At 43.3% G+C, this 144,179-nt stretch overlaps 1 protein-coding gene across 1 annotated transcript; it reads right to left on the reverse strand.

Annotated features, from left to right (window-relative positions):
* Positions 1-1,516: 1,516 nt before the first annotated feature.
* Positions 1,517-95,926, reverse strand: bbox1 (butyrobetaine (gamma), 2-oxoglutarate dioxygenase (gamma-butyrobetaine hydroxylase) 1). Its single transcript, XM_034183679.1, has 8 exons — positions 95,838-95,926; positions 88,935-89,381; positions 53,090-53,204; positions 16,501-16,699; positions 15,298-15,403; positions 15,008-15,204; positions 12,217-12,383; positions 1,517-1,749 (listed from the first exon to the last, which is right to left on the reverse strand). The coding sequence occupies exons 2-8, from the start codon at positions 89,322-89,324 to the stop codon at positions 1,601-1,603; spliced, it is 1,323 nt and encodes a 440-aa protein (XP_034039570.1). The 5' UTR covers positions 89,325-89,381; positions 95,838-95,926; the 3' UTR covers positions 1,517-1,600.
* Positions 95,927-144,179: the final 48,253 nt, after the last annotated feature.

Consider the following 144,179-nt stretch of genomic DNA (forward strand, 5'->3'; position numbering starts at 1 on the left):
GGAAAGTTTTAAGCCTAATCTTAAAAGTAGAGAGGGTATCTGTCTCCCTGATCTGAATTGGGAGCTGGTTCCACAGGAGAGGAGCCTGAAAGCTGAAGGCTCTGCCTCCCATTCTACTCTTACAAACCCTAGGAACTACAAGTAAGCCCGCAGTCTGAGAGCGAAGCGCTCTAATGGGGTAATATGGTACTACGAGGTCCCTAAGATAAGATGGGACCTGATTATTCAAAACCTTATAAGTAAGAAGAAGAATTTTAAATTCTATTCTAGAATTAACAGGAAGCCAATGAAGAGAGGCCAACACAGGTGAGATATGCTCTCTCCTGCTAGTCCCCGTCAGTACTCTAGCTGCAGCATTCTGAACCAACTGAAGGCTTTTTAGGGAACTTTTAGGACAACCTGATAATAATGAATTACAATAGTCCAGCCTAGAGGAAATAAATGCATGAATTAGTTTTTCAGCATCACTCTGAGACAAGACCTTTCTGATTTTAGAGATATTGCGTAAATGCAAAAAGGCAGTCCTACATATTTGTTTAATATGCGCTTTGAATGACATATCCTGATCAAAAATAACTCCAAGATTTCTCACAGTATTACTAGAGATCAGGGAAATGCCATCCATAGTAACGATCTGGTACAATAACTTCAGTTTTATCTGAGTTTAAAAGCAGGAAATTAGAGGTCATCCATGTCTTTATGTCTGTAAGACAATCCTGCAGTTTAGCTAATTGGTGTGTATCCTCTGGCTTCATGGATAGATAAAGCTGGGTATCATCTGCGTAACAATGAAAATTTAAGCAATACCGTCTAATAATACTGCCCAAGGGAAGCATGTATAAAGTGAATAAAATTGGTCCTAGCACAGAACCTTGTGGAACTCCATAATTAACTTTAGTCTGTGAAGAAGATTCCCCATTTACATGAACAAACTGTAATCTATTAGACAAATATGATTCAAACCACCGCAGCGCAGTGCCTTTAATACCTATGACAGCAGGCTTAACCTGCTCAATGCACAGGAGAAATGTTTGTGGAGGAGTGGCTGAGGAGGGAAGCTTTGTTTACATGGCTGGTGCAAGTGAGACATCGAGTGGCAGGAAAAAGTAATTCTTAGTGCCTTTTAGACATAACTGACTGTTCAATTCAGAGTAATGTGTAAAACATGATGGAAAACAAAGTTAGATGCTGCCATATAGTAATATTTTTCACAGGTCAGTATGACTGAGACCAACCCACATTTTCAATGTAAGTGGCTAGTGTTTTAAATTCACTATTTAGTTTTGTTAGTTTTAAATTTTTTTCCTGTGTTTTGGGCCTTGCAGAAATGCCTCGTGTAATAATATATATAATCAAACACTTCAGTGGATTTAGATTCTGAAATATTTTGATTCAATATTAAAGTTTCCTGTCCAAAAGAAGATTTTTCGTTGCTTCATTCATCGTGCCTTTCTTAGACAATTTCACACATTTTAGTATCTGTGCAGATCTCTGTTACGTCAGCTTTTTAAGTGCAGCTTCTATCTTTGCGCGTGCAGCCTCCTGCTAGCCGTCACATTTACATGTTGATTCTCTGCACAGCACCAGATCTAAACATAACTCATGCGCCTCCTTGGACAGATTTGCGGAGCAGCCGGAAGCGAGACATGACTTCATCCCAATCCAAGTAGGCGCCCTCTAGGTGTCGCATGCCAACGTAGCTCCTCCTCCCGTGCAGCAAGCGCCAGTTGTCAAATGTCACCATGTCACCTGAAATACGACAGCGAATCAAGACGTTGGACAAGGGGTTATATTGAGAGGTTTGTGCACTCGGCAGTGTGATGAAAACATTCACTGTTTTATGTGTCTTTGTCAAAACGTACAGCACTGTGCAAAAATCAAAAAGCTTTTAAAATATGATTATGATAAAGGTGAAAATCTGAACTGCCATATGTGTTGATGCTGAGAATGTGCACTGCAGATGTTTGCTCTGAACATGCCGAAGCAGACGTATAAAGATTAAAAGGAGCCACGTTATATTTCTGTGGGTTTAGAGAAAACCTATGAGGAGGTGGCAACAGATGATTTATATTTGATGAGTAAGTATGGAGAAGTATGTGAGGGCAGTGCACTTAGGCATGACGGATGGGTTCAAGATCAGCTCTGAGCAATTTTCTTGGGATTTTTAATGAACAAGGTCAGAATGGTCTCGAACTATGATGTGGTCTGTAGGGAGCAGGTTGACATGAGCCTGGAGAGGGAGGTGTGCACTGGAGAGAAAGTGAATGAAACTCGGTGGGGGAAGACAAAATGTATGACGGCTAAAGAGGTGGAAGAACTAAAGATGGCTATTTTCCTTGGGAGTGACAAGGACAGACGGAATAAAGGAATAAAAATATAAGAAGGACAACACTGGTGGTACGTTTCGGAGACTAAAAGTGGTGAGACTGAGGCAGTCTGGGTATGAGCCGCCAAGCAGAAGGAGGCCGAAGATGAGGATTATGGGAAGAGGTGCAGGTGGATAGTTTGACAGAGGACGTGACCTGGATCTGGAGCATCTAAAACTGCATTGACAGTCCCCTCTCAAAATATTGGATCAGAAAGGACAATTCCTTTGTTTTTGTTGTTCACTGAAGACATTTGGGTTTAAGATCAAAAGATGAATATGAGACAGGAGTTCAGAATTTCAGCTTTCCTAGTATTTACATATACGAGGTCTATTAGAAAAGTATCCCACCTGTGGCCGGGGAAAAAAAACTGGCTTACCTGGAGGGTTGGAAACCTAATCACCCTTGAAGTACACTCCTTGGGACTCCACACACTTCTCCCAGCGGTGTCGCCACTGTTGGAAGCATTCCAAAAATGCCTCTTTCGGGATGGCGCGCAGCTCCGCCGTTGTTGCAGCCATGATGTCCTCCCTCGTCTCAAAACGTGTTCCTTTTAATGGTCTTTTAATTTTGGGGAACAGCCAGAAGTCGCAAGGGGCCATGTCAGGAGAGTAAGGAGCCTGTGGAACCACAGGAGTTTGGTTTTTAGACAAATAAGTCCGAATCAAGTTGGATGAATGAGCTGGCGCGTTGTCGTGGTGGAGGCGCCAATTTCCTGTGGCCCACAACTCCGGTCTCTTGCGCTGTACAGCTTCATGGAGGCGACGGAGGACATCCCTGTAATACTCCTTCGTTATTGTTTGACCCTGTGGTGCGTACTCGTGGTGTACCACACCACAGGAGTAAAAAAAAAAAAACAGTCAGCATCACCTTAACGTTGCTGCGCACTTGGCGCGCCTTCTTCGGTCATGGAGACGTGGAATGCTTCCATTGTGACGACTGGAATTTTGTTTCTGGGTCATACCCGTACACCCAGGACTCATCCCCGGTGACAATGGTGTCCATAAAGCTGGGATCAGTGTGAATGGAGTCCAGCATGTCCTGTGAGACTTCCACACGGACGTGCTTTTGCTCCGCCGTTAGCAGCCTCGGCACGAACTTCGCAGCCACACGCTTCATGCCCAGATCCTGTGTCACGATGGAATGTGCTGAAAAAGTACTAATGTCCACTTCGTCGGCAATTTCTTGGATGGTCACTCGACGGTCCCGCATCACCACATCGTTCACTTTGGAAATGATCTCGTCGTTTTGGCACGTCGATGGTCGGCCGGAGCGTGGCTCGCTCTCCACCGTTACGCGTCCGTCTTTAAACCGGTTGTACCACTCCCCGAAAGCTGTCTTTATTTTTCGGATGGTTTCCTTTTGGCTGTCGCCAAGTTTCTGGCAAAATTTGATGCAATAGTGCTGCTCCAATCTTTCCGCCATTTTCCTTGCAAGAAAAATCCGCCGAGCGCACAGACCCACTCCTCACACAATGGCTGCTCACAGGCGAATGAGGCAGCCGACAGGCGGGACAAAACTCACGCATGCGCAATAAGGTTCAAGGTTGGATGACGCAATCTCACGTGACTCAGATCCAGAAAGTTTTTTTTTAAAATAAAACGGCCGGTTACTTTTACAAAAGACCTCGTACAGTAGTGTTCAGAATAATAATAGTGGTATGTGACTAAAAAGATTAATCCAGGTTTTGAGTATATTTCTTATTGTTACATGGGAAACAAGGTACCAGTAGATTCTCATAAATCCAACAAGACCAAGCATTCATAATATGCACACTCTTAAGGCTATGAAATTGGGCTATTAGTAAAAAAAAAAAAAAGTAGAAAAGGGGGTGTTCACAATAATAGTAGCATCTGCTGTTGATGCTACAAACTCAAAACTATTATGTTTAAACTGCTTTTTTAGCAATCCTGTGAATCACTAAACTAGTATTTATTTGTATAACCACAGTTTTTCATGATTTCTTCACATCTGCGAGGCATTAATTTTGTTGGTTTGGAACCAAGATTTTGCTCATTTACTAGTGTGCTTGGGGTCATTGTCTTGTTGAAACACCCATTTCAAGGGCATGTCCTCTTCAGCATAAGGCAACATGACCTCTTCAAGTATTCTGACATATCCAAACTGATCCATGATACCTGGTATGTGATATATAGGCCCAACACCATAGTAGGAGAAACATGTCCATATCATGATGCTTGCACCACCATGCTTCACTGTCTTCACTGTGAACTGTGGCTTGAATTCAGATTTGGGGGTCATCTCACAAACTGTCTGCAGCCCTTGAACCCAAAAAGAACAATTTTACTCTCATCAGTCCACAAAATATTCCTCCATTTCTCTTTAGGCCAGTTGATGTGTTCTTTGGCAAATTGTAACCTCTTCTGCACGTCTTTTATTTAACAGAGGAACTTTGCGGGGGATTCTTGCAAATAAATTAGCTTCACACAGGTGTCTTCTGTCACAGCACTTACAGGTAACTCCAGACTGTCTTTGATCATCCGGGAGCTGATCAATGGGTGAGCCTTTGCCATTCTGGTTATTCTTCTATCCATTTTGATGGTTTTCCGTTTTCTTCCATGCGTCTCTGGTTTTTTTTTTTGTCCATTTTAAAGCATTGGAGATCATTGTAGATGAACAGCCTATAATTTTTTGCACCTGCGTATGTTTTCCCCTCTCCAATCAACTTTTTAATCAAACTACACTGTTCTTCTGAACAATGTCTTGAATGTCCCATTTTCCTCAGACTTTCAAAGAGAAAAGCATGTTCAACAGGTGCTGGCTTCATCCTTAAATAGGGGACACCTGATTCACACCTGTTTGTTCCACAAAATTGACGAACTCACTGACTGAATGCCACACTACTGTTATTGTGAACACCCCCTTTTCTACATTTTTACTAATAGCCCAATTTCATAGCCTTAAGAGTGTGCATATCATGAATGCTTGGTCTTGTTGGATTTGTGAGAATCTACTGAATCTACTGGTACCTTGTTTCCCATGTAACAATAAGAAATATACTCAAAACCTGGATTAATCTTTTTAGTCACATAGCACTACTATTATTCTGAACACTACTGTACGAACTGAAAATGTTCATTAATTTAATCCAGGTTTTCAATCAGTAACCACGTTAGTCAACCAACAGATGTGGGAGACACCATAACCTCCTTGCTGAAGGTAATATTTCCACCTGCATTCTAAGTTGGATAGCCCATCGATAAAATCCTGGAACCGCCCCTGTCTGCACCGCCTCCTCCAGCACCATCCTTTCTTGTTCTATTATTCTATTATTCTGAACACTACTGTACCACCCTTTCTTTGAACCCACCCATTTTTCAACTGAGCAAATCTATTGGAACATGTCACTAGTGGGTGTTTCTTGTTGCTCAGGTCAAACATTGAATAACTGCATGACTGGAGTAGGTTTTAGCCTTGGGTTTAGAAAGACTGCATTTCTTGTTAAAGAGGATATGCCAACATGAAGACCAGAGAGCTGTCTCTGGGACAAAAGCAGGAACATTGATCAGAGCCATTGGACAAACACTCAGCATAGCTGGCACAACAATTTGGAATGTCCTGAAAAAACAAGGAAACTACTGGCATACTGAGCAACAGACAACCAACAGGTCGGCCAAGGAAACCAACAGCAGTTGATGATACAAATATTGTGAAAGAAAGCTGTGAAGAGAACCCCCAAAACATCAGGAAGTGACATTACCAACAACCTCCACAGTGCAGGAGTGAAGGTATCCCAATCCACTGTACGAAGACTCTTGAGAGCAGAAATATAGAGGCCAAACCACAAGATGCAAACCACTCATTAGCAGTGACCATCAGAAGGCCGGATAAGAATTTGCAAAGTAGTACGGATATGAACCACAAACCTTTTGGAACACAACGTCACACTGAAATCATAACAATTTAGATTTAGGTTGTAGTTACTAGAAGCGTCCCAGCGTGCGCTTCAATGAGCTGAGGCACACATTAATTCCAAAGTTTACACAAGTGTGATGTCGTGTTATGACTCGTTTTTAAGTGCTAACTGTTCTTTTTGATGCAGTCACGATAAAAGAAGCAGCTGTGAGAAGGTTTTGTGCACCTGCGGCAGTTAGTCATAAACACAGCCTGTTAAAAACGCTGATAAGTGTTGTATATAACTGAAAAATCTAATAAAAATATATATGTGTCATCACATAGACATTAAATATCCATTAAGCGGCAATGAACAGCTGGCATACGGGTTAAAACAGCGTAACAGCCGTTTTAACCTGCATGTCGGTTATTTTATTTTATTTTTTTATTAAGGGATTATTCAACATTAATTCTCTTTCAAAAATTTCTTATAGAGATTGAGAGTTTTATGACATTTGAGAAAGTCTACAAGCTTAATACTGATTATATATTGTTCAAATTCAGCCAGAAGTCCATCTAAATTGGAGGTTAACAGCTGATGTGCACACACAGGATTATTTCACACTTTCTGTAAATATTAGAAACTTAATTTCACTTCTCAAATATCAGTGTGTTTGTCTGCTATATCATATATTTAACTGAAATTTCTGATCCAGACAACCAATATTTATAAAGGAAAATCATGAAAATTATCAGTGGTGACCAAACTTTTGCATACTGTACAACTGTATCTGCGTGTCCAGGCATGTCCGCAGCAGTAAACCAGCAGCTGACAAACAGCAGCATCGTGACACTTTAAGTTCCAAAAAAAGAGTTTTGGGGTCAAGTGTGTCGTCTCCTCTTTAAATCCGAGCCACTGCTTTCAAAGAAGAGCTCCGAAGCTTCGTTATCGGACAGAACCGCATTCATTTTGCTCTATCTGTCTCTGTCTGGGATGTTTCTTTTTTGCACTTAACTACATTACACGCAGAGAAATGCCGAGAATTGCCGAGTGAGATGTTTTCTGGAAATGCACCCATTTCCTCGCTTCAGGAGAGGAATAAAAAACATCAGAAACCACTAATTATGAGCGCATGTGCTCAGGGAGATTTATAATCATGAGTACTCTGATGTTGTGTTGCTAACTGGGACGTAAAAACACATGCAACATGTCCTTGAAGAACGGATGAGACCAAGATTAAGAAGGAAAGGATCTGAAGCAATCAAGCTCATCTGTGAAGCACGGTGGAGGTAATGTCATGGCTGGGGCTTACATGGCTGCTTCTCAAACAGGCTCATTAACATTTATTGATGATGGTAGAAGCAGCAGAATGAATTCAGAAGTGTGCAGAAACATTCTGTCTGCCAATTTACAGAGAAATGCATCCAAACTAATCGAGAGGAAGCATGACAATGACCCCAAAAACAAAATGAAGGATTTCGTCAGTGTCAGGCGATGCACAGACAGAGGCTGGACACAAATGCAGCCTCACAAGCAGGACGTACAAGTAAAAGGATGGTCTTTAATACAGGCAAGGGTTTGGTATACAGGAAGGCAGTCTGCGGAGCAAAGGTACCAGGCAGGGGCGAGACAGAGGACGTGGTCGTAAACAAGCAGGGTCAGTACACAAGTAAACTGGGTTATCAGAGCTGAGACTAAAGGCAGAATCCGGTAAACAGAGCAGAGTCAAAACACGGTGTGGCAAAAACAGGACGGAGACAGAGTGCAAGTGATAACAACCAAAACGCGAGCAATGAGGGAGTGAACAGACGCAGTTTAAATAAGGAAGACGGTGACAGGAAAACAAGACACACGTGAGGATGAAGGATCTGGAAAGGGGGCGTGGCTGACAGATGAATAGGTGCAAGAGAGTGAGGGAAGAAAAAAATGCAATGCAGACAGAACCAAGAGAACTAAGTGACTGGAAAATGAACAGTGGAAAAAGTAAAGACAATAATTTATGTATGTGAATTAATTAATGTAATTAATTAATTAATGTGAGCAAAACAAAAGGGGGGAAAACTAGGAAACAATGTGACTAATCTAAAAAGCAGGAAACTAGGAGATCAATAATAATACTCAGAACTGACACTGAATAAAGAATAAAAATAAACGCAATAACTGATAATCAGAAGACAACACAAGATAACTAACAGAGAATGAAATAAATCACAAGCAGAACATAATCAGATACGAAACACTGAAGATAAATAATAACTAAAACCAAAGAATACATAAATACAACTGAAGATAGCCAAGACATATATGACTAATAAAAGGTAACCAAGAAGGGAACTAGTGACTACAACAAATGGAAAGAAAAGCAATAAAAGACTGAACTGAAAATGCAATACAGAGAACAAAGAATACAATCAAGAACCAAAACCAGGGACCACAGAATAATGCATAAACTAAACTAGAATGAACATAATCAAGTGGCCAAAATAAAACAACTATAAAGTCAAGACCAGAGCAAATGGAAGGAAAAGAAAAGGGGAGGAATTAGACTGGAACCCAAACAGGAAGAAAGCATGACAGTCGGGAGAAAAGTGGAAGGTTTTAGATTGGCCAAGTCAATCACCTGACCTTAACCCAAGAGAGCAGCATGCATTTCACCTCCTGCAGAGCAGACTGAAAGGAGAAACCTCAGAAAACAAGCAACTGAAAGAAGTTGCCCTTTTGTATAGCAAGCATACTGGTATAGTTTTGTTTTACGCTTTTTACTCTTTGAATTAATTTTATTCGTAAACAGAGCGTGCCGCGGCCTCAACTTTACCTAAATTCTGTTTTTTTTTTTTTAGTGAAGCTTAGGGCTAGTGGCCGACGATCACCTTAGTACTCCCTGTTTTTCTTGTTGGCAAATTATACTGTATTTCTTGTCTTTCTGATGCCTGATTCTGTTTTTTGTTTGTTTTTGTTTTGTTTTTTCTCTGTTTAAGGTGCAGCTCCATCCAGAGATGGGTGTGGTATTTGTGCTGGAGACCCTCCTGTCCTGTGCACCAACAGTATTTCCTGTATGTTTGTTTTGTGAATTGCTTTGTAATTTATGTTTGTAGCATGGCCCAAGCAGAGGGTCACCCCTTAGAGTCTGGTCTGCTTGAGGTTTCTTCCTCAGAGGGAGTTTTTCCTTACCACTGTTGCTCTGGAGGTTAGTAAGGTTAGACCTTATTTGTGTGAAGCGCTTTGAGGCAACTCTGTTGTGATTTGGTGATATATAAATGAAAATAAATTGAAAAACCTGGAATAGCACCACAAATGAAGAATGGAACATTTTGCTGATGTCCATGGGTTGCAGGTTTGATGCAGTTGTTGCAAACACGGGTCATACCACTAAATATTATCGAAATAATGAATGTTTGTGAGTGCAATGGAAAGAATATTTCATTCAGTGAAAGATGGAATGTTCCATCCAACAAGGATTATTTGTTTTATTTAAACATGTAAAATAGATCCTTGCAGTTACATTTTGGTGTGCGTCACTGTCCTCTGAGGTGAAGAAACTCCAAACTGTCCAACATGAACTTTAAATAGCAATCTAATCCAAAATTGTTTGTGTATAGACAGCTGTCTGCTTTCTTCAGTCCAGCAAAAAATCGCGACAAAAATTTGTTGAGCTCTTCATCCGACCATAGTTTTACTTCCTAAAGATGTCCCAGCGAATACTGCAAATGCCTTCAGACAGCTTATGCTGCACAAATAAAACTGCCATGGCATAATTACATAACTCATGCATATTACCTCGTACTGGATTCTTTGTGTGTGTGTGTGCGCGCGTGTTTGAAGAATGCGCACGTCAATAAGCTCGTTAAAATCGTTGTCACCAAAGCAAACCCACCGTGATTGTTTTTAAACTGAGCGCCATTGCCGTGTCAAGGTGGTTGTGGTGTGCAGTGGTGCAAAATTTATGGAACCAAAACTGCACTGTAATTGAAGTAAAATGGCAAATAGGATGAATGATCCATATCACGTGACATACAAACCACCAATCAAATAACGAGGATTTACTTAGGCATTATATAATAAATGTTATTTACTTTATTATTTGTTCCTTTACTTTTGCTCACCTAAAAATGTTGTGGTGTAATATGAAAGGTGGTATGTCCTAAGTTGTTAAACCCTCTGGGTCCAGGATAAACTGGCCATTTTTTGACTACTCTGGTTTTACCTTCATAATTTACTTTTAAAAAACTTTAACACAATGAAGCCAAATTTGCACAAAAACATAAAAGTGGAAGTTTTTTTTTTTTTTTTTTTTTTTTACTGTGAAGACCATAATCATGTTTTCCAAACCGTTTTTATAATTTAGAATGCAAATATAAATTGTACATGTCAAAAAAAATATGTACAAATGGAGTAGGTTATATACAACTATTTACATTAAAATGCAGGAAATGCTTTAGGCATTTTTTTGTACAACTATTTACAAAAATAGAACATGCCACACAAATTATTTGTGTCACTCAACAAATAATTCCTGTCCAACACAAGACAGAGTGGACACAGTCCTGACTCACAGGAGGAGTGTCACTCCTTCTGTTGTCCACCTGGAGTCAGTGTTGGCATTTTAGTCTGGTGGCTTTTTGGTTAGTTCAGTGGTGTCCAAAGACATTCCAGAAAGGGCAAAGAGGGTGCAGATTTTCTTTGCAAAGGCTGACACAACCAGGTGGTTTCACTGATGAACTCATCCCATCTGCTTAAAGTGATGTTAATCAGTGAAATCACCTGGTGGAGTCAGCGGTTGTAAAGAAAACCTGTATCCCCTTGGCCCTTTCTGGAATGTCTTTGGACACCACTGGGTTATATCTCCTCAGCAACAAACCTACATAGGGTCTGCGATTTTGATTGGTTTAGGTTCTGCCTTTTTCCACCAATGATAAAGGGGAAGTTGTGAGTTTTTCTTTTTTAAATGCTCCAGCCAGAGAGGAGAAAAAAGGAAGACAAACTCCAGTTCGTGTGCATGCTGCATGAAACTCTGCTTCACAACCAAAAACGTGGGCTGTGATTATTTTTGATTGGTTTAGGTTGTGCATTTTCCACTAATGATGAAGGGAAAGTCATGTTTATTTCCCCTTGTAATTGCCCTGGCCAGAGGGGAGAAAAAAGGAAGACAAACACCTGTTTTGTGTGCAAGCTGCACAAAACACGCTCCACACATTGCCATAATATTCAGGAAAAAAGCATAGCAAAATTATTAGTCACGATTTAAGTTTTACTGGGCTTATCAACAAAATTTAGAAACTGGTATATCGTTTGAAGTCCACACTTTCACCACACATTCAAACAGAGACTTGGAGTGTGGTGGATTTGATGGGATGACCGCTTAATTTGGTCATGTGACTTTGACGCATCTCTGCGTCAGACGACTCCAGAGGGTTAACTAGATAGATGTAAATACCAGGAAATAAAAGCTGAAATTCTGAACTCTTGTCTCATATTCATCTTTTAATCTTAAACCCAAATGTCTTCAGTGAACAACAAAAACCAAAGGAACTGGTCTTCAGAATGAGTGAACATGTCAGCCGTCACTAGACTCGGTCCTAATTATTAACCAGGTTTTAATGTGATGGTTGTTAAAACTAAATAAATAAAATAAAAGAAGGATGTTGTACGTCCTTTAAAGACCCTGAGTTTAATTTGATTTTTCATCTGCAGGGAAAATGTAAACCTGCAAAAGTGTTTTTTTGTGTTTCTTAGCATGATGGAACCACATCACATTTGTCAATTCAGGACAGTTGATTTGTTTATCATTAGGTTCAAATGTGTTGCCAGCTGACAGATGGCTGTGAAAATCAATCAGACTTCTTCATCTGATGGGACATTTGGGCTGAAAGTAGAATTTTATGTCTTTTGATCCATAAAACGAGACTCTGAACCTCTGCATCTCACCCTGACCTCTGATGACCTTCTGCGGGTACACTGACGGGTCTCGTTGGACTTACGATCGTGCATACTGACCTGGTTCCATCTTGTAGGTGACCAGGTTCTCGGGCCGGTTCATCAGGTTCTCGTAGGCCTTCAGCGCTCGGTAGAAGGGCTGAACCTGATGCAGGGGCAGGTCCAGCACCGAGTCTCTGGTGGCGTTATTGCAGCTTATCCTCCAAATCTTACCGTCAGGACCGACGCTGCTCAGGGGAACACAACAGATGATGTGTCCATCAGGATTTTTAAACAAAATTTTTCCACACTGCAAACTGACGGAATGTCGTAATCAACAAAATACTTATATATGAAGCAGTTAGAAGTAAAATTGGAGAGAGAAAAGAAGAGGAAAAAGGAAAGCAAGGTCACTTAAAAAGAAAAAAAAATTATACTTGTACAGTATACGAGGGCTGTCAATAAAGTAACGGTCCTTTTTATTTTTTTCAAAAACTATATGGATTTCATTCATATGTTTTTACGTCAGACATGCTTGAACCCTCGTGCGCATGCGTGAGTTTTTCCACGCCTGTCGGTGACGTCATTCGCCTGTGAGCACTCCTTGTGGGAGGAGTCGTCCAGCCCCTCGTCGGAATTCCTTTGTCTGAGAAGTTGCTGAGAGACTGGCGCGTTGTTTGATCAAAATTTTTTCTAAACCTGTGAGACACATCGAAGTGGACACGGTTCGAAAAATTAAGCTGGTTTTCAGTGAAAATTTTAACAGCTGATGAGAGATTTTGAGGTGATTCTGTCGCTTTAAGGACTTTTCACGGTGCGAGACGTCGCGCTGCGCTCTCAGGCAGCGTCATCAGCCTGTTCAAGCTGAAAACCTCCACATTTCAGGCTCTATTGATCCAGGACGTCGTGAGAGAACAGAGAAGTTTCAGAAGAAGTCGGTTTCAGCATTTTATCCGGATATTCCACTGTTAAAGGAGATTTTTTTAATGAAAGACGTGCGGACGGATCCGCGCGTCGGGACGCAGCCGACGCGGTGCGGCGGCACAGGAAAAACACCTCCGTGTTGATAACCATTTGTAAAATCCAGGCGGCTTTTGATGGCTTTCAGTGGAGTGAGTATATGAGAAATTGTTTAACAGGCAGGACATGTTCCAACTTGTCCTTAAGGCTTTCAACAGAGGTGTTTTTCCTGTGGCGGAGCGTCGCGGCGGCTGCGTCCCGACGCGCGGACCCGTCCGCACGTCTTTCATTAAAAAAATCTCCTTTAACAGTGGAATATCCGGATAAAATGCTGAAACCGACTTCTTCTGAAACTTCTCTGTTCTCTCACGACGTCCTGGATCAATAGAGCCTGAAATGTGGAGGTTTTCAGCTTGAAACAGGCTGATGACGCCGCCTGAGAGCGCTGAGCGACGTCTCGCACGGTGAAAAGTCCTTAAAGCGACAGAATCACCTCAAAATCTCTCATCAGCCGTTAAAATTTTCACTGAAAACCAGCTTAATTTTTCGAACCGTGTCCACTTCGATGTGTCTCACAGGTTTAGAAAAAATTTTGATCAAACAAAGCGCCAGTCTCTCAGCAACTTCTCAGACAAAGGAATTCCGACGAGGGGCTGGACGACTCCTCCCACAAGGAGTGCTCACAGGCGAATGACGTCACCGACAGGCGTGGAAAAACTCACGCATGCGCACGAGGGTTCAAGCATGTCTGACGTAAAAACATATGAATGAAATCCATATAGTTTTTGAAAAAAATAAAAAGGACCGTAACTTTATTGACAGCCCTCGTATATGCATAGTAGGACCAGCAGATGGCAGTGCAACTTTTACCTTTAAAACGTAATTTTAGTCCTTTAAAACAGCAGTGTCCATGTAAACGTTAGAAAATAAAGAAATAAAATTAAAAATAACATTTACAATAATTACTGCTGAATAAACAGTTAAGAGACATTATGGTCACATGTGATGTAGGTGATCGTTTATAATCCACATTTTTATGTTAAAAAAAGGAAAAGCTGAGCTCAACTTCAGACCCAAGTGACTTTGAAAAGTCAGAAAAGTAATTCCAGCTCTGAGGACTTTTACTACAAATGAAACACACACACTCACAAATACACACAAAAACAGGCTTTCAACTGTAAAAATTTGGGAAAAGGCCAGTGAAAGTCATTTCACCACAGTGTTTTAAAAACTGATTTATTGTTTTATGGAATTTGAATAAGTTGATCAGTTAAACTTTGCAACAATAAAGGGAGTAATAAGCATTAACTAAGAGTGAACGAAGAGTTAACTGTGATTAAAAATCATTTATTCTTGATGTTCGCTATCTTTATAAATGATGAAACATGTAAATTAATACCTCAGTTATAACAAACGCATTACAAAGCACCATTAACTCACTATTAGTTAATGCTAATTAATGCACAAACTGTTAATATTCCCTTATTGTGACATGTTACCAAATCATACATTCAGCATTTTTTTTTTTTACAAAAATAATATGAATATAAATATAATAATAGCATTAAAGCTGCGAAAACATGTGCACAGTGTCCTGGAAAACCCGTGAGGGAAGCCACCAAGACTCCAATTGGACAGACTGTGCACGCTGAGCTTTTTAATTTTTATTTGCCATCATAAAACAAAGATACACAAAAGCCTATCAGGGTGTAAGTATGTTTGGCTTCTTCTTAAAAAAAAAACAAAATTATGGTAGGTACACTTCCTGGCACAAGTCTACTTGGAGAACAGTGCACAGATGGTCTAGAACCAACAACTTTCTGCAGTGGAAGCAAATGCACCAACTGCTTGTATAAGCTGTAATGTCCGGTTAGGACTGGTTGACAGACTCGTCTTTGCCGGTCGTGCTCACCTGATGACGGTTTTCTTGGACTGCACCATGAAGTCGCAGTAGTCCATCCCCTTGTCGGTGAAGTCCACCTGGAGCGTGCTGAGGGTGTGGAAGGCCTCGGGGTCTTCTCTCTTCAGCAGCTCGGCCATGTGGAAGCCATCCACCATCTCGCTCTCGCCTCCCTCCTGCGCTTGGTTAATGCAGTGCAGAACCTGCAGCTACGACACGTCGCACAAAAGGCGCTTTTACAATGACGAAGACGCCAGTGCCGAGATGAATGCAAACCGATTGTTGGGGCAGGATTTGCTCACTCCGGGTGTGTAGTGCAGCGCCGGGTAGTCGGTGTGCAGGCTGAGCCGACCTGTGGTGTAGGCCACGTTGTTAGCCAGGTATTTGTCCTTGACTTGGAACGTGTGTCTGCAGAAAAGACGCAAACTATGTTCATTTTCATTCAAATGAATGACCTCAGTGTAAGAAACCGAGCTGGACAACAATGTGAACTGTTCGCGCACTGCCTTTGAACGGCACCAAATTCTTCCAACAAACCAGGAAAAATAACCATTGCCAAGTAATTGAACAGGTGTTGGACTTAATTTCCATCATTCATTAAGAAATACAAATAGTACAGTAAAACCGAGTGACAGCAAAGTGACAAGTGAGGGAAGCCACCAAGACACTCAGACAATCTTGAAGGCGTTACAAGCTTCTGTGACTGTGATTGGAGATACTGAATTATGCAGCTTTTTGTCTGTTGTATCACCAGTTGTACAACTTCATGGTGGAAGAGATAAATTTCAGCTACTTTGCCAGAAGGCACATGGGAGACTTGAGTGTAGATCAGATCTGTTGCCTTGTGTGAATCTCCTCTGTGAAATAGAGGAGATTCACAATGTACAGTTTCTCTCATCACAGCCACGGAGGCCCCAAACTCCTTCAGAGCTGCTGTGGGTGTCGTGGTGGCTTCCCTTACTCACCTCCTTCTTGCACAGTCACTCAGTTTTTGAGCACTGCCTACTCCTACGCACAGTGTCATACTTTGACCTCCACCACTATGAGCTAATCTGCTGGCAGTGAGCCGCTTTTCCGGCCTGGACCCGAGTTCTGACTGGAGTGCAGCAGGCAATTCCTGCAGCTTTAAATAAGATGGAATGCTTTTTAGTTGTTACTCCTCGTCTCTGTCCTCACGTAATCAGTGCGGCAGTAAGTCAAAGTGATGAACCGTGGCGTGCTGAAGGAGCCAGCAGACGCTGCCTCAGCTTCTCCACGGAATCAACATGAATCAAAGCTGCAGAATGTCATTTCTGCATCTGCTCTTGCTGAATCCCTGCAGATGCACAAAAAAGAAGCTCTTTTTACATTTAATTAAATTTTTTTTTTTTACTCTCCTCTGGGCTGCGCTCCAGCCGAAATACGATCGGCGGAAAATTCACCATTGTTAAGATTTAGCGAGGATTTATTGTGTTATTTCAGAGCGGTGTGGCGGAGGGTGACGTGTGGATGTGGTGGCGTCTTACCCGTAGTACGTCAGCCGGAGGTAGCCAATCCTCTCCGCGAGTCGGGCCACTTGGCCTGGTTCTGCAGGAGCATTTTTCAGGTAGACGATGCCCATGCGACGCAGGTCCAAGATCCAGTCCAGTGCCGCTTTATCGCTGTGGAGGACTTCGTGGAAGTCAGCCTTGGGAATATCCAGCTTGGAATCCCAATAATAACGATCTGAGAAAGACGTGGAAACATTTGAGTCTCAGCAACGCACCAGTGTTCTGCTTTTCCACCCGACAGCGGATCCTGTTTGACGCTCAGCAGCAACAGAACCTTTACTGGCGTTCAGTGTTGGAGAACATCCAGTTTTCTACACTCCATCAATCATTCTTTCATGGAGTTGGTTTTTGCCATCATTGGGAGTGTTTAGGGATCTCCCACCTGGATCTACGTGGTGATTTAATACAGGTTTTACCAGGGCTACCTTCCCGATGCAACTCCAGCAACATGACGCGCTTCGTATGATATGATATGAAAAGTTAAATGTGATAGTTCGTGCACACTTCTACCAAATTCCACTCGCATGCACAACACGCGTCCGATCTGCTGCAGCCAGGTGAGACGTGGGCGTGTCCTTGGGCTTCCAGATCCCAGAACTTTCTTGCTTTGAGGCAACAGTGTTAATCACTAAGGCACTGTGCCGCCAGCCGAGGTCTTTGGAGATACTGACATCTTTGTAAGACTTGGATGCTTCACCTAAAGTGAACCCTGGGTGTCTTTGATACCAGGTCTCTTGGGAGGATTCTTGGATACTGATGGAATAACTTTGTATCAAACGAGTGGTTACGTGGAGAGACTCAGATGTGGAGTACCATATCCATTTTAATTTTTTTAACCCAAAGTGCATTCGGTCTAAACCAGAACTGACCTTTTTTTTAATTAAAAAAAACAAAAACAAACAGTTTGATGGTTGTGTTTTGCGTGTTGGCGGAGGGATACTCTTTAACAAGGCCTCCTCTCGTCTGACACTCATCGCTCACATTCATTTGGAGCTGAAGATCTCAGTGAGGAAACACAGCATGTCTCCACCAGACAGACAGACAGACAGTTGTGGAAAAATCCTCCCACTGTTCTCCACCCAGCTGGCTCAGCTCCTTTTTCCATGCCGACGCTCTCCACCAACTTCCACAGGAACAGCTGCTAAGTGCATTTGTGGGAGCTGCAGAAAGAGGAGGAGCAGGAGGAGGAGGAGGGTTTGCAGAGGAGATTGTGTACCTGCCTGTTGTTTCTCTTTTTTTTTTTTAGTTTTTGCCCGTTTTTAAATACACTCAACAAAAATATAAACACAACACTTTTGGTTTTGCTCCCATTTTGTATGAGATGAACTCAAAGATCTAAAACTTTTTCCACATACACAATATCACCATTTCCCTCAAATATTGTTCACAAACCAGTCTAAATCTGTGATAGTGAGCACTTCTCCTTTGCTGAGATAATCCATCCCACCTCACAGGTGTGCCATATCAAGATACTGATTAGACACCATGATTAGTGCACAGGTGTGCCTTAGACTGCCCACAATAAAAGGCCACTCTGAAAGGTGCAGTTTTATCACACAGCACAATGCCACAGATGTCGCAAGATTTGAGGGAGCGTACAGTTGGCATGCTGACAGCAGGAATGTCAACCAGAGCTGTTGCTCGTGTATTGAATGTTCATTTCTCTACCATAAGCCGTCTCCAAAGGCGTTTCAGAGAATTTGGCAGTACATCCAACCAGCCTCACAACCGCAGATCACGTGTAACCACAACAGCCCAGGACCTCCACATCCAGCATGTTCACCTCCAAGATCGTCTGAGACCAGCCACTCGGACAGCTGCTGAAACAATCGGTTTGCATAACCAAAGAATTTCTGCACAAACTGTCAGAAACCGTCTCAGGGAAGCTCATCTGCATGCTCGTCGTCCTCATTGGGGTCTCAACCTGACTCCAGTTCGTCGTCGTAACCGACTTGAGTGGGCAAATGCTCACATTCGCTGGCATTTGGCAAGTTGGAGAGGTGTTCTCTTCACGGATGAATCCCGGTTCACACTGTCCAGGGCAGATGGCAGACAGCGTGTGTGGCGTCGTGTGGATGAGCGGATTTCTGATGTCAATGTTGTGGATCGAGTGGCCCATGGTGGCGGTGGGGTTATGCTTTGGGCAGGCGTCTGTTATGGATGAAGAACACAGGTGCATTTTATTGATGGCATTTTGAATGCACAGAGATACCGTGACGAGATCCTGAGGCCCATTGTTGTGCCATACATCCAAGAACATCACCTCATGTTGCAGCAGGATAATGCACGGCCCCATGTTGCAAGGATCTGTACACAATTCTTGGAAGCTGAAAATGTCCCAGTTCTTGCATGGCCGGCATACTCACCGGACATGTCACCCATTGAGCATGTTTGGGATGCTCTGGACCGGCGTATACGACAGCGTGTACCAGTTCCTGCCAATATCCAGCAACTTCGCACAGCCATTGAAGAGGAGTGGACCAACATTCCACAGGCCACAATTGACAACCTGATCAACTCTATGCGAAGGAGATGTGTTGCACTGCATGAGGCAAATGGTGGTCACACCAGATACTGACTAGTATCCCCCCCCAATAAAACAAAACTGCACCTTTCAGTGTGGCCTTTTATTGTGGACAGTCTAAGGCACACCTGTGCACTAATCATGGTGTCTAATCAGCATCTTGGTATGGCACACCTGTGAGGTGGGATGGATTATCTCAGCAAAGGAGAAGTGCTCACTCACAGATTTAGACTGGTTTGTGAACAATATTTGAGGGAAATGGTGATATTGTGTATGTGGAAAAAGTTTTAGATCTTTGAGTTCATCTCATACAAAATGGGAGCAAAACCAAAAGTGTTGCGTTTATATTTTTGTTGAGTGTAAATCTCTGAACTGCTGTTTGATGCAGATCATGAGAGTGGAAGGAGCCAAACAAGCGGCGCGGTCAGGCTGAACTTTACATGTCATTTATCAACGCTGAGGGAAAGAAATGCATTTTGCAGCGTTGCTCACAAACACAGCGATCAGCATGCTTTGCGCTGCTTCTCCCTGCAGGCCGTTGCCACAAACAATCAGCTTCTGGCGGCAGAGTTCACGAGGTCAGTGACCCCCCCCCGCTGGTTCAAACCTGCTGAGAACGAGGGGAAGAAAAACAAAGGCTGAGGCTGAGAAAGTGGGGTAAAGGTCACGCGCCTGGTCAAACTGGACCTGGGCGCCTCTCCGTACCGGCGCCGAACTGTTTCGTGACGTAACTCCGTGCCAGAGATAAGAAGTCCGTGTGAATAACCATGCTGCCACTTCTTCATATGTGTGTTTTTAAACAACTGAAATGTAGACAATGAGTTTGTCAGCTCAAAGAAAATGAGGAGGACATTTGGCTGAACAGTTTAGGTTTAGTTTGTGTTTAATTTCAAACTGTATTATCAGATTACATTGCAAACGCGTGCTCGATCGCGTGCTCTGCTCACTGCTGCACGCCTTCACGCGAGAGTCAGCTAACACGCTTAAGGAAGAAACCACAAAGGAGAAGTGTGGCACACACTATGTGAAACTAACTAATGAATGGATGGAACGTGTGGCTTGGGATAATAGCAATATTTTTCATCGGCAAACTCAAAACACTGCAATTATGGAACTTTTCAAAAATGCTGCAACGCTCATATTTGGGAACACTGTTCTGGAGTTCGTATGAGGAAAACGTTGCGTGCGATATAAACAGGGTTTCATTCTGTCGCCAAATGTTTCAAAGCAAAAGCTGAATGAAAAAAGTTATGAATCATTTCAGTTAAACTATTAAACTTGGACTAAATATAAAGTTTAATGAACTGCTGTTTGTGAAGTTTGTTGTTTATGGTCTATTCTATGTTTTGTGTCCATCATATTCAGAAGTGAAGCACTGTGTCAGAGGCGGGGCTTATTGCCGTAAGACTCCAAGGAACGACAGACCGAGAACAGCTAAAGGTGCCTTGACACTTGCATGCATTTAACTCCGCACTGCTGTGCAATTCGTCATGCCAATGCAATCCGCTGTGTCCCGCTGGATGCTGCATTATGTAAAATAATTATTTCATAGCAGATTAATCATTTGCTCTCAGAACTTGACTGAAGAAACCACCTTTAACTGCTTCCAGAATCACAGAGGAAATTTCTACAGCTGCAGCTTTCTCTTTCTCTCTCTCATGCGCTTCATTACATGAAGAACGCATTTGGAATCCTCTCAAAGGTACTTATTTGTAATATTTATATTGTAATGGCTTGGTAAAACAGCTGCATTTTCATTCCTTCTTCCCTATATTTATATTTTTATTCATTCTTATGAGCTGTGCTGCACTGGCACTCAGTGGTTTTGAATTATTTGCACAATGTTCACGTGAAGTTCATATCATGTCAGATTTTGAACATTTCAAAATTTTCTTTGTGCACTTGCACAAAGCCATGCACAGTTTACAATGGTTTACAAGGAGTTTACTCTCGGACACAGCAGATTGCATACCAGTGCACAGATCAGACTCGTGCAAGTGTCAAGGCACCTTAAGATTCGATTACAATGAAATGAATGGGACAAAAATAATGCAGTGAAGCAGTGTAGTAGCACTGCTTCACCTGGGGTGAGGGTGGTGCTGTTTCACACACTGTACTGTATAATCACCTTCATAAAAGAAGTCTCGGATGGGATTCCAGATCCGTAACACCTCACTCCTGAAACACAATGCACTTCACGTGTTGTTGGACATGTGGAGCACATGTACAGGAGTTTTACTCAGTCTGTCCACATCATTTGTCTTTATTCCACATGTGCATATGTGTGTGTGCATTTTTTCCTCATGGCTCATTTGGCTGATCAAACACAGCACACTTTGTGTCATTGATTAAATGATATAAACACGAAAAACACACCAGGTTTGGTTATAATCTACATCCCGTGAGTCAGAGCTCTGTAGCTGCAGAGTTCAGACAACGGACAGGAGTCATGTGACTGTTTACATGTGTATGACTTTGCTTACTATAGCAACCGGTGTGGATTAGATGGCAGATGTGGACTGCAGCACGGACAGAGAAATCGGATCTGGTCACTTGCTTTTTATAATGTGGACAGCCAATCAGAGAGCTCAGATTTGAATCAGATATGCAGAAAATCCAATTTGAACTTGTGGTTTGAACAAAGCCGCACATCAGAGGCAGGAAAACTGCCACATTTCTCTGTTTCAGGAAGGAAAGAAAGCAGGTCGACACAGGCTCACAGCGTCACACGCTCTAATTGGTGTGGAACATTCAACACACTCATTCTCAGGAGATACTTGCATCATGTTGGGTATTTTTTGTATCCTCACAGCCAATCAGAAACTCTCCGTCCTGCATAGTTTCCAGCTGTGGTTAACAGAGAGACCATGTCACAAAGAGAAAAAGGCTTTGAGGTTTTAAACGTGGGGGATTGTGCTTGAATCCGCTCCCCCCCATCGCGGTCTTCTGCAGTGGCTTTTCCACATGAGGAAACCCGAAGCAGTGACTCCTGTGGTTCCTGGGCAAATCCTCGCCCCACCACTGGCTTTGTTTGGAGTCAGTGACGTTTTATTGCACCACTCAGCGGACCGTCTGGAACTCACAGCGGGCGCTGTGCAGCTGGTTCAACAAAAAATAAAACTTAAAAAATTTTTTTTACGTCAATTTAAAGCAGTACTTCACAAAACCAGATTTAATTTTTCTCCCCTCATAGTAATTAGTGGATCAGTTTTGGTTAATGATCTGGTGCACAGGTGCGACCATAAACTGGCAGAATGATTAAGGTTAGCGCTCTCAAAGAGTCGTTAGTGTTCATTTGTTCCTCCGTACTTAAATCAGATTAGCCCAACTGCTTCCCACTACTAATGAACATTTAAACAACAAAAATCACAGTTTTTGGTACTTCTTTATCATCAGATGACAGAGCGCTTTGTCTGCTGGTTAAAAAGCTGTGTGTGTTCAAGTATCCTTGAGCAAAACACCGAAGTCCAAGTTGTTTTTGGCCCAAAGCCCAGACAGGGTTCACGCCAGCAGTAAAACCTTGAACCGAAACCACAAAAGAAGTGGGAACAGACCAAAGATCCACCAAGCAGGTTACAGTTAGCAGAATGAAACCATTTTCACAAAACCTGTTAAAAAAAAAAAAAAGTCTTGGCGAGGCCTGGAACAAAAACTCAAGCATTTCTAGCAGATCATGATAAATTTTAACGATGCCCAACACTCTGAGTGCTCTTCCAACTGATATTTGTTGAGAAATCGAAAGAGCCTTAGTAGTGCAGCAGATACCAGAATATTTCAGAGGAATCATTCAAACTATGATACAACCCCAATTCCACTGAAATTGGGACATTGTGTGAAATGTAAATAAAAACAAAATACGATTTTCAAATCAATCAATCAATTCAATCAATTTTTTTTTTTATATAGCGCCAAATCACAACAAACAGTTGCCCCAAGGCGCTTTATATTGTAAGGCAAGGCCATACAATAATGATGTAAAACCCCAACGGTCAAAACGACCCCCTGTGAGCAAGCACTTGGCTACAGTGGGAAGGAAAAACTCCCTTTTAACAGGAAGAAACCTCCAGCAGAACCAGGCTCAGGGAGGGGCAGTCTTCTGCTGGGACTGGTTGGGGCTGAGGGAGAGAACCAGGAAAAAGACATGCTGTGGAGGGGAGCAGAGATCGATCACTAATGATTAAATGCAGAGTGGTGCATACAGAGCAAAAAGAGAAAGAAACAGTGCATCATGGGAACCCCCCAGCAGTCTACGTCTATAGCAGCATAACTAAGGGATGGTTCAGGGTCACCTGATCCAGCCCTAACTATAAGCTTTAGCAAAAAGGAAAGTTTTAAGCCTAATCTTAAAAGTAGAGAGGGTGTCTGTCTCTCTGATCTGAATTGGGAGCTGGTTCCACAGGAGAGGAGCCTGAAAGCTGAAGGCTCTGCCTCCCATTCTACTCTTACAAACCCTAGGAACTACAAGTAAGCCTGCAGTCTGAGAGCGAAGCGCTCTATTGGGGTGATATGGTACTACGAGGTCCCTAAGATAAGATGGGACCTGATTATTCAAAACCTTATAAGTAAGAAGAAGAATTTTAAATTCTATTCTAGAATTAACAGGAAGCCAATGAAGAGAGGCCAATATGGGTGAGATATGCTCTCTCCTTCTAGTCCCCGTCAGCACTCTAGCTGCAGCATTTTGAATTATTTAATGTTCAAACTGATACACTTTATTGTTTTTGTGCAAATATCTGCTCATTTTGAAATGGATGCCTGCAACACATTTCAAAAAAGCTGGGACAGTGGCAACAAAAGAAAGGGAAAGTTGATGAATGCTCAAAGAACACCTGTTTGGAACATTCCACAGGTGAACAGGTTAACTGGAAACATGTGAGTGTCATGATTGGGTATAAAAGGAGCATCCCCAAAAACCTCAGCTATTCACAAGCAAAGATGTGGCGAGGATCACCACTTTGTGAAGTGCGTGAAAAAAGCATTCCAACAGTTTAAGAACAATGTTTCTCAATGCTCAGTTGCAAGGAATTCCATCATCTACAGTCCATGATATAATCAGAAGATTCAGAGAATCTGGAGAACTTTCTACACGTAAGCGTCAAGGCCGAAAACCAACATTGAATGCCCGTGACCTTCGATCCCTCAAGCAGCACTGCATTAAAAAAAAGACATCATTGTGTAAAGGATCTTAACGCGTGGGCTCAGGAACACTTCAGAAAACCATTGTCAGTTAACACAGTTCGTTGCTACATCTACAAGTGCAAGTTAAAACTCTACCATGCAAAGCGAAAGCCATACATCAACAACATCCAGAAACACCGCCGCCTTCTCTGGGCCCAAGCTCCATTTGAAATGGACAGACGCAAAGTGGAAAAGTATGAAAGTCAGTGGTCTGAGTCCACATTTCAAATTGTTTTTGGAAATCATGGACGTCGTGTCCTCCGGACAAAAGAGGAAAAAGACCATTCAGCTTGTTACCAATGCTAAGTTCAAAAGCCAGCGTCTGTGATGCTATGGGGGTGTGTTAGTGCCCATGGCATGGGCATCTTACACATCTGTGGTGGCACCATCAATGCTGAAAGGTACATCCAGGTTTTGGAGCAACACATGCTGCCATCCAAGCAACGTCTTTTTCAGGGACATCCCTGCTTATGTCAAGACAATGCCAAGCCACATTCTACACGTGTTACAACAGCGTGGCTTCGCAGTAAAAGAGTGCAGGTACTAGACTGGCCTGCCTGCAGTCCAGACCTGTCGCCCATTGAAAATGTGTGGCACACTATGAAGAGCAAAATACAACAACGGAGACCCCAGACTGCTGAACGACTGACGTCATACATCAAGCAAGAATGGGAAAGAATTCCACCTACAAAGCTTCAACAATTAGTGTCCTCAGTTCCCAAACGCTTATTGAGTGTTGTTAGAAGGAAAGGTGATGTAACACAGTGGTAAACATACCACTGTCCCAGCTTTTCTGAAACGTGTTGCAGGCATCCATTTCAAAATGAGCAAATATTTGCACAAAAAGTTTATCAGTTTGAACATTAAATATCTTGTCTTTGTGGTGTATTCAGTTGAATATAGGTTGAAGAGGATTTGCAAATCATTTTATTCTGTTTTTATTAACATTTTACACAACGTCCCAACTTCATTGGAACTGGAGTTGTACAAGCACCAAATTCAGCACAAATTCTATTGTTTTGAAAAAGCGTGCGGGCCACTTGGAATTCAAGATGGCTTCCCATTTTCAATATGGCCGCCATATCCAGGACAGAAATATTATGTTCATGCAATAAATATCAATAAATATACACAGACCTCACCAATATGGATGATTCTGGCACCAAAATATAATTTTTGACCATGTAGCACTGGTCAGAAATGTCGAACTGGGACTGTAAAATCATATGGATTGATGAAATTACATTGGGGCCAGTGATGACTCGTGTGAACGTTTAGGCACTGATGTGCATGTGATCACTGTGTTTGCATGTGACGTGACCACTGTGTTTGACTCTTTGCACCCTACAGCAATGAACATGTCCGTGACTGTTTTCATCTTTTTTTCTCAAAAAAACAAAAAATGCAAATAAATGAACATTCAAGTTTTACACTAAATAACACTCAAATAAAACGTTTCATAGCACATCTCAGGGTCTATGAATATTCTTCACCATCTTTTGCTCAAAATGTTAGAGGGAAGCTTTTTAGAAGGTTAACAGTTGAATATTTGGCTTTCATGTAGTCAAAAACCTACTTTTAGACACAAAGATCAACTAAATTGGTTAAAGGCATGAGATTCTGTGATAAAATATCCCATTTATATGTCTGAATGTCGGCAACTTGGAAAATGGCCACCATTTAGAAAATTCAAGTGGCCCGAGTGATTTTTCAAAAGAGAAATTTGTGGAAATGTGTGGAGTCTGGGCCGTCTTTCACTGTGATGGCACATGTAGACTTCACCTCAATGCCGGGACACTTGGTGGCGTTGTAGTGCACATCTGTCCAAAACCTCACAGAGACAAACTCTAACAAATCGACCAATCGGTAATCAAAATGATTTGTGTAAAAGCCTGTTTTTGTTTATGGTAAACCCCCAGAAACAGTAAAATATCCACAGATGGGTTTTCCTGCGTTCACATTTAGATTAAAATGCATTTTGTCTCATTTTTTTTAATATATATATATTGTACTTTTATAAATTACAGAGTGCCAGTCCTTGTGGGGACATTTGCCACATCCACTGCCCATTGGAAAGTGCAGCAGACCCTTTACACTCTCCTTGCAGGAGGTCAGTCCACATGGAGGTGACACCATGTTGTTTTCTTGGACTGAGCCCAACCGAATTCCACGGTTGTAGACCCGGCTACCAGGGGCTCACCTGCAAGCTCCGCCCCAGTACGCGGAGCTCCAGGAAGAGGCCCCAATTTGCCTAATCTGGGTGAAGTGACTCCATCCCTACGTTTGTCCATCATAAAGGGTCTATTGAATCGCCCTTTCTGTGTCTCCTCACCTGGGACCAATTTGCCAAGGAGCTAATGCGCCAGACAACATGGCTCCCAGGATCACACTAACCCCTCCTCCATGATAAGGTGGAGATCCGGGGAGGGGCCAGGACCCAGGACTTGCTGGAGGGTTTAGATTTCTCAGCTCATTTGGTAAGACCTTGGGATCCCCCAGGAAGAGTTGGAGGACTTGGCTGAGGAAAGAGAAGTGTGGGATGAGCTGCCACCACAACCCAAATGCAGATGAGGGGCAGAAAATGAATGAATACTTTTTAAATGCATCCTGAAAATAAAGTGAAACTTGAATGCAAGAAATATCACAACAAAATGAGTTGAGTTAGCTAATAACTGACGAGTTTGGTATTCCACTACGGGAATCTGACAACGAGGAAGATGAATCCAATGCATGCCTGAGACGATTTTGTTACAGCAAATTTCCACTTTATAATCCTGATGTGAACACTGCTGATGTTTGTCTACTGCCGGCACGAGAAGAATGGATGTTCCAGCGTCGCACTGTTCCATCGAGGCAGATCCCCCCCCCCAGCGAGCGGCCATACGAGGCTCACTGACGGCCACTGATATGCCAACTAGTGAGTGACGGCATGATGTGGTGACTGTGGCCGGCGGCATCATCGGCTGCATTTGTTCCCACGCTCACTGTGGCGACCTGACGCCATGTTGAAGTAACCTCCACTTGGCTAAGAAGAGAACTGCTGATGTCGTCACGCTTGGCTGCTCCATTAGATTTCTACAGGCGTCATCATTTACCTCGTCTGTGTGTGCAGCTGCAAGAACGTCTCGCTGGCTTCCAGCAAACATAACAAACACAGCTTTATTTATGAAGCGGCGGCAGAGCAGACCGCCGCTGCGTTCGGCATTTGGAAGCAACAGAGCGAGCAGTGTTTTCTCATCGCACAGATCCACTACCGGCCAAACTCTGATCCAAACTCAGCCACTTTGTCCATCAGCAAGTCTGGCTTCCCAAAATTCCTCACAGTCGCTAGTCGGATTATGACATCACCTGAAACCAGAAATCTAATCGATGTAATCCCAAATATAACGAGCCGTGACAAAGCCTGAGGGTTTAAACAAACGCAAACTCAGATAATCTGTGAAGGAATTAAGGCCGGGGGGGGGGGTTGAAAGTCCAAACCGTCAGCATCATCAGTGTTAAATGTGACAACAACAAAAAGAAAAAGCAAACTTCAGAAGTTTAAACAAAGTTTGACAAATGAAATCAGCAGTTCTGTTGGAATTCCTCAAATTCCTTTGCGGTTGTTGAACACGTTGATGCGTGCCAGCGGCACACGTCATGTCTCCAGCAGCCGTAAATCACAAGTTGAGTGACGTTATTGGTTTTCGGAGGAAGCAACAGTTGTTTTTCCACTGATGGATGTCTGCAGAAATGTTTCCAGCAGCCTGTTTTTGACCAAATCGAAGCTTCAACTCGGACCAGATGGCAAACATGGAAACAACAAGCAGACGCGGAATTAAAGCATCAGCTGCTGCTTGGCAAATTCATTCATACATTCACCGTGGCATCGGACTAGTCAGTCTGTGTGCAATAACCACTTTTAACAGATTACTAACCGAGCTGATATGGATTAAAAGGAAGAAAAAGTCACATGACCACAATCCACGCAGTAAACTATGAAGACATCAGTGCAAGAAATCAACAGTCAATCAGTTACAAATTATTGAGGTGTTAAAACTCAGCGCTGATAAAACCCAGATGACTTCTAGAGCAGGTCCAATTAAGAGACGGATACTTTCTTTAATGTTGCATGATAGTACAATTTAGTGAATTTCTGTCAATTTCTCAATATATCATGAAAAAATAAGTTTACATTGTAAGATGTTTCAGAAATATTTTTACCCTGTGCACTGGCAAAGTGGTGACAGCACCATATTATTTTATAGATGTTTTATATATTATATATATATTTATATATTATATTTTATAGATTTGGGCCAAAGCTTAAAGAAAACATGGTCTGAAAAATACCATTTTTGTATATCAGCATAATCAAGAAGCCTGGATGGTCTCAGGTTTTTGACTCTGAACCTTTTCGGCAGGTTCGAGGAGGACAGACCAGTGACGCCTCAGGTTAGCCTGGAAATCTTTCATCACTCAAACTCCCAGAAAAATGTCACAAAATGTAATTTTTGTTTACTAAATCCTTCTGGAATTTTTTTCCCTTCACCTCATGAGAGTTTGGGTCCACAAAAGAGGACATCAGGACTTAGGAGGTTCAGATTTGTTGACTTCTTTAAATAATCTGGTGAATGAAGAGGATCGTGTAGGTTTTGATTCTTCTTGTCTGAGGGACGTTCTCCATACAGTGCAGTCCCGATGTCTTCCTTTATTCAATCCATTTTCAGAACCAAAGGAATCTAATGGTACTCGTTACAAAAACGTACACGTGGGCAAAGCCGCATTTTTTATTTAAGGAACCTGGGTGACGACACAGGTAAGTTGTCCATAAGGTGAGGGACACAACTGTAACTGATTTTTGGCTGTCATTCCATCTGATTTTCACCAAAGGTTAACTCGTCAAATGAATAAACAGTCGAGACCTTGCAGCACATTTGAGCAGCCTTTGTCGCCATCTAGTGGGCGTTGTGAGCATTTCAGGGCTTCTGGTACATTTCCTACTTGAAGCACAAGTTTCAGTAAAAAAAAAATAAAAAAAATAAAAATGTAAGAAATGCTTGAATTCTTTTTTTTTTTTTTTTCTTTTTTTGGCAGGGAGGCAGAGCTTTGACCTCCTAGTATTAAAGTATAAAAAGTTTGACTTTGAGAGATTTAAGATGCAAAAGTTTGCAGGAAGGACAGAATTTCTCCTGACAAGCACAATTTACAGTTGTGAATATACATTCCACGCCAGTGTGTATTTAACCACTGGAATCAAGATCCTACGTAATGTAGAAACATAAATCCTGAAAAAAAAAAAAAATTTAAACCACCATTTTCTCAAATCCAAGATGGCCACCATGATGCGCTTCCGGCAAAATGGAATAATCTGTTTTCTGGTTGTCTGCTGTTTGCACTTTACATTCTTTTGTGAACGTGCACAAAGCAACAAAAAATAATTAGCACCTTGAGAAAAGTGTTAAACTTCCCAGGTCAGCGCAGCCCCAACTGCCACACACTCACACACTTTTCCGGCGACCTCGTGAGCGCTCTGTCAGATTCAGTCTGCAGCTGCCTTCACAGTTAAAAAGAATTTACTATGTTTCCTCTAAATTTAGGCACGACAACGTTGCGTTCCTCTGAAGCATCTGCTGGAGTCTTTTTCAGATGTACTTAGTCTAGAAATGCAGACTTCACAGCTTCCAGCTCCTGAACTGGGACGCGGCTCCTGTGTCGAATCCTCATTGGATAAATGGGGGAAGGGGGGGCTTTGACATAATTATGTGGAATTAGCCCTTTTTATAAAAGTCCTGATGAAGAACCTATGTGGAATTGAATATCAGGCATTAGAACAGAAAAGCACTGTGGTCTGGCGGCACCGATGGACCACGGAGGCGACAGTGATCGGTTATTTTGTGAGCAGGTTTCTATAATTGAAGAAGTGAATGTTTTCTACCTTGTTTGTGTTTGTCCCTTTTTAGCTGTTTTTAAGAATTTGTTGGTTGCTATGCTTAAATGGTTATATTTTTAATAGGTTTTAGTCGTCTGTTTAAGTATGTATGTCAACTGGTCCGAACTAGTTTTATCTGATCAGATACAAAGGAGTTAGGTTCCACCAGGTACCAAACAACTGTGGGTTGAAGACAAGGGGTGGAGCTTCCCCTCTGTCTGTGGGGAGCCAGTCAGATTAGGTTTGTGAGACTAAAACCCACCCACTGTACTGCCTAGATGCTCTTGTATAAACGCCATTTTGTCGGCCATGACGGGGTCTCTCAGAAGCTGCATCTCTGAGGACCCAGGCCTGGTTTTCAGCGTGACTTTCAATAAATTCACACTGAAGAATTTATCAGTTTTGTTCTTTGTAAGGGACAGTATTACAATGTGTGTAACCACATTGTGCAGCTGCTCGCACTGTGTTCCTGCGTGCACAAAACCATCGCAGCAGCGGCATCGTTCACGCCTGCCCGTCGGCTCGATGTTTTCGTGGTTTGCTCATACAAGCTGTTCCACAGTGATTCACCCTGATTTGTACTTATTCGTACTATGTATGAAGGGGCCCTAAAGATCATCATCTACGTCAGCGTATGAATTCAGTGTGTGTATTAAATTAAACACACGGGAGTATAAGTTGAACCTTTTTTTCTGTATGTGGAACTCACTTTGCATCAAACACAGCATTTCACTCATGAGTTTAACATCAGACAGGAACTCTGTGTAGCACATGTGCACACCACAGTCTGTGCTGTTACTTAACAAAAGGACTTTAAAATCCCCCCCCCCCCCCCCAAAAAAAAAAGAAAAAAAAAAAAAGAAAAGAAAAGCAAGACAGAAAGAAATGTGTTGGACAACATATTGGATGTTATTTGATGCAGTCTGGATAAAATAATTCATCAGATGAACAGCGTTGGAAACACTGCAATTCAGAAAGGGGCCATTTGATTTTTTTAAAAACATCTCTTTAATTTAGGATTTTTGTGCACTGGTGTAGTGTACTTTTAGTGTTGCCATTTAGATTTCATTATTGGAGTTTATATTACTTAGTGCTTTGATTCCTAGTGAAGCCCATATGAATAGTTATGATGATGATGATGATGATGATTATTATTCAATGTATGATCTTTATGATATATAAGCCGTACTGCAGGATAAGTCACAGGACCTCTGGAACTAGTAAATAAAAACCAAACAAACAAACCCCCCTGCGATTGATAAAATGGAAAATGCAGTTGTTTGTCGAATGTGGATTTCTTTGGACTCTGGAAAGAAAGAATCTACGCAAGCTGCAAAAAAGAAAAGAAAAAATAACAAGCACGAAGAACAGTTTGTCCCCGAAACATCTGATGTCATACTGACCAGTAATCCGGCCTAAAGAGAACCATCAAAATCACATTATCACAGACTCTGGATTTAGAGAAAAACAAAGCAGAGTGATGTGCCAACGAATTTATGAAGAGCGGGTGGAAATCATTAAACACTTTTGTTTCCAAACTCCAGCTGAACAAATTACCCTCAAATAATGTGTGAAGCCACATCAAGCCTCAGCTCTCTGGACCAGAAAGAAGGAACTAAGTTCTACTGACGGCAGATGGAACCACACAGAAAAAAATTATGCCAGTGTACCTTGGTGTGTGTGTGTGTGTGTGTGTGTGTGTGTGTGTGTGTGTTGTGAAAATGTCACTTTTTCCGCAGATATTTTTATTTTTACTTTTTGAGATACTGTTTGTTCTGTTCCAGAGCCGTTTTTGAAATATCAGAGTCAGGAAATTAGCTACAATTTTAACTCTGACTAAATAAATATAATGACCTCATCAGCAGCGTTCGGTAAGTTGCAGTGAAAAACAGAATAATTTCCCTCCACCATGTGACGAACAAACGCTTTTGGTGTGTAAGTGATGTTACATCAGGAAAACGGTCAGAAATGTGGAAGTTCACACAAACCAATTACTGATGACTGTACAGTGCATCTGGAAAGTATCCACAGAGCTTCACCGTTCCCACATTTTGTCATGTTACAGCCTTATAACAAAATGGAGTCAATTCATTTTTTTCCCTCAAAATTAAAACTCACAACACCCCAATAATAACATGAAAACTTTTTATTTTTTACAAATAAAAAACTAATAAATCACATTCACGTAAGTATTCACAGCTTTTGTTCAATACAGTGGCGGCGCCAGGAAATTTCTGTTGGGTGGGGGCTGGGGTAAAATGAACAATATAGTAAATTGCTTTATGAATACCAAGGTATATGTTTTAGTCACCCGTGCTCCTCTAAAATGTGGTATCAATGCACACACACAACATTTAGAATGACTGCAAGTTCAGTAAACTTGCACATAGGTATAAATAAAGATAAGTGAAGTTTTAAGAGTGGTCATAATAAATATTTAGGAAACCTAAATTTTTCGAGTATGGAGTTAAATTTATCTCATTAATACTTGCAAATGGACAGAGGATGATTTACAAATATCCTTTGATTTGTACATGTGCTTTGTGATCCACAAACACAAATTTCTGATTTGTAACGTGTGTTGGTTTTTACAAATAAATGTTTATTTGTAAAACTGAAAATTCTGTTTGTGAAGGATGATTCAGCATTGGCTGATCACCAAGCACACACATTCATCACTTTGCTCAGTTACACAATATTGAGACATTCTCAGCGCAAAACTGCAGCTGAGATCCACAAATATGTCAGTCACTATTTACGTTATTGGCAGAAGTATTGGGGAGGCTGAGGGGGGGCTTGGCTTATTATTGGGTGGGCTTAAACCCCCCCAAGCCCCCCCTTGGCACTGCCACTGGTTCAATACTTTGCTGATGCACCTTTGGCAGCAAATACAGCCTCAAGTCTTCTTGAATATGATGCCACAAGCTTGGTGCACCTATCTTTGGGCAGTTTTGTCCATTACTCTTTCCAGCACCTTGCAAGCTCCATCAGGTTGGATGGGGAGTGTAGGTGCACAGCCATTTTCAGATCTCTCCAGAGATGTTCAGTCGGATTCAGGTCTGGGCTCTGGCAGGACCACTCAAGGACATTCACAGAGTTGTCCTGAAGCCACTCCTTTGATATATTGGCTGTGTGCTTAGGGTCATTGTTTTGCTGAAAGATGAACCATGTCCCATTCTGAGGTCAAGAGCACTCTGGAGCAGGTTTTCATCCAGGATGTCTCTGTACATTGCTGCATTCATCTTTTCCCTCAATCCTGACTAGTCTCCCAGTTCCTGCTGCTGAAAAACATTCCCACAGCATGGTGCTGCCATCACCATGCTTCACTGTAGGGATGGTGCCTGGTTTCCTCCAAACATGACGCCTGGCATTCACACCAAAGAGTTCAATGTTTGTCTCATCAGACCAGAGAATTTTGTTTCTCATGGTCTGAGAGTCCTTCAGGTGCCTTTTGGCAAACTCCAGGTGGGCTGCCATGTGCCTTTTAATAAGGAGTGGCTTCTATCTGACCACTCTACCAAACAGGCCTGATTGGTGGATTGCTGCAGAGATGGTTGTCCTTCTGAAAAGGTCTCCTCTCTCCACAGAAGAATGCGGGAGCTCTGACAGAGTGACCATCAGGTTCTTGGTTACCTCCCTGACTCCCTTACCTCCGATCGCTCAGTTTAGACGGGCGGGCGGCTCTAGGAAGAGTTCTGATGGATCAGAACTTCTTCCATTTACAGATGATGGAGGCCACTGTGCTCACTGGGACCTTCAAAACAGCAGAAATGTTCCTGTACCCTTCCCAAGATTTGTGCCTTGAGACAATACTTTGCACACATGATTTCTTAGTTTTTTTTTTTAAATAAATTTGAAAAAAATAAAAAATAAAACTTTTTTCACATTGTCATTATGGAGTATTGTTTGTAGAATATTGAGGAAAAAAAGGATTTCATCCATTTTCAAATAAGGGTTGTAACAACCCTTAACTGTAACAACAAAATGTGGAAAAAGCACTGTGAACACTGTCTGGATGCACTGTAAACTAACAACCAGTGTTAACATGAGGGTGTTTCATCATGCAGAAATTTAATGTAGTTTGGCCAAGAAAACACATGCCAGGCTCATGCAGTCAGTTTTATTATCTTGGTTGATTTTCTAACTAGCAGCAGTGGCTATGGTGGTCACTGGACACTGGCTTTTTTGGTGGCCACCAGACCTGTCCTGGAAATAAAAGAACATTTTAAGTAATGAAATGATATATTTACTTAAATCTATGTAATTATGTCAACTGGTCGACCAAAACATGATTGTTTGAACGGGAAAAACAAATTGGAACATCCATCCATTAATCCATTGTCTATACCCGGTTACTCCAACTAAGGGTCATAGGGGGGCTGGAGCCTATCCCAGCAGTCATAGGGCATGAGGTGGGGTACACCCTGGACAGGATGCCTCTCTGCAAATTGTAACAATTTATATTTATTGTACCAATTCATTTTATGCCATATTTCCCATTTAAACATTCAGATTTTATTTGATGGGTTGGCATTACTAAATTTAGCAACTATGGCATTTCATGAAACTGACAAACAAGCTCATTTCAAAGAACATGTAACTTCAAACCACATAAATATTTTTAGATCAGAGGTGCCCAAATTCTTTCCTTTGAAGGACCATGAATTAATCTGGATGGAGGGCCACGGGCTAAAAGTAAACGGTGGTCCAAATTACATACATGCAATTGGGCACTGCGGTCTCATTTGAACCCTGTGTGATACTGCAGGATATGACCACTTATGGGGACCTCGGCTCCTGTTGTGCAATATAGGCACAGCTTAAGTTCACATAGAAAAATGGTGTACTGTTTTGTTTTTGGCTGAAGTGACCGAAGCAGTCGTGAAAAGTGGATTTTTTCGGTTCCCAGTGGAGAAGGAAAGACAAAGCGAGTGGGAGACGTTGTGTCGGTAAGTGTTGGCCTACACAGCTAACCAGAGTAGCTACGGTCTTTTGCCTGAAAAACCGCCTCAACACATTTGTGCTCCGGGTCATAAACAAAACGCAACACATGTCCACTTTCTACCGCATTGTCACTTTTTCTTTGCATTTTCACTTTGTTTGCATGTAATTTGCCCCAAAACCCATTCAAAAAAATGCCGTGGTTTTTCCCTCAGAAGTAGAGAAATTACATCATATGGTAGATGGACTGCATTTATACAGCCTTGTCATCGGCATCAGACGCTCAAAGCGCTTTACAACAATAATGCCTCACATTCACCCTGATGTCAGGCTGCTACCATACAAGGCGCCCACTACACACTGGGAGCAACTAGGGGATTAAGGACCTTGCCCAAGGGCTCTTTTCCGGTCAGGCTGGGATTTGAACCGAGGATCCTCTGGTCTCAAGCCCAACACTTAACCACTAGACCATCACCTCCCTATGTGCATCATATTTGTGCATTCATACAGAAACAGCATTAGTGAAGGTTACAAATGATCTTCTTATGGCCTCGGACAGTGGACTCATCTCTGTGCTTGTTCTGCTAGACCTCAGTGCTGCTTTTGATACTGTTGACCATAAAATTTTATTACAGAGATTAGAGCATGCCATAGGTATTAAAGGCACTGCGCTGCGGTGGTTTGAATCATATTTATCTAATAGATTACAATTTGTTCATGTAAATGGGGAATCTTCTTCACAGACTAAGGTTAATTATGGAGTTCCACAAGGTTCTGTGCTAAGACCAATTTTATTCACTTTATACATGCTTCCCTTAGGCAGTATTATTAGACGGCATTGCTTAAATTTTCATTGTTACGCAGATGATACCCAGCTTTATCTATCCATGAAGCCAGAGGACACACACCAATTAGCTAAACTGCAGGATTGTCTTACAGACATAAAGACATGGATGACCTCTAATTTCCTGCTTTTAAACTCAGATAAAACTGAAGTCATTGTACTTGGCCCCACAAATCTTAGAAACAGGGTGTCTAACCAGATCCTTACTCTGGATGGCATTACCCTGACCTCTAGTAATACTGTGAGAAATCTTGGAGTCATTTTTGATCAGGATATGTCATTCAAAGCGCATATTAAACAAATATGTAGGACTGCTTTTTGCATTTACGCAATATCTCTAAAATTAGAAAGGTCTTGTCTCAGAGTGATGCTGAAAAACTAATTCATGCATTTATTTCCTCTAGGCTGGACTATTGTAATTCATTATTATCAGGTTGTCCTAAAAGTTCCCTGAAAAGCCTTCAGTTAATTCAAAATGCTGCAGCTAGAGTACTAACGGGGACTAGAAGGAGAGAGCATATCTCACCCATATTGGCCTCTCTTCATTGGCTTCCTGTTAATTCTAGAATAGAATTTAAAATTCTTCTTCTTACTTATAAGGTTTTGAATAATCAGGTCCCATCTTATCTTAGGGACCTCATAGTACCATATCACCCCAATAGAGCGCTTCACTCTGACTGCAGGCTTACTTGTAGTTCCTAGGGTTTGTAAGAGTAGAATGGGAGGCAGAGCCTTCAGCTTTCTGGCTCCTCTCCTGTGGAACCAGCTCCCAATTCAGATCAGGGAGACAGACACCCTCTCTATTTTTAAGATTAGGCTTAAAACTTTCCTTTTTGCTAAAGCTTATAGTTAGGGCTGGATCAGGTGACCCTGAACCATCCCTTAGTTATGCTGCTATAGACTTAGACTGCTGGGGGGTTCCCATGATGCACTGAGTGTTTCTTTCTCTTTTTGCTCTGTATGCACCACTCTGCATTTAATCATTAGTGATTGATCTCTGCTCCCCTCCACAGCATGTCTTTTTCCTGGTTCTCTCCCTCAGCCCCAACCAGTCCCAGCAGAAGACTGCCCCTCCCTGAGCCAGGTTCTGCTGGAGGTTTCTTCTTGTTAAAAGGGAGTTTTTCCTTCCCACTGTCACCAAGTGCTTGCTCACAGGGGGTCATTTTGACCGTTGGGGTTTTTACGTAATTATTGTATGGCCTTGCCTTACAATATAAAGTGCCTTGGGGCAACTGTTTGTTGTGATTTGGCGCTATATAAATAAAATTGATTGATTGATTGATATTTTACCCCTTTAGCGCCCACCCTCAAATGAAACTGCGGTGCCCAGTTACATTATACTGACATGTGTTACATTTTATAGAATGTTAACAATAGTATATCAGTTGCTACGGTGGTCCAAAACAAAGACCGTGTGGACCAAACATGGCCCACGGGCCCCACACTGGGCAACAGCAGTTGACACAAACGCTCTCTCTCTCTCTTCGTCTCCGATGGAACACTGTCTGCTGTGCTCAACCATCTTCTACACTTTCCTTTTGTAGATAAAGTCATACAAAATCCTTCTCACTGGGTTGTGTGGATTTGTGGGCATTATTTCAGTTTTTGAAGGTAACCCCCCCCCCCCCCCCCCCCCTTCCCAGCTCTCTGCCTTGCTCAAACATCTCTCTTGTGTTCCCTTTTTTTAATGGATAAATTCATACACAGTCCTTCTGGCTCGGTTGTGTGGATTTGTAAATGTAGTATTTCAGTTTTACAACGTCACCGCTGTTAATCAGAAAAATATCAGTTAGCTTGTGTGATTTAGTGGCTTTCTGGGTGGTCTGTTTCTGACTGATGAGCACACCTGCTCCTAATCCATCATCAATCCAACATAAACTAGCCCTCCAGCAGGGGGCAGACACATGTACAGGATATTACGGGACCAAAACAAAGATGCTTGATCTGATGATTTATTGTATTTAAGTGACTGGTTTAACAAACAGGAGGAGATAGACTCATTCATTCATTTACATATTAATTCACTGTATTCTGGAGGGTGCACGTCAAAGCTTTTGTCAGGCCTCTCAATATTTTACAGACTGAACAATTCATGGAAATAACTAACAACAAATAGTAAGTCCCTTCGGCTGCTCCCTTGTTTGCACTCGGGGTCGCCACAGCAAATCCAAGGTGGATCTGCATGTTGAATTGGCACAGGTTTTACACTGGATGCCCTTCCTGACGTAACTCCACATTACATGGAGAAATGTGGCAGGGGTGGGATAACTAACTAACAACAAATAAATAACTAACAACAAATAAAACAACTTAAATTCTTTCTAAAGCCTTCAGACTTTAGGATTCAGGTTCTGCTGTCTGCCTTTAAATTCCTGGTCGGACAGAGGTCCAGGCTCTGGAATTTTTACCTTCTGAAGGAAGAAGTGCTGACAGCAGTGAGCCTGTGTTTGCTGTGAACGTGCAGATTTCTGCTCGACCGTTGGTCTCAATGACTTTTCCATACGGTGGACGTGCAGGGGGGGGTCTGGATCAGACCTACTCTGTTACAGAGAGCCTTTCAGAAACGCTCCCATTTTAACACGCTGTGAACACAGTTTGGTTCAGTCTGTGGGCAAAATACAAATAATTCACTGAACTAGATTTAGGAAACGACTGAATGCAAAAAAAACTAAAAAACAAACTGAAACATGTCCAAGGAAAGGAAAAGTTTGCCGTCCAAAAAGGAAACAAGCCATTTGCACACTAAATAAACTCAATCCAAAAGTTGACCTCAAACCTGAAACAGTTCCACAGTGCAGCTAATCAAGTGTTAAGATGCTTAACCCTTTAAAACAGACCACATCTGGATCGCCCGCTGACAACGGGTTTGTTGACTAAATGTCATCTGCACAAAGAACTGTTCCAGGTCCAACCAATTTCCGCCAAGCCGTCTCTGCAGTGCAGTAAGGTGTTACTGACAAGTGCCAGTTCCAACTACCAAACCGTAGTTAATAATTAGTAGTTAACAATAGCTGGTGCTAAAATGCAAAGTGTGGTTTGAAGCATTTGTCTCCACAGAAATGGAAAAAAGCAGAATGAAAAACATTTGTGCAAAGAGGAAAAAACAGGGGGAAGGTTGTTGTCTGTATAATACCCCCAAAGCTCCAATTACCATATTGACCTCACAGTGTCACGGGTTCACCACACATTTACTGTTCATGGCTGTAAAAATCAAGATTCACTGTGTAAAAAAAGGAAATGTCAGCGAGGAAACATCAGAAATGTGACAGGATGAGAATATATGAGGTGAACCGTGCTCGTGTGGATACCGGCATACCCGGGAGGAAGCCCTGAGACCCAGACAGGATGGACAACCCCAAACCAGAAAAAGTTGGGACAATATAGAAAATGCAAAAAAAACAAAAAAAAACACAAAACACAAACAAAAAGCAGTGACTGTTTCATTTATTTTGACTTCTATTTCATTGGAGACAGTATGAACCCAAAATATTTCATGTTTGTTTGTTTCTGGTCATTTCATTTAATATATATCCATTCCTGCATTTAAGGCCTGCAAAATATTCCAAAGAAAAGTTGAGACGGGAGCAATTTAGGCCTCATAATGAAGTAAAACTAAATAAATAAATAATGATGTTATGTTAAACAGGTGGTATAACAGATGATAGTAATTTAGTGCAAAAGCATTATCCACAAAAAAGTATGCGAGGAGCAAAAATATGCAGAGGATATATATAGCTTGTCAACAGATGTATGAAAAAAATATTGAAATGTTTAAAGATAATGTTCCTCAAAGAAAGATGGGAAGGGCTTTGCATATTTCTCCCTCTACAGTGCACAATTTGAACACCTGTGATATCCGATCCATCAGATGACAATGCATCAAGAACTGTCATTCATCAATAGCTGATATAACCAGGGGTGCACATAACTGGTACACATCATGCTTGTGTGTGCTAAAAATGACTGACGCACAGCAGACAGCACACAGAAGGAAGCACTTTTCCTATGATCTGTCATTGCTTTCCTCCTATGAAGTCCTTCCCTTGTGTTTTCTACTGCACATCATTTATTTTTAGCATGTACAAGCACCATGAATAACAGTTATGTGCATGCCTGAATATAACCACATGGGCAAGGGATTATTTTGGGAAACCTTTGTCAAGCACTACAATACAGAGTTACATTCACAAACGCCACTTAAAACTTTATTGTGCAAAAAGGAATCCTTTTGTTAGCTTTGTCCAAAAGCAACTTCAACTCTTTGGGCTTAGAGAAATCTCAGTTGGACCATCACACAGTGGAAACACGTGGTCAGACGAATCAGTATTCCAGATATCTTTGGGAAGAAATGGACGCCATGTGCTCTGGACTAAAGATGGAAAGGACCATCCAGACTGTTATCAGCAACAAGTCCAAAAGCCAGGGTCTGTCATGGTCTTGTGTTGTGTTGGTGCCCTTCTGTGATGGCAACATACACTCAACAAAAATATAAACGCAACACTTTTGGTTTTGCTCCCATTTTGTATGCGATGAACTCAAAGATCTAAAACTTTTTCCACATACACAATATCACCATTTCCCTCAAATATTGTTCACAAACCAGTCTAAATCTGTGCTAGTGAGCACTTCTCCTTTGCTGAGATAATCCATCCCACCTCACAGGTGTGCCATATCAAGATGCTGATTAGACACCATGATTAGTGCACAGGTGTGCCTTAGACTGCCCACAATAAAAGGCCACTCTGAAAGGTGCAGTTTTGTTTTATTGGGGGGGATACCAGTCAGTATCTGGTGTGACCACCATTTGCCTCATGCAGTGCAACACATCTCCTTCTCATAGAGTTGATCAGGTTGTCAATTGTGGCCTGTGGAATGTTGGTCCACTCCTCTTCAATGGCTGTGCGAAGTTGCTGGATACTGGCAGGAACTGGTACACGCTGTCGTATACGCCGGTCCAGAGCATCCCAAACATGCTCAATGGGTGACATGTCCGGTGAGTATGCCGGCCATGCAAGAACTGGGACATTTTCAGCATCCAAGAATTGTGTACAGATCCTTGCAACATGGGGCCGTGCATTATCCTGCTGCAACATGAGGTGATGTTCTTGGATGTATGGCACAACAATGGGCCTCAGGATCTCGTCATGGTATCTCTGCATTCAAAATGCCATCAATAAAATGCACCTGTGTTCTTCGTCCATAACAGACGCCTGCCCATACCATAACCCCACCGCCACCATGGGCCACTCGATCCACAACATTGACATCAGAAAACCGCTCACCCACACGACGCCACACACGCTGTCTGCCATCTGCCCTGAACAGTGTGAACTGGGATTCATCCGTGAAGAGAACACCTCTCCTCTCTGCGGTAGTGAGGCTGGTTGGATGTACTGCCAAATTCTCTGAAATGCCTTTGGAGACGGCTTATGGTAGAGAAATGAACATTCAATACACGAGCAACAGCTCTGGTTGACATTCCTGCTGTCAGCATGCCAATTGCACGCTCCCTCAAATCGTGCGACATCTGTGGCATTGTGCTGTGTGATAAAACTGCACCTTTCAGAGTGTCCTTTTATTGTGGGCAGTCTAAGGCACACCTGTGCACTAATCATGGTGTCTAATCAGCATCTTGATATGGCACACCTGTGAGGTGGGATGGATTATCTCAGCAAAGGAGAAGTGCTCACTATCACAGATTTAGACTGGTTTGTGAACAATATTTGAGGGAAATGGTGATATTGTGTATGTGGAAAAAGTTTTAGATCTTTGAGTTCATCTCATACAAAATGGGAGCAAAACCAAAAGTGTTGCGTTTATATTTTTGTTGAGTGTACATGCATTGAGATTTTAGGGCAACATATGCTGACTTCAAGATGACATAATTTCCAAGGATGTCCATGCATTTTTCAACAAGACAATGCAAAACCACATTCTGCACACAAAGCCATGGCTGTGGAAGAAGTAGAGACAGATCCTAGACTGACCTACCTGCAGACCTGACCCATCCCCAATACAGAATGTGTGCCGAATTTCTAAAAAAAAAAAAAAAAAAAAAAAAAATGTAACAACAATGTTGTTGGACATTTTAAGATACAATAGCATGAAGACTGGGACAAAATAACACCTGAAAAGCTTCATTGCTCATTATCCTCAACGTCAAAACGTCTTTCAAGTATTGTGAGAAGGAATGTCGACATTACAAAGGGGTAAATCCTTTAGTGTGCCAACTTTTTTTTTTGGAATGTGTTGCAGGCCTGAAATGCAAGAATGGTGTTTATTAACAAATAAAATGAAGTTGACCAGAAAAACATGAAATATCTTTGGTTCCACACAGTCTGCAATGAAATAAAAATAAATTAAGGATCACTGTGGGTTTTTTAATTTGCATTTTCATATTGTCCCAACATTTTCATTTGGGGTTGTACGAGGGCATGTGTGCGTTCACCTTTACTCAATCGGGACCTGCAGCCGCTCAGCCCTGCGGATCCTGCAGGACCACGTCTGTGTACATAAACCCGCTCCAGTCCATCCCCCGTTCCACAGCTGAACTTCCTCCGCTGCTGTCTGGCTGACTGTAAAGAGTTCTGGGCCGGCGTAAATGTCCCGTAAAATGAGTTCGCTTTCCTTAACAGCCTCGTTATGTTACAGAGAGAAAAAAAAGAAGAAGAAGGTGGAAATCAGAGTTTAAATCAGGGGCACCTTTTTTTCTCCTTTGGCAGTTGGCAGAGAAAGCAAAGGGACTTTGATTTATGGCATCACATTTTTACACTTCAGAGAGAAGCTGCTCGGGTCCAAACGGACTCTAACCATTTCCCCCTGTTAACTGCCTGATTAACATTACAGGTTAAACCAAAATTAAATCGTAAACTACACTGATAGACGGTCACAGACAGTCAGGTCCAAAAGTATTTGGATACAAGGGGTTTAACAAAAATATCACCTCAAGGATTTTATGGACTTTCTTAAAAAGGCTTTAAATTTCAACCACAATTTTCCAAAAGGCACGTAGGAGGCTTGAGCCTAGATCTGATGTGTTTTCTCTGTCTCACATCACCATGAAGCTGGATAACTGATGATGCAGCAGACAAAAGCTGCACTATGTAATTCATTTATTTTTTTGTTAAACCTCTTGAACTAAAGCTGAAAATCAACACTACAAGAACATCTTGTAGTGTTGAGGATTGGGATAATAATCTCATAGAAAGAAATCCCTGTTCAATGTTCCTCACAGCAGTGGATGGAAATGAAATTATAGACATTGTGAATAATTGTAAATATAAAACATCTACCGATTTAAATGAAATTGATATGGTGGTGGTAAAACAGGTCATTGAATGGATTGTAGAACCATTAACATACATCTGTAACTTATCATTTCAAACCGGTAAATTTCCCAATCAAATGAAAATAGCTAAGGTTGTGCCGCTGTATAAGACTGGGGATAGACACCACTTCACAAATTATAGACCTGTTTCTTTGCTTCCACAATTTTCCAAATTATTAGAAAAGTTATTCAATAATAGATTAGACAAATTCATAAATAAACATAAATTACTTACTGATAGTCAATATGGATTCAGAGCACATAGTTCAACATCACTTGCATTAATAGAATCAGTTGAGGAGATTACAAACGCCATAGACCACAAATTACATTCAGTTGGAATATTTATAGATCTTAAAAAGGCTTTTGATACAATTAATCATGACATATTAATCAATAAACTTGAACAGTATGGGATTAGGGGGTTGGTGTTGCACTGGGTGAGAAGCTACTTAAGTAACAGAAAACAGTTTGTGAAGTTGGGGGAATATACATCATCATGCTTGGACAATGCTTGTGGCGTCCCACAGGGGTCAGTATTGGGTCCAAAACTGTTTCTAATTTATATAAATGATATTGTCAATGTTTCCAAAATATTAAAATTAGTATTATTTGCAGATGACACAAGCATTTTTTGTTCAGGGGGGGATTTGCAGGAGTTACTGAGGAGGATCAGTATGGAAATGGGAAAATTGAAAATATGGTTTGACAGAAATAAATTATCATTAAACTTAAGTAAAACAAAATACATGTTATTGGCTATTGTAATACAGATATACAGGTTCAGTTACAAGTCGAGGGGGTAGATATTGAAAGGGTACATGAAAATAAGTTTCTGGGGGTGATAATAGATGATAAGATAAACTGGAAGACTCATATAAAACATATACAAAGTAAACTGTCAAGAAGCATTTCAGTTCTAAACAAAGCGAAACATATTCTGGACCACAACTCACTCCGCATTCTTTACTGCTCACTGGTTTTACCATATTTACAGTACTGTGCAGAGGTATGGGGTAATACTTATAAAGGTACAACACAATCACTGTCAGTAATGCAGAAAAGAGCTATAAGAATTATTCATAATACTGGCTATAGAGATCATACAAATCCACTATTTTTACAATCCAAATTCTTAAAATTCACAGACTTGGTTCATTTTCAAACAGTACAAATTGTGTATAAAGCAATAAACAATTTACTTCCAGCAAATATTAAAAATATGTTTTTTAACAGATCAGGGGATTACAGTCTGAGGGGGAAATTTAATTTAAAGCATCAGTGGGCACGAACAACATTAAAAGGTTTCTGTATTTCTGTCTGTGGGGTGAGGATGTGGAACAGATTGGGAGTGGGGCTCAAGCAATGTCCAAGCATGAACCAGTTCAAACAGCGGTACAAAAATATGGTTTTTTCTGGGTATAGGGAGGAGGAAGGGTAATGAGGGTTAGGGTGTTTTTGTTGTTTGCTTCGGCTTGTAAATATATAGTATTTTGTATGTAAGTAGGTATGTGTAGGTGTATATTTATGTTTGTGTATATATATGTGTATATATGTATATGTGTATATATGTGTATGTTGATGTGTATATGTATGTGTGTGTATATATATGTATATATATATATATTGATATCGGTTTAGGTGTGTAGGAATTTATGTGTATATGTGGCAAAGGGTATTACTGGTTGTGGGGAAGAAGGGGTAGGGATAAATAAGCTGATGCTTCACCCTACCCCTTTTCGGACATGTTGGGTACACAGTAGGAACTTTTTTGTTGTTGTCTTTACTGATCTATCTTGTAATTGTTGTTGTATCAAATGTTCGAAATAAACAGTTTTCATTCATTCATTCATTCATTCATTCATTCATCTTGACACTTTCATTTTAACTCCATTGTGGCGGTACACAGAAACTTTTAATGAAAACAAGAAGAAAAAAAATGCCCCTGTCCAAATAGTTATGATTCTGCCAATAAATGTAGGAACGCACAATAATTTGTAACAAATTGTGACGAACTTTGCACACAGTACAATTCAGAGAAGTGTGTGCTTTGGGTTTGTCCTGCATTCAGGTCAAATCTGGGAGCGTGCATTGGTGCATGTGCATGTCTTGAGAAAGTAACCATCTAACTGCCACACACAGGTGACACATGGGTGTATCCTTGTTCTTTCCAGCCACTGGAGTACTCAACACAACTGGATCATGTACATCGCCAATATGTCAAATCTGATGCTCCAAGTGAACTCCTTATCACAGTCTCCAAAATTAAGCACTTGTTTGACCCAAAACCATTCCAGCTGTACCCAGGATTCCTCACAAAAGGCCGAGTACCAAACACATCCAGTTGTCACCTTTGGACACTGGTTAGAGTCAAAGTCTCACAACCACACAGTGAGACTTGAAGCACCAAGACCATAAAGACTTGGACCTTCATTCCCCTGGAAACATATCAGCATTGCCAAACACCTTTGTCCAATGACCTCACGACTCCATAAGATCTTCGCAGGCACCTCTCAGTCTCAAAGGCTGAGGACCCAGAGACATGAACATCACTGCTGAGATAAGTGAAGGAACATTGTCCAGGAAAACAGAGAGAACTTGGATGTCAATTACAATAAAGTCATAGGATGGTCCGTTATTATATTTATTAGATTTATAGCGGTTGAGGATTGCTCAGGGTCATGACATTGACATTGTTTGTTCGTGTTTGAGGTTATATTCATGTTTGTGGAAATTGCAATAGCTAGAAGAAGGAGCAACAATTTTCCATTTTGACAATGCATTGGCGTGCCACTTTATTTCTCATTTTTCACACAATTCAGACTTTTTATAACAGCTCGGCCCCGCCCATTAACCTCACAGGAGTCCTGCCAGGAAAAGCACCATAGGGGACCGAGACAGCTTGTCATATGCACAGCAGGAATACACATTACCAATTATCCATGCAGGGGCAGAAAGAGGAAACATCAATATGCACACAGGGGACAAATTCTAACCACCAGTGGCGGCACTTTGGCATGTGCTTTGCACATCTGGGTGTGTTACCACATGCCAAACAGGAAACACACTCACACACTTGATATGGTGAATTATGTCCACAGTGTCCATTATGTGTGGAATGTCTACCACATGTTGTATCAATAGGTATTTATTCTATTTATTATCAATGGTAGTTCAGACCACCAAAACCTTGAGTACACAATTTTGTTCTTTCATGTTTTACATGGTTGGAATGACAATAAAGAATCCTTGAACCTTGACATCATACTGGTAACATTAAATAATTAATACCTTTCACTGGATCTCCTATAAGTGGAGAAGAAGTCACAGACATAAAAATATGAATGCAATTATTTAAAAAAAAAATTTCAGTGATACAACATATTACAAAATTAATCTAACAAAGAAAAAAATGGAGCGTCGGTACGTATTTATGTATATTATTCATTCGTTTGTTCATTCATTTTATTAATTTTCTGCCACTTATCTAGGTCTGGGTTGTGGTGGCAGCAGACCAAGCAGCTCAACTCACAGTTCCCAGTCCTTGGCCAAGTCCTGTAACTCTTATGGGGGATTCCAAGGCATTCCCAAGCCAGCTGGGAAATATAATCTCTCCAGCATGTCCTGGGTCTTCCCCGGAGCCTCGTCATGGTTGGACATGTTTGGAAAACCTCCCTAGGGAAACACCCAGGGAGGATCCTCCCAGGGTGCCCGAACCATTTCAAGTAGCTCCTTTTGATATGAAGAAGTAGCAGCTCTACTCCGAGTCCCTCCCAAATAGTTGTGCTTCTCACCCTGTCCAGGAGGGTAAGCCCAGATACCCAGTGGAGGAATCTCATTTCACCGCTTGTATCTGTGATCTTATTCTTTCAGTCATTACCCAAACCTCATGACCATAGCTGAGGATAGGAGTGTAAATTGACTGGTATTTTGAGAGCCTCGCCTTCTGACTCAGCTCCTTCTTCACCACAATGGTCCAGTAAAGCGTTCATAAAATATCAGACACCGCCCTAATCTGTCTATTGATCTCACGTTCCAATTTACCCCCACTTCAAGAGCCTGAGATACTTAAAGTCCTCCACTTGGGGCAATAATTCTCCCCTGACCCAGATGGGACAATCCACCGTTTTCCAACAGAGGACCATGGTCTCAGATTTGGAGGTGTTGATTCTCATCCCAGTCACTTCACACTTGGCCTCAAACCTGCTCAGTCCACATTGGAGAACACCGCCTGATAAAGCCAAAAAAACCCACATCATCTGCAAAAAGCAGAGATGCTACTCTGAGGTCACCAACTGGACACCCTCCGGTCCCTGACTGTGCTTGAAATCCTGTGCATGAACAGGATTGGTGAAAAGGGGCAGCCCTGGCGGAGCCCAGCCCCCACCGGAAACAGTTGTGATGTAATGCAGAGAATGTGGACACAGCTCCTACTTCGGTCATATAGAGACCAGATTGCATGTTGCAGCAAATCCAGGACCCCATATTCCCACAGCACCCCCCCACAGGATATCTTGAGGGACTTGGTCACAAGCCTCCAAGTCAGTCCACAAGGAGATGAAGACCTCTGGGAGTCTGTAAAGGGTCTGGTGTGCAGTTTTTCGGGCAGTGGACGGGGCAAATGTCCACACGGACTGAGGCTCTTTTATTTCTATTGTTATTATATAAGGTTATATGTTATAACACGTTTGAGACAGTGTGAGTGTTCTGGGAGGTGATGACTGAATCAGCGCCATGAGCCAGTAAAAAAAGAAAAAAACACAAAACAAACCACACACACTCCCTTGTTTTCACCTGAGGTTGCAGTTTACATGCAGACCTGAGTTGGCTCTGCATGTCAGTTTGGCACAAGTTTTATGTCAGACACCCTTCTTTAAAAAAAAAAAAAAAATCATAGAAGATACACAATGTGGAATAAAAACAAATGTGGAACAACTGAGCAAACACAAGTGAAACACACCCTGGTGTAAATACACACGTGTGTGTCACATGCAGTAGTGGCGAGTATCAGAAGTAACGTTCATCCATCTCTACTGGTCTGTTTTCCAATCTTTCAAGACAGCAACAGCAAAAAACAACTCTTTGATACACAACACGAGAAGCGCACTCAGACAGTGCATACCTCTGCCAAAACTCAACAGATAAATGAAGCCCTGAAGACTCATTTTTTAAGATGACCTTCGATCCTGATCAACTCCTGTAATCCTATTTAGCTGATCTTTAATCCTGATAAACTGCTATTGATCCTGATAAACCACTCTTTGATCCTGATCGGCTGATGTATGACCCTGATAAACAGATCTTTGATCCTGATAAACTGCTCTTGATGCTGACAAACCACTCTTTGATCATGATCAGCAGATGTTTGACCTAAACAGATCTTTGATCCCGATGAACTGCAATTTGATCCCGATCAGCTGATCATTGATCCTACTCATCAAAGCTTTCATCCTGATCAAAGAATCTTTGATCCTGATTAACTGGTGTTTGAAAACAATGTCGGACTCTGTAGTTTTCTCTGGGCCCCTCCCCAATCGGACCGGGAGTGACATGTTTAGCCGCATGTTCTCCTTGAATTGTTGGCTGTCTGAGTGGTGTCCAAAAAATGAGGTGGGCTTCATAGATAATTGGCAAAGCTTCTGGGGAAAACCTGGTCTTGTTAGGAGAGACGGCATCCATCCCACTTTGGATGGAGCAGCTCTCATTTATAGAAATCTGGCCAATTTTCTTAAATCCTCCAAACCGTGACTATCCAGGGTTGGGACCAGGAAGCAGAGTTGTAGTCTTACACACCTCTCTGCAGCTTCTCTCCCCCTGCCATCCCCTCATTACCCCATCCCCGTAGAGACGGTGCCTGCTCCCAGACTACCAATAAGCAGCAAAAATCTATTTAAGCATAAAAATTCAAAAAGAGAAAATAATATAGCACCTTCAACTGCACCACAGACTAAAACAGTTAAATGTGGTCTATTAAACATTAGGTCTCTCTCTTCTAAGTCCCTGTTGGTAAATGATATAATAATTGATCAACATATTGATTTATTCTGCCTAACAGAAACCTGGTTACAGCAGGATGAATATGTTAGTTTAAATGAGTCAACACCCCCGAGTCACACTAACTGTCAGAATGCTCGTAGCACGGGCCGGGGCGGAGGATTAGCAGCAATCTTCCATTCCAGCTTATTAATTAATCAAAAACCCAGACAGAGCTTTAATTCATTTGAAAGCTTGTCTCTTAGTCTTGTCCATCCAAATTGGAAGTCCCAAAAACCAGTTTATTTGTTATTATCTATCGTCCACCTGGTCGTTACTGTGAGTTTCTCTGTGAATTTTCAGACCTTTTGTCTGACTTAGTGCTTAGCTCAGATAAGATAATTATAGTGGGCGATTTTAACATCCACACAGATGCTGAGAATGACAGCCTCAACACTGCATTTAATCTATTATTAGACTCTATTGGCTTTGCTCAAAACGTAAATGAGTCCACCCACCACTTTAATCATATCTTAGATCTTGTTCTGACTTATGGTATGGAAATAGAAGACTTAACAGTATTCCCTGAAAACTCCCTTCTGTCTGATCATTTCTTAATAACATTTACATTTACTCTGATGGACTACCCAGCAGTAGGGAATAAGTTTGATTACACTAGAAGTCTTTCAGAAAGCGCTGTAACTAGGCTTAAGGATATGATTCCTTCTTTATGTTCTCTAATGCCATATACCAACACAGTGCAGAGTAGCTACCTAAACTCTGTAAGGGAGATAGAGTATCTCGTCAATAGTTTTACATCCTCATTGAAGACAACTTTGGAGGCTGTAGCTCCTCTGAAAAAGAGAGCTTTAAATCAGAAGTGTCTGACTCCGTGGTATAACTCGCAAACTCGTAGCTTAAAGCAGATAACCCGTAAGTTGGAGAGGAAATGGCGTCTCACTAATTTAGAAGATCTTCACTTAGCCTGGAAAAAGAGTCTGTTGCTCTATAAAAAAGCCCTCCGTAAAGCTAGGACATCTTTCTACTCATCACTAATTGAAGAAAATAAGAACAACCCCAGGTTTCTTTTCAGCACTGTAGCCAGGCTGACAAAGAGTCAGAGCTCTATTGAGCTGAGTATTCCATTAACTTTAACTAGTAATGACTTCATGACTTTCTTTGCTAACAAAATTTTAACTATTAGAGAAAAAATTACTCATAACCATCCCAAAGACGTATCGTTATCTTTGGCTGCTTTCAGTGATGCCGGTATTTGGTAGACTCTTTCTCTCCGATTGTTCTGTCTGAGTTATTTTCATTAGTTACTTCATCCAAACCATCAACATGTTTATTAGACCCCATTCCTACAGGCTGCTCAAGGAAGCCCTACCATTATTTAATGCTTCGATCTTAAATATGATCAATCTATCTTTGTTAGTTGGCTATGTACCACAGGCTTTTAAGGTGGCAGTAATTAAACCATTACTTAAAAAGCCATCACTTGACCCAGCTATCTTAGCTAATTATAGGCCAATCTCCAACCTTCCTTTTCTCTCAAAAATTCTTGAAAGGGTAGTTGTAAAACAGCTAACTGATCATCTGCAGAGGAATGGTCTATTTGAAGAGTTTCAGTCAGGTTTTAGAATTCATCATAGTACAGAAACAGCATTAGTGAAGGTTACAAATGATCTTCTTATGGCCTCGGACAGTGGACTCATCTCTGTGCTTGTTCTGTTAGACCTCAGTGCTGCTTTTGATACTGTTGACCATAAAATTTTATTACAGAGATTAGAGCATGCCATAGGTTTGAATCATATTTGTCTAATAGATTACAATTTGTTCATGTAAATGGGGAATCTTCTTCACAGACTAAAGTTAATTATGGAGTTCCACAAGGTTCTGTGCTAGGACCAATTTTATTCACTTTATACATGCTTCCCTTAGGCAGTATTATTAGACGGTATTGCTTAAATTTTCATTGTTACGCAGATGATACCCAGCTTTATCTATCCATGAAGCCAGAGGACACACACCAATTAGCTAAACTGCAGGATTGTCTTACAGACATAAAGACATGGATGACCTCTAATTTCCTGCTTTTAAACTCAGATAAAACTGAAGTTATTGTACTTGGCCCCACAAATCTTAGAAACATGGTGTCTAACCAGATCCTTACTCTGGATGGCATTACCCTGACCTCTAGTAATACGGTGAGAAATCTTGGAGTCATTTTGATCAGCATATGTCATTCAAAGCGCATATTAAACAAATATGTAGGACTGCTTTTTTGCATTTACGCAATATCTCTAAAATCAGAAAGGTCTTGTCTCAGAGTGATGCTGAAAAACTAATTCATGCATTTATTTCCTCTAGGCTGGACTATTGTAATTCATTATTATCAGATTGTCCTAAAAGTTCCCTAAAAAGCCTTCAGTTAATTCAAAATGCTGCAGCTAGAGTACTGACGGGGACTAGAAGGAGAAAGCATATCTCACCCATATTGGCCTCTCTTCATTGGCTTCCTGTTAATTCTAGAATAGAATTTAAAATTCTTCTTCTTACTTATAAGGTTTTGAATAATCAGGTCCCATCTTATCTTAGGGACCTCGTAGTACCATATCACCCCAATAGAGCGCTTCGCTCTCAGACTGCAGGCTTACTTGTAGTTCCTAGGGTTTGTAAGCGTAGAATGGGAGGCAGAGCCTTCAGCTTTCAGGCTCCTCTCCTGTGGAACCAGCTCCCAATTCAGATCAGGGAGACAGACACCCTCTCTACTTTTAAGATTAGGCTTAAACTTTCCTTTTTGCTAAAGCTTATAGTTAGGGCTGGATCAGGTGACCCTGAACCATCCCTTAGTTATGCTGCTATAGACGTAGACTGCTGGGGGTTCCCATGATGCACTGTTCTTTCTCTTTTTGCTCTGTATGCACCACTCTGCATTTAATCATAGTGATCGATCTCTGCTCCCCTCCACAGCATGTCTTTTTCCTGGTTCTCTCCCTCAGCCCCAACCAGTCCCAGCAGAAGACTGCCCCTCCCTGAGCCTGGTTCTGCTGGAGGTTTCTTCCTGTTAAAAGGGAGTTTTTCCTTCCCACTGTAGCCAAGTGCTTGCTCACAGGGGGTCGTTTTGACCGTTGGGGTTTTACATAATTATTGTATGGCCTTGCCTTACCATATAAAGCGCCTTGGGGCAACTGTTTGTTGTGATTTGGCGCTATATAAAAAAATTGATTGATTGATTGATCCTGATCAGTGAATCTTTGATCATTATAAACTGATTTTTGATTCTGATTATCTCCTCTTTTATCATAATCAGCTGGTCTTTCATCCTTATACACTACTCTTTGATCCTAATCAGCTGATATTTGATCCTGATAAACTACTCTTTCATCCTGAACAAAGATCTTAAATCTTTATAAACTGACCCTTGATCCTGACTACTGCTCTTTGATCATAATCAGCTGATATTTGATGCTAATTATCTGCTCTTTGATCCTGATCAGATGATTTTTGATCCTCATAAAATGATCTTCTATCCAGATAAACTGGTCTTTGAGCCTTTTACACTGATCTTTGATCTTGATCTGTTGTTCTTTGATCTTGATAAGCTGCTTTTTGATCCTGTTCAGCTGATCTTTGATAATGATGTGATGTTTTAGTCACAGTTTATCTGTTATTACTAGACATGAACACATTCTACTGCTAGCTAAGTTGAGGTATCAGTCTCCCTTTATACTTGAAGGACAGTAAATTTATAACACAATAAAACTTGCTTGAGCGCTGGATAATTTGTCTCGCAGCCTCATTTTCAAATCAAAGTGATTGACCTTTTAAAATATGGAAGAAAAATCTCATATCTGGACTCACCGTTAATGAAGAGTTCTTCTTGGAGAGCTTTCCGGGCAGCGGGAGAGAAACAACGTTTCTTCAGCCATTCTGCTTCGAACACGCTGGCATGCTGGTCCGGCCACACGATGGACAACTTGGACATGGAAATCAATCAATTAGGGTAATAATCGCATTAAAGTAAATGTTATCAGATTACAGTAAAATTCATAATTTCAGAACATTTTTGACACCGTAGCTCCAACCGAGCTACGCCCACTGAGGTCATGATCACAAATGAGTCTTGGGAGCTTAATTTAACATTAAAGGCAGCTATAAAATCTCAGGCGGTACCTTTTTCCTCGATGCACGCAGTTAGGTCCACATTACAGCTGGTGGTTCTGAATATTTTGTCTGAATATTTTTTCCTCTCTTAATACAGAATTTATGTGTGTACGTGATCATGCATCAGTGATAAATAAATAAATAAAATAAAATAATAAATAAAACCCCTTACTTTAAAAGCATGCATCAGCGTTTGGTAAAATGCACATTTTGCTTTTGTGTTGGTTTTGAAATGACATTGTGCAATTTCTGCAAAAAGCTGACTGAATACACTTACTGTAAAATGTCACATGTTGTCACTACATAATGACAAATACACATAATTTCAGCTCCCTACGTTAGTGTACTCAAATAATGACTAGAGCCCAGCCGATATATCGGCCGGCCGATATTATTGGCTGATATACGCCCTTTTCAAAATACTATCGACCGAAATTTTGCCGATAGAACGCCGATAATTTCTCATAAACAGAACAGTTACTGAAATAATGTTTGTGTCGGCAAATGTAAAATGTCCTTGCACCGTTTGTCCAGTAAATGGAGCTCTGACTCCATTCAACTGAGAGCTGCTTACACCCCTGCTTAAATGTGTTCATCACTGGCCCACGTAGTTCACTGTCACACTGCACGGATCGGCTGACAAAAGCATACAAGTAAGTTTATAAGGATGTTGTTTGTAATAACTTTGCAATTACATTCACCCCACATTTCTCCCGTTTCAGTTCAACTCAGTTTGATTAACTCAGTTTATGTAGTAATGTGTCAAATGTGCTTCATTGTGTCAGTCACGCTTTTCATTAAGCCCACGTTGTGTAGACCTTATTTCTAGCATGAAAAACTTTAATTTACTGCTAAGAGGTTGAAACATTCAGATTCACTGGTCGTCCGGAAGGGTTCTGGGAATTACTGGCATTCGCCATTAACCCTCTGGGGCCGACGACGGCTGGGACCAAGCTTTACTAAATTGTAAATAACTTGTAAATTGTATTTCAGCCTTTAGCTCATACCTTTTTGGGTAAGGGTCCAAAAAAAACAAAAAACAAAAACATTTTATTCATTAAAAAAACAATAATAATATCGGCTGATTTATCGGCTATCGGCAAATCAGCCGATCGATTATCTGCATTTTTTTCATAAAAAAATCGTTATCGCCATCTGCCTAAAAAAATCCATATCGGTCGGGCTCTAATAATGACTTAATTTCACAATACATATCATGTGACCAATGATTTTGTCAGGATAATCTCCACATTTAAATTTGATGCATTTCTGCAAATATAGAGCTGAAAGCTTTTGAAATAACATTTGACAAATTATGTAAACTTGTTTAATTTTTTTAATACACAACAGTGTGTTGCTTTTTTGCAGATTAATTCTAATTTTATTAAAAGTACTGGTTCCATCAAATGCCCATGTTGTCCGAAAAGCCCAGATCAGGCGAAGGAGGCAGTGCACCTTTTTGTCTTTGGTGACCTGGACGCTGTCGACTCCTGTGTGGCATCGAGCTGAGACATCAACAGTTTCCGGGCCTGAGCCGAGTCCAGGTTGCAGTGTGTGACACTGGCAGTTGTCTCTCAGCCAGGTGAACGGGTAAAGGCTTTGCCCCCCGTCCTCCCACTTCACCTCCACCATCCTCTCCTCGTCCAGAGCCCGGGCGTGTCTCAGGGCGTGTTGAGACACAGAGACACAGGCCGCCCCGAGCGTCTGCTGCCCGCGTAACTGCACCGAAATCAGTCCGTCCGCCCGTCCTGGTCTGCAACAAGCCTGCAGAGTCTGACGGGCTTTGACCGGCACGCTCCTCTGCAGGGCGGGCAGCGCCAAACGTGCAAACGTACTCATCCACATTCTCAGTCTGTTCACTTCGGCCAATCTGTGACCTCAGGTCAGAAAGAGGGACCCAACCTGCAGTAAATAAGAAGGCAGAAAAGTAAAAGTACTCGCCAGAGGAATTTTCCCCATCAATCATATGAGCCGCTTTCAAACTTGATGTTGTAAACTCTATTTTGTTAAAAAAATGTCAGTTTTTGTTGGAATGAACTGTCACATGTCATGGCAGTCATATTGTGGTGCCTGTGGCAATCGTACTGTTTTCTGAAATGAATATTGTGATCTGTGGTTGGCTCTCACTGCGGTATTGTATCACTTCCTGTTCCGGAGCACAGCGGTGTTTTGCTGTATCTGTTAGCTGTTTAATCTGCGTAGTTAGATTGATCTAGTCAACTAGATAACAATTTGTTTCACAGTGTAATCTTCACGTGCCTTAACTAAAGCACTCCCTCTGCTGAATCACCTCTAAATTATTTACACATTATTCACTTTGTGTGTTTTTAGGAATCCACTAGCTTAGCGCAGCTATTAGCTCTTAGCCGGTTTAGCATGGCGGCTTCTCCTGTCTCTCCCTCACTTTTCTGCTCTGGGTGTGAAATGTTTTAGTTATTCCTCGGCCTCCTTTAGCAGTAATGGTACTTGTAATAAGTGTAGCTTATTCGTAGCTTTGGAGGACAGGCTGGGCGAATTGGAGACTCGGCTCCGCACCGTGGAAAATTCTACAGCTAGCCAGGCCCCTGTACTGGTGCAGACCAAGGCAGCTCAGCCACTGTTAGCTGTCCCCCAGCAGATCCTGAGCAGCCGGGAAAGCAGGCCGGCTGGGTGACTGAGGAAGAAGCGTAGTTCTAAACAGAAGCCCCGTGTACACCACCAACCCGTTACATATCTAACCATTTTTCCCCACTCGGTGACACACCCGCGAGGATCAAACTCTGGTTAATGGCGACTCGTTTAGAGAAATGTGAAGTTAGCGACACCAGCAACCATAGTCAAATGTCTTCCAGGGGCCAGAGCAGGCGACAATGAAAGAAATTGAAACTGCTGGCTAAGGCTAACTGATCATCTGCAGAGGAATGGTCTATTTGAAGAGTTTCAGTCAGGTTTTAGAATTATTAGTTGGCTATGTACCACAGGCTTTTAAGGTGGCAGTAATTAAACCATCACTTAAAAAGCCATCACTTGACCCAGCTATCTTAGCTAATTATAGGCCAATCTCCAACCTTCCTTTTCTCTCAAAAATTCTTGAAAGAGTAGTTGTAAAACAGCTAACTGATCATCTGCAGAGGAATGGTCTATTTGAAGAGTTTTCAGTCAGGTTTCAGAATTCATCATAGTACAGAACAGCATTAGTGAAGGTTACAAATGATCTTCTTATGGCCTCAGACAGTGGACTCATCTCTGTGCTTGTCCTGTTAGACCTCAGTGCTGCTTTTGATACTGTTGACCAAAAAATTTATTACAGAGATTAGAGCATGCCATAGGTATTAAAGGCACTGCGCTGCGGTGGTTTGAATCATATTTATCTAATAGATTACAATTTGTTCATGTAAATGGGGAATCTTCTTCACAGACTAAGGTTAATTATGGAGTTCCACAGGTTCTGTGCTCGGACCAATTTTATTCACTTTATACATGCTTCCCTTAGGCAGTATTATTAGAAAGCATTGCTTAAATTTCATTGTTACGCAGATGATACCCAGCTTTATCTATCCATGAAGCCAGAGGACACACACCAATTAGTTAAACTGCAGGAATGTCTTTCAGACATAAAAACATGGATGACCTCTAATTCCCTGCTTTTAATTCAGATAAAACTGAAGTTATTGTACTTGGCCCCACAAATCTTAGAAACATGGTGTGTCTAACCAGATCCTTACTCTGGATGGCATTACCCTGACCTCTAGTAATACTGTGAGAAATCTTGGAGTCATTTTTGATCAGGATATGTCCTTCAATGCGCATATTAAGCAAATATGTAGGACTGCTTTTTTGCATTTGCGCAATATCTCTAAAATTAGAAAGGTCTTGTATCAGAGTGATGCTGAAAAGCTAATTCATGCATTATTTCTTCTAGGCTGGACTATTGTAATTCATTATTATCAGGTTGTCCTAAAAGTTCCCTGAAAAGCCTTCAGTTAATTCAAATGCTGCAGCTAGAGTACTGACAGGGACTAGAAGGAGAGAGCATACGAGGTTCTGTCCAAAAAGTAACAGACCTTTTATTTTTTCAAAAAATATGGATTTGAATCACGTGTGATTGCATCAGCCAAGCTTGAACCTTCGTGCACATGCGTGAGTTTTTTCACGCCTGTTGGTTGCGTCATTCGCCTGTGGGCAGGCTTTGAGTGAGCACTGGTCCAGCCCCCTCGTCGGATTTTTATTGTCAGGGAAATGGCAGAGAGGCTGCCGCAATGCTCCATGAAATTTTTTTCAGAAACTGTTAGCCAGTTGGAAACCTTTCGAAAGATTCAGATGGATTTCGGTGAAAATTCTGTCGGCGTCACACGGATTAAGGAGTGTTAAAACCTTTTTAAAGACGGCCCACAGCAGCGGAGGGTGCGTGGCGCACTGAGCGGCCATCGACAGATCATCAGACCAGATCATTTCCAAACTGAACGCTGTGCTGATCTGGGACATCATGTGACTACCACAGAAATGGCAAGAGAACTGGACATAGCACTTTTGAGGCACATTCCACTATTACAGGAGATTTTGTAATGAAAGACGTGCGGAGGAGTTCGCGCGTCAGCACGGAACCGCTCATGGCGCGCAACAAAAAAAAAAAACACCTCCGTGTTGGAAGTCTCACAGGACATGTTGGGGCATGTCCAGCTGTTACACAATTTCTCGGACACTCACTCGACTGAAAGGCCATCGAAAGCCGTCTGAATCTTCTGAATGGTTTCCAACACGGAGGTATTTTTTTTTTGTTGTGCGCCATGAGCTGCTTCGTGCCGACGCACGAAATCCTCCGCACGTCTTTCATTACAAAATCTCCTGTAACAGTGGAATGTGCCGCAAAAGTGCTATGTCCAGCTCTCTTGCCATTTCTGTGGTAGTCACACGATGTCCCGGATCAACACAGCGCTCAGTTTGGAAATGATCTGGTCTGATGATCTGTCGATGGCCGCTTGGTGCGCCGCGCGCCCTCCGCTGCAGTGGGCCGTCTTTAAAAAGGTTTTAACAGTCCTTAATCCATGTGACGCCAACAGAATCTTCACCGAAAGCCATCTGAATCTTTCGAATGGTTTCCAACTGGCTGTCTCTAACAGTTTCTGAAAAAAATTTCATGGAGCAAAGCGGCAGTCGCTCTGCCATTTCCCTGACAATAAAAACCCGACGAGGGGGCTGGACCAGTGCTCACTCAAAGCCTGCCCACAGGCGATTGACGCAACCGACAGGCGTGAAAAAACTCACGCATGCGCACGAAGGTTCAAGCTTGGCTGATGCAATCACACGTGATTCAAATCCATATAGTTTTTGAAAAAATAAAAAGGTCAGTTACTTTTTGGACAGGACCTCGTATCTCACCCATATTGGCCTCTCTTCATTGGCTCTCTGTTAAGTCTAGAATACAATTTAAAATTCTTCTTCTTACTTATAAGGTTTTGAATAATCAGGTCCCATCTTCTCTTAGGGACCTCATAGTACCATATCACCCCAATAGAGCGCTTCGCTCTCAGACTGCAGGCTTACTTGTAGTTCCTAGGGTTTATAAGAGTAGAATGGGAGGCAGAGCCTTCAGCTTTCAGGCTCCTCTCCTGTGGAACCAGCTCCCAATTCGGATTAGGGAGACAGACCCCTCTCTACTTTTAAGATTAGGCTTAAACTTTCCTTTTTAAAAAGCTTAGAGTTAGGGCTGGATCAGGTGACCCTGAACCATCCCTTAGTTATGCTGCTATAGACGTAGACTGCTGGGGGGTTCCCATGATGCACTGAGTGTTTCTTTCTCTTTTTGCTCTGTATGCACCACTTCTGCATTTAATCATTAGTGATTGATCTCTGCTCCCCTCCACAGCATGTCTTTTTCCTGATTCTCTCCCCTCAGCCCCAACCAGCCCAGCAGAAGACTGCCCCTCCCTGATCCTGGTTCTGCTGGAGGTTTCTTCCTGTTAAAAGGGAGTTTTCCTTCCACTGTCGCCAAGTGCTTGCTCATAGGGGGTCGTTTTTACCGTTGAGGTTTTTCTGTAATTATTGTATGGCTTTTGCTTTACAATATAAAGCGCCTTGAGGCAACTGTTTGTTGTGATTTGGCGCTATATAAATAAAATTGATTTGATTTGATTTGATAACATTAAGGGCCCATTCACACTGTGAAGTGAAGTGGCTGACGAGGAATCACACTTCTCAGCCTTCCTGGAAAAGCCTCTGCCAGGGTACTAGAGAGGAGACTTAGATCCTTAGTGGAACTCAGATTCAGGAGGAGAAATGAGGGTTCCGCCCTGGTTGTGGAACGGTGGACCAGCGCATTACCCTCGCAAGGATACTGAAGGGGTCTTGGGAGTAATGACCAACCAGTCTACATGTGCTTTGTGGACATGGAAAGGCGTATGACTGAGTCACTCTGGGTAACCTGTGTGGGGGAGTGTGTGGGGGGGGGGGGGGGGTGCTGAGGGAGTATGGGGTACCAGATTCACTGCAAAGCGCAATCCGGTCTCTATATGACCAAAGTAGAAGCTGTGTCCACATTCTCAGCATTACATTGGACCTGTTTCTGGTGGGAGATAGACTCCATCAGGGGCTTTCGCATCAAAGGGAGCCAGTTGAGGTGTTTTGGGCATCTGGTGAGGATTCTCCCTGGTCGTCTCCCTAAGGAGGTCATCCAGGCATGCCCAGACCAGCAAATAGATCCGGGCCGGATGTAGTCCAACATCTGGTACCAATCCTGAAAACAGATCCGGACCATGACAGTTTTTGCACCCTGGCCCAGATCTAGCACGGCTCCGCTTTACAGTTCTGGAACAGATCCGGACCAGATCTGAACTGGATTCGCAAAAGACCAACCATGTACAGACCATATTTTTTTGCACGGATCTGGGGCAGATGTGGACCGCATCACAGCACCGTGGCAGGAACAAGTTTTACAGGGGTAAGTTCTGTGGATCAGAGGGAAACTGATTTGTATCTATAACACACAGATCAGTGTCCCTGGACTTATAAAACTTAATTGTCGTAAAGAAACAAACCGCTTTGCAATAAGCATTTAAAAAAGCCTCAGTGACGATCACGATTACAGAGTACAGAGTTTAATAACCGCTAATGGATAGTTTTTGCCGAGTGCAGATAAAATTGCTTATCGTTATGCCCCATGTTTCTGCCACGGTGCTGTGATGCGACCACATCTGTCCTAGATCCATGCCAGATATGGTCTGTAAACGGTTGGTGTTTTGCGGATCCAGTTCAGATCTGGTCCGGATCTGTTCCAGAACTGTAAAGCGGAGCCGTGCCGGATCTGGGCCAGGGTGCAAAAACTGTCTGGACCGGATCTGTTTTCAGGACTGGTATCAGATGTTGGACTACATCCGGCCCGGATGTATTTGCTGTCTGGGTGTCCACGTGGGAGGACTCCCCGGGGAAGACCTAGGACAAACTGGAGAGATTATATTTCCAGCTGACTTGGGAACGCTGTGGGATCCCTCAGGAAGAGTTACAGGACTTGGATGAGGATAGGGAAGTGCGGGATGTGCTGCTTGCTCTGCTGCCACCGCGACCTGGACGCGGTGGCAGCAGAGCCACCGTAATTGCCCCATCCAACTATTTTGGAATATGTTGCAGGCCTGAAATGCAGAAATAGATGTATATTAAAAAATTAAATGAAATTGACCAGAAAAAACAAAACAAAAAAAAAACATGAAATATCTCCTCACAGACTGTAATGAAAGTAAATAACTATAACAATTTTTTTCTTTTCTTTCCATTTTCCATATTATCCCAACCTTTTCTGATTTAGAGTTTCATTTAGATTGCAAACAAATTCAAAGTTATACTCATCAAAATGTAAAAAAACGAACAAACAAAACCCCAGAGTTTGTAAAATTCGAGTTGTGAGCAGTATGACTATCCACAGTGTGTGTTTGTCGGCAATCAGATCTGATGACCTCCACCTTTCAGCTGGCAGAGATAATACCAGCCCAACATACACGCGCGCGCGCACACACGCACACGCTCGCGCGCGCACTGGCTCGACGGCTTTTCGTCTTAAATGTTGGAGAGTTCCCATTTCCGAGCTTCTTGGAACGCAGCATAAGATTTCATTCATTACTGTAGTTAGTCGGTGACGTCAGAAGCGTGAATTTAGAACCCAAAACATTTACCGACAAATCTGCTAATTCAGGCGAACCGCTAAAGATATCGAGCGCACGCGTGACAAACAATCAATCAACAAACAAACAAACAAACATACGGCCGCGCGCGGGGCCGTTATTCTTCTTCACAGCAACGAACATCTTCTCCCCTGACTGATTCATTTAAAATTTAACATTTGTCTTGTTGTTGTTGTTGTGTTGTTTACCTGCAGTATTTGTTGACAGCAGCGCCGAGTCCTCACGAGTGGCGCGTGCACGTGCGCGCAGCCCGAATGTAGGCGAAAGGTCACGTGCAGAAGCTGCTGGTTCAAAATCCCCACGTAGTAAATAAAAGTCAGTGATTATAACCGCTGCAAACCTGCAGAGGGGGGCTGACGTCATCCTGATTTTGCTTTTATTGTGACGAAAAGCGTCTCATTTTCGGCACAGCAGCACGAATTCATTCCGTGATGGCTGCACGAAATTAAAACTGAAAGGGGGGGTGGGGGTGCAGTGGCGGTTCTACACTAAATTTCTCCCTGGGTGACACCCCCTCCGAGCACCCTCCCTAAAAAAAAAAAGCACAACAGCCATTTTAAAATATTTTTTCTTATTATTTTTAATATTTTAGAAGTGTCCCTGAAATTGAAATTGACATAAAAAACTGCATGCTTCAATATAACGCTTATACAAAACATCCATGAATTGCACATTCTGTCATTAAACACTTATTCATCTGTATTTCAGGGAGGAACAATTAGCTCATTTATTATGGTGCATATTGTCTCACCATTGAGCTAATATTGTTATGTGTCGGACGCAGCCCAGCAGGACCCAGTATAAAATAAGCAAGCACGGTACAAAGGATAACAGAGTTTAATAAACATAACAGTGATGTGATAAATATACAAACAAATAAGTGCGCGGTCTGGCGAGGTGGTAAACGGTGCGCTCCAGCAGCACTAACGGTCCGGAGCCAGAACCAGTTCGGACCCAAGGACCCCGCCGACACCCCCCAGGTGGCCGCGACAAACCGAGTCTGTGAATGAAGAAATCATCATGTGAGTCCACACTCTACACACGAGGGACCACTCAAAGGTGTACAAACAGCAAACCTTCCTGGCTTAATTACTAATCAGCTTCCCACCCTGCAGGCATGGAACACCTTGTTCACAAACTCCACTGCAGTGGAAGCTGATTAAAACGACTAACATAACAGCTCAAATAATAGGTGTGAGGGACACCACATTTACTGACTGTACAAATGTTAGTCACAAAACCCAACGTACCTCAGGAAGTGTGCTGACGAGCGAGAGACCTCACCCTCTCCTCTTTCACAGACCATAGCATCAAACCTGGACGTTCTCTGCATCCACTGATGATGAGATGGCTCTCAAGACGACGATCTCACCCTCTGGTCACAAGGTCGAGTCTCTGGCAAATACACACTGTGCACTCCAGACTTAAATGCCACCATGTTCCAATCCGTGTAGATGCACCACAGCTGTGAGTCCTGACGAGCCTCAGGTGATCAGGGTGAGGTCCTGATAACTCAGCCACACAGCCACTCAGTCCTAAACGCGCACCACCTGGAAGGAAACCAAAAGACAGAAACAGAAGACAAACAAAGCCAGCCAGGCACGCCAGCCACAACAGCACCCCACCCTCACGGGAAGCCTCACGGCGACCACACAAACCTGGCCCAGGAGAAACACCCCCTCCAGGGACCATGGCTGGAAACCGTATCTGCATTCATCTCTCCAACAGAATCTTCATCCAACAGAACGATTGACGTCTTCTCCTCTGCTGCATCTTTGCCCTTGTTTCTGTCAGTCAATTAGCACAGGTGTGGCCAGGAGTTCCCAAACCTGTGCGGTCAGCCTTTGTCCAACCATGTTCACAGTCTGATTAGTCATAAAAAAAAAACAAACAAAACAAACACAAACAACCAAACCACCCCCCCCCCTCCCCAGAGGACCGTTCCATCCATCCCGGGAAGGGGAGAAAAGAAAAACAACCCAAACTTAAGCTTGCAAATAAAAATGCTAACACCCCCCCCCCTCCCCAGAGGACCGTTCCATCAAACCCCGGGAAGGGGAGAAAAAAAAAAAACAACCCAAACTAAGCTTGCAAAAAAAAACCCTAACCCCCCCCCCCCCCCGACGACATGTAGGGACCAACACCCCCCAGAGGACATCCCGCCAGCTCCAGGAGTAATAACCACAGCTGAGGTCCCTCTGGAATCCAAGGTCACCCACGGGGACTCCCAGAGGACCGTACCATCAACCCCAGGAGACACCTCCCTCATGACCAATGGACCCAGCCCCGGCCATCTATGGCTAGATGGACCCACAGCCCTTTCCCCCCAGAGGACACCACAGTCACACCCTGAGGGCGGAAACTGGGGGGAAAAAACAAAAGGAAAGAAAAAAAAACATACAAACAAAAACAACCCCAACCCCCACCCCTTTGGCGCAGTGGGAACTGGAAGCACGTCCAGCGTCACCAACCGTGACTATACCCCAGAAGCCAACCGAGAGGAGTGGAAAGCGGTTATGGCAGACGGCACAAAACGGCGCCACTCCTCCGACTTCCAAACCAGCCACCAGCTGCGGGTATATCCCACTGCCCCAAACCTCAGCCACGCCGATGGCAGACGGCTCAAAGGCGCGCTGAAGCCGGAGGTGGAACAGGGAATCAACAACAAAAAAAAAAACAACACCCCGACCCCCCCCCCCCTTCCAGGTGCAGAGGTTACCTGGGAAACGCCCAGCATAACCAAACTGCACCACTCCAGCAACGCCGACACATACGGCTCACCCAGCTGGAGTCAGAGGAGAAGAGAGGGCATAACAAAAAACAAAAAAAAGAAAAAAGAAAAAACAACCCAATTACCCCCCCATCACCCCCCAGGGGACCGTCCCATCAACCCTGGGAGGTGAAACTAAAAGAAATAAAAAGAAAGACTAACAGACTAACATAAAGTGGCTTGGGTCCTTTTCTTTGCTCCAAACAGACTGCAGGGACACGACCCAGACACTAATAGTGTAAAAAAAAAAAAAAATCCCACACAAAAACCAACTCAAAAAACACCCACACAAAATGAACCAACACTAAACTAATAAATGACGTATACCGTTAAGCTCAAACAATGGAACACACCTGTTCCAATTTAAGAGCTTAACGGTAATGTGACTCAGTTACCAACAGAGGGCCAAAGTGCTAAAAATGAAAAACCCCCTTTGGTAACAGAGAACCCAACTCATGCTGCTTTTCTGTGCGCAGCTGTGTGCAAACACACAACCAAAATGTGTTTCAAGTAAATTACGCCGGAGCTGATACAACAGACGCAGTAGTTATCTTCACCCGGGGAAACGGGGCTACAACTGTAACACAGGAAGCACAGCGACCCATGCCACAGAGCTCTGCCGTGCGCGTTCACCCATTACAGACACACTCTTGCAGCTCCCGTTTAAACCTCTTATCCGGTCGGAGCGTGACGCGAAGCCATCGCCAGTCACACTCCACCACGACCCACGGATAAGGCACAAACACAGGAAACACGGCTGCAAAGAGCACGAATCAGTATTCAGTAATGGGTTCTCAAACACCACCTCCGGGCGGAGAGCACCCGCAACTGATCCAGATAACTTCTGAACGTCTGCTGCCGCCTTCCCGGCGCATTACCGTCTCTGCTACCGCTGGGTCCGTGATGTTTGGCCAGAGACTACTGTTATGTGTCGGACGCAGCCCGGAGAACCGACCAGTGTTTGAAGGACCCAGTATAAAATAAGCAGAGCCGGTACAAAGGATAACAGAGTTTAATAAACATAACAGTGATGTGATAAATATACAAACAAATAAGTGCGCGGTCTGGCGAGATGGTAAACGGTGCGCTCCCAGCAGCACTAACGGTCCGGAGCCAGAACCAGTTCGGACCCAAGGACCCCGCCGACACCCCCCCAGGTGGCCGCGACAAACCGAGTCTGTGAATGAAGAAATCATCATGTGAGTCCACACTCCACACACAGAGAGACCGCTCAAAGGTGTACAAACAGCAAACACTTCCTGGCTTAATTACTAATCAGCTTCCCACCCTGCAGGCATGGAACACCTTGTTCACAAACTCCACTGCAGTGGAAGCTGATTAAAACGACTAATATAACAGCTCAATATAATAGGTGAGGGACACCACATTTACTGACTGTACAAATGTTAGTCACAAAACCCAACGTACCTCAGGAAGTATGCTGACGAGCGTGAGACCTCACCCTCTCCTCTTTCACAGACCATGCATCAAACTGGACGTTCTCTGCATCCACTATGATGAGATGGCTCTCAAGACGACGATCTCACCCGTCTGGTCACAAGGTCGAGTCTCTGGCAAATACACACTGTGCACTCCATACTTAAATGCCACTATGTTCCAATCCTGTAGATGCACCACCGCTGTGAGTCCGGATGAGCCTCAGGTATCAGGGTGAGGTTCTGATAACTCAGCCACACAGCCACTCAGTCCTAAACGCGCACCACCTGGAAGGAAACCAAAAGGACAGAAACAGAAGACAACAAAGCCAGCCAGGCACGCCAGCCACAACAAATATTTGTAAATAGTAGGTTAAATTGTACATACTTTTAGCAACTAATCTGCAAAAGTTTTAGGTAAACAGAAATTTGATCGTGTATTGGTTGCCTTTTTTCTCCCAAATGTTTTATCTTCATCTGTTGATCAAAAGAAAATCTAAACTGAATGTTCGTGGCGTTCCCATGCCAATGAAACAAATGTGATGTTTTCTCCATTAAATAAACCAGTTAATTATGAAGATAAACCTCATTTTAAATGTCATTATATTATTATTACTATTAGTCAATGTACATTACAACAAAAAGAAAGTTGCCAGCTGCTGGAAAATTATTGTAAAAATTGGATAACACACACACTCATTTCTTTGTAAATCGCAGGTGATTTACAAGCAGTATTTCTCTGTTTTTCTTGTTGATTAATGCTGGCAAATTATACAGTATTTTTTGTCTTTCTGATGCCTGATTCTGTTTTTTCTCTGTTTAAAGTGCGGGCTCCATCCAGAGATGGGAGTTGTATTTGTGTGGCGATCCTCCTGTCCTGTGCGCCAATAGCATTTCTTGTATATTTGTCCGTGAATTGTTTCTGTGAATTGTTTTCTGTAATTTGTGTCTGTATCATGGCCCAAGCAGAGGGTCACCCCTTTGAGTCTGGTCTGCTTGAGGTTTCTTCCTCAGAGGAGTTTTTCCTTACCACTGTTGCTCTGGGGGTTGGTAAGGTTAGACCTTGCCTGTGTGAAGTGCTTTGAGGCAACTCTGTTGTGATTTGGCGCTATATAAATGAAAATACATTTAAAATTGAAATTGAATTGAGGAGATCACCAAAATAACTGTTTTTTACCACCTAAAACTGTTATGCATTTTTAAAGGTGAAAACTGGTCACACCATTTTTCTTATTAGCTAAGGCCATCAAATACGGCCATCGGGTATTGTGAAGACTTTGCATCTGTCTGTGTGTCCACTCATCATCTGTCTGTGCTCACCATAAGTCCAGTCCTGCTACTGCCAGAGTCTTCAAATCACAGGGAACATTCTTGGGACACAGACCTTGGACCAGTTCAAAGATATCTAACTGTGACCTCGTAAAACTTGTGCCAACTACCAATGCAGATCTGGCTGTATCCGCTGTGGCAACCACCCTGAACACAAAACGGGAGCAGCCAATGGACAACACATTGTAAGAGGTTAAAGTGTCACATTCTGTTTCATTCTATTCTGTTTTTTTTTTTCGGGGGTGGGGGGGGGGTGGGCGGACAGCCAATCAGAGTAGCGTGGCACTGTGACATCAGTGGCTGGTCTTCCTAGCTGCAAAACTAATTATATTAATCGATTAACATTGAGCGTGTCATTACTGATGATGTCAAACTGATTTCAGATTTCTGTGCAAAATTTGACAGTAATCTGTACAGCTCAGAATATGATGAAGTGACCACAATTCAGGTTTTAGATCCTGTAAAGAATTTAAGAACTATTAATATTGAAGATAAAAATGATTGTTTTAGAAGAGTTTGTTGATTCAATTGCCCCACTAACAACAAGTTGCCTGGTACAGATGGGATAACTGCAGAATTTCATAAAACATTCTCAAACCAGTTAGCCCCATTTTTACCTCAAGTTTCCATAGAAAGTATAAAAAATAATGCTCTCCCTCTGAGCCTCTATCAAGGCCTCATTACACTTATCCCTGTGCTCCTCATTGATAACTAGAGACCTATTTTTTGTTAAAAATTACTATAAAATTATGACTTTAGTATTTGCTACAAGAATGAAAGAGGTTCTTGACACAATTATTCATGAGACGTAGATTTTATGAGGAAGAGACACATTTAAATATATTAGACTGTCATAGAAAGTCTTGACTATTCTGATTTAGTGTCTGATGAGAGTTTTTTCCTCCTCTTAGATTTTTATAAGGCCTTCAACACTATAGAACACCAATTTGTCTTTCATTCTTTGGAAACGTTAGGATTTGGTGATTTTTCTTTTTGTAGGGCAATTCAAACACTATATGCTAATGGAAATAGTTCTACCAAAATGAAAAATAGCACAACCCCCGGGAATGTGAAACGAGATATTCGCCAAGGTTGTTCAATCTCCCCTTACGTATTGTACACAAATTCTCTCCACCCACATCCATTAATAGTGCTGTCCAAGGTATTTCTATTGCAGGTATCATCATTAATCAGTTTGCTGATGACACCACATTGTTCTTGAAAATGCAAGTCAGATATCTATCACCCTTGATGTAATTAAGGATTTCTTAAAAGTTTCTGGCCTTTACCTAAACATAACCAAATGTGAACGGTTGCCTATAAAAGATGCACTATCTGCAACATTCCAATGAAGGAAAACGTTTCATATTTAGGGGTTCTTATTTCTAAATAAGTTAAAAGTTATAAAACAGTTAAATGTGGTCTATTAAACATTAGGTCTCTCTCTTCTAAGTCCCTGTTGGTAAATGATATAATAATTGATCAATGTATTGATTTATTCTGCCTAACAGAAACCTGGTTACAGCAGGATGAATATGTTAGTTTAAATGAGTCAACACCCCTGAGTCACACTAACTGCCAGAATGCTCGTAGCATGGGCCGAGGCGGAGGATTAGCAGCAATCTTCCATTCCAGCTTATTAATTAATCAAAAACCCAGACAGAGCTTTAATTCATTTGAAAGCTTGTCTCTTAGTCTTGTCCATCCAAATTGGAAGTCTCAAAAACCAGTTTTATTTGTTATTATCTATCGTCCACCTGGTCGTTACTGTGAGTTTCTCTTGTGAATTTTCAGACCTTTTGTCTGACTTAGTGCTTAGCTCAGATAAGATAATTATAGTGGGCAATTTTAACATCCACACAGATGCTGAGAATGACAGCCTCAACACTGCATTTAATCTATTATTAGACTCTATTGGCTTTGCTCAAAAAGTAAATGAGTCCACCCACCACTTTAATCATATCTTAGATCTTGTTCTGACTTATGGTATGGAAATAGACTTAACAGTATTCCCTGAAAACTCCCTTCTGTCTGATCATTTTTTAATAACATTTACATTTACCCTGATGGACTACCCTGCAGTGGGGAATAAGTTTCATTACACTAGAAGTCTTTCAGAAAGCGCTGTAACTAGGTTTAAGGATATGATCCTTCTTTATGTTCTCTAATGTCATATACCAACACAGAGCAGAGTAGCTACCTAAACTCTGTAAGGGAGTTAGAGTATCTTGTCAATAGTTTTACATCCTCATTGAAGACAACCTTGGATGCTGTAGCCCTCTGAAAAGAGAGCTTTAAATCAGAAGTGTCTGACTCCATGGTATAACTCACAAACTCGTAGCTTAAAGCAGATAACCCGTAAGTTGGAGAGGAAATGGCGTCTCACTAATTTAGAAGATCTTCACTTAGCCTGGAAAAAGAGTTTGTTGCTCTATAAAAAGCCCTCCGTAAGCTAGGACATCTTTCTACTCATCACTAATTGAAGAAAATAAGAACAACCCCAGGTTTCTTTTCAGCACGTAGCCAGGCTGACAAAGAGTCAGAGCTCTATTGAGCTGAATATTCCATTAACTTTAACTAGTAATGACTTCATGACTTCTTTGCTAACAAAATTTTGACTATTAGAGAAAAAATTACTCATAACCATCCCAAAGATGTATCGTTATCTTTGGCTGCTTTCAGTGATGCCGGTATTTGGTTAGACTCTTTCTCTCCGATTGTTCTGTCTGAGTTATTTTCATTAGTTACTTCATCCAAACCATCAACATGTTTATTAGACCCCATTCCTGCCAGGCTGCTCAATGAAGTCCTACCATTATTCAATGCTTCAATCTTAAATATGATCAATCTATCTTTGTTAGTTGGTTATGTACCACAGGCCTTTAAGGTGGCAGTAATTAAACCATTACTTAAAAAGCCATCACTTGACCCAGCTATCTTAGCTAATTATAGGCCAATCTCCAACCTTCCTTTCCTCTCAAAGATTCTTGAGAGGGTAGTTGTAAAACAGCTAACTGATCACCTGCAGAGGAATGGTCTATTTGAAGAGTTTCAGTCAGGTTTTAGAATTCATCATAGTACAGAAACAGCATTAGTGAAGGTTACAAATGATCTTCTTATGGCTTCGGACAGTGGACTTATCTCTGTGCTTGTTCTGTTGGACCTCAGTGCTGCTTTTGATACTGTTGACCATAAAATTTTATTACAGAGATTAGAGCATGTCATAGGTATTAAAGGCACTGCGCTGCGGTGGTTTGAATCATATTTGTCTAATAGATTACAGTTTGTTCATGTAAATGGGGAATCTTCTTCACAGACTAAAGTTAATTATGGAGTTCCACAAGGTTCTGTGCTAGGACCAATTTTATTCACTTTATACATGCTTCCCTTAGGCAGTATTATTAGACGGTATTGCTTAAATTTTCATTGTTACGCAGATGATACCCAGCTTTATCTATCCATGAAGCCAGAGGATACACACCAATTAGCTAAACTGCAGGATTGTCTTACAGACATAAAGACATGGATGACCTCTAATTTCCTGCTTTTAAACTCAGATAAAACTGAAGTTATTGTACTTGGCCCCACAAATCTTAGAAGCATGGTGTCTAACCAGATCGTTACTCTGGATGGCATTTCCCTGATCTCTAGTAATACTGTGAGAAATCTTGGAGTCATTTTTGATCAGGATATGTCATTCAAAGCGCATATTAAACAAATATGTAGGACTGCCTTTTTGCATTTACGCAATATCTCTAAAATCAGAAAGGTCTCGTCTCAGAGTGATGCTGAAAAATTAATTCATGCATTTATTTCCTCTAGGCTGGACTATTGTAATTCATTATTATCAGGTTGTCCTAAAGTTCCCTAAAAAGCCTTCAGTTGGTTCAGAATGCTGCAGCTAGAGTACTGACGGGGACTAACAGGAGAGAGCATATCTCACCCGTGTTGGCCTCTCTTCATTGGCTTCCTGTTAATTCTAGAATAGAATTTAAAATTCTTCTTCTTACTTATAAGGTTTTGAATAATCAGGTCCCATCTTATCTTAGGGACCTCGTAGTACCATATTACCCCATTAGAGCGCTTCGCTCTCAGACTGCAGGCTTACTTGTAGTTCCTAGGGTTTGTAAGAGTAGAATGGGAGGCAGAGCCTTCAGCTTTCAGGCTCCTCTCCTGTGGAACCAGCTCCCAATTCAGATCAGGGAGACAGACACCCTCTCTACTTTTAAGATTAGGCTTAAAACTTTCCTTTTTGCTAAAGCTTATAGTTAGGGCTGGATCAGGTGACCCTGACCATCCCTTAGTTATGCTGCTATAGACGTAGACTGCTGGGGGGTTCCCATGATGCACTGTTTCTTTCTCTTTTTGCTCTGTATGCACCACTCTGCATTTAATCATTAGTGATCGATCTCTGCTCCCCTCCACAGCATGTCTTTTTCCTGGTTCTCTCCCTCAGCCCCAACCAGTCCCAGCAGAAGACTGCCCCTCCCTGAGCCTGGTTCTGCTGGAGGTTTCTTCCTGTTAAAAGGGAGTTTTTCCTTCCCACTGTAGCCAAGTGCTTGCTCATAGGGGGTCGTTTGACCGTTGGGGTTTTTCATAATTATTGTATGGCCTTGCCTTACAATATAGAGCGCCTTGGGGCAACTGTTTGTTGTGATTTGGCGCTATATAAGAAAAAAGTTGATTGATTGAAGTTGATAAAGACCAAAACACAAGATGCTCCTTTTGGAAAAATCGAATCCATGTTGGAAAAATCGACCACACTATATCAAAAAAGTGAAGGTGGTGTGTTAAACATTCTGAATTTCACTACCTTAAACAATACATTTAAAATTAATGGGCTAAAACATTTTCTTAAAAATCCTTTTTCAATCTGGAACTTTATTCCTCAACATATTTCCTCTCGTTTTGGTGGACTGAGTTTTATTCTGAATTAATTACAATATGGACGAACTCAATGATCTCAATGATCTACATTCCATAAGCGGGTCCTCTTAGCCGGGTCGTTGATTCATAAACACAACTTTTCACTGCACAAATATCTTATTTGGAATAATAAAGACATTGTATATAAAAACTTTGAGAGATGGGTGCAGAATCAGATTCTGCTGGTGAGTCAGCTGTTCAATGAACGAGGACTGTTGGGGTCTTTTGCAGTTTTAATCAATATAAAACCTTTCTGTTAAAATAATTTGCCGTAGTATTTGATGCACTCTCATCAGGCACTGTAATACTCTACAGAAGCACAAGTGGTCCTCCTGTGACTCACATCTTCCCAACCCAGCTGACTCACCCATGTCTTTTCGTTTTTGCACTCTGTAGACGGTCCCTACGCTTCCTGTTTCTCAGCCGCCTGCTCGTTCAGATCAATGTTATTGTTCCAGCTCAGAGTCGGTTCATATGGATAAAAATAAGGTTGTAGCTCATTGTCTATGAGGTTAGAAACTAGTGTTGTTCGTTTTTCTACAACGTTTCTCTTAAGATTTACTGAACTTTGAAGCTGTGAATATCTTCTAACTTTACCGGAGTCTCCAGGTGAGGTTTCTGTGCTCCCTGAGTTTGACACCTGTGTTACTGTTTGACAGGTGGACCGCCTCAGTCAAACTCCTCACCTCACACTGTCTGCGGAGCGGCTCGGTTGCTTGACACCAGAAGCGAGAGCCCACTGGGGCTCACCTCCCCACCTCATCGGCTTATAGTGAACCCCCCCCCCCCACATTTTTGCAGAAAATAGGGTTTGCGATCAAGATTTCATGCAGTAATATATATATATATATATATATATATATATATATATATATATATATATATATATATATACAATTAGTTATACCTAACAGCTAACGTTAGCTTATCTAACCGGCCTTAGCAACGTTCATCGTAGCTTACAAATAGTTGGTTCCTTTGTGTTTGATAACAATCTTCTGTGATGTCTTATCCTTCTTATGTCTTATTACTTATTATATTATATACAAGGCATGCACATAACTGGTACTCATGGTGTGTGTGCATGCTCAAAATAAATGATGCGCAGCAGAAAACACAAGGGCAGTGCTTTAAGAGGAAAGCAATGATGGATTGTAGGAAAAGTGTTTCCCTCTGCTGTGCATCAATGATGTTTAGCACACACGAGCACCATGAGTACCAGTTATGTGCACCCCGATAATATATACCTTTTTCTTGAGCTGCTTGGGTGGGTAGGGAGAGTTCCCATGGGATAAAAAAGCTTTTTAACTACCATCCCTGGTTCTCAAGACCAGGCACCAAAGTGGCTCTACTCTTTTCTGCTCTCCTATTTTACTCTTCCTTTTTAGATATTTAGATATACCTTTGTATACTGGCATAGTTCCACCTTAGAATTGGAATATAATATATAAGATATACCTTACTGAATTTTCATATATGTCATGAATGACATTCACGTTTTGTGAGACTCGCGTTTCGGGAGATATTTTTTCAGTATTCGCGTTTTGCAATTAATGAATTAATGATTTGCGGGAAAATTCATGATTTGCAGCTGATTCACGTTTTGGGGGTCAACAACATGACGCAATGATGTTGTGATTTGGTGCTATCTAAATAAAATAAAATAAATTATTAATATTAATAATATCAATAATAATAACAATGCATTTATTATATCATACTTTAAAGAGAAAAAAAATTACAAAGTGCTTAACATCATAAAACAGTGTCAAGTAGAAATAATAATTAAAGCAGCAGATCAACAATAAAAATAATCTGAAGAACATAAATAACTTTCAAGAGTTGAGAAGTGGCAAAAGCAAAGGAAAAGGCATATTGCGAGCTGTACAAGAGTTGAATAGTAAGGAACGAGAAAAGGACTTGTACTGATTGGCCAGACAAAGGGACAGAGCTGGAAAGGATGTGCAGCAGGTTAGGGTGGTAAAAGATGCACATGGTAATGTGCTGACAAGTGAGGAGTGTGTGCTGAGAAGGTGGAGGGAATATTTTGAAGCGTTGATGAATAAAGAAAATGAGCGAGAGAAAAGGCTGGATGATGTGGTGAGAGTAAATCGGAAGTAAAAGAGATTAGCAAGGACGAAGTGAGGGCTGCTATGAAGAGGATGAAGAGTGGAAAGGCAGTTGGTCCAGATGACATTCCAGTGGAGGCATGGAAATGTCTAGGAGAGATGGCAGTAGAGTTTCTAACCAGATTGTTTAATAAAATCTTGGAAAGTGAGAGGATGCCTGAGGAGGTGGAGACAAAGTGTGCTGGTTCCTATTTTCAAGAACAAGGGTGATGTGCAGAGCTGCAGTAACTACAGAGGCATAAAGCTGATCAGCCACAGCATGAAGTTATGGGAAAGAGTAGTAGAAGCTAGGCTTAGAAACAGGTGAAGATCTGTGAGCAGCAACATGGTTTCATGCCGAGAAAGAGCACTACAGATGCAATGTTTGCTCTGAGAATACTGTTGGAAAAGTACAGAGAAGGACAGAAAGAGTTACATTGTGTGTTTGTGGACTTAGAAAAAGCTTATGATAGGGTGCCAAGAGAAGAGTTGTGGAATTGTATGAGGAAGTCTGGAGTGGCAGAGAAGTACGTTAGGGTAGTGCAGGACATGTACAAGAATAGTGTGACAGCGGTGAGATGCACAGTCGGAATGACAGACTCATTCAAGGTGGAGGTGGGATTACACCAAGGATCAGCTCTGAGTCCTTTCTTGTTTGCAGTGGTGATGGACAGGTTGACAGATGAGATCAGACAGGAGTCCCCATGGACTATGATGTTTGCAGATGACATTGTGATCTGTAGTGAGAGTAGAGAGCAAGTTGAGTCTAGTCTGGAGAAGTGGAGATATGCTTTGGAGAGAAGGGGAATGAAAGTCAGTAGAAGCAAGACTGAGTACATGTCTGTGAATGAGAGGGAGCCCAGTGGAATAGTGCAGTTACAAGGAAGTAGAAGTGGTGAAAGTAGATGAGTTTAAATATTTGGGGTCAGCTGTTCAAAGTAATGGAGAGTGTAAGTAGAGAGGTGAAGAAGAGAGTGCAGGCAGGGTGGAGTGGGTGGAGAAAGGTGGCAGGGAGTGATTGTGACCGAAGAATATTCCGCAAGAGTGAAGGGGAAAGTTTACAAAACCGTAGTGAGACCAGCTATGTTGTACGGTTTAGAGACAGTGGCACTAACAAAAAGACAGGAGGCAGAGCTGGAGGTGGCAGAGCTGAAGATGTTGAGATTCTCTTTGGGAGTGACAAGAATGGACAAGATTAGCAATGAACATATCAGAGGGACAGCTCAGGTGGGACGGTTTGGAGACAAAGTCAGAGAGGCGAGATTGAGATGGTTTGGACATGTGCAGAGGAGGGACCCAGGATATATAGGGAGAAGGATGCTGAGGGAGCCACCAGGCAGGAGGAGAAGAGGGAGACCAAAGAGGAGGTTCATGGATGTGCTGAGAGAGGACATGCAGGTGGTTGGTGTGACAGAGAAAGATACAGAGGACAGGGTGAGATGGAAACGATTGATCTGCTGTGGCGACCCCTAACGGGAACAGCCGAAAGACAAAGAAGATTAAACTGAACTGGACTTTCTAATGTCAGTGGGCAAACTGTGTGATAACGCACGGTAAGCAAAGGGAATTCTTCTTAACCATGGGAACACGGAGCAGACCTACATCCTGTGATCGCAAAGCGTGAGAAAGCACGTGCAAAATCTGGCTGAAATCTGTCCATTGGTTCTTGAGATATTTTGTTAACAGTCTGACAAGTGGAAGCAGTAAGAGCCTCAATTTCTGTGAACAAGGCAAAAAAAAAAAAAAAAAAAAAATAAGATGTCAAGAATCAAATGTGCCTGACACTTTAAAAGAAAAGAGCTACTGCTTGCCACACCCACTTTCAGAGAAGGGGCATCTCTCCATCTCTCTCCTGTGTGCTGTGTCCCCGACATCACAGAAATCCAAATTTTCCCACTAACAAAGAGTACACTGGAAGAACGCTTGAGGTTGGAGTTCTGAAGACAGAAAGCTGTTTAATGCAGCAGAACCCAAAGAGTCACAGGAGTCAGTTAACAGCTGTTGTAAATAATATAAAACTGATTTTGATATGTAGACTGACACATAGGCATGTTTGTAACCATGTGTGCACACTACATGCACTTTAAAATATAATAATATAATTTATTAATTTATATAGTGCCAAATCACGAGTAATCGCCTCAAGGCGCTTCACAAGCATTTAAAAGCAGAATAAAATTAAATAAGATTAAAATACAATAAAAAATTTAGCCATAAAAAATTAAAAGAAGTAAAATAAATAAAACATATAAATGATAAAACAGGGAGAAGAGATGTGTCTTCAACCTGGCTTTAAAAGTCTCCACAGAGTCCACTGTCGTATTTGTGCACAAAGATCATTCCACAGAGCTGGAGCACAGTGATAAAAAGCTCTGTAACCCGCTGACCTTTTCTTCACCCTCGGGCCACACAATAGTCCTGCACCCTGTGAACACAGAGCCCTTGCCGGCACATAGGACTCAACCAGGCTGGCCAGATAGGGGGGCACCAGTCCGTGAACAATTTTATAGGCCAATAGTAACACCTTAAAATCTGATCTCAAGGAAACCGGAAGGGATTCCAGTGAAGGGATTCCAGAACAGGCGTAATATGATCAAACCTTCTGCTTCATGTCAGAAGTCTGGCAGCAGCATTTTGAACCAGCTGAAGATCCCTGATGCTGGACTGTGGTACACCAGAAAACAAAGCATTACAATAGTCCAATCTAGAAGAGACAAACGCATGAATCAGAGTCTCAGCATCAGCCATAGACAGGATGGGACGAATCTTTGCTATATTTCTTAAATGAAAGAAAGCAGTCCTCGTAATGTCCCTATGTGGAGGTCAAAGGACAATGTAGGATCAAAAATTATCCCAAGGTTCCTCACTTTGTCAGTATGATGTATAACACATGAACCTAGGCTAAGCGCCAGCTGATCAAATTGATGCCGATGTCTTGCTGGACCAAGAACCATCATTTCAGTTTTATCAGAGTTCAAAAGTAGAAAGTTGCTAGACATCCAACTTCTCACTGCTGCGAGACAGTCCTGTAAAGATTTATGTGGACAGGATTTCCAGCAGCTATCGGCATATACAACTGAGTATCATCAGCATAGCAATGAAAAGCAACCCCAAAATGCCACAAAATGTTCCCAAGGGATGCCATATACAGGGAAAAAAGCAGGGGACCCAGAACGGATCCCTGCGGAACCCCGAACGTCATGCCCTTAAAGTCAGAGGTAGTGTCGTTGCACAAAACACAGTAGACCAGACAAATAAGACGTCAGCCACGCAAGAGCAGTTCCAGTAATTCCAAAACAGTTTTCTAGCCTATCAAGTAGAATATGATGATCAACTGTGTCAAACGCAGCACTGAGATCCAACAACACCAATACTGTAGTAGTATCCGAGTCCATTGCTCGCAGAAGATCATTAACTGCTTTAATAAGTGCTGTTTCTGTGGAGTGATGTCTTCTAAAAGCAGACTGCAGTGGCTCAGAAAGGTCATTCTCAGTAAGATAGTCCACAAGCTGCCGGGAAACCACCTTTTCCAGAATTTTAGAGCAGAATGATATCGGCCTATAATTTTTCAATACACCAGGATCAAGATTAGATTTCTTGAGTAGTGGTTTAACCACGGCAGATTTAAAAAATGTGGAACAGATCCAGAGTTTAAAGAAAGGTTAACAATTTCCAGCACTGTCGGCCCAAGAATGGGTCAAAGATCCTTAAACAATTTTGTTGGTATAGGATCAAATAAACAGGTTGTGCTTCTAGTAGACATCACGAGTTCATCAGCACACCTAGTGAGATACTATTAAATTCCGTGAATCTAGGTAGCACCTCAGTAGTAGTCCCCAGCTCAGTAGCTGGATACAATGACTGGACCAAAGTATGCTGAGATGTGCTCAACCTAATATCTTCTATTTTCTTTTCGAAATAGTCCAGAAAGTCCTGTGCTGAAAAAGGAGAACGCCAACAGGTGGCTGTCCATGAATAAGAAATGCCACTGTATCAAACAAAAACTTTTAGTTATGCTTGTTTTTGTTTATCAGTTCAGAGTAATAGGCCTGCTTCGTAGTCAATAAAGCATGCTTATAATCTAAAATAGCTTCACGCCACACAACTCTAGTTTGGAACTACTCCATTTCCGTTCCAACCCTCTACCCTTCTGTCTAAGGTCACGCAAATTACTGTTAATCCAAGATGTCTGTGCCTTTGGAAGGCATGGCCTTAATAGAGGAGGCGCAATCTTATCAAGTGTGGTTTTTATCACTGAATTCAGGGTATCTGCAAGACTGTCTACCGACTGAAAATTCATCAAGCTTGAAGTTTAGATTTCTGGTAGTCTCGCTTCGAGTTCAGTCAAAGTTGAAGGTTTAATTCGTGGCCGCAATGAGGCAAGGTTGTTGCTCCACTAAACGGGGCAGCGTAATTGTAAACCTAATAAGCGAATGGTCAGAGACCGCTGATGCAAGAGGCAGGATGTCGATATTTGTGACAGCAAGGCCACGTGCAAGAACCAGATCCAGAGTATTACCACTGATATGCGTTGAACCATGAATGAACTGCCGAAATCCTAGTGCATCCATGATTTCCATAAATGATTTACCAAGGGGATCAGAGGGATTATTTATATGAATGTTAAAGTCACCAATAATCAAAATGTTGTCAACACTAATTGAAAGACTAGAGATGAACGCACCAAATTCATCTAAAAAATCAGAATATGGGCCAGAAGGCCTATAGACAGTGACAATATAACATAGCTGATTTCCAGTTTTATGACCTTGACAGTACTTAGCATCATGGGCATAACAGAGAATCAGATGCTCAAATGAATTATATTTATGTCCCCCAACAGTTAATAAAGTAAACCTGGATTTATAAATAAAAGCAACACCCCGCCTTTCCTCATATCACGTGAAACATGACTAAAAGTGTACGCCGGTGGGCGGACCTCATTCAGAGGAAGGACAGCTGTGGATTTAAGCCAGGTTTACATAATCCAAGCATATCCAGACAATGATCCACAATTAAGTCATTCACCAGCAATGACTTCAGAGACAATGATCTGATGTTAATGAGACCCAAACTAAGGATCTCGGTGGGATCAGCAGATTTTAATGAAGTCATGCGGAAGTTCAGCTCCTCAGCAGCCAGTGACGCAGTGTGTTTCAGCGGCTGGAGGAGCTCAGGTGAAACACCGCGTCTGTGAGCTGGCAGACAACAGCACCGGCGTAAAAACTCCGCAGCCTGGCGAGAGGTAGCAGCAGGAAGCTGCGGCAAAAATGGGCACAGCTTTAACAGAGCCAATCCGGTCATCGGAGAGGACAGTCCAGGAACAACAGGACGAATCCAGCAGCCTCTTGTGCGCAGCGCGCGCTCCCACACCCAAAAATATTGTGTCCATCCCACAGGAGGCGAGGATCAGACCCTCTAGTGAAGGCTGCCAGGTAGAACTTAAAATCTGATGCTCCAAGTGAACTCCTTATCACAGTCTCCAAAATTAAGCACTTGTTTGACCCAAAACCATTCCAGCTGTACCCAGGATTCCTCACAAAAGGCCGAGTACCAACACATCCAGTTGTCACCTTTGGACACTGGTTAGAGTCAAAGTCTCACAACCACACAGTGAGACTTGAAGCACCAAGACCATAAAGACTTGGACCTTCATTCCCCTGGAAACATATCAGCATTGCCAAACACCTTTGTCCAATGACCTCACGACTCCATAAGATCTTCGCAGGCACCTCTCAGTCTCAAAGGCTGAGGACCCAGAGACATGAACATCACTGCTGAGATAAGTGAAGGAACATTGTCCAGGAAAACAGAGAGAACTTGGATGTCAATTACAATAAAGTCATAGGATGGTCCGTTATTATATTTATTAGATTTAGCGGTTGAGGATTGCTCAGGGTCATGACATTGACATTGTTTGTTCGTGTTTGAGGTTATATTCATGTTTGTGGAAATTGCAATAGCTAGAAGAAGGAGCAACAATTTTCCATTTTGACAATGCATTGGCGTGCCACTTTATTTCTCATTTTTCACACAATTCAGACTTTTTATAACAGCTCGGCCCCGCCCATTAACCTCACAGGAGTCCTGCCAGGAAAAGCACCATAGGGGACCGAGACAGCTTGTCATATGCACAGCAGGAATACACATTACCAATTATCCATGCAGGGGCAGAAAGAGGAAACATCAATATGCACACAGGGGACAAATTCTAACCACCAGTGGCGGCACTTTGGCATGTGCTTTGCACATCTGGGTGTGTTACCACATGCCAAACAGGAAACACACTCACACACTTGATATGGTGAATTATGTCCACAGTGTCCATTATGTGTGGAATGTCTACCACATGTTGTATCAATAGGTATTTATTCTATTTATTATCAATGGTAGTTCAGACCACCAAAACCTTGAGTACACAATTTTGTTCTTTCATGTTTTACATGGTTGGAATGACAATAAAGAATCCTTGAACCTTGACATCATACTGGTAACATTAAATAATTAATACCTTTCACTGGATCTCCTATAAGTGGAGAAGAAGTCACAGACATAAAAATATGAATGCAATTATTTAAAAAAAAAATTTCAGTGATACAACATATTACAAAATTAATCTAACAAAGAAAAAAATGGAGCGTCGGTACGTATTTATGTATATTATTCATTCGTTTGTTCATTCATTTTATTAATTTTCTGCCACTTATCTAGGTCTGGGTTGTGGTGGCAGCAGACCAAGCAGCTCAACTCACAGTTCCCAGTCCTTGGCCAAGTCCTGTAACTCTTATGGGGGATTCCAAGGCATTCCCAAGCCAGCTGGGAAATATAATCTCTCCAGCATGTCCTGGGTCTTCCCCGGAGCCTCGTCATGGTTGGACATGTTTGGAAAACCTCCCTAGGGAAACACCCAGGGAGGATCCTCCCAGGGTGCCCGAACCATTTCAAGTAGCTCCTTTTGATATGAAGAAGTAGCAGCTCTACTCCGAGTCCCTCCCAAATAGTTGTGCTTCTCACCCTGTCCAGGAGGGTAAGCCCAGATACCCAGTGGAGGAATCTCATTTTCACCGCTTGTATCTGTGATCTTATTCTTTCAGTCATTACCCAAACCTCATGACCATAGCTGAGGATAGGAGTGTAAATTGACTGGTATTTTGAGAGCCTCGCCTTCTGACTCAGCTCCTTCTTCACCACAATGGTCCAGTAAAGCGTTCATAAAATATCAGACACCGCCCTAATCTGTCTATTGATCTCACGTTCCAATTTACCCCCACTTCAAGAGCCTGAGATACTTAAAGTCCTCCACTTGGGGCAATAATTCTCCCCTGACCCAGATGGGACAATCCACCGTTTTCCAACAGAGGACCATGGTCTCAGATTTGGAGGTGTTGATTCTCATCCCAGTCACTTCACACTTGGCCTCAAACCTGCTCAGTCCACATTGGAGAACACCGCCTGATAAAGCCAAAAAACCCACATCATCTGCAAAAAGCAGAGATGCTACTCTGAGGTCACCAAACTGGACACCCTCCGGTCCCTGACTGTGCTTTGAAATCCTGTGCATGAACAGGATTGGTGAAAAGGGGCAGCCCTGGCGGAGCCCAGCCCCCACCGGAAACAGTTGTGATGTAATGCAGAGAATGTGGACACAGCTCCTACTTCGGTCATATAGAGACCAGATTGCATGTTGCAGCAAATCCAGGACCCCATATTCCCACAGCACCCCCCCACAGGATATCTTGAGGGACTTGGTCACAAGCCTCCAAGTCAGTCCACAAAGGAGATGAAGACCTCTGGGAGTCTGTAAAGGGTCTGGTGTGCAGTTTTTCGGGCAGTGGACGGGGCAAATGTCCACACGGACTGAGGCTCTTTTATTTCTATTGTTATTATATAAGGTTATATGTTATAACACGTTTGAGACAGTGTGAGTGTTCTGGGAGGTGATGACTGAATCAGCGCCATGAGCCAGTAAAAAAAGAAAAAAACACAAAACAAACCACACACACTCCCTTGTTTTCACCTGAGGTTGCAGTTTACATGCAGACCTGAGTTGGCTCTGCATGTCAGTTTGGCACAAGTTTTATGTCAGACACCCTTCTTTAAAAAAAAAAAAAAATCATAGAAGATACACAATGTGGAATAAAAACAAATGTGGAACAACTGAGCAAACACAAGTGAAACACACCCTGGTGTAAATACACACGTGTGTGTCACATGCAGTAGTGGCGAGTATCAGAAGTAACGTTCATCCATCTCTACTGGTCTGTTTTCCAATCTTTCAAGACAGCAACAGCAAAAAACAACTCTTTGATACACAACACGAGAAGCGCACTCAGACAGTGCATACCTCTGCCAAAACTCAACAGATAAATGAAGCCCTGAAGACTCATTTTTTAAGATGACCTTCGATCCTGATCAACTCCTGTAATCCTATTTAGCTGATCTTTAATCCTGATAAACTGCTATTTGATCCTGATAAACCACTCTTTGATCCTGATCGGCTGATGTATGACCCTGATAAACAGATCTTTGATCCTGATAAACTGCTCTTTGATGCTGACAAACCACTCTTTGATCATGATCAGCAGATGTTTGACCTAAAGATCTTTGATCCCGATGAACTGCAATTTGATCCCGATCAGCTGATCATTGATCCTACTCATCAAAGCTTTCATCCTGATCAAAGAATCTTTGATCCTGATTAACTGGTGTTTGAAAACAATGTCGGACTCTGTAGTTTTCCTGGGCCCCTCCCCAATCGGACCGGGAGTGACATGTTTAGCCGCATGTTCTCCTTGAATTGTTGGCTGTCTGAGTGGTGTCCAAAAAATGAGGTGGGCTTCATAGATAATTGGCAAAGCTTCTGGGGAAAACCTGGTCTTGTTAGGAGAGACGGCATCCATCCCACTTTGGATGGAGCAGCTCTCATTTATAGAAATCTGGCCAATTTTCTTAAATCCTCCAAACCGTGACTATCCAGGGTTGGGACCAGGAAGCAGAGTTGTAGTCTTACACACCTCTCTGCAGCTTCTCTCCCCCTGCCATCCCCTCATTACCCCATCCCCGTAGAGACGGTGCCTGCTCCCAGACTACCAATAAGCAGCAAAAATCTATTTAAGCATAAAAATTCAAAAAGAGAAAATAATATAGCACCTTCAACTGCACCACAGACTAAAACAGTTAAATGTGGTCTATTAAACATTAGGTCTCTCTCTTCTAAGTCCCTGTTGGTAAATGATATAATAATTGATCAACATATTGATTTATTCTGCCTAACAGAAACCTGGTTACAGCAGGATGAATATGTTAGTTTAAATGAGTCAACACCCCCGAGTCACACTAACTGTCAGAATGCTCGTAGCACGGGCCGGGGCGGAGGATTAGCAGCAATCTTCCATTCCAGCTTATTAATTAATCAAAAACCCAGACAGAGCTTTAATTCATTTGAAAGCTTGTCTCTTAGTCTTGTCCATCCAAATTGGAAGTCCCAAAAACCAGTTTTATTTGTTATTATCTATCGTCCACCTGGTCGTTACTGTGAGTTTCTCTGTGAATTTTCAGACCTTTTGTCTGACTTAGTGCTTAGCTCAGATAAGATATTATAGTGGGCGATTTTAACATCCACACAGATGCTGAGAATGACAGCCTCAACACTGCATTTAATCTATTATTAGACTCTATTGGCTTTGCTCAAAACGTAAATGAGTCCACCCACCACTTTAATCATATCTTAGATCTTGTTCTGACTTATGGTATGGAAATAGAAGACTTAACAGTATTCCCTGAAAACTCCCTTCTGTCTGATCATTTCTTAATAACATTTACATTTACTCTGATGGACTACCCAGCAGTAGGGAATAAGTTTGATTACACTAGAAGTCTTTCAGAAAGCGCTGTAACTAGGCTTAAGGATATGATTCCTTCTTTATGTTCTCTAATGCCATATACCAACACAGTGCAGAGTAGCTACCTAAACTCTGTAAGGGAGATAGAGTATCTCGTCAATAGTTTTACATCCTCATTGAAGACAACTTTGGGGCTGTAGCTCCTCTGAAAAGAGAGCTTTAAATCAGAAGTGTCTGACTCCGTGGTATAACTCGCAAACTCGTAGCTTAAAGCAGATAACCCGTAAGTTGGAGAGGAAATGGCGTCTCACTAATTTAGAAGATCTTCACTTAGCCTGGAAAAAGAGTCTGTTGCTCTATAAAAAAGCCCTCCGTAAAGCTAGGACATCTTTCTACTCATCACTAATTGAAGAAAATAAGAACAACCCCAGGTTTCTTTTCAGCACTGTAGCCAGGCTGACAAAGAGTCAGAGCTCTATTGAGCTGAGTATTCCATTAACTTTAACTAGTAATGACTTCATGACTTTCTTTGCTAACAAAATTTTAACTATTAGAGAAAAAATTACTCATAACCATCCCAAAGACGTATCGTTATCTTTGGCTGCTTTCAGTGATGCCGGTATTTGGTTAGACTCTTTCTCTCCGATTGTTCTGTCTGAGTTTTTTCATTAGTTACTTCATCCAAACCATCAACATGTCTATTAGACCCCATTCCTACCAGGCTGCTCAAGGAAGCCCTACCATTATTTAATGCTTCGATCTTAAATATGATCAATATCTTTGTTAGTTGGCTATGTACCACAGGCTTTTAAGGTGGCAGTAATTAAACCATTACTTAAAAAGCCATCACTTGACCCAGCTATCTTAGCTAATTATAGGCCAATCTCCAACCTTCCTTTTCTCTCAAAAATTCTTGAAAGGGTAGTTGTAAAACAGCTAACTGATCATCTGCAGAGGAATGGTCTATTTGAAGAGTTTCAGTCAGGTTTTAGAATTCATCATAGTACAGAACAGCATTAGTGAAGGTTACAAATGATCTTCTTATGGCCTCGGACAGTGGACTCATCTCTGTGCTTGTTCTGTTAGACCTCAGTGCTGCTTTTGATACTGTTGACCATAAAATTTTATTACAGAGATTAGAGCATGCCATAGGTTGAATCATATTTGTCTAATAGATTACAATTTGTTCATGTAAATGGGGAATCTTCTTCACAGACTAAAGTTAATTATGGAGTTCCACAAGGTTCTGTGCTAGGACCAATTTTATTCACTTTATACATGCTTCCCTTAGGCAGTATTATTAGACGGTATTGCTTAAATTTTCATTGTTACGCAGATGATACCCAGCTTTATCTATCCATGAAGCCAGAGGACACACACCAATTAGCTAAACTGCAGGATTGTCTTACAGACAAAGACATGGATGACCTCTAATTTCCTGCTTTTAAACTCAGATAAAACTGAAGTTATTGTACTTGGCCCCACAAATCTTAGAAACATGGTGTCTAACCAGATCCTTACTCTGGATGGCATTACCCTGACCTCTAGTAATACTGTGAGAAATCTTGGAGTCATTTTTGATCAGCATATGTCATTCAAAGCGCATATTAAACAAATATGTAGGACTGCTTTTTTGCATTTACGCAATATCTCTAAAATCAGAAAGGTCTTGTCTCAGAGTGATGCTGAAAAACTAATTCATGCATTTATTTCCTCTAGGCTGGACTATTGTAATTCATTATTATCAGATTGTCCTAAAAGTTCCCTAAAAAGCCTTCAGTTAATTCAAAATGCTGCAGCTAGAGTACTGACGGGGACTAGAAGGAGAAAGCATATCTCACCCATATTGGCCTCTCTTCATTGGCTTCCTGTTAATTCTAGAATAGAATTTAAAATTCTTCTTCTTACTTATAAGGTTTTGAATAATCAGGTCCCATCTTATCTTAGGGACCTCGTAGTACCATATCACCCCAATAGAGCGCTTCGCTCTCAGACTGCAGGCTTACTTGTAGTTCCTAGGGTTTGTAAGCGTAGAATGGGAGGCAGAGCCTTCAGCTTTCAGGCTCCTTCCTGTGGAACCAGCTCCCAATTCAGATCAGGGAGACAGACACCCTCTCTACTTTTAAGATTAGGCTTAAAACTTTCCTTTTTGCTAAAGCTTATAGTTAGGGCTGGATCAGGTGACCCTGAACCATCCTTAGTTATGCTGCTATAGACGTAGACTAGCTGGGGGGTGCCCATGATGCACCTGTTTTATTTCTCTTTTGCTCTGTATGCACCAACTCTGCATTTAATCATTAGTGACGATATCTGCTCCCCTCCACAGCATGTCTTTTTCCTGGTTCTCTCCCTCAGCCCCAACCAGTCCAGCAGAGACTGCCCCTCCTGAGCCTGGTTCTGCTGGAGGTTTCTTCCTGTTAAAAGGGAGTTTTTCCTTCCCACTGTAGCAAAGTGCTTGCTCACAGGGGGTCGTTTGGACCGTTGGGGTTTTACATAATTATTGTATGGCCTTGCCTTACCATATTAAAGCGCCGTGGGCAACTGTTGTTGTGTGATTTGCGCCTATATTAAAAAAATTGATTGATTGATTGATCCTGATCAGTGAATCTTTGATCAGTAAAACTGATTTTTTGATTCTGATTATCTCCTCTTTATCATAATCAGCTGGTCTTTCATCCTTATACACTACCTCTTTGATCCTAATCAGCTGATATTTGTATCGATAAACTACTCTTCATCCTGAACAAAAGATCTTAAATCTTTATAAACTGACCCTTGATCTGATCTACTGCTCTTTGATCATAATCAGCTGAGTTATTGTGCTAATTATCTGCTCTTTGATCCTGATCAGATGATTTTTGATCCTCATAAAAATGATCTTCTATCCAGATAAATGGTCTTTGAGCCTTTTACACTGATCTTTGATCTTGATCTGTTGTTCTTTGAATCTTGATAAGCTGCTTTTGATCCTGTTCAGCTGATCTTTGCTAATGATGTGATGTTTCGTCACAAGTTTCATCTGTTATTACTAGAACATTGAACACATTCTACTGCTAGCTAAGTTGAGGTATCAGTCTCCCTTTATACTTGAAGGACAGTAACTTTATTACACCATAACAACCCCCCTTTGCCTGAGCGCTGGATAATTTGTCTCGCCCAGCCTCATTTTCAACTCAAAGTGATTGAACCTTTTAAATAGGAAGGAACAAATCTCATATCTGGACTCACCGTTAATGAAGAGTCCTTCTTGGAGAGCTTTCCGGGCAGCGGGGAGAGAAACAACGTTTCTTCAGCCATTCTGCTTCGAACACGCTGGCATGCTGGTCCGGCACACGATGGACAACTTGGACATGGGAAATCAATCAATTAGGGTAATAATCGCATTAAAGTAAATGTTATCAGATTACAGTAAAATTCATAATTTCAGAACATTTTTGACACCGTAGCTCCAACCGAGCTACGCCCACTGAGGTCATGATCACAAATGAGTCTTGGGAGCTTAATTAACATTAAAGGCAGCTATAAAATCTCAGGCGGTACCTTTTCCTCGATGCACGCAGTTAGGTCCACATTACAGCTGGTGGTTCTGAATATTTTGTCTGAATATTTTTTCCTCTCTTAATACAGAATTTATGTGTGTACGTGATCATGCATCAGTGATAAATAAATAAATAAATAAAATAATAATAAAACCCCCTTACTTTAAAAGCATGCATCAGCGTTTGGTAAAATGCACATTTTGCTTTTGTGTTGGTTTTGAAATGACATTTGTGCAATTTCTGCAAAAAGCTGACTGAATACACTTACTGTAAAATGTCACATGTTGTCACTACATAATGACAAATACACATAATTTCAGCTCCCTACGTTAGTGTACTCAAAATAATGACTAGAGCCCAGCCGATATATCGGCCGGCCGATATTATTGGCTGATATACGCCCTTTTCAAAATACTATCGACCGAAATTTTGCCGATAGAACGCCGATAATTTCTCATAAACAGAACAGTTACTGAAATAATGTTTGTGTCGGCAAATGTAAATGTCCTTGCACCGTTTGTCCAGTAAATGGAGCTCTGACTCCATTCAACTGAGAGCTGCTACACCCCTGCTTAATGTGTTCATCACTGGCCCACGTAGTTCACTGTCACACTGCACGGATCGGCTGACAAAAGCATACAAGTAAGTTTATAAGGATGTTGTTTGTAATAAACTTTGCAATTACATTCACCCCACATTTCTCCCGTTTCAGTTCAACTCAGTTGATAACTCAGTTTATGTAGTAATGTGTCAAATGTGCTTCATTGTGTCAGTCCCGCTTTCATTAAGCCCACGTTGTGTAGACCTTATTTCTAGCATGAAAAACTTTAATTTACTGCTAAGAGGTTGAAACATTCAGATTCACTGGTCGTCCGGAAGGGTTCTGGGAATTACTGGCATTCGCCATTAACCCTCTGGGGCCGACGACGGCTGGGACCAAGCTTTACTAAATTGTAAATAACTTGTAAATTGTATTTCAGCCTTTAGCTCATACCTTTTTGGGTAAGGGTCCAAAAAAACAAAAAACAAAAACATTTTATTCATTAAAAAAACAATAATAATATCGGCTGATTTATCGGCTATCGGCAAATCAGCCGATCGATTATCTGCATTTTTTTCATAAAAAAATCGTTATCGCCATCTGCCTAAAAAAATCCATATCGGTCGGGCTCTAATAATGACTTAATTTCACAATACATATCATGTGACCAATGATTTTGTCAGGATAATCTCCACATTTAAATTTGATGCATTTCTGCAATATAGAGCTGAAAGCTTTTTGAAATAACATTTGACAAATTATGTAAAACTTGTTTAATTTTTTTAATACACAACAGTGTGTTGCTTTTTTGCAGATTAATTCTAATTTTATTAAAAGTACTGGTTCCATCAAATGCCCATGTTGTCCGAAAAGCCCAGATCAGGCGAAGGAGGCAGTGCACCTTTTTGTCTTTGGTGACCTGGACGCTGTCGACTCCTGTGTGGACATCGAGCTGAGACATCAACAGTTTCCGGGCCTGAGCCGAGTCCAGGTTGCAGTGTGGACACTGGCAGTTGTCTCTCAGCCAGGTGAACGGGTAAAGGCTTTGCCCCCCGTCCTCCCACTTCACCTCCACCATCCTCTCCTCGTCCAGAGCCCGGGCGTGTCTCAGGGCGTGTTGAGACACAGAGACACAGGCCGCCCCGAGCGTCTGCTGCCCGCGTAACTGCACCGAAATCAGTCCGTCCGCCCGTCCTGGTCTGCAACAAGCCTGCAGAGTCTGACGGGCTTTGACCGGCACGCTCCTCTGCAGGGCGGGCAGCGCCAAACGTGCAAACGTACTCATCCACATTCTCAGTCTGTTCACTTCGGCCAATCTGTGACCTCAGGTCAGAAAGAGGGACCCAACCTGCAGTAAATAAGAAGGCAGAAAAGTAAAAGTACTCGCCAGAGGAATTTTCCCCATCAATCATATGAGCCGCTTTCAAAACTTGATGTTGTAAACTCTATTTTGTTAAAAAAATGTCAGTTTTTGTTGGAATGAACTGTCACATGTCATGGCAGTCATATTGTGGTGCCTGTGGCAATCGTACTGTTTTCTGAAATGAATATTGTGATCTGGTGGTTGGCTCTCACTGCGGTATTGTATCACTTCCTGTTCCGGAGCACAGCGGTGTTTTGCTGTATCTGTTAGCTGTTTAATCTGCGTAGTTAGATTGATCTAGTCAACTAGATAACAATTTGTTTCACAGTGTAATCTTCACGTGCCTTAACTAAAGCACTCCCTCTGCTGAATCACCTCTAAATATTTACACATTATTCACTTTGTGTGTTTTTAGGAATCCACTAGCTTAGCGCAGCTATTAGCTCTTAGCCGGTTTAGCATGGCGGCTTCTCCTGTCTCTCCCTCACTTTTCTGCTCTGGGTGTGAAATGTTTAGTTATTCCTCGGCCTCCTTTAGCAGTAATGGTACTTGTAATAAGTGTAGCTTATTCGTAGCTTTGGAGGACAGGCTGGGCGAATTGGAGACTCGGCTCCGCACCGTGGAAAATTCTACAGCTAGCCAGGCCCCTGTAGCTGGTGCAGACCAAGGCAGCTCAGCCACTGTTAGCTGTCCCCCAGCAGATCCTGAGCAGCCGGGAAAGCAGGCCGGCTGGGTGACTGAGGAAGAAGCGTAGTTCTAAACAGAAGCCCCGTGTACACCACCAACCCGTTCACATATCTAACCATTTTTCCCCACTCGGTGACACACCCGCCGAGGATCAAACTCTGGTTAATGGCGACTCTGTTTAGAGAAATGTGAAGTTAGCGACACCAGCAACCATAGTCAAATGTCTTCCAGGGGCCAGAGCAGGCGACAATGAAAGAAATTTGAAACTGCTGGCTAAGGCTAACTGATCATCTGCAGAGGAATGGTCTATTTGAAGAGTTTCAGTCAGGTTTTAGAATTATTAGTTGGCTATGTACCACAGGCTTTTAAGGTGGCAGTAATTAAACCATCACTTAAAAAGCCATCACTTGACCCAGCTATCTTAGCTAATTATAGGCCAATCTCCAACCTCCTTTTCTCTCAAAATTCTTGAAAGAGTAGTTGTAAAACAGCTAACTGATCATCTGCAGAGGAATGGTCTATTTGAAGAGTTTCAGTCAGGTTTCAGAATTCATCATAGTACAGAAACAGCATTAGTGAAGGTTACAAATGATCTTCTTATGGCCTCAGACAGTGGACTCATCTCTGTGCTTGTCCTGTTAGACCTCAGTGCTGCTTTTGATACTGTTGACCAAAAAATTTTATTACAGAGATTAGAGCATGCCATAGGTATTAAAGGCACTGCGCTGCGGTGGTTTGAATCATATTTATCTAATAGATTACAATTTGTTCATGTAAATGGGGAATCTTCTTCACAGACTAAGGTTAATTATGGAGTTCCACAAGGTTCTGTGCTCGGACCAATTTTATTCACTTTATACATGCTTCCCTTAGGCAGTATTATTAGAAAGCATTGCTTAAATTTTCATTGTTACGCAGATGATACCCAGCTTTATCTATCCATGAAGCCAGAGGACACACACCAATTAGTTAAACTGCAGGAATGTCTTTCAGACATAAAAACATGGATGACCTCTAATTCCCTGCTTTTAAATTCAGATAAAACTGAAGTTATTGTACTTGGCCCCACAAATCTTAGAAACATGGTGTCTAACCAGATCCTTACTCTGGATGGCATTACCCTGACCTCTAGTAATACTGTGAGAAATCTTGGAGTCATTTTTGATCAGGATATGTCCTTCAATGCGCATATTAAGCAAATATGTAGGACTGCTTTTTTGCATTTGCGCAATATCTCTAAAATTAGAAAGGTCTTGTATCAGAGTGATGCTGAAAAGCTAATTCATGCATTTATTTCTTCTAGGCTGGACTATTGTAATTCATTATTATCAGGTTGTCCTAAAAGTTCCCTGAAAAGCCTTCAGTTAATTCAAAATGCTGCAGCTAGAGTACTGACAGGGACTAGAAGGAGAGAGCATACGAGGTCTGTCCAAAAAGTAACAGACCTTTTTATTTTTTTCAAAAACTATATGGATTTGAATCACGTGTGATTGCATCAGCCAAGCTTGAACCTTCGTGCACATGCGTGAGTTTTTTCACGCCTGTTGGTTGCGTCATTCGCCTGTGGGCAGGCTTTGAGTGAGCACTGGTCCAGCCCCCTCGTCGGATTTTTATTGTCAGGGAAATGGCAGAGAGGCTGCCGCAATGCTCCATGAAATTTTTTTCAGAAACTGTTAGCCAGTTGGAAACCTTTCGAAAGATTCAGATGGATTTCGGTGAAAATTCTGTCGGCGTCACACGGATTAAGGAGTGTTAAAACCTTTTTAAAGACGGCCCACAGCAGCGGAGGGTGCGTGGCGCACTGAGCGGCCATCGACAGATCATCAGACCAGATCATTTCCAAACTGAACGCTGTGCTGATCTGGGACATCATGTGACTACCACAGAAATGGCAAGAGAACTGGACATAGCACTTTTGAGGCACATTCCACTATTACAGGAGATTTTGTAATGAAAGACGTGCGGAGGAGTTCGCGCGTCAGCACGGAACCGCTCATGGCGCGCAACAAAAAAAAAAAAACACCTCCGTGTTGGAAGTCTCACAGGACATGTTGGGGCATGTCCAGCTGTTACACAATTTCTCGGACACTCACTCGACTGAAAGGCCATCGAAAGCCGTCTGAATCTTCTGAATGGTTTCCAACACGGAGGTATTTTTTTTTTGTTGTGCGCCATGAGCTGCTTCGTGCCGACGCACGAAATCCTCCGCACGTCTTTCATTACAAAATCTCCTGTAACAGTGGAATGTGCCGCAAAAGTGCTATGTCCAGCTCTCTTGCCATTTCTGTGGTAGTCACACGATGTCCCGGATCAACACAGCGCTCAGTTTGGAAATGATCTGGTCTGATGATCTGTCGATGGCCGCTTGGTGCGCCGCGCGCCCTCCGCTGCAGTGGGCCGTCTTTAAAAAGGTTTTAACAGTCCTTAATCCATGTGACGCCAACAGAATCTTCACCGAAAGCCATCTGAATCTTTCGAATGGTTTCCAACTGGCTGTCTCTAACAGTTTCTGAAAAAAATTTCATGGAGCAAAGCGGCAGTCGCTCTGCCATTTCCCTGACAATAAAAACCCGACGAGGGGGCTGGACCAGTGCTCACTCAAAGCCTGCCCACAGGCGATTGACGCAACCGACAGGCGTGAAAAAACTCACGCATGCGCACGAAGGTTCAAGCTTGGCTGATGCAATCACACGTGATTCAAATCCATATAGTTTTTGAAAAAATAAAAAGGTCAGTTACTTTTTGGACAGACCTCGTATCTCACCCATATTGGCCTCTCTTCATTGGCTCTCTGTTAATTCTAGAATAAAATTTAAAATTCTTCTTCTTACTTATAAGGTTTTGAATAATCAGGTCCCATCTTCTCTTAGGGACCTCATAGTACCATATCACCCCAATAGAGCGCTTCGCTCTCAGACTGCAGGCTTACTTGTAGTTCCTAGGGTTTATAAGAGTAGAATGGGAGGCAGAGCCTTCAGCTTTCAGGCTCCTCTCCTGTGGAACCAGCTCCCAATTCGGATTAGGGAGACAGACACCCTCTCTACTTTTAAGATTAGGCTTAAAACTTTCCTTTTTAAAAAAGCTTAGAGTTAGGGCTGGATCAGGTGACCCTGAACCATCCCTTAGTTATGCTGCTATAGACGTAGACTGCTGGGGGGTTCCCATGATGCACTGAGTGTTTCTTTCTCTTTTTGCTCTGTATGCACCACTCTGCATTTAATCATTAGTGATTGATCTCTGCTCCCCTCCACAGCATGTCTTTTTCCTGATTCTCTCCCCTCAGCCCCAACCAGTCCCAGCAGAAGACTGCCCCTCCCTGAGCCTGGTTCTGCTGGAGGTTTCTTCCTGTTAAAAGGGAGTTTTCCTTCCCACTGTCGCCAAGTGCTTGCTCATAGGGGGTCGTTTTTACCGTTGAGGTTTTTCTGTAATTATTGTATGGCTTTTGCTTTACAATATAAAGCGCCTTGAGGCAACTGTTTGTTGTGATTTGGCGCTATATAAATAAAATTGATTTGATTTGATTTGATAACATTAAGGGCCCATTCACACTGTGAAGTGAAGTGGCTGACGAGGAATCACACTTCTCAGCCTTCCTGGAAAAGCCTCTGCCAGGGTACTAGAGAGGAGACTTAGATCCTTAGTGGAAACTCAGATTCAGGAGGAGAAATGAGGGTTCCGCCCTGGTTGTGGAACGGTGGACCAGCGCATTACCCTCGCAAGGATACTGAAGGGGTCTTGGGAGTAATGACCAACCAGTCTACATGTGCTTTGTGGACATGGAAAAGGCGTATGACTGAGTCACTCTGGGTAACCTGTGTGGGGGAGTGTGTGGGGGGGGGGGGGGGTGCTGAGGGAGTATGGGGTACCAGATTCACTGCAAAGCGCAATCCGGTCTCTATATGACCAAAGTAGAAGCTGTGTCCACATTCTCAGCATTACATTGGACCTGTTTCTGGTGGGAGATAGACTCCATCAGGGGCTTCGCATCAAAGGGAGCCAGTTGAGGTGTTTTGGGCATCTGGTGAGGATTCTCCCTGGTCGTCTCCCTAAGGAGGTCATCCAGGCATGCCCAGACAGCAAATAGATCCGGGCCGGATGTAGTCCAACATCTGGTACCAATCCTGAAAACAGATCCGGACCATGACAGTTTTTGCACCCTGGCCCAGATCTAGCACGGCTCCGCTTTACAGTTCTGGAACAGATCCGGGCCAGATCTGAACTGGATTCGCAAAAGACCAACCATGTACAGACCATATTTTTTTGCACGGATCTGGGGCAGATGTGGACCGCATCACAGCACCGTGGCAGGAACAAGTTTTACAGGGGTAAGTTCTGTGGATCAGAGGAAACTGATTTGTATCTATAACACACAGATCAGTGTCCCTGGACTTATAAAACTTAATTGTCGTAAAGAAACAAACCGCTTTGCAATAAGCATTTAAAAAAGCCTCAGTGACGATCACGATTACAGAGTACAGAGTTTATAACCGCTAATGGATAGTTTTTGCCGAGTGCAGATAAAATTGCTTATCGTTATGCCCCATGTTTCTGCCACGGTGCTGTGATGCGGACCACATCTGTCCTAGATCCATGCCAGATATGGTCTGTAAACGGTTGGTGTTTTGCGGATCCAGTTCAGATCTGGTCCGGATCTGTTCCAGAACTGTAAAGCGGAGCCGTGCCGGATCTGGGCCAGGGTGCAAAAACTGTCTGGACCGGATCTGTTTTCAGGACTGGTATCAGATGTTGGACTACATCCGGCCCGGATGTATTTGCTGTCTGGGTGTCCACGTGGGAGGACTCCCCGGGGAAGACCTAGGACAAACTGGAGAGATTATATTTCCCAGCTGACTTGGGAACGCTGTGGGATCCCTCAGGAAGAGTTACAGGACTTGGATGAGGATAGGGAAGTGCGGGATGTGCTGCTTGCTCTGCTGCCACCGCGACCTGGACGCGGTGGCAGCAGAGCCACCGTAATTGCCCCATCCCAACTATTTTGGAATATGTTGCAGGCCTGAAATGCAGAAATAGATGTATATTAAAAAATTAAATGAAATTGACCAGAAAAAACAAAACAAAAAAAAAACATGAAATATCTCCTCACAGACTGTAATGAAAGTAAATAACTATAACAATTTTTTTTCTTTTCTTTCCATTTTCCATATTATCCCAACCTTTTCTGATTTAGAGTTTCATTTAGATTGCAAACAAATTCAAAGTTATACTCATCAAAATGTAAAAAAACGAACAAACAAAAACCCCAGAGTTTGTAAAATTCGAGTTGTGAGCAGTATGAACTATCCACAGTGTGTGTTTGTCGGCAATCAGATCTGATGACCTCCACCTTTCAGCTGGCAGAGATAATACCAGCCCAACATACACGCGCGCGCGCACACACGCACACGCTCGCGCGCGCACTGGCTCGACGGCTTTTCGTCTTAAATGTTGGAGAGTTCCCATTTCCGAGCTTCTTGGAACGCAGCATAAGATTTCATTCATTACTGTAGTTAGTCGGTGACGTCAGAAGCGTGAATTTAGAACCCAAAACATTTACCGACAAATCTGCTAATTCAGGCGAACCGCTAAAGATATCGAGCGCACGCGTGACAAACAATCAATCAAACAAACAAACAAACAAACATACGGCCGCGCGCGGGGCCGTTATTCTTCTTCACAGCAAACGAACATCTTCTCCCCTGACTGATTCATTTAACAATTTAACATTGTCTTGTTGTTGTTGTTGTTGTTGTTTACCTGCAGTATTTGTTGACAGCAGCGCCGAGTCCTCACGAGTGGCGCGTGCACGTGCGCGCAGCCCGAATGTAGGCGAAAGGTCACGTGCAGAAGCTGCTGGTTCAAAATCCCCACGTAGTAAATAAAAGTCAGTGATTATAACCGCTGCAAACCTGCAGAGGGGGGCTGACGTCATCCTGATTTTGCTTTTATTGTGACGAAAAGCGTCTCATTTTCGGCACAGCAGCACGAATTCATTCCGTGATGGCTGCACGAAATTAAAACTGAAAGGGGGGGTGGGGGTGCAGTGGCGGTTCTACACTAAATTTCTCCCTGGGTGACACCCCCTCCGAGCACCCTCCCTAAAAAAAAAAAGCACAAACAGCCATTTTAAAATATTATTTTCTTATTATTTTTAATATTTTAGAAGTGTCCCTGAAATTGAAATTGACATAAAAAACTGCATGCTTCAATATAACGCTTATACAAAACATCCATGAATTGCACATTCTGTCATTAAACACTTTATTCATCTGTATTTCAGGGAGGAACAATTAGCTCATTTATTATGGTGCATATTTGTCTCACCATTGAGCTAATATTGTTATGTGTCGGACGCAGCCCAGCAGGACCCAGTATAAAATAAGCAGAGCACGGTACAAAGGATAACAGAGTTTAATAAACATAACAGTGATGTGATAAATATACAAACAAATAAGTGCGCGGTCTGGCGAGGTGGTAAACGGTGCGCTCCCAGCAGCACTAACGGTCCGGAGCCAGAACCAGTTCGGACCCAAGGACCCCGCCGACACCCCCCAGGTGGCCGCGACAAACCGAGTCTGTGAATGAAGAAATCATCATGTGAGTCCACACTCTACACACAGAGGGACCACTCAAAGGTGTACAAACAGCAAACACTTCCTGGCTTAATTACTAATCAGCTTCCCACCCTGCAGGCATGGAACACCTTGTTCACAAACTCCACTGCAGTGGAAGCTGATTAAAACGACTAACATAACAGCTCAATATAATAAGGTGTGAGGGACACCACATTTACTGACTGTACAAATGTTAGTCACAAAACCCAACGTACCTCAGGAAGTGTGCTGACGAGCGAGAGACCTCACCCTCTCCTCTTTCACAGACCATGCATCAAACCTGGACGTTCTCTGCATCCACTGATGATGAGATGGCTCTCAAGACGACGATCTCACCCGTCTGGTCACAAGGTCGAGTCTCTGGCAAATACACACTGTGCACTCCAGACTTAAATGCCACCATGTTCCAATCCGTGTAGATGCACCACAGCTGTGAGTCCTGACGAGCCTCAGGTGATCAGGGTGAGGTCCTGATAACTCAGCCACACAGCCACTCAGTCCTAAACGCGCACCACCTGGAAGGAAAACCAAAAGACAGAAACAGAAGACAAACAAAAGCCAGCCAGGCACGCCAGCCACAACAGCACCCCACCCTCACGGGAAGCCTCACGGCGACCACACAAACCTGGCCCAGGAGAAACACCCCCCTCCAGGGACCATGGCTGGAAACCGTATCTGCATTCATCTTCCAACAGAATCTTCATCCAACAGAACGATTGACGTCTTCTCCTCTGGCTGCATCTTTGCCCTTGTTTCTGTCAGTCAATTAGCACAGGTGTGGCCAGGAGTTCCCAAACCTGTGCGGTCAGCCTTTGTCCAACCATGTTCACAGTCTGATTAGTCATAAAACAAAAAATACAAACACAAACAACCAAACCACCCCCCCCCCTCCCCAGAGGACCGTTCCATCCATCCCCGGGAAGGGGAGAAAAGAAAAACAACCCAAACTTAAGCTTGCAAATAAAAATGCTAACCCCCCCCCCCCTCCCCAGAGGACCGTTCCATCAAACCCCGGGAAGGGGAGAAAAGAAAAAACAACCCAAACTTAAGCTTGCAAATAAAAACGCTAACACCCCCCCCCCCCGACGACATGTAGGGACCAACACCCCCCAGAGGACATCCCGCCAGCTCCAGGAGTAATAACCACAGCTGAGGTCCCTCTGGAATCCAAGGTCACCCACGGGGACTCCCAGAGGACCGTACCATCAACCCCAGGAGACACCTCCCCTCATGACCAATGGACCCAGCCCCGGCCATCTATGGCTAGATGGACCCACAGCCCTTTCCCCCCCAGAGGACACCACAGTCACACCCTGAGGGCGGAAACTGGGGGGAAAAAACAAAAGGAAAGAAAAAAAAACATACAAACAAAAACAACCCCAACCCCACCCCTTTGGCGCAGTGGGAACTGGAAGCACGTCCAGCGTCACCAACCGTGACTATACCCCAGAAGCCAACCGAGAGGAGTGGAAAGCGGTTATGGCAGACGGCACAAAACGGCGCCACTCCTCCGACTTCCAAACCAGCCACCAGCTGCGGGTATATCCCACTGCCCCAAACCTCAGCCACGCCGATGGCAGACGGCTCAAAGGCGCGCTGAAGCCGGAGGTGGAACAGGGAATCAACAACAAAAAAAAAAAACAACACCCCGAACCCCCCCCCCCCCCCTTCCAGGTGCAGAGGTTACCTGGGAAACGCCCAGCATAACCAAACTGCACCACTCCAGCAACGCCGACACATACGGCTCACCCAGCTGGAGTCAGAGGAGAAGAGAGGGCATAACAAAAACAAAAAAAAAAAGAAAAAAGAAAAAACAACCCAATTACCCCCCCATCACCCCCCAGGGGACCGTCCCATCAAACCCTGGGAGGTGAAACTAAAAGAAATAAAAAGAAAGACTAACAGACTAACATAAAGTGGCTTGGGTCCTTTTCTTTGCTCCAAACAGACTGCAGGGACACGACCCCAGACACTAATAGTGTAAAAAAAAAAAAAAAATCCCACACAAAAACCAACTCAAAAAACACCCACACAAAATGAACCAACACTAAACTAATAAATGACGTATACCGTTAAGCTCAAACAAATGGAACACACCTGTTCCAATTTAAGAGCTTAACGGTAATGTGACTCAGTTACCAACAGAGGGAGCCAAAGTGCTAAAAATGAAAAACCCCCTTTGGTAACAGAGAACCCAACTCATGCTGCTTTTCTGTGCACAGCTGTGTGCAAACACACAACCAAAATGTGTTTCAAGTAAATTACGCCGGAGCTGATACAACAGACGCAGTAGTTATCTTCACCCGGGGAAACGGGGCTACAACTGTAACACAGGAAGCACAGCGACCCATGCCACAGAGCTCTGCCGTGCGCGTTCACCCATTACAGACACACTCTTGCAGCTCCCGTTTAAACCTCTTATCCGGTCGGAGCGTGACGCGAAGCCATCGCCAGTCACACTCCACCACGACCCACGGATAAGGCACAAACACAGGAAACACGGCTGCAAGAGAGCACGAATCAGTATTCAGTAATGGGTTCTCAAACACGCACCATCCGGGCGGAGAGCACCCGCAACTGATCCAGATAACTTCTGAACGTCTGCTGCCGCCTTCCCGGCGCGTTACCGTCTCTGCTACCGCTGGGTCCGTGATGTTTGGCCAGAGACTACTGTTATGTGTCGGACGCAGCCCGGAGAACCGACCAGTGTTTGAAGGACCCAGTATAAAATAAGCAGAGCACGGTACAAAGGATAACAGAGTTTAATAAACATAACAGTGATGTGATAAATATACAAACAAATAAGTGCGCGGTCTGGCGAGATGGTAAACGGTGCGCTCCCAGCAGCACTAACGGTCCGGAGCCAGAACCAGTTCGGACCCAAGGACCCCGCCGACACCCCCCCAGGTGGCCGCGACAAACCGAGTCTGTGAATGAAGAAATCATCATGTGAGTCCACACTCCACACACAGAGAGACCGCTCAAAGGTGTACAAACAGCAAACACTTCCTGGCTTAATTACTAATCAGCTTCCCACCCTGCAGGCATGGAACACCTTGTTCACAAACTCCACTGCAGTGGAAGCTGATTAAAACGACTAATATAACAGCTCAATATAATAAGGTGTGAGGGACACCACATTTACTGACTGTACAAATGTTAGTCACAAAACCCAACGTACCTCAGGAAGTATGCTGACGAGCGTGAGACCTCACCCTCTCCTCTTTCACAGACCATGCATCAAACCTGGACGTTCTCTGCATCCACTGATGATGAGATGGCTCTCAAGACGACGATCTCACCCGTCTGGTCACAAGGTCGAGTCTCTGGCAAATACACACTGTGCACTCCAGACTTAAATGCCACTATGTTCCAATCCGTGTAGATGCACCACAGCTGTGAGTCCTGATGAGCCTCAGGTGATCAGGGTGAGGTTCTGATAACTCAGCCACACAGCCACTCAGTCCTAAACGCGCACCACCTGGAAGGAAAACCAAAAGACAGAAACAGAAGACAAACAAAAGCCAGCCAGGCACGCCAGCCACAACAAATATTTGTAAATATTAGGTTAAATGTGTACATACTTTTAGCAACTAATCTGCAAAAGTTTTAGGTATAACAGAAATTTGATCGTGTATTGGTTGCCTTTTTTTCTCCCAAATGTTTTATCTTCATCTGTTGATCAAAAGAAAATCTAAACTGAAATGTTCGTGGCGTTCCCATGCCAATGAAAACAAATGTGATTGTTTTTCTCCATTAAATAAACCAGTTAATTATGAAGATAAACCTCATTTTAAATGTCATTATTATTATTACTATTAGTCAATGTACATTACAACAAAAAGAAAGTTGCCAGCTGCTGGAAAATTATTGTAAAAATTGGATAACACACACACTCATTTCTTTGTAAATCGCAGGTGATTTACAAAGAGTATTTCTCTGTTTTTCTTGTTGATTAATGCTGGCAAATTATACAGTATTTTTTGTCTTTCTGATGCCTGATTCTGTTTTTTCTCTGTTTAAAGTGCGGCTCCATCCAGAGATGGGAGTTGTATTTGTGTTGGCGATCCTCCTGTCCTGTGCGCCAATAGCATTTCTTGTATATTTGTCCGTGAATTGTTTCTGTGAATTGTTTCTGTAATTTGTGTCTGTATCATGGCCCAAGCAGAGGGTCACCCCTTTGAGTCTGGTCTGCTTGAGGTTTCTTCCTCAGAGGGAGTTTTTCCTTACCACTGTTGCTCTGGGGGTTGGTAAGGTTAGACCTTGCCTGTGTGAAGTGCTTTGAGGCAACTCTGTTGTGATTTGGCGCTATATAAATGAAAATACATTTAAAATTGAAATTGAATTGAGGAGATCACCAAAAATAACTGTTTTTACCACCTAAAACTGTTATGCATTTTTAAAGGTGAAAACTGGTCACACCATTTTTCTTATTAGCTAAGGCCATCAAATACGGCCATCGGGTATTGTGAAGACTTTGCATCTGTCTGTGTGTCCACTCATCCATCTGTCTGTGCTCACCATAAGTCCAGTCCTGTTACTGCCAGAGTCTTCAAATTCACAGGGAACATTCTTGGGACACAGACCTTGGACCAGTTCAAAGATATCTAACTGTGACCTCGTAAAACTTGTGCCAACTACCAATGCAGATCTGGCTGTATCCGCTGTGGCAACCAACCCTGAACACAAAACGGGAGCAGCCAAATGGACAACAACATTGTAAGAGGTTAAAGTGTCACATTCTGTTTCATTCTATTCTGTTTTTTTTTTCGGGGGTGGGGGGGGGGGGGGGCGACAGCCAATCAGAGTAGCGTGGCACTGTGACATCAGTGGCTGGTCTTCCTAGCTGCAAAACTAATTATATTAATCGATTAAACATTGAGCGTGTCATTACTGATGATGTCAAACTGATTTCAGATTTCTGTGCAAAATTTGACAGTAATCTGTACAGCTCAGAATATGATGAAGTGACCACAATTCAGGTTTTAGATCCTGTAAAGAATTTAAGAACTATTAATATTGAAGATAAAAATGATTGTTTTAGAAGAGTTTGTTGATTCAATTGCCCCACTAACAACAAGTTGCCTGGTACAGATGGGATAACTGCAGAATTTCATAAAACATTCTCAAACCAGTTAGCCCCATTTTTACCTCAAGTTTCCATAGAAAGTATAAAAAATAATGCTCTCCCTCTGAGCCTCTATCAAGGCCTCATTACACTTATCCCTGTGCTCCTCATTGATAACTAGAGACCTATTTTTTGTTAAAAATTACTATAAAATTATGACTTTAGTATTTGCTACAAGAATGAAAGAGGTTCTTGACACAATTATTCATGAGACGTAGATTTTATGAGGAAGAGACACATTTTAAATAATATTAGACTTGTCATAGAAAGTCTTGACTATTCTGATTTAGTGTCTGATGAGAGTTTTTTCCTCCTCTTAGATTTTTATAAGGCCTTCAACACTATAGAACACCAATTTGTCTTTCATTCTTTGGAAACGTTAGGATTTGGTGATTTTTCTTTTTGTAGGGCAATTCAAACACTATATGCTAATGGAAATAGTTCTACCAAAATGAAAAATAGCACAACCCCGGGAATGTGAAACGAGATATTCGCCAAGGTTGTTCAATCTCCCCTTACGTATTGTACACAAATTCTCTCCACCCACATCCATTAATAGTGCTGTCCAAGGTATTTCTATTGCAGGTATCATCATTAATCAGTTTGCTGATGACACCACATTGTTCTTGAAAAATGCAAGTCAGATATCTATCACCCTTGATGTAATTAAGGATTTCTTAAAAGTTTCTGGCCTTTACCTAAACATAACCAAATGTGAACGGTTGCCTATAAAAGATGCACTATCTGCAACATTCCAATGAAGGAAAACGTTTCATATTTAGGGGTTCTTATTTCTAAATAAGTTAAAAGTTATAAACAGTTAAATGTGGTCTATTAAACATTAGGTCTCTCTCTTCTAAGTCCCTGTTGGTAAATGATATAATAATTGATCAATGTATTGATTTATTCTGCCTAACAGAAACCTGGTTACAGCAGGATGAATATGTTAGTTTAAATGAGTCAACACCCCTGAGTCACACTAACTGCCAGAATGCTCGTAGCATGGGCCGAGGCGGAGGATTAGCAGCAATCTTCCATTCCAGCTTATTAATTAATCAAAAACCCAGACAGAGCTTTAATTCATTTGAAAGCTTGTCTCTTAGTCTTGTCCATCCAAATTGGAAGTCTCAAAAACCAGTTTTATTTGTTATTATCTATCGTCCACCTGGTCGTTACTGTGAGTTTCTCTGTGAATTTTCAGACCTTTTGTCTGACTTAGTGCTTAGCTCAGATAAGATAATTATAGTGGGCAATTTTAACATCCACACAGATGCTGAGAATGACAGCCTCAACACTGCATTTAATCTATTATTAGACTCTATTGGCTTTGCTCAAAAAGTAAATGAGTCCACCCACCACTTTAATCATATCTTAGATCTTGTTCTGACTTATGGTATGGAAATAGACTTAACAGTATTCCCTGAAAACTCCCTTCTGTCTGATCATTTTTAATAACATTTACATTTACCCTGATGGACTACCCTGCAGTGGGGAATAAGTTTCATTACACTAGAAGTCTTTCAGAAAGCGCTGTAACTAGGTTTAAGGATATGATTCCTTCTTTATGTTCTCTAATGTCATATACCAACACAGAGCAGAGTAGCTACCTAAACTCTGTAAGGGAGTTAGAGTATCTTGTCAATAGTTTTACATCCTCATTGAAGACAACCTTGGATGCTGTAGCTCCTCTGAAAAAGAGAGCTTTAAATCAGAAGTGTCTGACTCCATGGTATAACTCACAAACTCGTAGCTTAAAGCAGATAACCCGTAAGTTGGAGAGGAAATGGCGTCTCACTAATTTAGAAGATCTTCACTTAGCCTGGAAAAAGAGTTTGTTGCTCTATAAAAAAGCCCTCCGTAAAGCTAGGACATCTTTCTACTCATCACTAATTGAAGAAAATAAGAACAACCCCAGGTTTCTTTTCAGCACTGTAGCCAGGCTGACAAAGAGTCAGAGCTCTATTGAGCTGAATATTCCATTAACTTTAACTAGTAATGACTTCATGACTTTCTTTGCTAACAAAATTTTGACTATTAGAGAAAAAATTACTCATAACCATCCCAAAGATGTATCGTTATCTTTGGCTGCTTTCAGTGATGCCGGTATTTGGTTAGACTCTTTCTCTCCGATTGTTCTGTCTGAGTTATTTTCATTAGTTACTTCATCCAAACCATCAACATGTTTATTAGACCCCATTCCTGCCAGGCTGCTCAAGGAAGTCCTACCATTATTCAATGCTTCAATCTTAAATATGATCAATCTATCTTTGTTAGTTGGTTATGTACCACAGGCCTTTAAGGTGGCAGTAATTAAACCATTACTTAAAAAGCCATCACTTGACCCAGCTATCTTAGCTAATTATAGGCCAATCTCCAACCTTCCTTTTCTCTCAAAGATTCTTGAGAGGGTAGTTGTAAAACAGCTAACTGATCACCTGCAGAGGAATGGTCTATTTGAAGAGTTTCAGTCAGGTTTTAGAATTCATCATAGTACAGAAACAGCATTAGTGAAGGTTACAAATGATCTTCTTATGGCTTCGGACAGTGGACTTATCTCTGTGCTTGTTTTGTTGGACCTCAGTGCTGCTTTTGATACTGTTGACCATAAAATTTTATTACAGAGATTAGAGCATGTCATAGGTATTAAAGGCACTGCGCTGCGGTGGTTTGAATCATATTTGTCTAATAGATTACAGTTTGTTCATGTAAATGGGGAATCTTCTTCACAGACTAAAGTTAATTATGGAGTTCCACAAGGTTCTGTGCTAGGACCAATTTTATTCACTTTATACATGCTTCCCTTAGGCAGTATTATTAGACGGTATTGCTTAAATTTTCATTGTTACGCAGATGATACCCAGCTTTATCTATCCATGAAGCCAGAGGATACACACCAATTAGCTAAACTGCAGGATTGTCTTACAGACATAAAGACATGGATGACCTCTAATTTCCTGCTTTTAAACTCAGATAAAACTGAAGTTATTGTACTTGGCCCCACAAATCTTAGAAGCATGGTGTCTAACCAGATCGTTACTCTGGATGGCATTTCCCTGATCTCTAGTAATACTGTGAGAAATCTTGGAGTCATTTTTGATCAGGATATGTCATTCAAAGCGCATATTAAACAAATATGTAGGACTGCCTTTTTGCATTTACGCAATATCTCTAAAATCAGAAAGGTCTCGTCTCAGAGTGATGCTGAAAAATTAATTCATGCATTTATTTCCTCTAGGCTGGACTATTGTAATTCATTATTATCAGGTTGTCCTAAAAGTTCCCTAAAAAGCCTTCAGTTGGTTCAGAATGCTGCAGCTAGAGTACTGACGGGGACTAACAGGAGAGAGCATATCTCACCCGTGTTGGCCTCTCTTCATTGGCTTCCTGTTAATTCTAGAATAGAATTTAAAATTCTTCTTCTTACTTATAAGGTTTTGAATAATCAGGTCCCATCTTATCTTAGGGACCTCGTAGTACCATATTACCCCATTAGAGCGCTTCGCTCTCAGACTGCAGGCTTACTTGTAGTTCCTAGGGTTTGTAAGAGTAGAATGGGAGGCAGAGCCTTCAGCTTTCAGGCTCCTCTCCTGTGGAACCAGCTCCCAATTCAGATCAGGGAGACAGACACCCTCTCTACTTTTAAGATTAGGCTTAAAACTTTCCTTTTTGCTAAAGCTTATAGTTAGGGCTGGATCAGGTGACCCTGAACCATCCCTTAGTTATGCTGCTATAGACGTAGACTGCTGGGGGGTTCCCATGATGCACTGTTTCTTTCTCTTTTTGCTCTGTATGCACCACTCTGCATTTAATCATTAGTGATCGATCTCTGCTCCCCTCCACAGCATGTCTTTTTCCTGGTTCTCTCCCTCAGCCCCAACCAGTCCCAGCAGAAGACTGCCCCTCCCTGAGCCTGGTTCTGCTGGAGGTTTCTTCCTGTTAAAAGGGAGTTTTTCCTTCCCACTGTAGCCAAGTGCTTGCTCATAGGGGGTCGTTTTGACCGTTGGGGTTTTTCATAATTATTGTATGGCCTTGCCTTACAATATAGAGCGCCTTGGGGCAACTGTTTGTTGTGATTTGGCGCTATATAAGAAAAAAGTTGATTGATTGAAGTTGATAAAGACCAAAACACAAGATGCTCCTTTTGGAAAAATCGAATCCATGTTGGAAAAATCGACCACACTATATCAAAAAAGTGAAGGTGGTGTGTTAAACATTCTGAATTTCACTACCTTAAACAATACATTTAAAATTAATGGGCTAAAACATTTTCTTAAAAATCCTTTTTCAATCTGGAACTTTATTCCTCAACATATTTCCTCTCGTTTTGGTGGACTGAGTTTTATTCTGAATTAATTACAATATGGACGAACTCAATGATCTCAATGATCTACATTCCATAAGCGGGTCCTCTTAGCCGGGTCGTTGATTCATAAACACAACTTTTCACTGCACAAATATCTTATTTGGAATAATAAAGACATTGTATATAAAAACTTTGAGAGATGGGTGCAGAATCAGATTCTGCTGGTGAGTCAGCTGTTCAATGAACGAGGACTGTTGGTGTCTTTTGCAGTTTTTAAATCAATATAAAACCTTTCTGTTAAAATAATTTGCCGTAGTATTTGATGCACTCTCATCAGGCACTGTAATACTCTACAGAAGCACAAGTGGTCCTCCTGTGACTCACATCTTCCCAACCCAGCTGACTCACCCATGTCTTTTCGTTTTTGCACTCTGTAGACGGTCCCTACGCTTCCTGTTTCTCAGCCGCCTGCTCGTTCAGATCAATGTTATTGTTCCAGCTCAGAGGTCGGTTCATATGGATAAAAATAAGGTTGTAGCTCATTGTCTATGAGGTTAGAAACTAGTGTTGTTCGTTTTTCTACAACGTTTCTCTTAAGATTTACTGAACTTTGAAGCTGTGAATATCTTTCTAACTTTACCGGAGTCTCCAGGTGAGGTTTCTGTGCTCCCTGAGTTTGACACCTGTGTTACTGTTTGACAGGTGGACCGCCTCAGTCAAACTCCTCACCTCACACTGTCTGCGGAGCGGCTCGGTTGCTTGACACCAGAAGCGAGAGCCCACTGGGGCTCACCTCCCCACCTCATCGGCTATAGTGAACCCCCCCCCCCCACATTTTTGCAGAAATAGGGTTTGCGATCAAGATTTCATGCAGTAATATATATATATATATATATATATATATATATATATATATATATATATATATATATATATACAATTAGTTATACCTAACAGCTAACGTTAGCTTATCTAACCGGCCTTAGCAACGTTCATCGTAGCTTACAAAATAGTTGGTTCCTTTGTGTTTGATAACAATCTTCTGTGATGTCTTATCCTTCTTATGTCTTATTACTTATTATATTATATACAGGCATGCACATAACTGGTACTCATGGTGTGTGTGCATGCTCAAAATAAATGATGCGCAGCAGAAAACACAAGGGCAGTGCTTTAAGAGGAAAGCAATGATGGATTGTAGGAAAAGTGTTTCCCTCTGCTGTGCATCAATGATGTTTAGCACACACGAGCACCATGAGTACCAGTTATGTGCACCCCGATAATATATACCTTTTTCTTGAGCTGCTTGGGTGGGTAGGGAGAGTTCCCATGGGATAAAAAAGCTTTTTAAACTACCATCCCTGGTTCTCAAGACCAGGCACCAAAGTGGCTCTACTCTTTTCTGCTCTCCTATTTTACTCTTCCTTTTTAGATATTTAGATATACCTTTGTATACTGGCATAGTTCCACCTTAGAATTGGAATATAATATATAAGATATACCTTACTGAATTTTCATATATGTCATGAATGACATTCACGTTTTGTGAGACTCGCGTTTCGGGAGATATTTTTTCAGTATTCGCGTTTTGCAATTAATGAATTAATGATTTGCGGAAAATTCATGATTTGCAGCTGATTCACGTTTTGGGGGTCAACAACATGACGCAATGATGTTGTGATTTGGTGCTATCTAAATAAAATAAAATAAATTATTAATATTAATAATATCAATAATAATAACAATGCATTTATTTATATCATACTTTAAAGAGAAAAAAAAATTACAAAGTGCTTAACATCATAAAACAGTGTCAAGTAGAAATAATAATTAAAGCAGCAGATCAACAATAAAAATAATCTGAAGAACATAAATAACTTTCAAGAGTTGAGAAGTGGCAAAAGCAAAGGAAAAGGCATATTGCGAGCTGTACAAGAAGTTGAATAGTAAGGAACGAGAAAAGGACTTGTACTGATTGGCCAGACAAAGGGACAGAGCTGGAAAGGATGTGCAGCAGGTTAGGGTGGTAAAAGATGCACATGGTAATGTGCTGACAAGTGAGGAGTGTGTGCTGAGAAGGTGGAGGGAATATTTTGAAGCGTTGATGAATAAAGAAAATGAGCGAGAGAAAAGGCTGGATGATGTGGTGAGAGTAAATCAGGAAGTAAAAGAGATTAGCAAGGACGAAGTGAGGGCTGCTATGAAGAGGATGAAGAGTGGAAAGGCAGTTGGTCCAGATGACATTCCAGTGGAGGCATGGAAATGTCTAGGAGAGATGGCAGTAGAGTTTCTAACCAGATTGTTTAATAAAATCTTGGAAAGTGAGAGGATGCCTGAGGAGTGGAGACAAAGTGTGCTGGTTCCTATTTTCAAGAACAAGGGTGATGTGCAGAGCTGCAGTAACTACAGAGGCATAAAGCTGATCAGCCACAGCATGAAGTTATGGGAAAGAGTAGTAGAAGCTAGGCTTAGAAAACAGGTGAAGATCTGTGAGCAGCAACATGGTTTCATGCCGAGAAAGAGCACTACAGATGCAATGTTTGCTCTGAGAATACTGTTGGAAAAGTACAGAGAAGGACAGAAAGAGTTACATTGTGTGTTTGTGGACTTAGAAAAAGCTTATGATAGGGTGCCAAGAGAAGAGTTGTGGAATTGTATGAGGAAGTCTGGAGTGGCAGAGAAGTACGTTAGGGTAGTGCAGGACATGTACAAGAATAGTGTGACAGCGGTGAGATGCACAGTCGGAATGACAGACTCATTCAAGGTGGAGGTGGGATTACACCAAGGATCAGCTCTGAGTCCTTTCTTGTTTGCAGTGGTGATGGACAGGTTGACAGATGAGATCAGACAGGAGTCCCCATGGACTATGATGTTTGCAGATGACATTGTGATCTGTAGTGAGAGTAGAGAGCAAGTTGAGTCTAGTCTGGAGAAGTGGAGATATGCTTTGGAGAGAAGGGGAATGAAAGTCAGTAGAAGCAAGACTGAGTACATGTCTGTGAATGAGAGGGAGCCCAGTGGAATAGTGCAGTTACAAGGAGTAGAAGTGGTGAAAGTAGATGAGTTTAAATATTTGGGGTCAGCTGTTCAAAGTAATGGAGAGTGTAGTAGAGAGGTGAAGAAGAGAGTGCAGGCAGGGTGGAGTGGGTGGAGAAAGGTGGCAGGAGTGATTTGTGACCGAAGAATATCAGCAAGAGTGAAGGGGAAAGTTTACAAAACAGTAGTGAGACCAGCTATGTTGTACGGTTTAGAGACAGTGGCACTAACAAAAAGACAGGAGGCAGAGCTGGAGGTGGCAGAGCTGAAGATGTTGAGATTCTCTTTGGGAGTGACAAGAATGGACAAGATTAGCAATGAACATATCAGAGGGACAGCTCAGGTGGGACGGTTTGGAGACAAAGTCAGAGAGGCGAGATTGAGATGGTTTGGACATGTGCAGAGGAGGGACCCAGGATATATAGGGAGAAGGATGCTGAGGATGGAGCCACCAGGCAGGAGGAGAAGAGGGAGACCAAAGAGGAGGTTCATGGATGTGCTGAGAGAGGACATGCAGGTGGTTGGTGTGACAGAGAAAGATACAGAGGACAGGGTGAGATGGAAACGATTGATCTGCTGTGGCGACCCCTAACGGGAACAGCCGAAAGACAAAGAAGATTAAACTGAACTGGACTTTCTAATGTCAGTGGGCAAACTGTGTGATAACGCACGGTAAGCAAAGGGAATTCTTCTTAACCATGGGAACACGGAGCAGACCTACATCCTGTGATCGCAAAGCGTGAGAAAGCACGTGCAAAATCTGGCTGAAATCTGTCCATTGGTTCTTGAGATATTTTGTTAACAGTCTGACAAGTGGAAGCAGTAAGAGCCTCAATTTCTGTGAACAAGGCAAAAAAAATAAAAAATAAAAAAAAATAAGATGTCAAGAATCAAATGTGCCTGACACTTTAAAAGAAAAGAGCTACTGCTTGCCACACCCACTTTCAGAGAAGGGGCATCTCTCCATCTCTCTCCTGTGTGCTGTGTCCCCGACATCACAGAAATCCAAATTTTCCCACTAACAAAGAGTACACTGGAAGAACGCTTGAGGTTGGAGTTCTGAAGACAGAAAGCTGTTTAATGCAGCAGAACCCAAAGAGTCACAGGAGTCAGTTAACAGCTGTTGTAAATAATATAAAACTGATTTTGATATGTAGACTGACACATAGGCATGTTTGTAACCATGTGTGCACACTACATGCACTTTATAAATAATAATAATAATAATTTATTAATTTATATAGTGCCAAATCACGAGTAATCGCCTCAAGGCGCTTCACAAGCATTTAAAAGCAGAATAAAATTAAATAAGATTAAAATACAATAAAAAATTTAGCCATAAAAAATTAAAAGAAGTAAAATAAATAAAACATATAAATGATAAAACAGGGAGAAGAGATGTGTCTTCAACCTGGCTTTAAAAGTCTCCACAGAGTCCAACTGTCGTATTTGTGCACAAAGATCATTCCACAGAGCTGGAGCACAGTGATAAAAAGCTCTGTAACCCGCTGACCTTTTCTTCACCCTCGGGCCACACAATAGTCCTGCACCCTGTGAACACAGAGCCCTTGCCGGCACATAGGACTCAACCAGGCTGGCCAGATAGGGGGGCACCAGTCCGTGAACAATTTTATAGGCCAATAGTAACACCTTAAAATCTGATCTCAAGGAAACCGGAAGGGATTCCAGTGAAGGGATTCCAGAACAGGCGTAATATGATCAAACCTTCTGCTTCATGTCAGAAGTCTGGCAGCAGCATTTTGAACCAGCTGAAGATCCCTGATGCTGGACTGTGGTACACCAGAAAACAAAGCATTACAATAGTCCAATCTAGAAGAGACAAACGCATGAATCAGAGTCTCAGCATCAGCCATAGACAGGATGGGACGAATCTTTGCTATATTTCTTAAATGAAAGAAAGCAGTCCTCGTAATGTCCCTAATGTGGAGGTCAAAGGACAATGTAGGATCAAAAATTATCCCAAGGTTCCTCACTTTGTCAGTATGATGTATAACACATGAACCTAGGCTAAGCGCCAGCTGATCAAATTGATGCCGATGTCTTGCTGGACCAAGAACCATCATTTCAGTTTTATCAGAGTTCAAAAGTAGAAAGTTGCTAGACATCCAACTTCTCACTGCTGCGAGACAGTCCTGTAAAGATTTTATGTGGACAGGATTTCCAGCAGCTATCGGCATATACAACTGAGTATCATCAGCATAGCAATGAAAAGCAACCCCAAAATGCCACAAAATGTTCCCAAGGGATGCCATATACAGGGAAAAAAAGCAGGGGACCCAGAACGGATCCCTGCGGAACCCCGAACGTCATGCCCTTAAAGTCAGAGGTAGTGTCGTTGCACAAAACACAGTAGGAACGACCAGACAAATAAGACGTCAGCCACGCAAGAGCAGTTCCAGTAATTCCAAAACAGTTTTCTAGCCTATCAAGTAGAATATGATGATCAACTGTGTCAAACGCAGCACTGAGATCCAACAACACCAATACTGTAGTAGTATCCGAGTCCATTGCTCGCAGAAGATCATTAACTGCTTTAATAAGTGCTGTTTCTGTGGAGTGATGTCTTCTAAAAGCAGACTGCAGTGGCTCAGAAAGGTCATTCTCAGTAAGATAGTCCACAAGCTGCCGGGAAACCACCTTTTCCAGAATTTTAGAGCAGAATGATATCGGCCTATAATTTTTCAATACACCAGGATCAAGATTAGATTTCTTGAGTAGTGGTTTAACCACGGCAGATTTAAAACAATGTGGAACAGATCCAGAGTTTAAAGAAAGGTTAACAATTTCCAGCACTGTCGGCCCAAGAATGGGTCAAAGATCCTTAAACAATTTTGTTGGTATAGGATCAAATAAACAGGTTGTGCTTCTAGTAGACATCACGAGTTTCATCAGCACACCTAGTGAGATACTATTAAATTCCGTGAATCTAGGTAGCACCTCAGTAGTAGTCCCCAGCTCAGTAGCTGGATACAATGACTGGACCAAAGTATGCTGAGATGTGCTCAACCTAATATCTTCTATTTTCTTTTCGAAATAGTCCAGAAAGTCCTGTGCTGAAAAAGGAGAACAGCCAACAGGTGGCTGTCCATGAATAAGAAATGCCACTGTATCAAACAAAAACTTTTAGTTATGCTTGTTTTTGTTTATCAGTTCAGAGTAATAGGCCTGCTTCGTAGTCAATAAAGCATGCTTATAATCTAAAATAGCTTCACGCCACACAACTCTAGTTTGGAACTACTCCATTTCCGTTCCAACCCTCTACCCTTCTGTCTAAGGTCACGCAAATTACTGTTAATCCAAGATGTCTGTGCCTTTGGAAGGCATGGCCTTAATAGAGGAGGCGCAATCTTATCAAGTGTGGTTTTTATCACTGAATTCAGGGTATCTGCAAGACTGTCTACCGACTGAAAATTCATCAAGCTTGAAGTTTAGATTTCTGGTAGTCTCGCTTCGAGTTTAGTCAAAGTTGAAGGTTTAATTCGTGGCCGCAATGATAGGCAAGGTTGTTGCTCCACTAAACGGGGCAGCGTAATTGTAAACCTAATAAGCGAATGGTCAGAGACCGCTGATGCAAGAGGCAGGATGTCGATATTTGTGACAGCAAGGCCACGTGCAAGAACCAGATCCAGAGTATTACCACTGATATGCGTTGAACCATGAATGAACTGCCGAAATCCTAGTGCATCCATGATTTCCATAAATGATTTACCAAGGGGATCAGAGGGATTATTTATATGAATGTTAAAGTCACCAATAATCAAAATGTTGTCAACACTAATTGAAAGACTAGAGATGAACGCACCAAATTCATCTAAAAAATCAGAATATGGGCCAGAAGGCCTATAGACAGTGACAATATAACATAGCTGATTTCCAGTTTTATGACCTTGACAGTACTTAGCATCATGGGCATAACAGAGAATCAGATGCTCAAATGAATTATATTTATGTCCCCCAACAGTTAATAAAGTAAACCTGGATTTATAAATAAAAGCAACACCCCCGCCTTTCCTCATATCACGTGAAACATGACTAAAAGTGTACGCCGGTGGGCGGACCTCATTCAGAGGAAGGACAGCTGTGGATTTAAGCCAGGTTTCACATAATCCAAGCATATCCAGACAATGATCCACAATTAAGTCATTCACCAGCAATGACTTCAGAGACAATGATCTGATGTTAATGAGACCCAAACTAAGGATCTCGGTGGGATCAGCAGATTTTAATGAAGTCATGCGGAAGTTCAGCTCCTCAGCAGCCAGTGACGCAGTGTGTTTCAGCGGCTGGAGGAGCTCAGGTGAAACACCGCGTCTGTGAGCTGGCAGACAACAGCACCGGCGTAAAAACTCCGCAGCCTGGCGAGAGGTAGCAGCAGGAAGCTGCGGCAAAAATGGGCACAGCTTTAACAGAGCCAATCCGGTCATCGGAGAGGACAGTCCAGGAACAACAGGACGAATCCAGCAGCCTCTTGTGCGCAGCGCGCGCTCCCACACCCAAAAATATTGTGTCCATCCCACAGGAGGCGAGGATCAGACCCTCTAGTGAAGGCTGCCAGGTAGAACTTAAATTTCACCAACGCACCGCTCCGCTTTCCGCGCCTTCTAAAGCACCTCCTCCGGAGAGGAGCGCAAGAAAAACGGAGCAGGTGCAGCGGGACGTCCGCAAGCACAGGTGGCAGAGCAGGGCAGAACACAGAGCAAAAACACAGCAACAAATAACAAAAAACTTGACGAATGGTAAAGACAGGGCTGACGGCATGCCAAACACACAGGCGCCATCTTGCCACCATCTCACCTTAATATGCCTCAAAATTTGATCTGAATCCATCCTTCACATTTTGGCATACAGTAGTGTTCAGAATAATAGTAGTGCTATGTGACTAAAATGATTAATCCAGGTTTTGAGTATATTTCTTATTGTTACATGGGAAACAAGGTACCAGTAGATTCAGTAGATTCTCACAAATCCAACAAGACCAAGCATTCATGATATGCACACTCTTAAGACTATGAAATTGGGCTATTAGTAAAAAAGTAGAAAGGGGGTGTTCACAATAATAGTAGCATCTGCTGTTGATACTACAAACTCAAAGCTATTACGTATGTTCAAACTGCTTTTTTAGCAATCCTGTGAATCACTAAACTAGTATTTAGTTGTATAACCACAGTTTACATGATTTCTTCACATCTGCGAGGCATGGAGTCAACCAACTTGTGGCACCTTTCAGCTGTTATTCTACTCCAAGATTCTTTAACAACATTCCACAGTTCATTCACATTTCTTGGTTTTGCTTCAGAAACAGCTTTTTTGATGTCACCCCACAAGTTCTCAATTGGATTTAGGTCCGGGAATTGGGTAGGCCACTCCAAAACATTAATTTTGTTGGTTTGGAACCAAGATTTTGCTCATTTATTAGTGTGCTTGGGGTCATTGTCTTGTTGAAACACCCATTTCAAGGGCATGTCCTCTTCAGCATAAGGCAACATGACCTCATGATCTCAACATGACCAAACTGATCCATGGTACCTGGTATGCGATATATAGGCCCAACACTATAGTAGGAGAAACATGCCCATATCATGATGCTTGCACCACCATGCTTCACTGTCTTCACTGTGAACTGTGGCCTGAATTCAGAGTTTGGGAGTCGTCTCACAAACTGTCTGCGGCCCTTGGACCCAAAAAGAACAATTTAACTCTCATTAGTCCACAAAATATTCCTCCATTTCTCTTTAGGCCAGTTGATGTGTTCTTTGGCAAGTTGTAACCTCTTCTGCACATATCTTTTATTTAACAGAGGGACTTTGCGGGGTTTTCCTCTCTCCAGTCAACTTTTTAATCAAACTACACTGTTCTTCTGAACAATGTCTTGAATGTCCCATTTTCCTCAGGCTTTCAAAGAGAAAAGCATGTTCAACAGGTGCTGGCTTCATCCTTAAATAGGGGACACCTGATTCACACCTGTTTGTTCCACAAAATTGACGAACTCACTGACTGAATGCCACACTACTATTATTGTGAACACCCCCTTTTCTACTTTTTTTTTTTTTACTAATAGCCCAATTTCATAGCCTTAAGAGTGTGCATATCATGAATGATATGATATGATCATCTTGTTGGATTTGTGAGAATCTACTGAATCTACTGGTACCTTGTTTCCCATGTAACAATAAGAAATATACTCAAAACCTGGATTAATCTTTTTAGTCACATAGCACTACTATTATTCTGAACACTACTGTATGTCATACGTACAGGTCGGGACAGTCACATGACCTCCGTCCTCGATGCGGCTGCAGAGGAGCCAAACAATTGTTGGAATTGTTATCAGTGTTTGAGTCCACACAGATGCAAACGTTAAATTAATTTGTGATTAGTGTTTTGTAATGTTTTACCAGCTTACCTCGTGTTCAGGTTGCTGATCGTCTCCTGTCCATCTGGCACCTGTTAAAGTGAAACAGGACTTTATAGGCTGTCCTTCTTTTAATTATTAACTCAGACCACACAGTTCAGCATGTGTATAAGACATTAACAAATACAAGTAAATGTCTTGATTAAAATCCAGTTTCCTGGGGGCACTGATGTGAGTCAACACTAATGTGTAATCAGGACTGTTGCATAACTGAACAAAACAACAATAACAAGAAAAGATTGGTTGAGTTAAAAAGTAATATTTGTATAAACAAAAATGTAACATAAGCTGAGTAAAATATAACTTTAATTAAAAAAAGATGTGACATACCCCGCCACACACTGTTTTTTTTTTTTTACAACAAATGATCTTAAAAAAATCAATAAATATATCAAAATTGTTATCTATCAAAGCTTTACTCATCTTTGACAATTGTATAAGAAATCCATTTGTCCACAAACAGCTGCACTGTAAATTTGAATAAGCTGGTGGAACCACATAACTAATTAAATAAATGAATAAATTATTGAGGTAACTGATTATCTTAATAGGTTTACGTTTTTGTACTAAAAAATATGTTGCTGTAACTTTTGTTAAATCAAAACTTCACTTAATTTTCTTTTAAAATAACTTGATTAATTTGTGTTAAATCAACTTAAATGGGCACAATAATGTGAGGTTGTAAAAACTGAAGCATGTTGCCTGATGACACAATGAACCAGTCAAGGTATCAATCAATCAATCAATCAATCCAACCCCAAACTTTCAATCATTACTTGATGGTACAACTTCACTGAAGATTGTCCACGTTGTTTGTTGGTCAGGTCAGGTCTGTGAGCACATGCTGTAGTGTCACACGCCGTTGCATCCACCAACACTGTTTAACCGGCCCCGGTCCCTGGATGGCAACCACACTGTTACAAATTTCCATGTTACTTTACAGTAAAGTACTCGCAGATGGGGTTGTCAGCATTATACTGGCAATCTACAGTGTGCCTATTGTAACCTACAACATCTTATTACTGTACAAAGATTACAGTACTATTCTACTGTTGAATTACAATAAGCAGGTGCAGCTGAATTCGAAGAAACCCGATGAAGTCTGGTTGAATTGTTTTACAGTATTTTTTATTATATTGGCACTGTTATGTGTCGGACGCAGCCCGGAGAACCGACCAGCGTTTGAAGGACCCAGTATAAAATAAGCAGAGCACGGTACAAAGGATAACAGAGTTTAATGAACATAACAGTGCTGTGAAAAAATACAAACAAATAAGTGCGCGGTCTGGCGTGGCGGATTTGCGGTGTGCTCCCAGCAGCACAAAACGGTCCGGAGCCAGAACCAGTTCGGACCCAAGGACCTCGCCGACACCCCCCAGGTGGCCGCGACAAACCGAGTCTGTGAAAGAAGAAATCATCATGTGAGTCCACACTCAACACACAGAGGGACCGCTCAAAGGTGTACAAACAGCAAACACTTCCTGGCTTAATTACTAATCAGCTTCCCACCCTGCAGGCATAGAACACCCTGTTCACAAAACTCCACAGCAGTGGAAGCTGATTAAACGACTACATACAGCTCAATATAATAAGGTGTGAGGGACACCATATTTACTGACTGTATAAATGTTAGTCACAAAATCTAACGTACCTCAGGAAGTGTGCTGACGAGCGTGAGACCTCACCCCCTCCTCTTTCACAGACCGTGCATCAAACCTGGACGTTCTCTGCATCCACTGATGATGAGATGGCTCTCGAGACGACGATCTCACCCGTCTGGTCACAAGGTCGAGTCTCTGGCAAATACACACTGTGTACTCCAGTCTTAAATGCCACCATGTTCCAATCCATGTAGATGCACCACAGCTGTGAGTCCTGACAAGCCGCAGGTGATCAGCCTCAGGTGATCAGGGTGAGGTCCTGATAAACTCAGCTACACAGCCACTCAGTCCCAAATGCAAGCCACCTGGAAGGAAAAACAAAAAGGCAGCCAGGCCCCCCCAGCCATACAACAGGCACCCACAGCTGCTTACTGTAATTTAACAGCGGGGCAGTACTGTAATATTTGACAGTTTTAAGCAGTTACAATAGGCACACTGTAGGATAAACAGTACAAATGCTGGCAACTCCAGCTGCGAATACTTTACTGTAAAGTAATAGGGAAATTTGTTACAGTGCACCAAGGCAGACATGAACATCACTGCTGAGATAAGAAAATCTCTGTACAAGTTCAACCACATGCACTTTGATGACCGAGTCCAGGAAGTCATTGAAAGCCTGGATCTTCGAGCCCTATGACATGAAGTGGCTGACGCTGGCTGACATAGTAGATTCTCAAAAATCTCTGTGAAAGGCTGGAGAAAGTTTGCTCCAGAGGTCCAACTTTCCTGTTTTCACCAGAGGTCGATGTGTACTGGTGGAGCTTGTTTGGTGAAGGTCCACTGACTTACGATAAGACATATTTCAATTTTTGCTGCCGTAAGGTGGGCACATTGGTAGTGCACTCTGCGGAGCAGAAGCATAGTTTGGCGGAGCGGATCATTAACTCAAGTTTTGAGACATCACATGACATAGCCGATATAAACTCGCCGTAACTGTGTGTTTTTTTCACTTTGTAACTTCTTATGGTTAAGGCCTGGACTGGACCGAACTGGACTGGTACTGAACCCAATTGCAGGGAGCAATGAAGAGAGTTGAGATGAGCAAATGAGGATTTATTGACAATAATTATGCAACACAGAATAGATCAGGAGGCCTGGAGAGTGGAGACAGGGCCCGCTCCAGGCGGTGGAAGTAGGGAGTTGCAGCGCAGACAGAACCAGACAGGAGGATATGATATGAGTGGCAATCCAAGACAGGAAACGGTGCCAGGTGGCCACTCACAGAGGAGAAGGAGGCGAGGTCTGAGGAAATGAGTGCATGCACTTGTAACGTGGACAGCTCAAATCAGGAATGTTCAATGTTCAGTAATGCAAGCAACAGCACAGAATGCTGGCAGTTAGTTCAGAAATGTTCAGGGTTAGAATAAATGACAGTTCTCTCAAGGTCAGAATTACTGACAGTTCAGTTCAGGAATGTTTAAGGACAGCAGAAGCAGATGATTCATCCAGGCTGAGCTCAGTGAGAGCGGAATCTCCTGAGCGCAGAACAAGCAGCAAACTTAACTGGCAGAAGCAGAGCGAGGAGCTCCAGAGGTAGGCTGCAGGTGACAGTTGCACAGCTGATTGTCCCCAAATTGGCGTGGAAGTAATCAGGAAAAAACACAGGCGCTGAGCTTGGAAGCCCAAACAGGAAGGCGTGTGGAAATACCAAAATAACAAGCTCTATTGCAGAAAATAGAGAGGCCAGGTCACCTTGTTAGAACGCTGTCAAAACCTTTAGGATGTAGTAGATTCTGGCAACAATGAACTGGAGACTGGGGTTTAAATACACAGCAGGTGATGAGGAGCAGATAAACTGCAGGTGTGATTCATGTTTCTCAGATCTGTCTGCACACCACCTGGGGGGAAAACAGACAAACAACACACAACAGGACAGACAAGACAGGGAACAAGGCAGCCCACGATAGTACTCGTGTATCATCACGACAGCTTCAATATATTCCTTTATATTCCTACACATTTCTTCATACCCAAGGGATCCAGAGGAGGTGTTGTGTCCAATCAAGCCTCAACATTGGCCAGTGGAGGCAACAAAGGTGAACGGTGCAGTAATGTTGTTCTAGCAGGGGTGACACAGTGATCAATCAATCAATTTTTTATATAGTGCCAAATCACAACAAACAGTTGCCCCAAGGCGCTTTATATTGTAAGGCAAAGCCATACAATAATTATGTAAAACCCCAACGGTCAAAACGACCCCTGTGAGCAAGCACTTGGCTACAGTGGGAAGGAAAAACTCCCTTTTAACAGGAAGAAACCTCCAGCAGAACCAGGCTCAGGGAGGGGCAGTCTTCTGCTGGGACTGGTTGGGGCTGAGGGAGAGAACCAGGAAAAAAACATGCTGTGGAGGGGAGCAGAGATCGATCACTAATGATTAAATGCAGAGTGGTGCATATAGAGTAAAAAGAGAAAGAAACAGTGCATCATGGGAACCCCCCAGCAGTCTACGTCTATAGCAGCATAACTAAGGGATGGTTCAGGGTCACTTGATCCAGCCCTAACTATAAGCTTTAGCAAAAAGGAAAGTTTTAAGCCTAATCTTAAAAGTAGAGAGGGTGTCTGTCTCCCTGATCTGAATTGGGAGTTGGTTCCACAGGAGAGGAGCCCGAAAGCTGAAGGCCCTGCTTCCCATTCTACTCCTACAAACCCTAGGAACCACAAGTAAGCCTGCAGTCCGAGAGCGAAGCGCTCTATTGGGGTGATATGGTACTACGAGGTCCCTAAGATAAGATGGGACCTGATAACAGAGCTCAAGTCTTGCAGGCATCTTAGCATGAACATTGAAGATTTTAAGCATGTTGGAAATTTTTCCAGGACCACAACGAACAACTTAGCTCCTCTGGATTTTAGCGGTCCTTGGCTCTGATCAACATTTATCAAAATTTCACTCTCCATCGACAAACACTGGGCTAATCATGTGAAGTGGTGTGAATGGGCACTTAGTGTTGATCCAATCCATTCGCAAACCCAGGCACTCCCAAAGACTCTGGGAGACTCTGGGTATGATGTTTATTAATACAACCCCAATTCCAATGAAGTTGGGACATGGTGTGAGATGTGAATAAAAACAGAATACAATGATTTGCAAATCCTCTTCAACCTATATTGAATTGAATACACCACAAAGACAAGATATTTAATGTTCAAACTGATAAACTTTATTGTTTTTGTGCAAATATTTGCTCATTTTGAAATGGATGCCTGCAACACATTTCAAAAAAGCTGGGACAGTGGCAGCAAAAGACTGGGAAAGTTGATGAATGCTCAAAGAACACCTGTTTGGAACATTCCACAGGTGAACAGGTTAATTGGAAACAGGTGAGTGTCAGGATTGGGCATAAAAGGAGCATCCCCAAAAGGCTCAGCCGTTCACAAGCAAAGATGGGGCGAGGATCACCACTTTGTGAACTGCATGAAAAAATATTCCAACAGTTTAAGAACAATGTTTCTCAACTGTTGTGAAAGTGTAGGAACACGGACCCACAACAGGGGGCGCAATGAACGGACAATGGAGAAAGTAAATAACAATTTTTACTGTTGTGAAAATGCACAACCAATACAACAATTGACACTTTGGGTTTACACCGAATTCCACTGGTGTCGTGTGGGCAGGCTCGAAGGTAGGAGACGTCCGTCTCAGTCGAACCGGAACCACCCAGATCTCCTCTGCCACCGACCCCCGGAAATACTGGAACCGCCAAGTCCCGAATTCCCAGGTGGCCACTGCCTCCGCTCGTCGGATCCGGTACTGCTGGCAGGAGAGAGCAACAACACACAGATGTGGATGCGACAGCACCCAGCCACGGAGAGGGGAGAAGCCGCCTCCACCTCTTGACAATATACAGCAGGAAGGTGAGTACTTATTCAAGCAATTTAGCTGTTAGTAGTCAGCAGTCCTGAAACGGTTTACAAATCTTAGCTGGTTATTCAGAATATGAAGGCAGAGAATGTTACCTCAGTCTTAAGGCGATATCTCGGCACTGAGGTGGAGACGCCGTCCTCCTGATATACCTCGGTGCTGAGTAGAAACAGCTGTGTTTGGAGATGGGTGACAGCTGTCACCCAGATTACTCCCATGATGCGGTAGCGCCCTCTGGTGCCTGGAGCCCGCACTCCAGGCAGGGCGCCCTCTGGTGGTGGTGGGCCAGCAGTACCTCCTCTTCAGCGGCCCACACAACAGGACCCCCCCCTCAACGGGCGCCTCCTGGCGCACGACCGGGCTTGTCCGGATGGCGTCGGTAGAAGTCGGCCAGGAGGGCCGGGTCCAGGATGAAGCCCTTCTTCACCCAGGAGCGCTCCTCGGGGCCGTACCCCTCCCAGTCCACCAGATACTGAAAACCCCGGCCCATCCGACGGACGTCAAGGAGCCGGCGGACAGTCCAAGCCGGTGCTCCGTCGATGATCCGGGCAGGAGGCGGTGCCGGACCCGGGGTGCAGAGGGGTGAGGTGTGGAGAGGCTTGATCCGGGAAACATGGAAAACTGGATGGATCCGCAGTGAGGCCGGAAGCTGGAGCCTCACTGCGGCGGGGTTGATGACCTTGAGGATTTTATACGGTCCGATGTATCGTTCTTGCAGTTTAGGTGAGTCAACCTGTAGGGGAATGTCCTTGGTGGATAACCAGACCTCCTGCCCAGGACGATACTTGGGGGCCGGGGCTCGTCGCCGGTCTGCATGTTTCTTCGCCCTCGTCCGGGCCTGCAACAAGGCAGAGCGGGCGGCCCGCCACACCCGACGGCACTTCCGTAGGTGGGCCTGGACCGAGGGCACACCGACCTCTCCCTCAACCACCGGAAACAAGGGGGGCTGATACCCCAAGCACACCTCAAACGGGGAGAGGCCGGTGGCTGATGACACTTGACTGTTGTGGGCGTACTCGATCCAGGCCAGGTGGGTACTCCAGGCCGTCGGGTGCGCGGCTGTCACACAGCGAAGTGTCTGCTCCAGTTCTTGATTCGCCCGCTCTGCCTGCCCGTTGGTCTGGGGATGGTACCCAGACGAGAGGCTGACCGTGGCCCCCAGTTCCCGGCAGAAGCTCCTCCAGACATGCGAGGTGAACTGGGGACCGCGATCGGAGACGATGTCTGATGGTATGCCATGCAGACGGACGACGTGGTGGACCAGGAGGTCCGCTGTCTCCTGGGCCGTAGGGAGCTTCGGGAGGGCCACGAAGTGGGCCGCCTTGGAGAAACGGTCCACTATCGTGAAGATAACAGTGTGTCCCTGGACGGCGGGAGACCCGTGACGAAATCCAGGCCGATGTGGGACCAGGGGCGATGAGGCACAGGCAATGGCTGTAGTTGCCCTGAGGTCTTTCTATGATCGGCCTTGCCCCTGGCGCAGGTGGTACAGGCCTGGACGTAGTCCCGGACGTCGGTCTCCAGGGATGCCCACCAGAAGCGTTGCCGGACGACTGCCACGGTCCTTCGCACCCCTGGGTGACAGGAGAGCTTAGAACCGTGACAGAAGTCCAGGACTGCGGCCCTAGCTTCTGGTGGGACGTACAGTCTGTTCTTTGGTCCGTTTCCGGGGTCCGGGACACGGGTCAGGGCCTCCCTGACGGTCTTCTCCACGTCCCAGGTGAGGGCGGCCACGATAGCGGACTCCGGGATGATGGGATCCGGGGATCCGACGGTTCCGTTTTGACCTCATCTTCGTGCACCCGGGACAATGCATCCGATCTCTGATTCTTGGTCCCGGGGCGGTAGGTAATCCGGAAGTCAAAACGGCCAAAGAACAGTGACCAGCGGGCTTGCCTGGGGTTCAGACGCTTGGCGGTTCTGATGTACTCCAGGTTCCGATGGTCAGTGAAAACCGTGAATGGCACGGCTGTTCCCTCCAACAGATGTCTCCACTCTTCGAGGGCCTCTTTCACAGCAAGGAGTTCCCGATTGCCGACGTCATAATTCCGTTCAGCGGGGGTCAACCTGCGAGAAAAATAGGCACACGGGTGAAGGACCTTATCGGTCTTCCCGCTCTGGGAGAGCACCGCTCCTATCCCTGAGTCCGAGGCATCCACTTCAACCACTAACTGGCGGCTAGGATCGGGCTGCACCAGAACTGGTGCAGACGAGAAGCGCCGTTTCAACTCCTTGAACGCGGCCTCGCACCGGTCCGACCAGGTGAAGGGAACTTTTGGAGAGGTCAGGGCTGTCAGGGGGCTAACTACCTGACTGTAGCCCTTAATGAACCTCCTATAGAAATTAGCAAAACCGAGGAACTGTTGCAGCTTCCTACGGCTTGTTGGTTGGGGCCAATCTCTCACCGCCGCAACCTTGGCCGGGTCCGGGGCGACGGAGTTGGAGGAGATGATAAACCCCAGGAAGGACAAAGAAGTACGGTGGAACTCACACTTCTCGCCCTTCACAAACAGACGGTTCTCCAACAACCGCTGCAGAACCTGACGGACATGCCGGACATGAGTCTCAGGATCCGGGGAAAAGATGAGTATATCGTCCAGATACACGAAGACGAACCGGTGCAGGAAGTCCCGCAGGACATCGTTTACCAATGCTTGGAAGGTCGCGGGAGCGTTAGTGAGACCGAACGGCATGACCAGGTACTCAAAATGGCCCAACGGGGTGTTAAATGCCGTCTTCCATTCGTCTCCCTTCCGGATCCGAACCAAATGATACGCATTCCTAAGATCCAGCTTGGTGAAGATTTTGGCTCCATGCAAGGGGGTGAACACTGAATCCAACAAGGGCAACGGGTATCGGTTGCGAACCGTGATTTCGTTCAACCCCCTGTAATCAATGCATGGACGAAGCCCGCCATCTTTTTTACCCACAAAAAAGAAACCTGCACCCATCGGTGAGGTGGAATTCCGGATCAACCCGGCAGCTAATGAGTCCCGGATGTAGGTCTCCATTGATTCACGCTCCGGCCGTGAGAGGTTGTACAGCCTACTGGACGGGAACTCACTGCCTGGAACCAAATCAATGGCACAATCATACGGGCGGTGGGGAGGAAGCGTGAGAGCCAGATCCTTGCTGAACACGTCAGCGAGGTCATGGTACTCCGCCGGCACCGCCTTCAGATTGGGCGGGACTCGGACCTCCTCCTTAGCTTGGGAGCCGGGAGGAACCGAGGAACCTAGACACTCCCGATGGCAGGTTTCGCTCCACTGAACCACTACCCCGGACGGCCAATCGATCCGGGGATTGTGCTTTAGCATCCAGGGAAAACCCAAAACCACACGGGAGGTGGCCTGAGTCACAAAGAACTCGATCACCTCCCGGTGGTTACCTGACACCACCAGAGTTACTGGGGGTGTCTTATGCGTGATTGGTGGGAGTAGGGAGCCATCTAGCGCCCGAACCTGCACAGGCGAGGTAAGAGCCACCAGAGGGAGCCCTATCTCCCTGGCCCATCTACTGTCAAGCAGATTCCCCTCAGAGCCCGTGTCCACCAGTGCTGGGGCCTTCAGGGTTGAATCCTCAAACAGGATCGTGACTGGGAGTCGTGTAGCAATGTGGGTGTGTCCCACGTGAATGTTTTGACCCACCCCTGGCCCAGTCTCTAGGGGCGGGCGTTTGGCGTTTGACCGCTCGGGGCAGTCTCTCACATGGTGCTCTATTGAACCACAAACAAGACACGCTCCGTGGGTCCATCTCCTCTGTGCATCTGGTGCCCTAAATGTTGCCCTACTCGTGTCCCTAGCTTCGTCAGTAGGGGGAGCTGTGACCCCACGGAGCGCAGGAACAGAGGAGCGTGGGGAGGGCGGAGCCCGACCGGACCCGGAAGGGAGAGGGACGACGCGTGCCTGGCCACGCCCTTCGCCTCGTTCCCGGCGGCGTTCTTCTAACCGGTTGTCGAGTCGTATGACTAGATCGATGAGCCCATCTAAATCCCGCGGTTCGTCCTTAGCCACCAGGTGCTCTTTTAGGACCAGTGACAGTCCGTTTACAAAGGCAGCGCGGAGGGCAGTGCTATTCCAGCCGGATCTCGCCGCCGCGATGCGGAAGGCGACTGCATAGGCAGCTGCGCTCCGACGCCCCTGTCTTATTGACAGTAGTGCGGTTGAAGCGGACTCTCCTCTGTTGGGATGGTCGAACACTGTTCTGAGCTCCCGTACAAACCCATCGTAGGTATGAAGGAGCCGCGAGTGCTGCTCCCAGAGCGCTGTAGCCCAAGCGCGTGCCTCCCCGCGAAGCAGATTTATTACATAAGCTACTTTGCTAGCATCAGTCGCGTACATCACGGGACGCTGTGCGAAGACGAGCGAACACTGCATCAGAAAGTCCGCGCACGTCTCCACACAGCCTCCGTACGGCTCTGGAGGGCTTATGTATGCTTCTGGGGACGGAGGAAGGGACCGTTGAACGACCAGTGGAACGTCACTTTCGCGCGCAGGGTCCTCGGGAGGGAGAGCCGCAGCGGCGCCCGAAGGGCGCGCCTCCACTTGTGCGGCGAGAGCCTCCACCCTGCGGTTTAGGAGAACGTACTGCTCGGTCATTAAAGCGATCCGAGAGGTGAAGGCGGTGAGGATCCGCTGCAACTCACCGAGTACCCCTCCCGGAGCCTCCGCCGCGCCTTGGTCTTCCATTGGCCGTTCAACAGCCGGTTGACGCCCCTCGGGGTCCATGACGCTGGCCGAGATATCCTGTTGTGAAAGTGTAGGAACACGGACCCACAACAGGGGGCGCAATGAACGGACAATGGAGAAAGTAAATAACAATTTTTACTGTTGTGAAAATGCACAACCAATACAACAATTGACACTTTGGGTTTACACCGAATTCCACTGGTGTCGTGTGGGCAGGCTCGAAGGTAGGAGACGTCCGTCTCAGTCGAACCGGAACCACCCAGATCTCCTCTGCCACCGACCCCCGGAAATACTGGAACCGCCAAGTCCCGAATTCCCAGGTGGCCACTGCCTCCGCTCGTCGGATCCGGTACTGCTGGCAGGAGAGAGCAACAACACACAGATGTGGATGCGACAGCACCCAGCCACGGAGAGGGGAGAAGCCGCCTCCACCTCTTGACAATATACAGCAGGAAGGTGAGTACTTATTCAAGCAATTTAGCTGTTAGTAGTCAGCAGTCCTGAAACGGTTTACAAATCTTAGCTGGTTATTCAGAATATGAAGGCAGAGAATGTTACCTCAGTCTTAAGGCGATATCTCGGCACTGAGGTGGAGACGCCGTCCTCCTGATATACCTCGGTGCTGAGTAGAAACAGCTGTGTTTGGAGATGGGTGACAGCTGTCACCCAGATTACTCCCATGATGCGGTAGCGCCCTCTGGTGCCTGGAGCCCGCACTCCAGGCAGGGCGCCCTCTGGTGGTGGTGGGCCAGCAGTACCTCCTCTTCAGCGGCCCACACAACATCAACATTCAATTGCAAGGAATTCCATCATCTACAGTCCATCATATAATCAGAAGATTCAGAGAATCTGGAGAACTTTCTATACATAAGCGGCAAGGCCGAAAAGCAGCACTGAATGCCCGTGACCTTCGATCTCTCAGGCGACACTGCATTAAAAACCGACATCCTTGCATAAAGGATCTTACTGTGTGGGCTCGGGAACACTTCAGAAAACCATTGTCAGTTAACACAGTTCGCCGCTACATCTACAAGTGCAAGTTAAAAATCTACCATGCAAAGTGAAAGCCATACATCAACAACATCTAGAAACGTCACCGCCTTCTCTGGACCCGAGCTCATTTGAAATGGACAGACGCAAAGTGGAAAAGTGTGCTGTGGTCTGATGAGTCCATGTTTCAAATTGTTTTTGGAAATCACTGATGTCGTGTCCTCCAGACAAAACAGGAAAAAGACCATCCAGATTGTTACCAGCGCAAAGTTCAAAAGCCAGCATTTGTGATGGTATGGGGGTGTGTTAGTGCCCATGGCATGGGCAACTTACACATCTGAGATGGCACCATCAATGCTAAAAGGTACGTCCAGGTTTTGGAGTAACACATGCTGCCACCCAAGCAATGTCTTTTTTAGGGACGTCCCTGCTTATTTCAGCAAGACAATGCCAAGCCACATTCTGCACGTGTTACAACAGCATGGCTTTGTAGTAAAAGAGTGCAGGTACTAGACTGGCCTGCCTGCAGTCCAGACCTGTTGCCCACTGAAAATGTGTGGCGCATTATAAAGCGCAACGTACGACAATGGAGACCCCGGACTGTTGAACAGCTGAAGTCGTACATCAAGCAAGAATGGGAAAGAATTCCACCTACAAAGCTTCAACAATTAGTGTCCTCAGTTCCCAAAGTCATATTGAGTGTTGTTAGAAGGAAAGGTGATGTAACACAGTGGTATCTTTTTTGAAACGGGTTGCAGGCATCCATTTCAAAATGAGCAAATACGTGCACAAAAACAATAAAGTTTATCAGTCTAAACATTAAATATCTTGTCTTTGTGGTGTATTCAGTTGAATATAGGTTGAAGAGGATTTGCAAATCATTGTATTCTGTTTTTATTTACATTTTACACAACATCCCAACTTCACTGGAACTGGGTTGTAAATAAAAATTTAAATGTTAATTTCTCAGAGTCATCCAATCTCTGTACGCAGAGATTAATGACCCTGCACCTTGTCACCAATCAGCGTAGTAGGGGGGAGGAGGATTTTCAGTTCAGTGGGCTCAGGGTCTCATCACTGCTATTTGCAGATGATGTGGTCTTGTTGGCTTCATTGGCCTGTGACCTCCAACACTCACTGGATCGGTTCACAGCTGAGTGTGAAGCAGCTGGGATGAGGATCAGCACCTCTAAATCTGAGGCCATGGATTACCTACTCTGGGTAGGGAATGCGGTCTTGCCCCAAGTAAAAGAGATCAATTACCTCGGGTTTTGTTCACGAGTGAGGAGACAATGGAGTGTGAGATTTGCCAGAGCATTGGCGCAACAGGGGCAGTTTTGCATTTGGTCTGTCGTACCGTTGTGATGAAAAGGTTGCTGAGCCAACAGGTGAAGCTCTCGATCTACTGGTCAGTCGTCATTCCTAGTCTCACCTATGGTCATGAGGGTTGGGTCATGACCGAAAGAACTAGATCACGAGTACAAGCGGCTGAAATGAGCTTCCTTAGGAGGGTGGCTGGTGTCTCCCTTAGAGATAAGGTGAGAATCTCGGTCATCCGGTGGGAGCTCGGATGACTGAGCTTTTCACGCTGAAAGGAGCCAGCTGAGGTGGTTCGGGCATCTAGTAAGGATGCCCCCTGGGTGCCTCCAGACACGTCTATCTGGGCGGAAACCCCGGGGAAGACCCAGGACTAGGTGGAAAAATTATATTGCCACACTAGCCTGGGAACGCCTCGGGATCCCCCAGTCAGAGGTGATCAATGTGGTCCGGAAAGAAAAATCTGGGATCCCCTGCTGGAACTGTTGCCCTCGCTGTATTGTTTGAGCAATACGTTAAGCAAGATCTGTGCACAAGAATAGCAATAAACAAACAGGCCCACAGTAATTACAAAAACTGTAGCATGGTTGCTACAAAATGGTATATTAGACAAAAAATGCGTTCTGTTGGCTACATTTCTTCAGACACTATTGTAAGACTATTATTCTGATGACTACACAGCTATTTTTGGCATACGGTTGGTTTTTGTAACTCCGTTGATGGCTCAAGCTCATTAATTACTTCTCAAATTATTTTTTTAAAAAAGAATTTTGCAAACAAAGCAGTCATCAATAACAGGTTTAAGGGTCAAGCATGTGATTGTAAATCAATCACTGAGCTAATCCTTTGAGCATGCAATGTTTTATGAGCTAGTAGATCTTCATGTGTAAAAATGTCCGTGTACAATGTTTCTCCTGAAGGGCGGTGAAGCCAACACAAATATATTTCTACATGATTGGCTGCAGGGCCACTGCTAGCCATTTGGGTGCTGTAAGTATATTTGCATTGTAGGGGCCAATAATAAGGGGCCTCCTAATAATAATAATAATACTCCTCCACTTGAGGCAAGGACACTCCACCGGATCAGTGCAGCATCTGCAGTGATGCGGTCGCTGTATCGGACCGTCGTGGTGAAGAGAGAGCTGAGTAGGGGAGCAAAGCTCTCGATTTACCGATCGATCTACGTTCTGATCCTCACCTATGGTCATGAGATTTGGCTCATGACCGAAAGAACGAGATCGCGAGTACAAGCGGCCGAGATGAGTTTCCTCCGCAGGGTGGCTGGGCACTCCCTTAGAGATAGGGTGAGGAGCTCGGTCACTTGGGAGGAGCTTGGAGTCGAGCCGCTGCTCCTCCACGTCGAAAGGAGTCGGTTGAGGTGGCTCGGGCATCTTTTCCGGATGCCCCCTGGACGCCTCGCTGGAGAGGTGTTCCGGGCACATCCCATTGGGAGGAGGCCCCGGGGAAGACCCAGGACACGCTGGAGGGACTACGTCTCTCGTCTGGCTTGGGAACGCCTTGGGGTTCCCCCGGAGGAGCTGGGGGAGGTGTATGTGGATCGGGAGGTCTGGGCAGCTTTGCTTGAGCTGCTGCCCCCGCGACCCGACTCCGGATAAAGCGGAAGAAAATGGATGGATGGATGGATTTATATATTAACCAAAGTCTGCAGAATGAATACATAACGTCAGAGTTTTTCAGTAACTCAGAACTACAGTATGTGCAGTGCTGTCAACATCTTGTGCAAATGTCTTCAGTCATTTTGCATAAACATATTGTACTCGCTGTTGTCACCGTAAAAAAAAAAGAAGAAGCAATGTTTACTGTTTCTGCGATGGATTGGTGTCCTGTCCAGCGTGTACCCCGCCTCACACTCTATGTCTGCTGGGATAGGCTGCAGCCCCTCTCGACCCTTAATTGGACTAAGCGGTTGAAGATGAGTGTGTGTTTACTGTTTTGGCACTCTGGCAAAATAATTTCCTTTGGGATTAATAAAGTTCTTCTTATTCTTATTATTCTTAAACCATCTAGAAAACAGCAGTGATCCTATCTGCCTTAATATTAGGTTGTTTTTGTCAATGTGTCTGCAGTGCTCTGGTCATCTTTTAATCAACTGTTGTCAAATATTGTCTCGGACAAATTCCACTCATTGAACTCTGCATCCATAAAGATGCTTCTGCAAACAATTGTGTTAACATTTAACATAGACACTGATTTCTCCACCAAGGACAGGGACGGACCTATAAAGAACTTTTATCTGACTTACATGAAATGTTCCCACATCAGAACTTTTTTCCTAAAAACCAGAGTCTAAAGAAGTGAAGCTTTATGTAAGAAAGTACATTTTTGGACTCTGACCTACATCTTACTCTTATGTTATTTAATTTATGTTTTCTATTCCACTCCTTAGAATAAGCTGGTTGTCTCAGTTTGCAACCTTTTTGTTATAAATTTAGTGTTTGTGTGTTATAAGCTTATTATATGTGTTTCATAAGAATATTGTATCTGTGCTGTAAGTTAAGTGTATTTGCTTTGTACATTTATTGCATGTGTGTTGTAATTTTATTGTATGTGTTTCATAAGAAACCTACGGCCTCTACTGTTGGTTGGCTCTCACTGCAGTATTGTATCACTTCCTGTTCCGGAGCACAGCGGTGTTTTGCTGTATCTGTTAGCTGTTTAATCTGCGCAGTTAGATTGATCTAGATAACTAGATAACGATTTGTTTCACAGTGTAATCTTCACGTGCCTTAACTAAAGCACTCCCTCTGCTGAATCACCTCTAAATTATTTACACATTATTCACTTTGTGTGTTTTTAGGAATCCGCTAGCTTAGCACAGCTACTAGCTCTTAGCCGATTTAGCATGGCGGCTTCTCCTGTCTCTCCAGCACTTTTCTGCTCTGGGTGTGAAAGGTTTAGTTATTCCTCGGCCTCCTTTAGCAGTAATGGTACTTGTAATAAGTGTAGCTTATTCGTAGCTTTGGAGGCCAGGCTGGGCGAATTGGAGACTCGGCTCCGCACCGTGGAAAATTCTACAGCTAGCCAGGCCCCTGTAGTCGGTGCGGACCAAGGTAGCTTAGCCGCCGTTAGTTCCCTTCCAGCAGATCCCGAGCAGCCGGGAAAGCAGGCCGACTGGGTGACTGTGAGGAGGAAGCGTAGTTCTAAACAGAAGCCCCGTGTACACTGCCAACCCGTTCACATTTCTAACCGTTTTTCCCCACTTAGCGACACACCCGCCGAGGAACAAACTCTGGTTATTGGTGACTCTGTATTGAGAAATGTGAAGTTAGCGACACCAGCAACCATAGTCAAATGTCTTCCGGGGGCCAGAGCAGGCGACATTGAAGGAAATTTGAAACTGCTGGCTAAGGCTAAGCGTAAATTTGGTAAGATTGTAATTCACGTCGGCAGTAATGACACCCGGTTACGCCAATCGGAGGTCACTAAAATTAACATTGAATCGGTGTGTAACTTTGCAAAAACAATGTTGGACTCTGTAGTTTTCTCTGGGCCCCTCCCCAATCGGACCGGGAGTGACATGTTTAGCCGCATGTTCTCCTTGAATTGCTGTCTGTCTGAGTGGTGTCCAAAAATGAGGTGGGCTTCATAGATAACTGGCAAAGCTTCTGGGGAAAACCTGGTCTTGTTAGGAGAGACAGCATCCATCCCCTTTGGATGGAGCAGCTCTCATTTCTAGAAATCTGGCCAATTTTCTTAAATCCTCCAAACTGTGACTATCCAGGGTTGGACCAGGAAGCAGAGTTGTAGTCTTACACACCTCTCTGCAGCTTCTCTCCCCCTGCCATCCCCTCATTACCCCATCCCCGTAGAGATGGTGCCTGCTCCCAGACCACCAATAACCAGCAAAATCTATTTAAGCATAAAAATTCAAAAAGAAAAAATAATATAGCACCTTCAACTGCACCACAGACTAAAACAGTTAAATGTGGTCTATTAAACATTAGGTCTCTCTCTTCTAAGTCCCTGTTAGTAAATGATAAAATAATTGATCAACATATTGATTTATTCTGCCTTACAGAAACCTGGTTACAGCAGGATGAATATGTTAGTTTAAATGAGTCAACACCCCTGAGTCACACTAACTGCCAGAATGCTCGTAGCATGGGCCGAGGCGGAGGATTAGCAGCAATCTTCCATTCCAGCTTATTAATTAATCGAAAACCCAGACAGAGCATTAATTCATTTGAACGCTTGACTCTTAGTCTTGTCCATCCAAATTGGAAGTCCCAAAAACCAGTTTTATTTGTTATTATCTATCGTCCACTGGTCATTACTGTGAGTTTCTCTGTGAATTTTCAGACCTTTGTCTGACTTAGTGCTTAGCTCAGATAAGATAATTATAGTGGGCGATTTTAACATCCACACAGATGCTGAGAATGACAGCCTCAACACTGCATTTAATCTATTATTAGACTCAATTGGCTTTGCTCAAAATGTAAATGAGTCCACCCACCACTTTAATCATATCTTAGATCTTGTTCTGACTTATGGTATGGAAATTGAAGACTTAACAGTATTCCCTGAAAACTCCCTTCTGTCTGATCATTTCTTAATAACATTTACATTTACTCTGATGGACTACCCAGCAGTGGGGAATAAGTTTCATTACACTAGAAGTCTTTCAGAAAGCGCTGTAACTAGGTTTAAGGATATGATTCCTTCTTTATGTTCTCTAATGCTACCTAAACTCTGTGAGTGAGATAGAGTATCTCGTCAGTAGTTTTACATCCTCATTGAAGACAACTTTGGAGGCTGTAGCTCCTCTGAAAAAGAGAGCCTTAAATCAGAAGTGCCTGACTCCGTGGTATAACCCACAAACTCGCAGCTTAAAGCAGATAACCCATAAGTTGGAGAGGAAATGGCGTCTCACTAATTTAGAAGATCTTCACTTAGCCTGGAAAAAGAGTCTGTTGCTCTATTAAAAAAAGCCCTCCGTAAAGCTAGGACATCTTACTACTCATCACTAATTGAAGAAAATAAGAACAACCTCAGGTTTCTTTTCAGCACTGTAGCCAGGCTGACAAAGAGTCAGAGCTCTGAGCCGAGTATTTCTTTAACTTTAACTAGTAATGACTTCATGACTTTCTTTGCTAATAAAATTTTAACTATTAGAGAAAAAATTACTCATAACCATCCCAAAGACATATTGTTATCTTTGGCTGCTTTCAATGATGCCGGTATTTGGTTAGACTCTTTCTCTCCGATTGTTCTGTCTGAGTTATTTTCATTAGTTACTTCCTCCAAACCATCAACATGTCTATTAGACCCCATTCCTACCAGGCTGCTCAAGGAAGCCCTACCATTAATTAATGCTTCGATCTTAAATATGATCAGTCTATCTTTATTAGTTGGCTATGTACCACAGGCTTTTAAGGTGGCAGTAATTAACCATTACTTAAAAAGCCATCACTTGACCCAGCTATCTTAGCTAATTATAGGCCAATCTCCAACCTTCCTTTTCTCTCAAAAATTCTTGAAAGGGTAGTTGTAAAACAGCTCACTGATCATCTGCAGAGGAATGGTCTATTTGAAGAGTTTCAGTCAGGTTTTAGAATTCATCATAGTACAGAAACAGCATTAGTGAAGGTTACAAATGATCTTCTTATGGCCTCAGACAGTGGACTCATCTCTGTGCTTGTTCTGTTAGACCTTAGTGCTGCTTTTGATACTGTTGACCATAAAATTTTATCACAGAGATTAGAGCATGCCATAGGTATTAAAGGCACTGCGCTGTGGTGGTTTGAATCATATTTATCTAATAGATTACAATTTGTTCATGTAAATGGGGAATCTTCTTCACAGACTAAGGTTAATTATGGAGTTCCACCAGGTTCTGTGCTAGGACCAATTTTATTCACTTTATACATGCTTCCCTTAGGCAGTATTATAAGACAGCATTGCTTAAATTTTCATTGTTACGCAGATGATACCCAGCTTTATCTATCCATGAAGCCAGAGGACACACACCAATTAGCTAAACTGCAGGATTGTCTTACAGACATAAAGACATGGATGACCTCTAATTTCCTGCTTTTAAACTCAGATAAAACTGAAGTTATTGTACTTGGCCCCACAAATCTTAGAAACATGGTGTCTAACCAGATCCTTACTCTGGATGGCATTACCCTGACCTCTAGTAATACTGTGAGAAATCTTGGAGTCATTTTGATCAGGATATGTCATTCAAGGTGCATATTAAACAAATATGTAGGAATGCTTTTTTGCATTTGGGCAATATCTCTAAAATTAGAAAGGTCTTGTCTCAGAGTGATGCTGAAAAACTAATTCATGCATTTATTTCCTCTAGGCTGGACTATTGTAATTCATTATTATGAGGTTGTCCTAAAAGTTCCCTGAAAAGCCTTTAGTTAATTCAAAATGCTGCAGCTAGAGTACTGACAGGGACTAGAAGGAGAGAGCATATCTCACCCATATTGGCCTCTCTTCATTGGCTTCCTGTTAATTCTAGAATAGAATTTAAAATTCTTCTTCTTACTTATAAGGTTTTGAATAATCAGGTCCCATCTTATCTTAGGGACCTCATAGTACCATATCACCCAATAGAGCACTTCGCTCTCAGACTGCAGGCTTACTTGTAGTTCCTAGGGTTTGTAGAGTAGAATGGGAGGCAGAGCCTTCAGCTTTCAGGCTCCTCTCCTGTGGAACCAGCTCCCAATTCAGATCAGGGAGACAGACACCCTCTCTAACTTTTAAGATTAGGCTTAAAACTTTCCTTTTGCTAAAGCTTATAGTTAGGGCTGGATCAGGTGACCCTGAACCATCCTTAGTTATGCTGCTATAGACGTAGACTGCTGGGGGGTTCCCATGATGCACTGAGTGTTTCTTTCTCTTTTTGCTCTGTATGCACCACTCTGCATTTAATCATTAGTGATTGATCTCTGCTCCCCTCCACAGCATGTCTTTTTCCTGGTTCTCTCCCTCAGCCCCAACCAGTCCCAGCAGAAGACTGCCCCTCCCTGAGCCTGGTTCTGCTGGAGGTTTCTTCCTGTTAAAAGGGAGTTTTTCCTTCCCACTGTCGCCAAGTGCTTGCTCACAGGGGGTCGTTTTGACCGTTGGGGTTTTACGTAATTATTGTATGGCCTTGCTTTACAATATAAAGCGCCTTGGGCAACTGTTTGTTGTGATTTGGCGCTATATAATAAAATTGATTTGATTTGATTTAAGAATATTGTGTTTGTGCTGTAAGTTAAGTGTATTTGCTTTATCAGCTGTTGAATGTTTGATGTAAGTTTATTGTATGTATTTCAGAGGTACATAATGTGTGTTGTAGGTTTATTATTGTACAGTGCATCCAGAAAGTATTCAGAGCTTCACTTTTCCCACATTTTATGTTACAGCCTTTTTTCAAAATGGATGAAATTCATTTTTATCCTCAAAATTCTACACTCAATACCCCATAATGACAATGTGATTTTTTTTTTTTTTTTTTTTTTTTTTTTTTTAGGGTTAGCGATTTTTGCACATGTACATGTACATAAGTATTCAAAGCCTTGAAGCTCAAAATTGAGCTCAGGTGCCTCCTGTTTCCACTGATCATCCTTGAGATGTTTCTACAGCTTAATTGGTGTCCACCTGGGGTAAATTCAGTTGATTGGACATGATTTGGAAAGACACACACCTGTCTACATATAAGGTCCCACAGTGTGCATGTCAGAGCACAAACCAAGCATGAAGTCAAAGGAATTGTCTGTAGACCTCCAAGACAGGATGATCTCGAGGCCCAAATCTGGGGAAGGGTACAGCTGCTTTGAAGGTCCCAATGAGCACAGTGGCCTCCATCATCCATAAGTGGAAGAGGTTCAGATCCACCAGGACTCTTGTTGACCCGCAAAATGTGAATCTGCTGCAAATCGTGAATTATCTGCAAACCATGAATTGCAAAACGCGAACACTCAAAAACAAACAAAAAAAAAACTCACGAAACATGAATGCATATTTTGCAAAATGTGAATTTCTTCAGGATTTGTCTTACATTTTGCACATATTCATGATTCATGGTCTTATGTTTCACATACCTCCAGGAACAACTCAGGAGAAAATCCACTTGTGTCCGATTACAGTGCAACATCATCATTTACAAATCGGCCGATTTGCACCCCCCTCCAGACTTCCACAGCTCCCCCACCCTGACCATCAGGGTCGGATGATAATGATTATGATAATAATAATAACATAAATAATTATTGATTATATTGAGTGTCACTCGCTAAGTTGTGTTATTTATGAGTCTAATGTTTTCTATAAGGTGTATCTGTTCAGACAACTTTATTGATCCCAAAAAAGGGCAATTACGTTTACACTCCAATTACCTCAGAATACAGCAATTAATTCACAATTATTACTTGTTTACCGTAATAATGGAACACATCAAAATTAAAGACAACACATATACATATGACATTGTTTATGTGCACTAAACTTGATGCAGTCCGCCATCCGAATTGAGGCAAAGTGGGTGAAGACCACTGCAACTGGAGTTGCGCTGCCACTAGCTTGGGGGGAACGGGGTCTTGGCCGCAGCTAAAACCGCGCAACCCCCGAGGGGAAAGGGGTGGTGTGAGCAGTGGCCGGGATGAGGTGTGTGATGGGGGAAGGAAGGGAGGTATAAAGAAAAAATGGAGCATCCCTTACCAAAAATAGTACTGATAAGTATATAAAAGTAAATTGCATGCTTCATCTCTGTCCATGTGTAAGTCTGTCAGTTTATCGTCTTTGTGGGTTGAGATAAGAAATGAGCCGAATAATCTCACCAAGGCCAAGGACATTCCTCTGGAGGAGAAAACGGGCAATTTGTCCTTCAGGCTTGTTCCACTTGAACAACCAGATCCCAATTATGAATTAAGAATATTCACCGGCCTCTGAAATCTTCAACTTCAACTGCAAGGCACGCATCTGCTCAAAGATGTCATCCAATTTGCGTCTGAGTTCAAGAGTCATCGCAGTCTGAGAATGCACTGCCTTGCCAACCTCATTAATCATGATGGACAAGCGAGGGGCCGTGGTTCTTGATGCTGCTGTCTTGCCAATTTTCTGGTAGATCAGGGCAGCACATAAGCCAGAAAGTACCAGCCCTGCTACCATAAGACCAAAAATGAATAAATCCTTGACGTCCTCAATGGGGAAAGGCACCAAGCATGCAATACGCCAAGACCCCCAGGAGTTGAGGACATAGCCCGCAGGATACATTCCATCTGGGCAGGTAGGATCCCCCGGTCCTGACCTTCTTGTAGAAAAAATGGTGTCAGTAGTGTTCAGAGACCAGCTGATCAATTCCATGGGTAATCCAATAGTAGTCCAATAGATCCAGAATCCAATATAATTTGAGGAATTCACAGTCTGGTGAAGTAGAGACTTGAAGGTTAAAGCAGAGAGCAGAGATAAGGGAGTGGAGGAGATGCAACCGCCCTCGCCAGAGTCCCAAGCTGTTATGTATATGGCGTCATGTAATAATTGATATTTGCTGATAATGTTCAGTCAGACTAGATTTTTTTTCTCTTTGACTGTAAAAAAGATGCACACTTTAGCCTATTACCCAAGAATATAGTTAATACTGTTATGTGGACCGCCCGAAGAGGAGGTACTGCTGGCCAACGCCAGAGGGCGCCCTGCCTGTAGTCGGGTTTCAGGCACCAGAGGGCGCAGTCACCACCCAGGAGCCAGGACTACCAGCTGTCAGTAATCATCATCACTGCACCATAAAAGCCTGGAGGAGACACCACATCTCTGCTGAGATATCAGTTTACCACTCAGGTAATTCTCTCAGCCATTGTTTCTGTGCCGAATGCACATACCTTGTTTGTTCTGAACTTTTGCAGGAGTACCTGGAACTCTACTTACAGCTGGAGCTGGGTTTGTGGACGGTGGGGGAGTGACGATCTTCACTCCTCATTCCACTTACGTTAAGTAGTAGTTCAGGCTCTGCCGTTAACTGGTTCCAGAGTTGGAGGTGGAGGTGTTCCCTCCAAGTGGATAAACATTGTGAGTTGCTGACTGCTTACTGGGTGTCCACACACCCACCATTAACCTGTTTTTGTTCCTGCCAGCAGTACCGGATCTGACAGCTGAAGTAGAGGCCACCTGGGGACTCGGGACTTGGTGGCTTCGGTGTACTGCAGGTCTTCGTTGGCGGCGGAATAGGCGTCTCCTACCCTCGGGCCTGCCCACACGTCACCTGTTGTATTTTGTAATTGACTGTCAAAAAGCAGTGTTCGACCTGTTGTGGACATTTGCCACAATAAATTGTATTTATTGGACTATCTATTGACCGTTCATTTGCGCCCCCTGTTGTGGGTCCATGTCATTACACTTCCCCAACAGGATATCTCGGCCAACGTCATGGATCCCGAGGGGCGTCAACCACCAGTTGAACAGCCAATGGAAGAGCAGGGTGCACAGGCGTCTGCAGGAGGCGTGATTGGTGAGTTGCAGCAAATCCTCACCGCCTTTACTGCTCGGTTGGATCTATGACCGAGCAGAACGTCATCCTCAATCGTAGAATGGAGGCTCTCAACCGCGCGGTGGAAGCGCGCGCTCAGGGCGCTGCTGCAGCTCCTCCTCCTGCTGACCTGGTGTCGAATATAGACATTCCACTGGTCATTCAATGACCCACCCACCTTCCCCTGAAGCATACATAAGTCCCCCAGAGCCGTACGGGGGTTGTGTGGAGATGTGCGCGGACTTTTTAATGCAGTGTTCGCTCGTCTTTTCACAGCGTCCCGTGATGTACGAGTCGGACGCCAGCAGGGTGGCTTATGTAATTAATTTGCTTCGAGGCGAGGCACGCGCCTGGGCTACGGCGCTCTGGGAGCAGAATTCACGGCTTCTTACCTCTTATACTGGGTTTGTGAGGGAGTTCAGAACAGTGTTTGATCACCCAAAACAGAGGCGAGACTGCTTCTACGACACTGCTGTCAATGAGACAGGGGCGCCGGAGTGCAGCAGAGTATGCGGTCGACTTCCGCATAACGGCTGCAAGGTCTGGCTGGAATACCGCTGCACTCCGCGCCGCCTTCGTAAACGGACTGTCGTCAGTCCTGAAGGAGCATCTGGTGGCTAAGGATGAGCCGCGGGATTTAGATGGGCTTATAGATCTGGTTATACGGTTAGAAAACCGATTGAGTGGCTCTTCCTTCACCAGTGAGGGTACGGGCACTAGATGGCACCCTTCTTCCATTAATCACACACCAGACACAGCCCTTAACACTGATTGTGTCTGGGAATCACAGGGAGGAGATTGTGTTTTTTGTGACACCTTCTACCTCCAGAGTAATTTTGGGCTATCCATGGATTAGTAAACACAATCCCCGGATTGATTGGCCGTCTGGGGTTGTGGCTCAATGGAGCGAAACCTGCCACCGGGAGTGTTTACAATCCTCGGTTCCACCCGGTGTGACTGCTAAAGAGGAGGTTCGAGTTCCCCCCCCCAATCTCAATGACGGTGCCTGTTGAAGTACCATGATTCTTGATGACGTTTTCAGACGTTTTCTGGCACTCACTCTACCCCCGCATCGACCGTACGATTGTGCCATTGATTTAATCCTGGGTGCTGAGTATCCGTCATTTAAAATTCTTCTTCTTACTTATAAGGTTGTGAATATCAGGTCCCTTCTTATCTAGGGACCTCATAGTACCATACACCCCAATAGAGCGCTTCGCTCTCAGACTGCAGGCTTACTTGTAGTTCCTAGGGTTTGTAAGAGTAGAAGGGAGCAGAGCCTTCAGCGTTCAGGCTCCTCTCCTGTGGGACCAGCTCCCAATTCGGATCAGGGAGACAGACACCCTCTCTACTTTTAAGATTAGGCTTAAAACTTTCCTGTTTGCTAAAGCTTATAGTTAGGGCTGGATCAGGTGACCCGGAACCATCCCTTAGTTATGCTGCTATAGACTTAGACTGCTGGGGGTTCCATAATGCACTGAGTGTTTCTTTCTCTTTTTGCTCTGTATGCACCACTCTGCATTTAATCATTAGTGATTGATCTCTGCTCCCCTCCACAGCATGTCTTTTTCCTGGTTCTCTCCCTCAGCCCCAACCAGTCCCAGCAGAAGACTGCCCCTCCCTGAGCCTGGTTCTGCTGGAGGTTTCTTCCTGTTAAAAGGGAGTTTTTCCTTCCCACTGTCGCCAAGTGCTTGCTCACAGGGGGTCGTTTTGACCTTTGGGGTTTTTACAGAATTATTGTATGGCCTTGCCTTACAATATAAAGCACCTTGGGGCAACTGTTTGTTGTGATTTGGCGCTGTATAAATAAAATTGAATTGAATTGAATTGAATTAAACTGTACAACCTCTCACACCCCGAGCGAGAATCAATGGAGACCTACATCCGGACTCATTAGCTGCCGTGGTTGATCCAGAACTCCACCTCCCCGATGGGTGCAGGTTTCTTTTTGTGGGCAAGAAAGACAGTGGACTTCCGTCCATGCATTGATTACAGAGGGCTGAACGAGATCACGGTTCGCAACCGATACCCGTTGCCCCTGTTGGATTCAGTGTTCACGCCCCTGCATGGAGCCAAAATTCACTAAATTGGATCTGAGGAATGCGTATCACCTGGTTCGGATCCGGAAGGGAGACGAATGGAAGACGGCATTTAACACCCCCTTAGGTCACTTTGAGTACCTGGTCATGCCGTTCGGCCTCACCAATGCCCCGGCGACGTTCCAAGCATTAGTAAATGACGTCTTGCGGGACTTCCTGCATCGGTTCATCTTCATATACCTAGACGATATCCTCTCTTCTCCCGGATCCTGAGACCCATGTTAGGCATATACGTCAGGTCCTGCAGCGGTTGTTGGAGAACTGGCTGTTTGTGAAGGGCGAGAAGTGCGAGTTCCACCGTACTCTTTGTCCTTCCTGGGTTTCATAATCTCCTCCAACTCCGTCGCCCCTGATCCGGCCAAGGTAGCAGCGGTGAGAGATTGGCCCCAACCGGCAAGCCGTAGGAAGCTGCAACAGTTCCTCGGCTTCACTAATTTCTATCGGAGGTTTATCAAGGGCTATAGTCAGGTTGTTGGTCCCCTTACAGCCCTGACCTCCCCAAAAGTTCCCTTCACCTGTCGGATCGGTGCGAAGCCACGTTTAGGGAGTTGAAAACGCCGTTCTCTACTGCGCCAGTTCTGATACAGCCTGATCCTAGCCGCCAGTTTGTTGTGGAAGTAGATGCCTCTGACTCAGGGATAGGAGCTGTGCTGTCCCAGAGCGGGGAGTCCGATAAGGTACTCCAACCCTGTGCCTATTTCTCCCGCAGGTTGACCCCAGCAGAGCGGAATTATGACGTCGGCAATCGGGAGCTCCTGGCGGTGAAGGAGGCCCTGGAGGAGTGGAGACACTTGTTGGAGGGAGCTGTGGTTCCATTCACGGTCTTCACCGACCATCGGAACCTGGAGTATATCCGGACCGCTAAGCGTCTGAACCCCAGGCAAGTCCGTTGGTCTCTTTTTTTTGGCTGTTTTGACTTTAGGATCACCTATCGCCCCGGGACTAAGAACCAGCGGTCGGACGCACTGTCCCGGGTGCATGAAGAGGAAGTCAGAGCAGAGCTGTCGGATCCACCAGAAAACATCATCCCGGAGTCCACTATCGTCGCCACACTGACGTGGGACGTGGAGAACATCACCCGGACCCCGGCGGTGGACCACCTAACCGTTTGTACATCCCACCAGATGCTAGGACTGCAGTTTTGGACTTCTGCCATGGTTCCAGGCTCGCCTGCCATCCAGGGGTGCGGAGGACTGTGGCAGTTGTCCGGCAGCGGTTCTGGTGGGCGTCTTTGGAAGCCGATGTCCGGGAATATGTCCGGGCCTGTACCACCTGTGCCAGGGGCAAGGCAGTCCACCAACCGGAGAAGGGACTCCTCCAGCCGCTGCCTGTGCCTCATCGCCCCTGGTCCCATATCGGCCGGACTTCGTCATGGGTCTCCCCTGCGTCCCAGGGTATGACAACCATCCTGATGATAGTGGACCGGTTCTCCAAGGCGGCCCCACGTCGTGGCCCTCCCGAAGCTCCCGTCGGCCCAGGAGACTGCTGACCTCCTGGTCCACCACATCATATGTTTGCATGGTATCCCTACGAACATCATCTCGGATCGTGGTCCTCAGTTCTCCTCCCAGGTCTGGAGGAGTTTCTGCAGGGAACGGGGGGCCACCGTGAGCCTTTCGTCCGGGTACCACCCACAGACCAACGGACAAGCAGAGCGGGCTAATCAAGAGCTGGAACAGGCCCTGCGGTGTATGACCTCCGCGCACCCGACAGCCTGGAGTCAACATCTGGCCTGGATCGAGTATGCTCATAACAGTCAAGTTTCAACAGCAACCGGCCTCTCCCCATTTGAAGTGTGTTTGGGGTACCAGCCCCCATTGTTTCCGGCTGTTGGAGGGAGAGGTCGGGGTTCCCTCAGTCCCAGGCCCACCTCAGGAGGTGCCGTCGGGTGTGGCGTACAGCCCGCTCTGACCCTGCTGAAAGCCCGGACGAGGGCGAGAGCCATGCAGACCGCCGACGTGACCCGGCCCCGGAATATCAGCCCCGGGCAGGAAGGTCTGGCTGTCAACAAAAACATTCCTCTCAACACGGAGTCGCAAAAACTGATGGACAGGTATATTCATCAATCAATCAATTTTTTTATATAGCGCCAAATCACAACAAACAGTTGCCCAAGGCGCTTTATATTGTAAGGCAAGGCCATACAATAATTATGTAAAACCCAACGGTCAAAATGACCCCCTGTGAGCAACGCCACTTGGCTACAGTGGGAAGGAAAAACTCCCTTTTAACAGGAAGAAACCTCCAGCAGAACCAGGCTCAGGGAGGGGCAGTCTTCTGCTGGGACTGGTTGGGGCTGAGGGAGAGAACCAGGAAAAAGACATGCTGTGGAGGGGAGCAGAGATCGATCACTAATGATTAAATGCAGAGTGGTGCATACAGAGCAAAAAGAGAAAGAAACAGTGCATCATGGGAACCCCCCAGCAGTCTACGTCTATAGCAGCATAACTAAGGGATGGTTCAGGGTCACCTGATCCAGCCCTAACTATAAGCTTTAGCAAAAAGGAAGTTTTAAGCCTAATCTTAAAAGTAGAGAGGGTGTCTGTCTCCCTGATCTGAATTGGGAGCTGGTTCCACAGGAGAGGAGCCTGAAAGCTGAAGGCTCTGCCTCCCATTCTACTCTTACAAACCCTAGGAACTACAAGTAAGCCTGCAGTCTGAGAGCGAAGCGCTCTATTGGGGTGATATGGTACTACCGAGGTCCCTAAGATAAGATGGGACCTGATTATTCAAAACCTTATAAGTAAGAAGAAGAATTTTAAATTCTATTCTAGAATTAACAGGAAGCAATGAAGAGAGGCCAATATGGGTGAGATATGCTCTCTCCTTCTAGTCCCCGTCAGTACTCTAGCTGCAGCATTTTGAATTAACTGAAGGCTTTTTAGGGAACTTTAGGATAACCTGATAATAATGAATTACAATAGTCCAGCCTAGAGGAAATAAATGCATGAATTAGTTTTTCAGCATCACTCTGAGACAAGACCTTTCTGATTTAGAGATATTGCGTAAATGCAAAAAGCAGTCCTACATATTTGTTTAATATGCGCTTTGAATGACATATCCTGATCAAAAATGACTCCAAGATTTCTCACAGTATTACTAGAGGTCAGGGTATGCCATCCAGAGTAAGGATCTGGTTAGACACCATGTTTCTAAGATTTGTGGGGCCAAGTACAATAACTTCAGTTTATCTGAGTTAAAAGCAGGAAATTAGAGGTCATCCATGTCTTTATGTCTGTAAGACATCCTGCAGTTTAGCTAATTGGTGTGTGTCCTCTGGCTTCATGGATAGATTAAAGCTGGGTCATCATGCGTAACAATGAAAATTTAAGCAATACCGTCTAATAATACTGCCTAGGGAAGCATGTATAAAGTGAATAAAATTGGTCCTAGCACAGAACCTTGTGGAACTCCATAATTAACTTTAGTCTGTGAAGAAGATTCCCATTTACATGAACAAATTGTAATCTATTAGACAAATATGATTCAAACCT

This window comes from Thalassophryne amazonica, chromosome 2 (genome assembly GCF_902500255.1).
Source record: "Thalassophryne amazonica chromosome 2, fThaAma1.1, whole genome shotgun sequence".
Taxonomy (NCBI): domain Eukaryota; kingdom Metazoa; phylum Chordata; class Actinopteri; order Batrachoidiformes; family Batrachoididae; genus Thalassophryne; species Thalassophryne amazonica.

Bases quoted from the DNA above. Each gene is read 5' to 3' on its own strand.
- bbox1 (XM_034183679.1), bottom strand. From the start codon at position 89,324: ATGTGGATGAGTACGTTTGCACGTTTGGCGCTGCCCGCCCTGCAGAGG. The intron at 53,205-88,934 runs GTGCACTGCCTC...TCCATGTCCAAG, and splicing joins AGGTCACCAAAGACAAAAAG to TTGTCCATCGTGTGGCCGGA. The intron at 15,205-15,297 runs GTGAGCAAATCC...GACGTGTCGTAG, and splicing joins CGCTGCACTACACACCCGGA to CTGCAGGTTCTGCACTGCAT.